The following is a 144,179-nucleotide window of genomic DNA, read 5'->3' on the forward strand; positions in this document are numbered from 1 at the left end:
TCTGTTAAGTGATGAGCAAATGCTTGCTGAGTTGCCGTTCTCCACGGGAGAGCATAAGGCAGGTTCCCCAAACCATAAACTTAGCGGGAATCAATTTCTCCTATCCACTAGCTCTATTTTCCATAATTCTCAATGAGAAAAATAAATTAATGTTTGAAAGAAAGCTACACTCCAGGTTAATATTTTCTGGCACACAGTAAGGTGTACATAGGAAAATAATTATGACCTCTAGGAGAAATTACCCTACTAGGTCATATTATTGTCAAGATAATTGCAGTGTTTTTAAAATAACAATTTTATTCTTCAAAATTCAGTTTCACATACAATTTAAAAGTCATCTTAAATAATTATACAAATTCAGTATACTTAGATTAAAAAAAAACTCTTTGATAGTTGTTTATTGCAAGGTAGTCTATTAAGCAAAGGAAATCCTTATTTTCAATGTTTTAAAAGAAAAAAAAAGTTAATATGGAGAATAAAATAAATAATTTTCTGAAAAAGTTGGAGTAATAACTAAGCCAACATATTTATAAGCATATATATATTAACTAAGAAGAACACATTTAACATCTATTATTAAATGTAGCTACTGCAGTTCATTCATTAACAGATATTTATTAGACACTTACTGTGTATATGAATGTATATTTGTTCACATAAAGTCATGAAGAGTGTCCCTGTTAAATGCTCTTAATGCCTGGAATTTTATTGCCAAACAGCAGCAGCTCATCCATCCATAGCAGGAATGATCTTCCCACTCTGTTATGCTTCCATATACATTACTATACTTTTTTCTCCTATCTTCCCATAGCACCCAGCTTCCATAATTCATGGTTACAGAATACTACATTACTAATAGAATGAACCTAGACAGCGCATTAAAAAGCAGAGACATTACTTTGCCAACAAAGGTCCATCTAGTTGAAGCTATGGTTTTTCCAGGAGTCATGTATGGATGTGAGAGTTGGACTATAAAGAAAGCTGAGGGCCAAATAATTGATGCTTTTCAACTGTGGTGTTGGAGAAGACTCTTGAGAGTCCCTTGGACTGCAAGGAGATCCAACCAATCCATCCTAAAGGAGATCAGTCCTGAATGTTCACTGGAAGGACTGATGTTGAAGCTGGAACACCAATACTTTGGCCACCTGATGAGAAGAGCTGACTCATTTGAAAAGACCCTGATGCTGGGAAAGACTGAAGGCAGGAGGAGAAGGGGATGACAGAGGATGAGATGGTTGGATGGTATCACCGACTCAGTGGACATGAGTTTGGGTAAGCTCCAGGAGTTGGTGATGGACAGGGAGGTCGGGTGTGCTGCAGTCCATGGGATCACAGAGTCAAATATGACTGAGCAACTGAACTGAACTGAATAGAATGAAAAATTAATGAAGATAAATTTCCCAAGGAAAAGAGAAGATTAAACATAAATATAATACAATGCATTCTGCAAAAAAAAAAAAAAAACAAAAACAAAAAACTTTTCATTTAAAATAAGTAACGATTCCTTAAAAAACTGGAAATAGAACTGCCATATGACCCAGCAATCCCACTCCTGGGCATACACACCGAGGAAACCAGATCTGAAAGAGACATGTGCACCCCAATGTTCATCCCAGCACTGTTTATAATAGCCAGGACATGGAAGCAACCTAGATGCCCATCAGCAGACGAATGGATAAGGAAGCTGTGGTACATATACACTATGGAATATTACTCAGCCATTAAAAAGAATTCATTTGAATCAGTTCTAATGAGATGGATGAAACTGGAGCCCATTACACAGAGTGAAGTAAGCCAGAAAGATAACCACCAATACAGTATACTAATGCATATATATGGAATTTAAAAAGATGGTAACGATAACCCTATATGCAAAACGGAAAAAGAGACACAGATGTACAGAACAGACTTTTAGACTCTGTGGGATAAGGCAAGGGTGGGATGTTCTGAGATAACAACACTGAAACAAGTATTCTATCAAGGGTGAAACAGACCACCAGCCCAGGTTGGATGCATGAGACAAGTGCTCAGGGCTGGTGCACTGGGAAGACCCAGAGGGATGGGATGGAGAGGGAGGTGGGAGGGGGAATCGGGATGGGGAACACATGTAAATCCATGGCTGATTCATGTCAATGTATGGCAAAAACCACTACAAAATTGTAAAGTAATTAGCCTCCAACTATTAAAAACAAATGGAAAAATAAATAAATAAATAAAGATTAACTGCAAGGGGGAAAGAACAGTAGGAAAGGCAAACAAAGGAATAAATATAGAAAAAATATAAGCAAATATAAAATAAAATAAGTAAAGAGATTTTAAAAAATTATCTGAAATGAAAATGTTACACTTAAGTGGAAACAAAGTTCTGCAGCTCCACCCCATTTCCTTATACTGAGATGGGGTCCCCCAACAGATCAGAAAGGAGGCTAGTGCATATAAAGTAACAATTAGACATAAGTATTTTAGAAACCACCATGAAGACATAAAAATCAGTTTTTCCTTTTCTTTGACTCTACAATACTCTTTCTAGGTATAGACATTAAAGGAAAATACTTTTAAAAGAAAAAACTCATTACTTGCACAAATGTTCAGCATAATTATTAAGATCTGTGGAAAATTTAGAAACTACATGGAATGTTCAACTTTGGAGAAATCAATTAAAATATACTTCATATATTTGATTAGTGTGTAGTTGATTAGTGTGTAGTTTTTAATAAATGTTTTCTTAAAATTGTATAAAATCATAGGAAAATTCTTATGTTATATCATTAATTGGGGAAAATTTTAGATGTGAACATAAATTTATGACTATTTTAATTTATTTAACTAATTATTTTATTATTCTATTTCTATTGATATATGATTTCTATATATATAAATTAAAAGCAATTATTTCACTATTAAATTGATAATGTTGTAATTGAGTTCACCTTGCTTGATATTTTACATGCTGAAGAAGTGATTAAATCTGATTGGTGAGAATGAGAAGTGATTATATGGTTTCTAAGATCCATTTAAACCTGAGAGTCAACATTATATGATTTCCTGAATAACAAAATCTTACCTATGAATGTGTCTGATGTGGGTCCATGGCCAGAACCCTAGGTAGTTGTCAGTTCACCAAGAAGTAAGTTGTAAGAATAAAAATGTCAACTAGCTCAACTACAGTAAATGTCTTTGCTGATTTATAGATGGCACATTGCCATAAGGCTTTCTTTTGAACCTCAAAAGTACTACCACATTTCCTGCTTGCAGACAAATTCTACACAGGTTCTTAGCTCAGGCTAATAGGACCTCAGGGGTATTTCACCATCATTAGTAGATCCTGCCACCAACCCAATTATTTCATGTAACACAGCTGAACTTTGGAAGATAAATTTTATAGCATTCATCTTTCATTGTCATGTCTTTCTTGTTCAACATGAAGACAAAACAGTATGCCAAGAGAAAAAAATAAGTTAACCATTTATGATTTTAGGTATTTGAAAGCAAATGAGCTTAAGATGTACCCTGACTATTGATTATTGTATAAAGTCATCATTTAGGGGGGTACTATTTAATGCTTTTCTTTACGTACTTCAGTGTTGTTTTTTTTTTCCATTTATTTTTATTATTTGGAGGCTAATTAATTTACAATATTGTAGTGGTTTTTGCCATACATTGATATGAATCAGCCATGGAATTACATGTATTCCCCATCCCGATTCCCTCTCCCACCTCATATATATATATATATAATATATATATATATATACACATATAGTTTTCTATGTATAGGTCTTTTGTTTCTTTAGGTAGACATACTTCAGTTTTTTAATTGAGCTACCATTTACCAAATCATAACTTTTAAATACTGCTTTCTAATGCACAGTAAGTGCATGATATGAACCCTATTATAATACTGGCACTTCACATAAGGTGATCTTTATAAATTTTTTCATTTGTATCTTGTTTGTCTCTTGCTTCACTTCTGGAATTAGATCAACATGACAATGATGAAAATAATTCTATTTTTCAATTATATTCAGAGTGAGTAGAATTCATTATTTCAGTCATTTAAAATTATTCTTATAATATTCTTATGGAATAGAAAAAATATGTATGAATGCATAATTTACAACAGGAAATATAGGACATAGAATGTGAATACTGTTTTCAAAGGCAAAATAAGAAGCAGACCACTAAATCCTGGGTCAGGATATTTACCTTTAAACTACTGTTTTATAAGCTAAGTGTTATTACAAGTTTAGGCTGCCACCAACCATGAGGCCTGTTATAACTACGTACTAAAAGAAATAAATTATGATACTTGAAATTTTCTAAAAAAATAAATTTAATTCAATTAACTTTGGGTGTTCTCATGTTCACATTTGCTTGTGCTAATAAGACAAATAAATTGTACAGAACTCCAGATTGAATCTAGAGAATGTGTCATGAAGGAAAAGAGTTTATGAATGCTGAAATCACATGACCAAACCTAGTTTGACTAGAGCCTTTAATATGATAGTGCTATAAGAACATTTGTGATTGCGGATGCCAAAGAAAATCTGAATGAGGATTTAAAACCATCTAAACAATTGTAAGAAATTTGGATTTTGTTGAAGTATTATAGTCAAAATCTCTTGACTCTTTCATATCTGAAATGAAAGCCAGGTTCATATCATAGAATTAGCATGTACTGCCAGAGGCATCATTCCCAACCTGATAGAAAGTTGAAATCCATTCACAACGGCCCATTGAGTGGTCATCCAGCCTCTCCTTAAATAGCTACTGTGCTGATAGAGTGGTTGCTTTAGAATCTCTACACCTACATATTCCAGCTCCCCAGAGACTAGAGTAGCATGCCATGGATAGAGACTCTGCTTGATCTAAATCTGAAAATGTTCTCTATGAAAGAAATTTTTCAAAAAAAGTAGTGCCTGGAATTATATCAGGAAATTCTGTTTTTCGAATGCAAATTCAGGGGCAGAATGTAGTAAAGCCCTGGACAAAGAGCCACTCAGACTCTCAAAATTGAGCGATAAACTGGAATGAAAGTAAAAGTTATTACATAAATGGATCATATCACAGTTGATCAGAAACTAGCTGAGGGATGATATGACTTTTGGTAGGTCCTAGTTTCAAAAAAGCCCATCTACCTGCCAAAGTGTTCTTCTGGGCATCGTCACGCTTTTCAATAGGCAGAGAAACATGTCCTCAAAGTAACAAAGCACCCAAGAGTAGAGTTCATGTCGTATTAGTCCTTCTGAAGATCCTAGTGGGGCATCTAAGCTGTTACCAGGAACGGAACAGTCTGGGGAGGTGGGCCGTGGTCTCATAGCTCCTCCAATTTTACTGCTAACTGAAGTAGAAGTTAATATAAATATTTACAACAATAAACACACTGACTTGGCAGAATCACAGAACTTGGAAACACCTTCCAATTACTTAAGTAAACCTCATGTAGAAATAGGGAAGTCTGCTGAATTTATAGAGGAAGATGAGGGCATAGTGTGAAATAATACTCATGTCTCCTGATCCTGAAGGTAGTGTTCTTACTCTTTCTTCATCACAACTTCATAATCTTAAAATGTTTGCTAAATATTGTTACATCACAGAATCCATTGACTTCTTAAATTAGACATACAGTACCCATGAAGTGAGAAGTTAGATCATTCTGTCAAAAGAGGCATGGATGAAAAAGGCACTAAGCCTTTTCTGACTAGCTCATTGTTAAGTGTAAGGTCAAATGTAGATAAAAGTGTCCTCCTTTTAAAGAATAAAATCATAAAGCAAGATTTATGTCCATTTTGTGGAGAAGAATACCAAATTTTTGAGACATCAATCAATCCTTCACAATATGTGTTTTATTCTGGATAGGAAAACAAAATTTTAAAACATGCAGCATTCCTCAAAATAAATATTTAGTGTCATGACATTCTAAATATATTTTCACTGGACGTTTTCTACCTTTGCCAAATGAGTCTAAAGCTTAGAGGAAGAGGAAACTGTTGGGGAGAAGAGTAGAAATTGTCCCAAAATTGAACCTTCTAGATGGTGTGAAACACGGCAGAATAAATGGAAATATTTCAAATTATTACTGAAATCAATATTTATATTACCAGATTTTAAAGTGTACTTTAAAAATGTTTGAAAATTAAAAGTCATTGGAAATGTATAGAATTTTACCACAGTGATATGATAGAGCACATGAAAAAGTGGAAGAAAAATATAACACCTGTATGTAAAGCACTCATAACTATAACATAAAGAACATAACAAAGTTAATATTTGTATCAAATTTAAATATATGTTAATTTAATGTAGAGAGAGTCAATCATAATTTTCAGTAAAAATTCCCACTTCAATAGATCAAGAATTCAAGTAGTCGACAAAATCTATAGAGTTGTTTCTATGCTCCATACATTGTGCAAGGAAAAAAGTAAGGACAACTAAGTAACTTTTCATGGCCTCAGGGATATTACAGAGCAATAAACATAGACTTTGGCATATTAACAATGACTTTTATCTCTTCATTTGATATCTACCCAAAGTTGAAAATTAACTAAAGTTCAAGCTTGGTCCTTCTGTGTTGCTATTACAGAATACCATGGACTAGATGATTTAAACCATATGCACTTATTTTTCACAGGTATGGAGGCTCAGAAGCCCAAGATTAATGTCCCAGCAGATTCCCATAGCTGGAGAGTGCCCCTTCCTAGTTCATGAAGTGAAGTGAAGTGAAGTTGCTCAGTCGTGTCCAACTCTTTGCGAGTCCATGGATGGAGCAGCCTCCATCCATGGGATTTTCCAGGCAAGAGTACTGGAGTGGGTTGCCATTTCCTTCTCCAGAGGATCTTCCCAACCCAGGAATCAAACCCGGGTCTCCTGCATTGTAGGCAGACACTTTACCATCTGAGCTAACAGGGAAGTTTATAGACTGCCCTTTTTTCCTATGTCCTCACACGGCAGAAGGGTCAAGTGAGGTCTCTGAAGTCTCTTTATAAGGACATTAACTCCACTTGTCAGGGCACAACCTTCATTAGTTAATATTTCCTAAAGCTCCTCTCCAACTTCACCACATTACAAAGGAACTTATTTACAATTTTGGAGAGGGACACACATTTTCAATCTACAACAGTACCTGAAACTGGAGAAATAAATTATAGAACATCTGGTAAACCCAAATGGTTGGTTTTATTTAGTGAATAGTATCATGTTTGAGAAGTCGTTGAGATCATGTAAGAAATCTTCATGTAACAGTGATAAAAAATTGACATAGGATGTTTTTCTCATACAATGTGATTTATTAAAAACACCCACCACCTCATAGCTGTAGTCCCTCATGAATTCAGACTAAGTGAGGGAGGAAGAATAATAAGCTTCTTTGACCAGATGATTCTATCTAGAAGTGGATAATATTTTGCTTCAAAGTTCATTCAGAGAGGCAGAGAATTTTATAAAAGAGGATTTTGCTAAATAAGGCAATATATTCTGACCTCTTTATTACTTAATAATTTGTATTTTATTAATGAACTATAAGAATAGCATAGGGTGTTAGCATTTTTAATGTCTACATCACCCAAAATATCTTGTATCAAGCTTTGTAGTTCATCTTTGAAGTTCATGGATTATGGTTTATGCAAAATTTACACATGAAAGTCAGAATCTGTCTCTCCATAAAAGCCTATGGAAAACTATAAGCAAAAAAGGAGATGGAGATACTGAAAAATAGCAGAAGTGTTATTAGATATTCTAAACTGGATGAGAATATAACTGGGTCATCTCTATGAAAATACAGTGCAAACAAATCTGTTCCACTTGAGATATTATGATTACCCAGTTGGGAGTATAAGTAAGATTTGGTTATTTATCTATATTTGCACTTTGTTCATTTGGATTATTTTTATAAATTTAGCCTCCTTATGCTTAAAATATACAACTATGAAACACCATTCTCCTTTGATGTTAACATTTTAAGCAATATGAAGAAATATATATGCAAAATGTAGATACAAAATACAATATATATCTCTTATATTAATATAGGTGGCTATGTGTAGAGAGGAGTCAATGAAATTTTTATGTCATATATTTTTTTTTCTGAAATCTGGAGTGTGTTCTATCAAATCTGAAAAAGATTATAATATTTATTTATAGGAAAACCATGAGAAAATCAATAAGAAAAATAAATTTAAAGTACTAACTATTGTTTACCTTATCATATAGAAGATAAATCAATGAAATGAATAGTGATGTTTTATACCCCCAACTGTATGTATTTTCTAAGAAACTCTGAAAATCTTAAAAATGCTATTTTAAAATCAATACATACTTTGGACTAGGAAATAATGAAAATCTTTAAAGTATGCTGTGATGATTGCAAGCATTCATGTAAATGTTTTGACATACTTCTTTTTACATCTGAGGAGACACTTACTACAGTTAAATAATCACAAAAGGCTTTCATGGAAAGACTATTCTTCATTGACAATAGGTGATATGTTTCTCTACTGCCTGCCTCATTTTCTTTTTCTGATCCAGAGCTTTTTCATGGCATTTTTCAACTCTCCATTTCTCAGAGTATAGATTAGAGGGTTCAGCATAGGGGTGATAATGGTATAAAGCACAGTCAAGGATTTATCAATGGATAAGGTGGAAGGAGGTCTCACATACATGAAAATACAGGGCACAAAGGAGAGGAGCACGACAGTAATGTGGGAGCCACAGGTGGATAAGGCTTTGCGCCTGCCTTCCTGGCTAAGATTCTTCAGGGAGTACAGAATAACCCCATAGGAGATAAGTAACAGTGTGAAGATGACCATACAGATCGCCCCATCATTGGCCAGTGCTATGAGGGCAATAACATGGATGTCAGTGCAGGCAAGTTCTAACAAGAGGTACATGTCACAGATGAAGTGGTCAATGACATTTGGGCCACAATAGGGAAGGTTGTAAACAGAGAGAGGATGAATTACAGCATGCAAAAGCCCACCAACCCAGGCCAAGAGCAGCAGCAGAGCACACACTCGCTTATTCATGATTGTCAGATAATGCAAGGGTTTACAGATGGCCACATAGCGGTCATAGGCCATGACCACCAGGAGGCATAAATCAGCACCGCCAAATAAGTGTCCTATAAACAGCTTGGTCATACAAGCTTGGAAGGAAATGGTTCTCTTCTCACACAGCAAGGCTATAATCATATTTGGAGTGACTGTAGTTGAATAAACAGCATGCATAAATGATAAATAGCCAAGAAAGAAGTACATGGGGCATTCCACATTGAGCTGACCACCACAGTCATGACAATGAGTAAGTTGCCCACCATTGTCACAATGTAGATAAGCAGGAAAATGACAAATAATATTTTCTGACCCTGGACACTCTGAGTGAGCCCCAAGAGGACAAACTCCGTTACATTGTTCCTTTGTTCCATAGATCTTTCTGTATATCTTTTTCCACTGTTCAGGGCAAAGTTTTCTGTAAATATACTTATTAATTTCCTAAATCTTAAGATATTTGCCTATTCATTTAACCATTGGGCTGTATGGTTTATCATGATCCAGTATTTTCAGAGATTATAATACAAAGCTGCTTAAAACACTGTCCCAAACCTCAAATCTTACACAGAAGCAAGTTATCAAGATACATTAGTGAGAAAAGAGCAAATTTTAAGTAAATATTTTGCCACAGTCTCTTTCTATCCAGAAGCTAATAAAATTGTGCAAATAATTATTACCTTATAAACATTAATTAAAATTTTAATTACAAAGTAAAGCAAGATTTTCTTAATTTTCTTTCCATTTATTAAAGAGATAACTTTCTCCATTCTAGGTGTGGAAAAATCTTTTTAACCATCAAATAGCTATATTTGACAATTTCAAATTTCTTATTAGGATTTAGGAAAACATACAATAATGCCAATTGACAAAAGTAATTTTTTGAAAGATTTACATTTTAGAAGATATACATAGAGTTAATATCCAAAACAGATACATGTTTCTAAGCAGTCCACAAATTAAAAAGGTAAATAAAAATATAAAATAAATTTAAATTATCAACATCCAGTTAAAGAAGAATCCACCTAAATGGACAAGAAACATATTATAGGATGCTGAAGCTTGTCTGTGAACAGAAAAGTTTGAATTGAAATAATGGCTTGTTGACTACAGTATTGTTTGTGTTCTTAAAAATCACTGAATCAGGGTTTACAGATGCTATATCATCTTTAATAAATGAAATAAATAAATGAATGAAATAAATGAATAAGAAATAAATGAAATAAATGAAACATGAAACAGAAATAAATGAAAAAGAAACTAAAGAGACCATAGCAAAAATCAACAAAGCTAAAAGCTGTTTTTTTTGAAAAAATAAAAAAAATTGACAAACCATTAGCAAGACTCATTAAGAAACAAAGGGAGAAGAACGAAATTAACAAAATGGAGAGATCACAACAGACAACACTGAAATACAAAGGATCATAAGAGACTACTACCAGTAGCTCTATGCCAATAAAATGGACAACTTGGAAGAAATGGACAAATTCTTAGAAAAGTTAACTTTCCAAAACTGAACCAGGAAGAAATAGAAGATCTTAACAGACCCATCACAAGCACGGAAATCGAAACTGTAATCAGAAATCTTCCAGCAAACAAAAGCCCAGGACCAGATGGCTTCACAGCTGGATTCTACCAAAAATTTAGAGAAGATCTAACACCTATCTTACTCAAACTCTTCCAGAAAATTGCAGAAGAAGGCAAACTTCCAAACTCATTCTATGAGGCCACCATCACCCTAATACCAAAACCAGACAAGGATGCCACAAAAAAAGAAAACTACAGGCCAATATCACTGATGAACATAGATGCAAAAATCCTTAACAAAATTCTAGCAAACAGAATCCAACAACATATTAAAAAGATCATACATCATGACCAAGTGGGCTTTATCCCAGGAATGTAAGGATTCTTTAATATCCGCAAATCAATCAATGTAATACAGTACATTAACAAATTGAAAGATAAAAACCATATGATTATCTCAATAGATGCAGAAAAAGCCTTTGACAAAATTCAACATCCATTTATGATAAAAACTCTTCAGAAAGCAGGCATAGAAGGAACACACCTCAACATAATAAAAGCTATATATGACAAACCCACAGCAAACATTACCCTCAATGGTGAAAAATTGAAAGCATTTCCCTTAAAGTCAGGAAAAAGACAAGGGTGTCCATGCTCACCACTACTATTCAACATAGTGTTGGAAGTTTTGGCCACAGCAATCAGAGCAGAAAAAGAAATAAAAAGGAATCCAGATAGGAAAAGAAGAAGTAAAACTCTCACTGTTTGCAGACGACATGATCCTCTACATAGAAAACCCCAAAGACTCTACCAGAAAATTGCTACAGCTAATCAATGAATACAGTAATGTTGCAGGATATAAAATTAACACACAGAAATCCCTTGCATCCCTACACTCTAACAATGAGAAAACAGAAAGAGAAATTAAGGAAACAATACCATTCAGCATGGCAACAAAAAGAATAAAATACATAGGAGTATATCTACCTAAAGAAACGAAAGACCTATATATAGAAAACTATAAAACACTGATGAAAGAAATCAAAGAGGACACAGATAACTGGAGAAAAATATGTCCATGGATTGGAAGAATCAATATTGTGAAAATGGCTATACTACCCAAAGCAATCTATAGATTCAATGCAATCCCTATCAAGCTACCAACGGTATTTTTCACAGAACTAGAACAAATAATTTCACAATTTGTATGGAAATACAAAAAACCTCGAATGGCCAAAGCAATCTTGAGAAAGAAGAAAAGAACTGGAGGAATCAACCTGCCTGACTTCAGGCTCTACTACAAAGCCATAGTCATCAAGACAATGTGGTACTGGCACGAAGACAGAAATATAGATCAATGGAACAGAATTGAAAGCCCAGAGATAAATCCACGTACCTATGGACGAAAGCCCTCACAGCAATGAAGACCCAGCGCAGCCAAAAATTAAATAATTAAAATTTAAAAGGTAGCCTCATGTCATAGGTAGTATTTTGAGGATTAAATTCTGATAGAAGTACTTTGCACATGGTCTGGTAGTTGACACATTCTCAGTGTATGCTGGCCATTGAGTCTCCTTTACACTTTGGGTTTGTACCACTAAATGCAAAAATGTGTCCTGTGGGCACCCTGCTGTGCCTGTTCTGAAAGGTAAAAGGGCCTGGTTTCTCTTTTTCTGAAGTAAAAGTGCTCAAGGGCAATAGATGCATCTTAAATTTTAAAATAAATCTTTTTCAATTCTGGTTTCCTCCAGAATTATATGGGCTTCCCTTACGGCTTCCCTCCTTTGTGGCTCAGCTGGTAAAGAATCTGCCTGCAATGCCGGAGACCTGGGTTCGATTCCTGGGTTGGGAAGATCCCCTGGAGAAGGGAAAGGCTACCCACTCCAGTACTCTGGCCTGGAGAATTCCATGGACTCTATAGTCCATGGGATTGCAAAGAGTTGAACATGACTGAGTGACTTTCACTTTCAGGGTATATGCCCAGTAGTGGGACTGCTGGGTCATATGGTGGTTTTATTCCTAGTTCTCTCTCTCTCTCTCTCTCTCTCTCTTTTTTTTAAAGGAACCTGCATACTGTTCTCTATTATTTGATAAAAATGAAAATATAGGCCTGGGTAAATGTAACTAGGAGAAAGGAGAGAGCTCGAGTGGACTCACAGGGTATCACTGCACTCACAGTGAGGAAGACTAGAAGGATGTCTGTTTCCTAAATTAGTATGGAATCTGCTTCTTGCCCTTTAAGCCACAGTGACTGACCCACACTCATTTCATGCTCCAGGTAACTTGGGCTTCTTTTTTCCTGAGTCAGCTTCTCTTGCTCTGGTCTTCTTTTTGCCAGATGTGAGTCCTGGCTCCTCACTCTTGTTCTGATTCTGCATCTGGATCTGCTGTTTGTAATTAGATCGCCCCGAGGTCTGAAGAGTCGTTAGAATGTGGAATGCATATAACTTGACACTCAAAGAAGTCATAACTCTGCAGATTAGGCAAAGAAATCTAATGTCTTGTTGGTGGATATAGCCTCATCCTTTCCCTTGTTGAGTGGATCACCCTTGGCTGTTGCCACAGCCCTCTTAGCTGACAACTGGTCTGGTTCAGCCACTGTCCCGCCATGAGTGGGGAACTGGCCCCTCTGAGGGTCAAATGCTGGAACCAGCCTTTCTGTAGGGTGAGACAGTAAACATGGATTGGCTCTGTAGAAGGATGTGAGTGGAAGCCTTGATGTTCTGGGATTTTCTCCATTCCAGTGATTTCCCAACTCCCTTATAAGTCTACTCAACCTCAGCAGAGATGTATCCTCAGTGTGGGAGCAGATGCACACAGGAGCCATCTGACATGAAGGTGTAGCTTGATGTGCTGGACAGGGCAATAAGGGTTTCTGTGATAGACCCAGATTTTATAGTTTTAGCTGCAGATTTCATCCTAATTATCAGTGTCTGTAGAGACCTTCCCTAGTTCTTTGCCTCTGTTTTGTGGATATTCTTATCATTCTGTCTTCTCATCTGCACCTTAAACTCCTTCAGTTGGATCCAGTTCACTGGGCATTTTTGAGTCTCTTCCCTGTTCCAGGCACTGTGTGGGGCTGAGTGACGTCTTGTAGTAGCTGGTGGGTGGCCAAGTGTGTCTGGTGGGTAGTTCCTTTCTTCCTTCTCTAAAGCCAGCCAAGCACTGGGTGTGAGAGAGCTCTATGTTTCACAGAGTCAGGATATGATGGGGATGGTGATTCCAGACCTCATTCTGGGAGAATTTGGGATGATACACTTCCATTCTGTGTGGCACCTGTGGCTGGGTAGGGACACGGAGAAGGAGGAATGAGAATGGCCGCCCGATGGGAGGGGGGACAGAGTGGCTGTCCCAGTTTACAAATACCTTACAGTTTCTTACTGTGTGCAGAGCTCTCCCACATGTATTCCAGTACTTTATCACTCCCTGTGAAATGATATCCCTGGTCCCTTTTTACAGAGGAGGAAACTAAGGATTTAAAAGGGCTACAAGACAGTTCACAACCTCATAGTTAAACTGCATCTTCTACTTTTGGTAACCCTTCCTCATGCTGCTCCAGCCACAGTGGCCTCCTGGCTGTCTCCCAAACAAGCCCAGTGTTCTCCTGCTTTAGTGCCTTTGTTTTTGCTATTCTTTCTGCCAGAAAGCTCTTCCCCCATTTATCTACCACATATATACAAATGCCCTCTGCTCCAGGACACTTGATCCCCCTTCCCATTTTTACTTTATCCACAGCAATTTCTACCCTCTAACATATTCACTTGTTAATTTTATTTATTGTCCGTCTACTTCAGATAGTTTGTAAACACCATGAAAGCTGGGATTTTTGTCTTTTATTAACTGTTGTGTCCCTAATGCTTTGCCCTACTCTTGGCATGGAAGAGGTCCTCAGTAAATAGTTGTTGAATGAATGAATGAAGGTAAAGATCCAAGGGCCAAACCCAGTCCAGCTGACTTCAAGTCCTGCCTTCTATTGACATTACATGAGGCCACTGGATTCTGCAGTGATATACAGACTGATGCAGACGTGTGTTGGCATGACTGGTGGAGATGGCAACTTACCATCCTGGAATGCCTTCAAATAGGTCGATTTCTTTTGGCTCTAATACTTTAGAATGTAGAATGCATATAACTTGACATTCAGAATTGCCATAGCTCTGACGATTAGGCAAAGACATCTAATGTCTTCTTGGTGGGTATAGCCTAATGCCAACGTGCAATCTATGACAACTGTATAAAGAGTCTTTATCCCAGTCCCAACTGAGAAAACACAGCCACATGCTGAAGTGGGTCTCAGGGCCTGTTGGCTGCTGAGTTGCAGGGGAGCGAGTCACTTTGGTTCTCTTTGCACAGTGCTCATTGTGGTCCTCAGAGCTGCCAGCCATGTTTGGTGGGTGAGAAAGAGAGAAAGGAGTGTGTTATAGAGAAGAGGAACATTTCACTGTGTCTCCTGCCTCAGAAATGCAGGGATCAAGGAACCTGTGGAGCAACGTGGGAGCATAGGGGTTTGTGTGCTCTGAGAGGCTCTTGTGAGAGACCATGACTCCCTGCTCCAAAGGAAGTTAGGGAACTAGATTTCTGAGTCAGAACAGTGGATGCCAGGGAGCTGATGGTGTACTAATCTCATTATGAATCTGAGAACTCAAGGGTGAGTGTACAAAAGGGCATGGTGTGACTTTGGACCTTGGTGGGGGCCCTGGGAGTTTGGCCCTTTTAAATCCTTTGGGCCAAGGTATTTGCACTGGGGGAGTGAGTGACTCCTTTGTTCTCTGGCTGCCTCCTTTAATGAAGTCTTTTTTCCTCAAGTGAAACTGACTGACTGGAAACAAGTTTCTAAAACACTGGGCACAGGATCCACCATGTTACCTGGCCTGCAAAGGGCAAGTTTTATCCAGAGTTGCGTATTTAAGAGAAGATAAGCCCAGGAGAAGGGAACAGTTTGTGTTCAGTAGCCCAAGGTCACTGTGTCACAGACTCCTCAGAGCTGGACCCGAGATGGGCTTAGATCTGCTAAGACCTTTCCCGCCTAGAAAGTCCTCAGAACTGTAACCGCCTCATGGTGGCACATGAACAAAGAGGCAGGAAAAGGAGAGGAACCAAGGGTTCTTGAGATTCCGCAAGTACCCTCTCAGTTACTTTATTATTTCTTAAAAAAATATCTATTTATTTATTTGGATCTGAAGAGTCTTAGTACGCGGGATCCTCAATCTTCATTGCAGCATGTGGGATCTAGTTCTCTGACCAGGGATGGAACTCAGGCCCCCTGCACTGGGAGAGCAGAGTCTTAACCACTGGACCACCAGGGAAGTCCTCCCTCTCAGTTACTTTAAATAGTAATTTCTTTTCAGTTGTTCAAAACCTTATCAAGTGTGTTTTCTCTCTTTCTACTGATGAAGGAACTAGACCCAGACCAGCAGACTCAGCTATGAAAGTTACAGAGGTCATCAGGGGTAGAATTAGATTGCAAACTTGAAGCTGACTTTCTTCTGGGATACACATGGCCACCTCCTAATGAGGCTAAGTTAGAACCAGATACACACCCACTTGAAACTTTCTGAAACTGTGCCTGGGCTCCAAGTTCCACATAGCTCAGTCCTGTGGTTGAGATTTCCTTGAGAGACTGAACATACAAACAGATAACACCCAGACCATGTGTAAAAATAGAACTCTGACTCACAATCTGTAGAAAGCAACCCAGGAAACTAACTTACTATCCACAACTCAGACTTGTAGGAAGTAAGCCCTCTGTCTCCTGCAGCCAGTCTAGGAAGCCAAAACCCCTGTGACCAATGGCCCAAACAGCCAAGACTTGATTCATAACTGACCACTTCCCTCATCCCCCACCACTCACTTCCAACTTAGGGTCATCTGGAGACAGTCAAATATACACCCCTACCCAGCCAGTGTCCCTTGTCCACCTCACTCACCTACAGCTCCCCTAGGTTGGCAGCCTCTAGCCAGGGCATACATGAAGCCTTCCTCTTTTTCCACAGTGAAACTTTCCTGCTCCTCCACCTGCTTTTGAGTCCCTGCCAAATGCAAGTGATGGTGGCTAACTCTCTTGCTATAGTTAGCTTTGAATAAAAAAAAATGAAAATGTTTTAATTCACAAAAAAGATGCCCATCAACAGATGAATGGAGAATATGTGGTACATATATACAATGTGATACTACTGATTCCTAAAAAAGAATGAAATAATGCCACTTGTAGCAACATGAATGGAACTAGAGATGATCATACTAAGTGAAGTAAATCAGAAAGAGGAAGACAAATACCATATGATACCTTCATATGTGGAATCTAAAATATAACACAAACAGACTCACAGACGTAGAGAACTGACTTGTGGTTGCTGAAGTGGGGTGGGGAAGGGTTAGTGGGAGTTTGGTGCTAGCAGATGCAAACTAGTGTATACAGAATGGAGAACAACAAGGTCCTACTGAATAGCACAGGAAAATATCAATATATTAAACATCCTGTGATAAACCATAATGGAAAAAGTATATATATAAGAATGTTTATATATGTATAACATATATACATATACACTTTGCTATACAGAAGAAATTAGCACAACATTGTAAATCAACTATATTTCAATAAAAAACTAATTTAAAAAAGCCTTCTCTTGTTCACATTTGAATGACCTTCATTTATCCTTGCTCTTAAGTAATTCCCTGCAAGGAGGTTGCCTAACTCTTCAGGATACACTAATATAGTAGTTTACTTTGATATGAATCTTTTTGGTGTTTGTGTGTCTTATATCCATAATGAAGCATTAGACTTTTTGACAGAAGGTACGCTAATATTTTCTCTAATGTCTTCTCAAAGAGCAGCACAATCCTATACTTAGTTAAGTTGCTCAGTCGTGTCCAACTCTCTGTGATTCTGTGAACTGCAGCCCACCAGGCTTCTCTGTCCATGGGATTCTCCAGGCAAGAATACTGGAGTGGGTTGCCATTTCTTTCTCCAGGGGCTGTTCCCAACCCAGGGATTGAACCCAGGTCTCCTGCATTGCAGGCAGACGCTTTAACCTCTGAGCCACCAGGGAAGCCCTACTTAGTCAACACTAATTAATATGTAGTTGATGAATTTATTTTACTTCCATATTTCCATTTCTGTGGCAAAGTCAAGCAAGATGTTCACAATTCTTTGCTTTTTGGGGGAGCATACAAGAAAATGGTATTTCTCAGGTTCCATGAGGTTAGGCTGGGAATAGTGGGTTGAATTCTGGTCAGTGAGAACATGAGCAAAGGGCTTCCTTTACTCTTTCTCCCCTCCTTGTGACTAGAAGCAAAGAACTCCAAGATGGTAGAGTTGGAAGGTGGAAGCTCCAGAGATGCTCAGAGTAAATCATCAGGGGACTGTTGCCTGACCTGCCTCCAACAGTGAAATGAACAAGAGATGGACCTGAGATGAACCTCTGAGATATTGTCTCCCCTCACCAAAGTGTTCATGGAACCTTGACCAATAGTATAGTCTCCTTGTTTCATAGATCACTGGGGAGATCTGTCTACTGTGCCCTGTACCCTCTACTAAAACTTTTACCAACATAAGCAATTTAATGATATTTTTGCCATTGCAAAATGTGTAATTGGTATGATCACTTCAAATACACAAGCCCAGGGTCAGTTTCACAGGCACACAGGCTATGCGGTTGCATGGGGCCAGTGTGCTTAGAAGGGCCCCACATTTAATTTTAAGCTCTGATATTGCTGTCTTAAAATTCTTAAGTTTTGAACAAAGGGGCCCATATTTTCATTTTGCAGTGGTCCTTGCAAATGATGTAGCCAGTTCTGATTGGGTGAACTGAGAAGTGAATAGAAATCAGGATCAGCTGTGGTAAAGGTAGGGTAGATTGCTCTTTCAATCAAGACCCAATATTGAAACCCCAGAATTTGGGGTTTCCCTGGTGATCCAGTGGTTAAGAATCTGCCTTCCAACTCAGGGGACACAGGTTTGATTCCTGGTCAGGGAACTAAGCATTTCACATGCAGTGGGTCAACTAAGCCCAAGAGCAGCAACTACTGAGCCTGTGGGCTCTAGAGCGTGTGTGTCCCAGCTAGAGAAGACCATGTGTTGCAGTGAAGACCCAGCACAGCCAAAAGTAGAAGAAAAAAATTTTAAAAATCCTAGAACTTAATGAATTTGAGAATAACATTTTCATGTTAAAATTTTTCCTTGGAGCTTCCCTGGTGGTTCAGTGGTTAAGACTCCGAGCTCCCAATGCAGGGGGCCCAGGTTTGATCCCTGGTCAGGGAACTAGATTCCATGTGCTGCAACTAAAGATCCTGTTTGCTGCAACTAGGACCTGGAGCAGCCAAAAAAATAGATAAATAAAACTAAATATTAAAAAATAAAACTTTCCCATAGCCCTCCATTACATAAAATTCATGCTAAGATCAGAAAATCATGACCCAGAAGAAACTAAGGAAGTCCTGGTCTTTGTTCTCCACAAGGCTGGTGCTGTGGGGAAACATCTCTTCTGGAACATCCATGAGTGTGGGAAAAACTGGCATATATCTTGTAGGTCAATATATTTTCTAAATTTACTTTTCATGTTAATATATACATATGGATGTCTTGGGCTTCCCAGGTAGTGCTAATGGTAAAGAACCCACCTGCCAATGCAGGAGATGTAAAAGATACAGGTTCAATCCCTGGGTCGGGAAGATTCCCTGTAGGAGGGCATGGCAACCCACTCCAGTATTCTTGCCTGGAGAATCCCATGGACAGAGGAGCCTGGTGGGCCATGGTCCATAGGGTTGCACAGAGTCAGACATGACTGAAGCAATTTAGCATGAACACATGGGTATCTTAAATCTGACTAAAGTGAAATAAGGTATAAAAATATGAACATGGTATCAGTTCAGTTCAGTTGCTCAGCCGTGTCCGACTCTTTGCGATCCCATGAATCACAGCACGCCAGGCCTCCCTGTCCATCACCAGCTCCCGGAGTCCACTCAAACTCATGTCCATCTAGTCGGTGATGCCATCTCATCGTCTGTTGTCCCTTTCTCCTCCTGTCCCCAATCCCTCCCAGAATCAGGGTCTTTTCCAATGAGTCAGCTCTTCCCACGAGGTGGCCAAAGTATTGGAGTTTCAGCTTCAGCATCAGTCCTTCCAATGAACACCCAGGACTGATCTCCTTTAGGATGGGCTGCTTGGATCTCCTTGCAGTCCAAGGGACTCTCAAGAGTCTTCTCCAACACCACAGTTCAAAAGTATCAATTCTTCAGCGCTCAGCCTTCTTCACAGTCCAACTCTCACATCCATACATGGACCACTGGAAAAACTGTAGCCTTGACTAGATGGACCTTTGTTGGCAAAGTAATGTAAATGCTTTTTAATATGCTATCTAGGTTGGTCATAACTTTCCTTCCAAGGATTAAGCGTCTTTTAATTTCATGGCTGCAATCATCATCTGCAGTGATTTTGGAGCCCCCCCCAAAAATAAAGTCGGACAATATTTCCACTGTTTCCCCATCTGTTTCCCATGAAGTTATGGGACCAGATGCCATGATCTTAGTTTTCTGAATGTTGAGCTTTAAGCCAACTTTTTCACTCTCCTCCTTCACTTTCATCAAGAGGCTTTTTAGTTCCTCTTCACTTTCTGCCATAAGGGTGATATCATCTGCATATCTGAGGTTATTGATACTTCTCCCAGCAATATTGATTCCAGCTTGTACTTCATCCAGCCCAGCATTTCTCATGATGTACTCTGCATATAAGTTAAATAAGCAGGGTGACAATATACAGCCTTGACACACTCCTTTTCCTATTTGGAACCAGTCTGTTGTCCCATGTCCAGTTCTAACTGTTGCTTCCTGACCTGGATAGGTTTCTCAAGAGGCAGGTCAGTGATCTGGTATGCCCATCTCTTTCAGAATTTTCCACAGTTTATTGTGATCCACACAGTCAAAGGCTTTGGCAAATACCTTAGTTCATTGAAAAAGTGACTTGTATTTCAGAAATTGATTTCTTATATATTTGTTATAAATTTTCAATAAATATTTATCTTAAACTCAATTTATCTGTCTATAAAGTGGTAGTTATTACCAACTCTAAAAAATATTTCTGTTTGCAGTTATACAGTTGTATATAGGTTAACAAATAGCAAATCATTCGTTTGGGAATTCTGTAACCTTATTGTGAAATGGTCTCTTGTGGTAAGAACTTTAGACAAGAATTGCTATAACAAGCCCAGTTGTAATACAGACTCAGTTATATCACTTATTGGAAAGTATATTATTCATTTCCATAGAGTTGTTGCAGAAATTTTTAAAACTAAGTTGGTAATGGACCTTAATTAAAATATTACATATAATTTGGCCTAGCAATTATTCTACAGGGAAATTATTTCTTAGAGTAAAAAGCACCTTTTATTGGGAATGTAGTTTAACAAATGATGCTGCACAATGATATTAATAAATATTAGGCATCATTTATGTGTATATCAGAGTAAATAATAATATGGTTTGTTGAATTTATAAAACAAAAGATATCATTAAAATATTTACATGTATAAGATGAGATTGGAAAAATATTCACAAGTCATGGTTTTTTAATACATTTTCCTAGAGATGATAGTGGGGATAGGAAAGTTAGGGGGGAAGGGAAAGGATTTAAATTTTTGTAAAAGTAAGTATCTGCTATAAAAGCACAAGTGTTGTACACCTCAAACCTTACATATATACTCATATTAGAAATGATCAATATAAAAATGATCGTCATTGTTAATTATGGAAACCACAGAGTAAATTGTTCTATTTTTTCCCTTTTTTTTTTTTTTTTGAGATTGTTCAGTTTATTATAATAAGTTTGTGCTATTCAGGTAATCAAAATAACAGACAATAAATTTGGACATGGAAAATTGCAATTATTAGTTGTGTGTTCTATTTCTAGAGTTATATAAGTTTCAAAATTCCATGTTTATATAATAATCCTTCATATAGACTGGCAACAGTTCATTGCAGAAATATGACCTGTCACCAGTACTCAATGTTAAAAAATATGATGAAGCTTGAACCTGCTTTTTAAGTTTATTCCCACGAAAATATATGTAAGTTCTGCTCACATTTATGTGGAGCTGGCTACTTCCACGTGGATAGGGGACTGTCAAGAGTCTTCTCCAACACCACAGTTCAAAAGCATCAATTCTTCGGCACTCAGCTCTCTTTATAGTCCAACTCTCACATCCATACATGACCACTGGAAAAATCATAGCTATATCTTAAATGTTTCCTCTTCATGCTCTCACATCTCCTAATGGGTCTAGTTCTTCAGGGAATGTCAGCCTCTTCTCTACCACTCAGAGAAGTGGACCTCCCATGGGTCTGGGTAGCTCTCTCTTTCCTATCAAGCCCACATGGACATTCTGGGCCCTCAGATCTGAAGAAGAGGAGCTGGTTTGGAGAAACCTTTCCCAGAAATCTCTTCACATACTTAATCAGATATTGACAAAGTGGTGGTTTAATTTTAGCTTTTCTCTTAATGCTCAGTGTAAAGCTGCCTTAGGTATTTTTCCAGAGGTGGAGGGTGACTGACAGAACGGGATTTGAGCACTCCTGCCTCGGTCCTTGTCCATAGTACCTTCCCATATCAACATTACCCTCCCTTCATGCCTGAGCACCCCAATTAACAATGACTACATCTCAGCTGACCCGGGGGTTCTTTAGTTGTCTACATCCCTGAACCTCTTCAGAGAAATACTAAGTGAAGTGAAGTGAAAGTCGCTCAGTCGGGTCTGACTGTTTGCAACCCCATGGACTATATGGTCCATGGGCTTCTCCAGGCCAGAATACTGGAGTGGGTAGCCATTCCCTTCTCCAAGGGATCTTCCCAACCCAGGAAATGAACCCAGGTCTCCTGCATTGCAGGCAGATTCTTTACCGTTTGAGCCACAAGGGAAACCCGAAGAGAAATACCAAAGAGACTCTGAAATGAAACAACAGAGCTCTAAATCTCAGCCTTGTTTGGAGGCATGCATGCTAAGTTGCTGGAGTCATGTCTTATTCTTCGCGACCCTATGAACTGTAGCCCACTAGGCTTTTCTGTCCATGGGATTCTCCATGCAGGAATACTGGAGTGGGTTGCCACGCCCTCCACTAGGGGATCTTCCCAACCCAGAGATTGAACCTGTGTCTCTTATGTATCCTGCATTGACAGGGGGGTTCTTTACCACTAGCACCCCATGGGAAACCCTAGTTTGGAGGGGCCTTTGCCTAAAGATACAACCATTCAATTCTCCCTATACCTCCTCCCCTCAGGTTCCAGAGGTTACTGTGGCTCATGGTCAAGGGCAGTGACCTTTATCCTGACCTCTGAAGCAACCTCACAAGACATAGATTTGCCCCTGAAAAGATGATAACGCCCTTCTTTCCCTAAAAAAAAAAAAAAAAAAAAAAAGAATTCTCTCTAAAATTGGAGGTGAGGGTCTGGCAGAAGGAGTATGGGCTTTGGGGACTGGAAGATTAGTGTTAGCATCCCAGCTCTGGTCCATGTGCTTGAGGGGAGCACCCAAGCTCCCTGAACCTCATTTCCTCCTGTGATATGTCCTACTGTTGTTGTGAGAATTATATGAAATGCTTTCTGTTGAGAGTTGCCCCAGGATGAATGCTCTGTATTCATTGGGTCTCCCTTCCCTTATTTTATCACCACAACCTTGGTGAAATCTCTTTTCAAGTCCATTAGGTCTTAAAGCTCTTTTTGGCATGTTTGACATGGTCTGCTTGAAAACAGGCACAAAGCCTTTCCTTTTGATGATTTTCTAAGGAAAAGAACAAAGATATTCTGGTTTTGATTCATAAGAATGAATTTATAGCTTTTATATATGTCCAACACAATTTCATTCTGTCCCACCCCTTGGTATGTTTTGTATGTATGTTGGCCCTCTTCACATAGTTAATATCTGTCCATATGCATTGGTCGACCCCATTAGCCTGTGGGCTCCTGGGGAACTGGCACGTGTCCAAGTTGTTAGGATGGAAAAGAACTGTTTTTCACCCTTGTAGCGTCTTCTGGCTGGTCTAAGAATTAAATTGACATGAGACAGATTAACAGGAGAAAATTGAATTTAATTTCTTGGGTACGAGAATCCCACATGTGTGAGAGGTTCAGAGAAAAGTAAAACCGGGTAAAAATGCCATCCTGAGCTAAGGAATGGGATAGGGACTTGGGGCTCTCAAGGACAGGAGGGTCAGTCACAGGGCGGCAAGAAGAAGAGCACATGTTTGGTAATTAAGTGTTTGCCCTGCCTTACAGACAGCAACTTAGATCAAATTTATCCCTGAAAAGAACTCTTTTCCTGGGAAAAATCTCCAGTTTAAATTCTTCTAGGTTAGTTAAGGGAGGGGAAGTAGCTTCTCTTGAGTCCAGAGGGTCTCAATGGCCACATGTCAAGATGACACATCTTGGGAAGGCCTGTTCTGAACCCCCACAAAGTCACCTTCACATTCTCAAGTTCTGGCACAAGGCCTGACTCAGAACAGAAGGTTGTGCAAGTTTGCTGAGGGAATGAGGGAATGCCTGGAACGTAGCTACAGCTATGTGACCTGGAAAGATTTTGTTCACGTCTTCCCTGGCTGACAGTTGGCTGCCTTGAATTTTATGCTGCATTTAGACATTTCTTTTGCCTGGGTTTTCCAGGAAGAAATAGCATCAGTTGTAAGAAATGAATATATTCAATTTATTTGCCAGTTCCTTGGAGGAAAACACTCATCCACGATCAATTCTGTTGATTTGATCAGATCAGATCTTCCTTATTTAGAGGGCAAAGGCTACAGTAAATCTACCCACCCCACTCCCCTCCCTATTGCTTGCCACATTCAGTTCAGTTCAGTCGCTCAGTTGTGTCCGACTCTCTGCGACCCTGATGCTGGGAAAGATTGAGGGCAGGAGGAGAAGGGGACAACAGAGGATGAGATGGCTGGATGGCATCTCTGACTCGATGGACGAGTTTGAGTAGACTCCGGAAGTTGGTGATGGACAGGGAGGCCTGGCGTGTTGCGATTCATGTGGTTGCAAAGAGTCGGACACGACTGAGTGACTGAACTGAATTGAACTGATGGCACTCCAACCACGCCTATTTACCTTATAAACACCATATCCTTTAATCCTGAAAACAAACCTGCAAGATTGTTGTTTGATTTGCTCCCCCCCACCCTGATATACTATTATGAAAAGTTCTAAACATGCAGAAAAGTTGAAAGAATTTTTTCATGAATACCCATAGACTCACCACCCAGATTCTACAATGAACATTTTGTCATACTTGCTTATGGACTTCCCTTGTGGCTCAGTTGGTAAAGAATCTGCCTGCAATGCAAGAGACCTGGGTTTGATCCCTGGGTTGGGAAGATCCCCTGGAGAAGGGAATGGCAACCCACTCCAGTATTCTGGCCTGGAGAATTCCATGGACTATTCATGGGGTTGCTTGCTTGCTTTATCACACACTCTCCATCTGTTCATCCTGCTATATTTGTCAATCCACCTTATTTTTGGTGCATCTTAAAGTAAGGACAAATATATTTTCAGTCTTTATTTTACAGATTCACAAAGTTTTAGAGAGGTTAAACATTTCGCAAAAGGCAACATGGCAAAGTGGTAGAAATAGCATTTAAATTACCCATCTGCTTACTGCAGAATCCATTGATCTGTCTGCTCTACCATCCTGCATTTGATCAATACTTGTTGAATGACTTAATGAATGATGTCGTTTGTGAAGAGCATCAGTAAATAAATGCTGGTTTACTGGCAAAAGAAAAGTGCTGTGTCCACATTTTGGAGGTTCCCTTTGATAATTAAATAAATATTACTTACTGAACTATGAATTTACATTAGAATTTACATTAATATGGGGGAGGTAGACAATTTAAAAAAACAAATTTAAACATTGGAAAACTTTAGAAAGTGATTATTCTATGAAAGAAGTCAAACAGGATGAGGGTCTCGGTAGGGTCTGCATGCTGAAGCTGACACTGGTTGGGCAGGAGGGAGAGGGGAGCACCCAGGAAAGTGATAGCAACTCTGGGGTGAGCCAGATTGTGAGCAGATGCCAGCCTTGAGGGACAGCTGGAGGAAGTGTGCTTTGCCCAACAGGAACAGCAGGTGCAAAGTCACTGAGGTGAGGATGATTAAGGCATGCGTGGGGGAGAGATTTAGGTCATGCTGAGCAGACCAGGGTCAGAACAGATGAGCTTGCAGAGGGTATGGCTGGCCTCACAGGCTGAGGAAGAAATCTTAAATGTAAAGAAAGTGAAGTCACTCATGCTAAGTCACTTCAGTCGTGTCCGACTCTTTGTGAGCCCATGGGATGTAGCCTGCCAGGCTCCTCCATCCATGGGATTTTCCAGGCAAGAATACTGGAGTGGGTTGCCATTTCCTTCTCCAGGGGATCTTTCTGACCCAGGGATTGAACCCAGGTCTCCCACATTGCAGGCAGACACTTACCATCTGAGCCACCGGGGAATCTCTGGTGTAAATACAGGTGCAATAGGAAACCGCCAGAGAATTTTCAGAAGGGCGAAGTGCCAAGATACGTACAGATTACTCTAATTCACTATGGGAACCAGACTTTAGGAGTCAAGAATCAAAGCAAGGATACCTGTGTAATGGGCAGAATTGTGTCCTCCCAAAATTTACATCTTGAAACCCTAACCCCTAGTACCTCAGAATGTATTTGGATCTTTACAAAGGTAATTAAGTTAAAAGGGGTCATTAGGATGGCCCCTATTTCCATGAGATTGATGTCCATATAAGAAAAGATCTGGTTTCCCTGGTGGGTCAGATGATAAAGAATTTGCTTGCAATGCAGAAGACCGGGATTCAATCCAGGGTCAGGGAGATTCCCATGGAGAAAGGAAAGGCTACCCACTCTAGTATTCTTGCCTGGGTAATTCCATGGACAGAGGAGTGTGGTGGACTACAGTCCATGGGATCGCAAAGAGTTGGACAGGACTAAGTGACTAATACTAACTACAAAGAGATTAGGACACAGACACACAGGGACGATTATGTGAAGACACTGGAAGAAGATAGCTATCTACACACTGAGGAGAGAGGATTCAGAAGAAATGAACCTTATTGAAAATTTGATCTTGGACTTCCTGCCTCCGTAATTATGAGAAAATAAATTTCTATTGCTACAGACACCCAATTTCTGGTATTTTGTTATGGCAGCCCAGCAAACTAATACAAGTAGTTCCTGGTCTATTTGAGCGATGATGGTGTTGCAAAGAGAAGTGGTAAGATTTAGGATCTATTGGAAGCAGAGCCAACAAAATTTGCTGATAGACTGGACATGAAGGAGAGAAGAGTCAAGGTCAGAGGTGACTCTTAGGATCAGGTTTGAGCCATTGGTTGAGTGGAGGTAGGGAAAACTTGAGGAAGAAGTCATTGGGGTAGAAGTCTAGAGTTCTGTTTTGGACAAGCTAGATTGAGCAATTGAGCAAGCAATGGCATATGAACTCTGTTGAGCCCTCCTGGTAACTACAGAAATAACCGATTCCACTGAGCATCTGATGGGTGCCAAGAACCATGGGAGGAACTTACGCTAAAAGAGAAGAATACAATGTAGACCTTGTGATCCTAAAAGCCAAGAACTTGTTTTAAATCCTCAACCATGTCCCACAGGATTGAATTTTTCTAGTGGCCGAAGTCAGAAAAAGAAGTCTTGACCAGAGCTTCAAAGATAAAACAAATCTTGGGGGACCAGGTGTATGTAATGCTTGTGTGAGTAGGAGTCAAGAATGTGACGCTGCCTACATAGTCATGTTAAATGATCAGAACTTAACTGAACATGTTTTTGTTAAGATGATTTCATTTGTCTAGGACGCTGCATTCTTAGAACAAAGAAAGTCAGGGACAGAAATGTATTATAAGTTTTCCACCTTCAGACTCAACCCACCCAAGTCAAGTTTCACTAGGTTTTTTAGCCTGTTATTGTATTTTACCTTGTTTTTAATGTGATTTTACTGTAAATTACTTCATATCTGTTTTTTAAAAAAGTGGTAATGTTGAGAAGATGTAATCAAAATCCATGGTTTAAATGACAGTAAAAAAGTTGCATTACCCCTGAGATCATGAACAAATGGTGCTTGACACCCATTAGAGTGGTGCCAAGATGATGGAGATGTAGTCCTCTTTTTGTCTTCTTAGGAATGGAGAAGCGGAAATCCATACTGCCTTGGCTTCTTGCTCTAGGCCATAGAAACTTGGCCAACATGTTTTGTCCCAGGTATGGTTCTGGGTCTTGGGCAAGGTCCTAGCCTAGCCCCTGATGGCAATTCTTAGGTTTAAATTTTTTTTGGCTCAATTTTTTTTTAGCTCAAATTCTTTAGCTCAATTTTCCCCTTTTTGCTTTCCATGGTAACATTTGTTTTACTTTTCCCAATCTTTTCCAGGATCCTCTTAGTTAGATAATGATGAATATAGAATTTTTGACTCTGACTTTTTTTAACTTAAAGTTGTATTGTGAACATTTTTCAAGTCATAAAAAATTGTTTGACATTATATGCCAATGGTCATTGAATATTTCATCATCTGGACACACACTAATCTAAGCAAGATTATAAATTATTTCTCTTTAAAGATAATGGTGCAATTAGTGATTGCAATGCAAATTTGAATATTTTTGACTCTACTAAACAATGACATTTTTATGGACAAAGCAATATTTCTGGGCCACATATTTTAATTCTGTTCACCATTTGTTCTGTCTATAATTCTTCTCTCCTTCATCCCTTCTCCTATGCTTGATACTCACTACATGCCTGCATGCTAAGTCACTTCAGTCATGTCTGACTCTTCGTGACTAAGGACCATAGCCTGCCAGGCTCCTCTGTTCATGGGATTCTCCAAGAAAGAATACTGGAGTGGGTTGCCATTCCTTTCTCCAGGAGATCTTTCCAATCCAGAGATCAAACCCACATCTCTTAGATCTCCTGCACTGGCAGGCAGGTTCTTTATCACTAGTGCCACCTGGGAAGCCCATAATGGATGCAGCATTTTTATAGATGTTTTGACTTTATGCTTTGAAATGTGAATAAATTTTATGTGAATTATGGTAAATGTCTATGTATTGCATTTATTCATTTTTACTTCAATTGAATTTCAATCATTATATTAATAATTAAATTAATTAGCTAATTCAAATAAAAATAAAAATATAGCTTGGTATTAAATGAAATGAATACAGAAATACTAGTATTTTCATTGCATACCAGTATTGAGATCATTAGTTGCATGGAGTATCTTTGCAAATAAATCTTTCCACAAGATTATAGAATTCGATGCCCCAGTATAGGGGGTCATGTGAAAAATTCTCCCACAGCTCAGGGCTGTGATTCTGAATAATTTGCAGCCATCCTTCCACCAGACTGTCAGAGCTGTGTCAGCCTTAACATTTCCTTCTTTTCCAAAGTTGTCAGGAAGCTCACAACTAAGTTTTGTGTGCAAATGCTACAGACTTTATGGAGGCACTTTTTTCATATTTTTGGGGGTACTTTTCACTAGGTTCTTTATGCTGTTATTGTATTTTACCTTATTTTTAATTTGATTTTACTGTAAATTACTTTGTATCTTTTTTTTAAAAAATAAGTGATAATGTTGAGAAGATGCAATCAAAATCAATGGTTCAAATGACAGGAGCCTAGAGTTAAATTATCTTTGGTCAATTGACCAGGTGATGGCAGTGTATTCTCTCCTCTCAGTTTTTGCATTTTCTTACATTAAAAAAAAAAAAAAAAAGCCATTGAGCAATAAGCCTGCACCAATATTCCATTGTCAATGAACTTGTCCCCCCTTTCCCCTGGTTGATGTGTAAGGTTTTTGCTGTTTTGATGTTGATGTTATTTATTAATGATGGAGGACCATGGCAGCCCTCCTTTGCCATAATGTCAAAGATCCCAGGTCCATCTGCAAGCTGCTCATAGGCCATAGACTAGCTGAAGAGTTGTTTTAACTGGTCTTGCGAGTTTCTGCTTCTCGTCTTTTTCAGTTACTTCCCGGGTACTTAGCACAGCCTGTGGACTGTTGTCATGATGAAAGGGATGTTGAACTCAGTGGTGGTGCGGTAGTGTAGTCAAGATTGCGATATACATCTATGAACATTGAAAGGTAGCTATGTTTTGGACATGGCCTGGCACATAACAGGTAATTCAATAAATATTACAGAAGGGAGGAGGGAAGGAGGAGGAAGAAAGGTAGGAAGGAAGGGAGAGGTAGAGAGAGGGAGGAAGAAAAGGGGGGAGGAAATGCCATAAAGTGAGAGAAAGCTCCTTACTCATAAATGATAAGTGGGAAAAGAAAAAAAGTGACCTTGATGTCTTCCTTTGGCCTGTAAAAGTATTATTACTTCTAGAGATTTCTCACATTGCTTGCACATATGGTATACCTAGAAATGTCTCGTAGCTTGAACAAGCAGTGTCCTCTTCCTTATTCACTCTGTACCCAAGCATTGAAAGCAGTCCTAATACTATGCTTCAAAAGAAACAGTGAAAAACTTCCCAGTGATCACATTATCTATGGATGCTGAGAGTCACCCACACAGTCCTTCTCCTCTCTGCCGGGGACAGAAGAAATCCAGTAGTGGGTTCTTTCTGTTCTCCCAAGCTCTCTGCAGTAGGTGAACACACGACTGGCTGGGATCTGGCCTCTCTCTCTTTTCTGGGATTGTGGCACCTACACCACCTCACACATCTGAGAATCTACAATAACTCTTCTCCCATACGATATGACCTGGACTCTGTGCTCTTCCTGATTCATCATCCTAAACCTGCAATCACTCCCCACAAAATAAACAACAACAGCAAAAATCCACAGTCTTAGAAGAGGGGAGAAACACGTCTCTTCAACTTCCTTGAATTTTCCATTTATTTTTCTCATTATTAACCTTCTCACAGAAATCACAGAAAAAATAAGAGAAAAAAAGTAGAGTCTCATACCTGATAAAGTGACTCAAAATATAATCCCTCTGTATTCTTCTGTCCCAACATCCTTCTGTCTAGTGTTTAGTAAACACTGGAACGAAATGTAGCAAAAACAGGGTAAGCAAAATTAAGCCTTGATTCTACCACTTGCAAACTGAATGGACTTGACAAGTTATTTCTCAGAGCTCTCCTTTATTGCTCTGCAAACTGGTGTAACTACGCTACTGCACAGAGCTGTTGGCGGACTCAAGATAATTCATGTAAAGCACCTGGAGCACGCTGGACTTTGAAGTTCTGGAGCTGTTGTTAATGCGCAGACCTCATTCATCTCTACTGAGTCGGAGAGGTGCTCTGCCTCCACCCAGCAAGCAAGCTGAAAGCACTGCAGAGGAAAAATGTGTTGAGAGGGTGCCATTCCCAGAACTAACAAATGTTCACTGGAAAGTCCCTTGGTGCCCATAAGCCATTACAAATCTACCAACCTTGAGTTCGTCTAAGCACGTTTTTAAGCAATTTATATTTTTCAGCTCATAAAACTTACTGGAATAACAAGTTCCACCTGTTAGTCATAGTCCATAAATCTCGCCTTCACTAACAGGACAGCCTTCAGGGAAGGTAATAAGACCCAAGAGAAGGAGTTCAGATACTGTTTTCAAGTGTGGGCTGAAATTGCCATTTTCTATCTGTAAAAGGGATTAGATAGATGGCTAACCTCTTTGATTCTTGGGTTCCTAAATATGAAGCAGGAATAGTAGAACCTAAGTCACACATGGGTCAGCCTCAGAGATTTTAACCCATTCTTGCTTCTTTCAAGAATGCTTTTTCCTGTAGATAGGTATCTACATGGCTTGCTTGTTCATTTCATTAAAGTTTTTGTCCAAAGTACACATATAAGAACTATCCCATGTCTATACCATAAACACCTAAAAAGTGAGACAAACTTATTTTAGACATTGGACAATAAGCAGCAAAGTTACTGAGAGTAGGAAATAGTAAGGATGAGTTTTAGGAAGGCACTGGCTTTCTGCTGAGTTTGAATAAAATTATATGGGCTTTATGAATGCACTGGCTGTTTGGGGTTAATTTCTGGAACGTTGGAAGAGGCAGGAAAAGCCCACACTAAAACTAAAATCTTGCTAAGTTGAAGAGACTAGGATAAGAACAATAGAAGACAGAGCTCACTGGAATTTGTGGGGAAGAATAACAGAAAGGAGAGTGCTAAGCAGAGAAAATCCTCTCCAAATCTGTATAAGGTTCCCTTTTCTGTCTTTGGATGAACGCTAATTTGTGTATGCACAGAGTTAAATTCTACAGGACTGTGCAAAGAACAGCTGCTGGAGAGCTCTAAATGGAACAATTTCCATAGCTCACACATAGCTGGGAGACATTTGAGTTTCTATGAGCCAGAGCGGAGAGAACATACTGAAAACTGATGACCTTCAGTAGACCCTAGACAATACCCAATAATTGCAGAATATATATTCTTGTCAGGTGCACATGGAAACACTCTTAGATGATATGCTGGGCTATAACAAGACTAAATAAATTTAAAAGGACAGTAATCACATGGATATATGCTCTGACGTAATGAAACTAAAGTATAAATCAGTAACAAAAAGATATCTGAAAAACCTAATATTTGTAGATTAAGCAACAAACATGTAAATATTCCAAGAGGCAAAGAATAAATCATAAAAGAAATTAGAAAAATTTAATGGAATGAAATAAAAGTAAAACATAAGAAAAATTGTGGGATGCAGCTGAATCAATGCTTAGAGAGAAATGTATGCCTATATATTCTTATAGTTTTTAAAAAGAGAAAGGCCTAAAATCAATTATCTAAAATTTCACCTTAAGAACAATGAGGGAAAAAAAGAGCAAATTAAACCCAAAGTAAGGAGTAGAAAGAAAATAATAAAAATGAAAGTGGAAATCAATGAGATAGAGAATGATAACACAGTAGAAATTTTAAATAAAAGCAATAAACCTGAATGAATTGACTCTTGAAAAATATAGCTAAAAAAAAAAAACAGGGTTTATCTCAGGAATGTAAGATTGGTTTATCACTAGAAGATCAGGCAATATAATTCACAGTATTGACAGAAAAAAAAAAAAAAAAAAACCAATGCAAGTATTTTTTTGAGCTAGAGAAAGTATTTGAGAAAATATGACATCTATCTCTCAGAACACTAGAATTGAAAGGAAACATCTTTAACATATCAGGGTAATCTGCAGCAAATAAATGAACAAACGAAACCCTTCAGTGATATGAGACTGAGTGGTTTTCTCAAGACTGGAATAATCTCATCAATTCTATTTAACAATCTATTGAAGAGTCTAGTAAATACAATAAGATAATAAAAAGAAATGAAAGAAATACAGACTGAAAAGGAAGAAGTAAAACTTTTTATTATCAGATGATATTATTACATACATAGAAAATCATAACAAATACTCAAAAAAATTTCCAGAATTAGCAAATTTAGGAAACAATGTAATCAGTAAAACCCAATTGCAATTATATTTAATAATAACAAACAATTTATAAATAAAATTTAAAATGCCATATGTGATAATATCAACAACACAAATACTTAGGGATAAATTTAACAAAATATGTGTAAGACCAGGATACAGAGAACTATAAAACACTTTTGAGAGTAATTAAAGAATTCCTAAGTAAATAGAGAGATAATTCATGGTTACAGACTAGAAGATTCAATATTTTTATTTTATTTATTTTTTTAACCGTCCCTAGTGGTACGCACTTTATTTATTAGAAGTTCAGCTTTCTTTAAGTGCAAAAAAATGCCCTTGAAGTAAGAAGATTCAGTATTTTTAAAATGTCAGTTATCCCCAAACTGACCAGAAAGTCAATGTAATTCCATTCAAAATCTCAGCAATTTTTTTTAAGAAATTAATATAATTTTAAAATGTATGTGAATGCAATATACCCAGAATATCCAGAGGAAATCTGACATAGAACAACATTATACAGCTAATTTCAAGACTTGCCACAAAATTAGCAACTTTCTCTGTAAAAGGCCAGAGAGTAAATATTTAAGGCTTTGTGTACCATATACAACTCTTTAAAGATATAAAAGCCATTTTTAGCCCATAGGCTGTACGAAACAAAATATAGACTGGATTAAACTTAGAGACTATAATTGGCTATATGACGAAACAGTGTGGAAATGATGTAAGGATAGATACACATGTCAGTGGAACATAACAGAGCCTGGAAATAGACCCACACGTATATGGTTGACTGATTTTTGGAAACAGAGCCCAGGTAACACAATGAGAAAGACATTCAGCTGCACTGTCCAAGAAGACAGGGTTGGAGCTGGAGATATAATTTAGAGGCAGGAGTCTACATCTTATGGTTTTATAAGCCTTCAGCAAGAGGAATAATCAATCATCTTTCAGTCAAGCATTCAACCTTCTTTACTGTCTCTAAATCCCTTATTGGTTGCTTGGTTGTTTACTGCTATTCAATGCTAAAAACAGAAACACAGAAAAGTAACCATAACATGGTTTTACAACTTCTGAGAACATGCTTAATGAAATCCTAATTTCTACCCTGCCAAGAAACCTGCTGCCCTTTCTCAGTATTTAAGAAGGCTCCTTTACAACTGGACCACTCCACATCTTCATCCACTCCACTAAGTCACACATCCCCAACCCTGTCTTCTCTGGCAGCGTAGCCGAATCTCGTCCACAAGCCAAGATTTCACGAACAAAGACCTGTTCACTCTCTGGAAGGAAAAAAGAAGCCCAGGTCTCAAAGACACAAAGTCCTACTAAAAAGTAGAAGGAAACATGGGTTTTCCCCAGTGACGAGACTGCTTCCAAGAAAATAAGACCTAGTTAATTTTTGTGTGTTACTTTATTGATTTTTCAGAAAATCAATTGCCTTATTGTCAGAATAAATAAGAAAATAAAAACAACTCATAATCTCACCCCTTGAAAATTAATGAATTAATATAAATGTTATACACAGAACTAGAACTAATAGGTGAAGCAGAAATTGAAAGAAAAAAAATAACAACACATAATATGCCAACACATAAATGGGTAAAAGATGTGACAGCTAATTCACAAAAGAGGAGCTAAAAATTGATAAACAGCTTTACTCTTTCTGAAAGTCTCAAATGGGATTCTCTGGTGCCTCAGAAGGTAAAGCGTCTACCCGCAATGCGGGAGACCCAGGTTCAATCCCTGGGTTGGGAAGATTCCCTGGAGAAGGAAATGGAAACCCACTCCAGCATTCTTGCCTAGAAAATTCCATGGATGGAGGAGTCTGGTGGGCTACAGTCCATGGGGTCGCGAAGAATCGGACATGACCAACCTAGATAGCATATTAAAAGCAGAGACATTGCTTTGCCAACAAAGGTCTGTCTAGTCAAGGCTATGGTTTTTCCAATGGTCATGTATGGATGTGAGAATTGGACTGTGAAGAAAACTGAATGCCGAAAAATTGATGCTTTTGAACTGTGGTGCTGGAGAAGACTCTTGAGAGTCCCTTGGACTTCAAGGAGATCCAATCAGTCCATCGAAGGAGATCAGTCCTGGGTGTTCATTGGAAGGACTGATGCTAAAGCTGAAACTCCGATACTTTGGCCACCTCATGCGAAGAGGAAAAGACCCTGATGCTGGGAGGTATTGGGGGCAGGAGGAGAAGGGGACGACAGAGGATGAGATGGCTGGATGGCATCACTGACTCGATGGACATGAGTTTGAGTAAACTCTGTGAGTTGGTGATGGACAGGGAGGCCTGGCGTGCTGCCATTCATGGGGTCGCAGAGTCAGACACGACTGAGCGAATGAACTGAACTGAACTGATATTTCACCTATTAAGTTAGTGGCAAACAAAAATACTGGCAATACAAATACAGTTGCAGACTCCAACATTTCTCTCAACAACTGATGAAACAATTAAACAGAAAACAGCAAGGATATAGGAAAGCTATCAAAACAAAGGTACCATAAACCCTTTGTTCTAAGGCTTATTCTGCATGCTAGGTCACAGTGACTGTAGACCTAGAGGAACGCCCTGGAATTAAGTCTTGAAAGCCCAGTAACTCAGTATGAGTTTCACACACACAAGATCCTCCTAAAGTATACATGTTTATTTCAAAACAGATATTGATAATAGAAAAACTACAATAAGGTCCTGATGCTAGAATGTTTCTAATCATGTTGAACTGTTTTTATGAGATTATTTATTTTTGTATATGATAAACTACTTATATATTACTTATTATGGTAAAATAAAATAGGGAAAAATTAAAACTGACCTATAAGAGTGTTAAGGACTTAACAGAGGGACATACAATATACAAATTAACCATAAAGCAAGTAACCAGGAAAAGACTGTTAATATTACATTTATACAGATTAAATGTCCTTAATTTACCATTTGTCTTTCATTTTAAAGATTATTTGCTCCCAATTGTATGATTCTAGTGTTAAAAGTCTAACTTGAATTACTTTGCAGTAATTTATTTGACAGATTTCTACTGTGTAAATGCGTAATATAATGAGAAAAGAGATCTCTCTTTTTTAATGAAAATGTTAATGTATTAATACCCTGTATGGATGATGTTTGACATTTAGTGTTTACCCAAATATGTTAATATGTTTTTGAATATACATATGACTGGAGATGCATGTTCTACATTCTGTGGGATGATCATCTACTTCAACATAGACTATCCTTTTTATGGTGATTTTGTTGCCAATTTTTCAATAGGGAGTTTAGTGAGGCTTGCACAATATAGAGATTTTTAGTTACAAATCATATCATCTAGTATGTCACACTTACATTTTTATGTTTCAATACATTTAATTACTTTTTAAATAATCCTTTGCAATGACTCAGCATATAGAAATTGATTTACATGGAAAATAAACTGAAATAAACTTAAATGGATTTCTATTAGTTGAAAGTACTTATTGAAGAGCAAATAGTACATTTTGCTTGCTTAGACTGACCTACAGAGTATTATGTGTTGACAATTACTGGATTCAATATTCTTTGTAATTTATTCTTACAAAATTTCAGCCTAAAATTGTAAAATGTTGTATGTCAATTTACAGAAGTTTAATAAAGCTACTTTTTGCTGCAACACTACTTTTACACAGTCCTTTACACCAAGTTTAAATCCTTTCTTGTTCTAATTTTAATTAATACATAATTTAATTTGTTAATTTGTTTGGCTCTTCATTTATATACTGTTGTTTGTCTTTTCTGAGTTTCTAGGCTGAGTTCAATATTCTCCAGAATTAGGTGACTGCTCAAAGAACAAGAAGATAAGGCTCTTTTCCAGGTGTTGGAGATATGGCAGTGAATAAAGCAGAAAAAAAAAAAAAATCCCTGCCCTTATGGAGCTTGCATCCTTACTGGGGGAAGACAAAATAAATAGAATAAAATCTAAATACCTTTAAGTTAAATGAAAATATGTGCTGAGAATAAGAATAAATTAAGGAAAGAGCATAAAATGTATGGCAGAAGGTGGGTGTTGTGTCCCGAGATAGAGTGACAGGCATGGTGACTAATGAGAATGTCTTAGTAAGCTCAGGTTACTATAATCAAATAGCGCAGACCGGAGAACTAAACAGTAGACATTTATCTCTCAAAATTCAGTAGGCTGGGAAGTCAAAGATCAAAGTAGCACCTGATTCCACTTCTGGTGAGAGCTTGTTTTGTGTCTTGTAGACAGCTGCCTTCTTGCTGTCCTCACGTGCCCTCACATGTTGGAAAGAGAGTGCGCTCTGGTTTCTCTTCTGAAAGATCCTATAATTCTGTAAGCTTAGGACTTCACCCTTATGACCTTATTTAACCTTATTACTTCTGAACATGCTCAGCCTCCACATACAGTTACACTGGGGTTTAGGGAAACACAAGTCCATAGCAGGGAGTTACAAATTTCTTCTATTTCAAAACATTCCTTTTTATATCTAAAAATTAGGCTTGCTAGAATTTTATAAGTTAGGTTGCCTAAAACGTTCATTTGGGTTTTTCTGTAAGATGTTGCAAAAAACCCATGTGAACTTTTTGACTGACCCAATGTTTAACATAATGCTTTTGCATGAAAAACATGATAAATAATTGTAAACTGTCTGGCTAAAGTATTTTAATGCTAGAGACTGTAGATGAGCATAGATATTACCAGCCATATCTGGCTACTGAGATGAGATTCTGGCTATGAAACATAGTGAAGTGTTCAGGAATGGGTTTGCAATATACGAATGGCTATTCGAAAGCTGAGACATTATATTCTGGTGATGGTTTCTAAGGATTAGCCATCCTGTTATAAAGATAGAATTGAATTAGTTAGCTTTCCTTTAACTATCATATTGTTTTAAAGAAAATAACAGCGGAGATGTGCTTAATTCTACCAGCAGTCACAGAGACAGACGCAGAACAGAGTCCTGATGCCAACTGCAGTGAGAGCTTTCCACATTTTTGTTTGTTTTTTGTTTACTAAGAAGAAAAGAATAGTAGGTTACTGCACGAATGAGCTAAGTGCTGTGAAATGATGGCTTTCAGGATGCTCATTATGTAAAAACCCTCACTCATTTTCTACTGATTCCACGCTAGAAAGGTCATTTTGGTCAAGCTTATTTCCTTTCTGTCCTTAATAATAAAGACCATTCTCTCCACTAAGTATAGAAAGCTTTTTAGTACTTTTTTCCCAATTTGGTACCATGTGTTTTTATGGCCACATTTAGAAATTGGCTAATAAATAAGTCTAGTGAGAATTTATACTTAACAAGAACAATTGTTGCATTAAAAAATAAAATGATTCAATTAAAAAAATCTAGAATTGTGTCTTTATCTCCTTTGCTACTAGAGCTGCCTTTTTCCCCTTCTTGGTTTTGAAGCAGTTTATGGCCTTGTGAGGGCAGAAAAGTGAGGAGAGGCAGATTATTTTAGACTTGAGTATGTTTTCCTCAACTTCCATATTTAACACCCCTATTTCCACACTTCCTTTCACCTTGATTTATATCCTACAGAGTTCTCAAGCTTACCTGCTCCCTGTTTTCTTAAATTTGTGTTAATAGTAAGAGATCTATTGCTTAAATAAAGGTGCCTTTCCTCAGGCTAATGAAGCCTGAGCCAGTGTGGGGAAGGGAGGGCAGTGAATGCACTGCCTGGCCACTGGAAGGCTTTGGGGGAGGAGGAAAAACTGAGGGTAAAGGCAGGTAGTGAGTAGATGAGGAGAAAGTTGGCTAGCATGACTAACGCTATGATTTTAGGAATTTCTAGCTGTCTTCTGAGTCCAAACATATACTCCATTATTCTTTTTTTTAATTAGTTAATTTATTTTAGTTGGAGGCTAATTATTTTGCAATATTATTCTTTTAAGAGGCCTGAGATTCTCAGCGTTAACCACTTTGTTGCTGTTCAGTCACTCAGTCATGTCTGACTCTCTGCGGCCCCATGGTCTGCAGCACTTATTTAGGGTGGAGTAAATACGATAAGAAAGGAAGGATGCATGTAAGCCCTGCAATGCATTGTGTTAGTCTTGGAAAGAGCTAATTCATTCAATAAGCTTATGACACTGTTGGGCTTCTCTGGTGGCTCAGACGGGAAAGAATCTGTCTGCAGTGCAGGAGACCTGTGTTCAATCCCTGGGCCCGGAAGATCTCCCGGAGAAGGGAATGGCAGCTCACTCCAGTGTTCTTGCCTGGAGAATCCCATGGACAGAGGAGACTGGCAGGCTATGGTCCATAGGGTCACAGAGGGTCGGACAGGACTGAGCGACTAACACACATACATGATATCGTCATCAAGGGCCAGAGAAAACAAAGCACAGAATAAACTTTCATGAAGATTGGTTGCTTCATGGTGTCTGACTCTGTGCAACACTATGGACTGTGGCCTGCCAGGATTCTCTGTCCATGGGAATCTCCAGGCAAGAATACCAGAGTGGATTGACATGCCTTCCTCCAGGGGATATTCCCAACCCAGGGATGGAACCTGTGTCTCTTACATCTCCTGCACTGGCAGGCAGGTTCTTGACCACTAGCACCACCTGGAAGATTGGTTAGAACTCTCTTTTGGAGTTCCCCCCCTGCTGAGGGCAGGGATGAGAATGATGATGTGATTTGGGGATACAGGCTGAGCAATATGCCTTAAGCATGTGTGGATGTCCAGGGCCCTCTCCTCATCACCCCACTCTAAAGACACAGACATGGTGGAACTAACTGGTGTTCATGAAGTCAAACACAATTCTTCCCATATATCATCTTTTCTTGGAGCTTGGACCCGGGCCTTTCACTTTTGCTCTGGAATTAAAATTTAACAGTAGCAGTGTAACTGCCAAAAACAGAATTGACATACAATTTTTATCTTGTATGAACCTAGTTCTTCAATTGCTCTTTCCACTCTGCCAATGAAAAGATTGAAGTAGTGTGAGTCTCACCAGAGTAGAGGCTTATTCAATTAAAACCAAGAAAATGATGATGCCAGGTCTCTCCTCAACCTTGGTTGAAATGTGATCCTTATAATGTCTGCACAAGAATCACTACGGGTATTTTCTGCATACGTAGATTTAAGCACTCTACCCCAAACCTAGAGGATCAGAATTTCTTTGGGGTTAACTTAGAATAAGAGTTTTTAAACAGTCATTCACTTTCATTTTATATACTACAGTTTGGAATCACAGTCACAAAGGCTTTCTTTAGTCTAGTATTTGAAAAAAGCCCTGTACTCTAAGACTTGGCACATATGTGTTCATTTGCTTTATTTGGGCTTGTGCAACGGTCAGAGTGTTGTGGGTGTATACTGGATCTACAGTGCTATTCTTCAGCAACCAGGACTGAGCGTAACACGGCAAAGCGCCATGTCAAATTCACCATAACTTTGGATCAGTATGGATTTGTCTGAGTCAGAAAGGATCTGAAACATATTATCCCTATTCAGTTCCTCTTGGGTGAATTTCCTAAGATTGGAAATTTGTATTTAGTCTCTCTCATCATGGAAAATTTCAGTCTCCTCCTTCTTTCACAAATTTATACTGTTTCTGAAAGATACTCATGTGGTCATAGAAGAAAACAGTCTCATACTCCAAGTTGCTCCTCACACATTTCCTTTAGAAACACTTCATAAAGAGAGATTTCTCTTCAAGCCTAAGGCTCCTTGGGTAACTATTTTCTTTCAGCCCCTTCATTGAAATTTCCTGTGAAATGCTACCAGAGTGAACTGTAGTTAAAATCTCTCATTCTTCACGTACGGAGCTGTAATAAAGTGATGGTGGCAGTAATTATATTACTCAGCTATTTTTAGTTTGGGAATGGGGCTGATATAAACCATCATAACTACAGAGAAAATGATATTCAGTTATGAATCACTACCAGATGTGTGAATTTATATCTTCAGGTTTAATTTTTCTATAATATTCCTAATGCAGTATATTCCTTATCCACTTTTTAAACTGATTTTCTTTCTATGGGTAATGGATTTAATTGCATTAAGTGTTCAGAAGATCCCAAAATTAATAAAATATGTATTTGTACTCACAAATTTCACAATCCTTTTTTAATTTCTTTTTTTTTTTTTAAAAGAAATCATTCATGTGTTCATGTGTTCAAAAAGTATTTGAACATGTATTGCATTCCATGTACCATGCTGGTTGATATGGATACAAGAATGAGTAATATCTTACCTTTAAGATATTAGAAGGGCTTGCCAGGTGGCGCTAAGTAAGTAAGTAAGTGAAGTTGCTCAGTCATATCCGACCCTTTGTGACCCCATGGACTGTAGCCTACCAGACTCCTCCGTCCATGGAATTTCCCAGGCAAGAGTACTGGAATGGGTTGCCATTTCCTTCTCCAGGGGATCTTCCCAACCCAGGGATCGAACCCAGGTCTCCCGCGTTGCAGGCAAACGCTTTACCATCTGAGCCACCTAACACAGAACAAATTGAGAGGATGCAGGTCAAACACCGCTGAGCTCCACTCAGCTCAAATCAGACGAGTCTACTGCCTCCAAAGCTGCTTTCCTAACGTGGGGGTTTCAGCAGCATGAGATAAGATTTGCTGAGCACCAGAGTAATCTTTCAAGACACTGATCAAAAACATGGTCCTATATTTTAAAAGCCCCAGAAGTGGTTTTAAAATGGCAGAAGCACCTCAGCCACTAAAATAAGCAAGATTCTAGTAAAATTACCCACACAACAAATCTTTTAACAGTTCAGCAACCAGTAAATGGAAAATGTTCCTTAAAATCTGCTATTTCCAATTATTCCAAAGAATCCTTCAACTGTAGTTAAGCTCTATGAAAAATAATTAGTTGTCATAGAGCTTCTGACCACGTTGTGTGTTTCTTAGGAAAGAACACTGGTCTGAGCCAAGCATGGTGACCTTGGACCAGGCACACAGTAGGTGCTTCCAGTTCTGAGGCGGTGGGCTCCTCCTGAGTAGTGTCTGACAATTGGGCAAGTGTCACAAGACTGTACAGCCTGACATAAAAGCGATGCTAACACTCAGCTCTCCTAAAATAAATCCAAGAAAGAGATGACTAGTGTTAAAGGCGTACTACAAATACACAGGCCTGAAGCCTCAATAAATTAAAACAGCCCTTGTTAACATATACTGAACACATCAGCAAATACTGTTATATTGAAGTGCATATAGTCAGACAAATATTATATGTTACCACCTTTAATATATTAGAAGGTCTTGCCAGGTGGCACTAGTGGTAAAGAACCCGCCTGCCAATGCAGGAGACATAAGAGACATGGGTTTGATCCTGGGTCAAGAAGATCCCCTGGAGAAGGGCATGGTAACCCACTTCAGTATTCTTGCCTGGAGAATCCCATGGACAGAAGAGCCTGGTGGGTTACAGTCCGTGGGATCATGAAGAGTCTGACATGACTGAAGTGACATTGTGTGCACGCACGCGCGCGCGCAGACACACACACACACACACACACACGAATTAGATATCTCTGGGTAAGACATAAACAGGTTAAAAAAAAAAAGAATTATAATCCCACATGCTAAGTACACACAGTTTAAAATGCCATTCAAATGTCATCCAGGCTACCTTTTATGATCATCTGTTTGTGGTGACAAGATAGCTACACTTCAAAAATTGGCAACCCAATCCAGTATTCTTGTCTGGAGAACTCCATGGACAGAAGAGCCTGGTGGGCTACAGTCCATGGGGTCGCAAAGAGTCAGACACGACTGAGCAACTTTCACTTTCACTTTTTCAGGGAAAATGTTCTTGAACTATCCATAACAAAGGAGGAAACACTCAAGTCTGCTTAGAAGTTTGCCCAGATGTGGGGCAGAAGGGGAAATGAGAGGTGTTTGGCTTAAAAACTGTCAGCAGTAGTCACATAATGGAGTCTTAAGTCTTTTTTACAATTCACCCAGTTTACATTAGATAACTACCCATTCCTTCCTCTAAGGTTTTTATTTATTCCTTCCTCTAAGTATTTTATTATAATTGTTCATTTATATGCTTTTAAGGTAAAGCATCAGCTATATAGTAATCATTGTGTTCCTGGTTCAGTGACTGTTATGTTTAATATGTGTTTGTTGAAGGAATGAAGGAAGTGATAAGTCAATCAAAATTAACACTATCTAAAGATATTAAAAACCTAGGAATCAACTAAGAAAAAGAAGTCCCTTCAAGGGACTCAAAAAGCCCATGTGTTTAGGAAAGAATAAAAATGTCAGTGATTTGAAGTAATTCTGGGGAGATAAATAGAAATTTCTTCATGAAAAGGTTACTTTCTCTATTGAAAAATGTAAGCCTGCCAGTTTCTAGTGACAATTACACTGCAGGGTTCTAACCTTGACTCCAGAGAGCTAATCTCTAGTTTCAGGTGGAGTAAGCAGGTATCTGTAAGATGCCGTCTGAGGGGGAATCAGAAGTTTCAATTCTTCAAATACTTTGCCAATTTGTGACAGTTCTCAAAATTTTTACCGATAAAACCCTTCTTTTCCAGTAAAGCATTAATTCCATATGTCATCAATAAAAATACTATAATATGAAAAGCAAAAATTAAGATATTAACTTACTATTACAATATACTATATTTTATTGCCTACCAAAACCTGGGACTGGGGTAAGTGGAACTTACAGGTGGGACATATTGGATCAATAGAAATATCTTTTTGGCAGTCAGTTGTAGTATGTTAAATTATCCATTTCTTCCTAACAAACTAACTCCAAAACATAGTGATTTATCATTTCTGGTAGTTCTGTCTGTCGGCTGGATCTGCTGGGCTCCCCTGGGCTCACTCGTGTTGCTGTGTTCAGTTGCTGAGTTAGCTGAGGGCTGGGCTTCTTCACAAACCTGAAAGTCTTACCATCCAAGACAACGAAGGCAGCAGTCTCAAGGTCTCTTAAGGCTCATGATCGGGAACTTAAAAATGTCACTTCCACCACCTTTTTTCCACCACAAGTCCAGCTCAATTTTAAGAGACTGGAGAATGGAGAAACAGACTCCATCTCTGTGTGGGAGGAGCAGCAGAGCCACTTTGCAAAGGAATGTGCACAATGTTCATCGCAGCTCTGTTTATAATAGCCAGGACATGGAAGCAACCTAGATGCCCATCAGCAGATGAATGGATAAGGAAGCTGTGGTACATATACACCATGGAATATTACTCAGCCACTAAAAAGAATGCATTTGAATCAGTTCTAATGAGATGGATGAAACTGGAGCCTATTACACAGAGTGAAGTAAGTCAGAAAGAAAAACACCAATACAGTATACTAACACATATATATGGAATTTAGAAAGATGGTAATGATGACCCTATATGCGAGACAGCAAAAGAGACACTGATGTAAAGAACAGTCTTTTGGACTCTGTGGGAGAAGGCGAGTGTGGCATGATTTGAGAGGGTAGCGTTGAAATGTGTATATTATATGTGAAGCAGATCGATGGTCCAGGTTAGATGCATGAGACAGGGTGCTCAGGGCTGGTGCACTGGGATGACCCTGAGGGATGAGAGGGGGAAGGAGGTGGGAGGCGGGTTCTGGATGGGGAACACAAGTGCACCCGTGGCTGACTCATGTCTATGTTTGGCGAAAACCACTACAATATTGTAAAGTAATTAGCCTCCTATGAAAATTAATTAATGAAAAAACATAAATGTGGGCAGGACTGGGTTGATGAGGGTCCATAGGCACTTGCAGCTGCACTCTGTGCTGAAAGGGGTACAGGAGGATTTGAAGGGGTCAAAGCTAAAAGTAGAGTCTGACCATTAGGGAGAAACACATCTGTACCCACCAGGGGTCTCAGGCCACTAACTGCATCAGCAAAAGGCATTCTTCCAGTTTTCATATCAGATGAAGGCAGAGTAAAGGTTGCAGGAAACATAGATCTCGGACACATTTCTTACTGGAAGGCTAAGACTCGGTCATCTAGAAAGGGGTGGGTCCTAAGATGGAGCTGACAAAATGGAGACAGGTTAAGCCATATAAAAGAGTGTCTAAAATGTTTATGAGGTAAAATACAAATGATCAGTTTTGGTTTACCTCCTTCAAAATATTATAGTAATTTAAAGCCTAAAGCAACTCTGTGATATAGAAGGTTTTCCTCAAAGTTGTTCTTCTTAAACTCTGGTTAAGATAACCAAGGATTTGAACATTCTTTTTTGAAAATTCTAGGAATATCCACGTTTTCTTCTCTGTATTTATCTTTATGTGTATCTATTTATTCTAAGGGAAAATAGCTGAATTTATACACAATTTTGCTTTACTTTGTGCTTTCCCCCCTTCAGTGTAGTTAGTTTATGCTTGGGGGTACTTTCTTAAAGTTAAGAAGTTACAGAGCTTAAAAGCATTAGTTTTCAAACCACAGAGACATTCTGAGATAAAAGTTTTAGACTATCATAGAATATATGATATATTTAAGAATCTCTTCTCCTTTTTCATATAGATATAAAATAAAGATGAGATTGTAAGAAAAATATGACATAATATTACAAAGCTTCCCTCGTAGATCAGTTGGTAAAGAATCTGCCTGCAGTGCAGTAGACCAGGGTTCGATTCCTGGGTTGGGAAGATCTCCTGGAGAAGGGAATGACAACCCACTCCAGAATTCTTGCCTGGAGAATCCCATGGACAGAGGAGCCTGGCAGGCTACAGTCCATGGGATCACAAGAGTCAGACAAGACTTAGCGACTAAACCACCAACCACCAAAGGTTTTGTGAAAACTTTTTATATAATTTTTCCCTATCATATAAAATGCTCAGATCCAATAATATGGGAAATGCTATGTCACCAAATATGTAGATGCCAATATGCAAGTGGTCCCTATTTTATTAAATTTCCCCAACATCCCAAAGGTCAATGACTATTCAAGATCACTGCAGATGGTGACTGCAGCCATAAAATTAAAAGATTTTTGCTCATTGGAAGAAAAGCTATGACAAACCTAGACAGCATATTAAAAAGCAGAGACATTACTTTGCCAACAAAGGTCCATATAGTCAAAGCTATGGTTTTTCCAGTAGCCATGTGAGTAGTAGATGTGAGAGATGGACCATAAAGAAAGCTGAGCACTGAAGAATTGATGCTCTTGAACTGTGGTGTTGGTGAAGACTCTTGAGAGTGCCTTGGACTGCAAGGAAATCAAACCAGTCAATCCTAAAGGAAACCAGTTCTGAATATTCATTAGAAGGACTGATGCTGAAGCTCCGATACTTTGGCCACCTGATGTGAAGAACTGACTCATTGGAAAAGACCCTGATGCTGGGAAAGATTGAAGGCAAGAGGAGAAGGGGATGGCAGAGGATGAGATGGTTGAATGGCATCACTGAATCAATGGACATGAGTTTGAGCAAGTTCCAGGAGTTGGTGATGGACAGGGAAGCCTGCTGTCCATGGGTTCATAAAGAATTGGACACGACTGAATGACTGAACTGAACTGAATGACTATGGGAAGACAGCAACATAAAGACATGACCTAAAATCATAAAGAGATGACATATGAGAAGCGATAGTAGTATTCACACTATATAGGGTTTTGCTTTTGGCAGAGGAAACTGTCCCAGTCAGCTTGGGCTACTATAAACAAAATGCCACAGTAGGAGTAGCTTAAACAATAGGAATTTGTTTCTCAGAGTTGTGGAGACTGGAAGTTTGAAGTCAAAGTGACAGAGGATCAGTGTCTGGTGAGAGCTCTCTCCTTGGATGTGTTAAAAAAAATTTTTTTAAAAAAAAGGCTCAATGTGAGAGTTATGAGTAGTTTTATTTGGGGCAAAATCAGGGCTGTAACCTGGGAAACAGCAACTCAAATAGCTCTGAAAGGCTGCTCCAAGGAGGTGAAGAGAGGAGCTAGAACACATAGGAATTTTGTAACAAAGGGGAGCTAGTCAGGAATGCCATAAGATTATTGTTAGTTAAAGAAAACCAGATATCTCAAGTTAAGCAATTTAGTGCTTTTCTATGTATGGGAAGATGCAAGAGTCTGGGCCCACTGAAATCATTTTTTAATATTCATCTCACCTATCTGGGGCCAATATCTTTATTATCACATCCTGAGTTTCCCCAGGATTCACAGCTGGGGGCAGCATCAGATATTCTTTTTCTCCCTGCCTTTCCGCAGAGTTCACCAGCTCATGTAGGAGGGCTGCAAACTTTGATGACTGTGGCATCCTTTGTTTACTGTTATGGCAGGAAATGTTCCATTTTTCAGGTTTTTGGTGTCTGCCTTCTTCCTGTGTCCTCACATGGCCTTTCCTTGGTGCCTTCCATTGGAGAGAGAGAGGAAGCAAGCCCTGTGATGTCTCTTTTTATAAAGGCACAAATTCCATCATGAGGGCTCCACTCTAATGAGGGCTCCACATCTAAACTTAGTTTGAGGGCAGGAGGAGAAGGGGGAGACATAGGATGAGATGGTTGGAAAGCATCATCAACTCAATGGACATGAGTTTGAGCAAACTCCAGAAGATAGTGAAGGATAGAGAAGCCTGGTATGCTGCAGTCCGTAGGGTTGCAAAGAGTCAAACACAACTGAGGGACTGAACAATAACAACAACAAAGCTTAATTAACTCCTAAACGCCTTATGGTTAAATATCTTCACATCGGAAGTTAGAGCTTCAATATATGAATCAAAGGGTGGGGGGGTGGGGTGGAGCCCAATTCAATCCATAACAGAAACTTCATCGCTTTCTCTTTTAAAAACAACCCATATATCCTGTACATCTGTGTCTCTTTTTCTTTTTGCATATAGGGTTATCGTTACCATCTTTTTAAATTCCATATATATTCATTAGTATACTGTATTGGTCTTTATCTTTCTGGCTTACTTAACTCTGTAAAATGGGCTCCAGTTTCATCCATCTCATTAGAACTGATTCAAATGAATTCTTTTTAATGGCTGAGTAATATTCTATAGTGTATATGTACCACAGCTTCCTTATCCATTCGTCTGCTGATGGGCATCTAGGTTGCTTCCATGTCCTGGCTATTATAAACAGTGGGAGAAGGCGAGGGTGGCATGTTCTGAGAGAACAGCATTGAAACAAGTATACTATCAAGGGTGAAACAGATCACCAGCCCAGGCTGGATGCATGAGATGGGTGCTCAGGGCTGGTGCACTGGGAAGACCCAGAGTGATGGGGTGGGGAGGGATGCGGGAGGGGGGATCGGAAGGGGGAACAAATGTAAATCCATGGCTGATTCATGTCAAAGTATGGCAAAAACCACTACAATATTGTAAAGTAATTAGCCTCCAACTAATAAAAATAAATGGAAAAAAAAATAAAATTAAAAACAACCCATATGTCCTTACTAGCTTAAGTTAGAAGCCTCAGTAAAATACTGCAAAGATTCCTTTCAAATTCTAACCAAAGCTCCATCTAACAAACTGCTAAGGTTCATGCAGCTCTAACTCATACTGAGGTGTTAAAAGAGAGCGAGAGTTTTATTCCCAGGGCTTGTATATAGCAGGAGCTATATATACGGGGGAGCATGTCTTGCCTTTTTTCCTTTCTTGATCTACTTTACTCCAAGTTGCCGAAGAGCTACTAAGCTGAATATAGATGATGAACACTTGGGAGAAGTGGCGCTAAAGAGACATTGAACAGGATTTTGTATTGGTCAAAATTGTGAAAGAGCCTTTTAAAAAACACAAACAATTCTAAATATCTATGCCAAACTGATGCTATGAATCTGTGAGTTTGTCAAATGGGCACATAATGGAGAAGGTCCAGGTCTGAAGGCCTACAGAATTGGCTGGCTTTGGATTTTACCATAGGCATTTATTCGCTGTGTGACCAAAAGCACGTTGTCCTCAGTCAGCTCACAGGAAGACCATTCATTAAATGGGAGAATTAATGCAAGGCATTCAGAACATTTTTTCATCTAATGAATGGTTATTAAGCACACCAGTCATGGGCCAGGTTCCTTGTTATGTGTTGTGTATTGATTGGGGACTGAGAAGGAGCTGGAACCTGACTTTTACTTTATTATAGTAAAGAAGAGACAAAAATAAATAAACTGGAAAGTGCCTTGAGGAACTAAACAAGTTACCACCATGGTAGAGAAGAACACAGCTTGGAAGGAGGAGGAGAGAGGAGCAATTGACTGAGACAGTTGCGAACCTAACACTTCTCAGAGGAGATGATTTTAAGTGAAAATTTATGGAGAAGCGGGAGATACCCGCCCCAACAAAAAAAAAAAAAAAATAAGTCTAAGGTGGGTGAAGCTGACACAAGATGACTCTAAAACAGGAAAACTCAGCGGCAAGAAAGAGCACAAGTGTTAAATGCTGAAAGGACAATAGCATGGCTTGAGGGTGATGGTGTGGGGGTGAGAACAGAACCTGGCATGAAGGAAGTATCTACAAATGCTTTTAGCTTTTATTCTTGACATTTTTGTGAGAAAGAAACAAGATAATGCATGAAAACTATCTAGTATAATGCTTGAAACATAATGGGTGCTCAATCAACAGAATTAATTGTAGTTGTTATTTTTAGCAGTCCTAGTAGCTTTGCTATTTTCTGAAAACAGTTTTTCTTGATTTGGGTCATATGCAGCAGTAAGCAGTGGCTAGAAGTAGGATCTTAGTTCCCAGACTGGAGGTCCTAACCACTGGCCCACAGAGACCAGCTGTGAGGGCCTGAGTCCCTCATTTATGCCTGCTTTGTCAAGAAAGAATTCAGGTGAGGAGGTAGAAGGTAAAGAGAAAAGTAAAATTTATTGGAAAAGAAAAGTGCATGTGGAGAGATGCATGGAACTCAGAGAGAAAGGCACCTTTGGGGAGTTTAAATCCTTTAAAAGTGTTGGGTAGTTAGAACAGGAGAAAGGAGTCCAGAATGGCGGTGGCTAAAAGACAAGGAAGGGAAAAACCCTCGAAAATAGAGCAAAGGAAGGTCTGAGGACTGGAGTGAGGACCTCAGGTAAAACAAACAGTACTCCTGGCTAGCCCAGTTTACATAGGGCAGACACAGGGCGAGGCGAAAAAACATGTAAAAAGAGGAGCCAGAATTGGGCTAGGGACCTTTCTTCCCTTTGTGTCTTTTGGGTGAGCATGCCCTCATGCCTCGAGGGTGTATTTTCCTTTACTTTCTAAATAAAACTGAGCTATAACACGGAGCTGTAACACTGGTCTGGCCGTCGCTTCAAATTTTTGCTACGATGAGACAGAACCGAGGAAACTACACACTCCCCCGACAAAAGGAGCAGCCTTCCGGATCTTTGTCTTCTTTCTGACCAATCATTCTGTTTTGACCCCTGTGGCTAATTTGCCTCTGGACCCTCCCCAGGGTGTGCTGCACCCCTCAGTTAAGATGAATCCCACTGTGGAGACTTACGGCAGGGGATAGCAAAACGTGTATGTCTGGCATCCCCTGCTTTTTTGACCCCATGAAGGATTTTGTGCATGCATAGTGTCCCCTTTGTGCTAAAGATGGGGAGTGTGTGACTTCTTGATCTTTCAACAGGGTTTAGTCCCACTCTGTCCTTGCCATTAAAATGCCCAATGTCTGGTCACTTACCCCATTAGTATTGATGGTTTTTATATCAGAGTGGGCTTGCTTGGAGAATCTCCATGGACAGAGGAGCCTGGCGGGCTACAGTCCATGAGGTCTCAAAAGAACTGGACATGACTGAGCGACTAAGCACAGCACAGATCTCAAAACATAGGCAGGAGTTCAGTCCTAAACACGACGTCCTGGAGTCCTTTGTCTTTTGCCTCAGGAAATGTAAACGGAGGGCTGGTAATAAATGTCCTGCCTGGAGCTCATCTTCTCACCCCAGGAGAGGTGACCAGGAGGCCAGTTGTTAAGTACCTAGCCTGGAGCCCATCTCTCTTCTGCCTCAATCTCACTTTGAATGTCTCCTTTTGATAATCCTCTTATCTGTCTGTCTGTCTGTCAGTCTCCATGACTCTCCCTCTTGCTTTTCGTGCTTACCTTCAGAGTATCTATCTTAAGCTATCATACCTTCTAGGTATTCTACACATAGTTGGTAGACTCTTTGGAATATTTGTTTCTCAAAAACATTTACACTTTTACTTTAACTTTTTATTTATTTATTAAAACCTATTTTTAAAGAGAAAAGACTAAATAAAAATTTTAAAATCAAGTTAGTTTGATCAGATACCCTATATTTGGTACTGAGAGGAATGATCATAACTCTGATTATCTGACAAAAATTCGGAGCCTTGGTCTTGTGAGTGGGATTTGGGAACGCCCCCAAATTTGTCGCTTTTCAAGCATAGGGATGCCTGCTCCTCTCTGCAAACTGTCGTGAATGATTGATTTGAGATTCTGGATTCTTCAGAGCTTCTTCCAAATGAACAAAAGACAGTCATGCTTGGAGTCTTGATGGCATTTAGTCAGCCCTTTAATGTGATTCTAATGGTTTGTGTGTGTGTGTGAAAATTAACAGTAAATTCATTATGAAAACCGATTTACCACAGGGTTGACACCAGCAAAAGCCTGAGGCAGCTCAGCGAATTCTGGGACATGCCATCTGTTTCACTGAGCACAAGTCAGATCGTCCACATACAAGCTCACTCACTGGGGCTTAATAACTTCTTGCATAGCTCCTTCTCTCCTTGGGACATGCACATTCAGACACAGAAAACCATAAAGGCCAACTGTCTTCTTTAACCCTCCAAGGCTTAGTTAGATAAAGGGGAACTGTCAAGAGCCATAGCAACTAGCTATGTGAAAATAAAACAATAAGAAAAAGAAGAAAGAAAGAAGTCAATTTGATGATTTAATTCAAGATCCTATATTTCCCTGTATTGATGCTTTTGCATCAAATTTTTATGTATATTTAAAATAGAAGGTATAATTCGATTATACCTACTTGTTATTTTTTACTGTTAATAAGTTTGTTGAAGTGTAAATGGCCTCATATACTAATTGGGTGTTCTTCCTGTGACATATGCAAACTGACTTAGAAACTAACATATGCTGTTATTACTCATAATACATCAGATTTGTCTGAAATATTTGTGCCCAAAATTACCATTTGGCATGTCTCCAAATTCAAATCCACCTTCTGCCCTGAGATGAAATTCAAGGATTTGTTTTCTGTTTTATATATTTTGGAGAGGCTGCTTTCACTGCTATAATAAGGCGTGTTCAGTGTTTACATTATAATGACTATTTATGGAGGTTTAATATGTTGCTTGTTGCAAATCACATCCGACGGAAGCTTGGCAAAGCAGCGCAGAGATGTGGGACCACATTCAACTATATTTAACATCATATCATGCAGTTGATCTTTTGAAAATCTATTTGCATTCCCACCAGCAGTACAAGAGGGTTCCCTTTTCTCCACATCCTCTCCAGCATTTGTTTGTAGACTTTTTGGCAATGGTCATTCTCACTGGGGAGAAGGCAATGGCAACCCACTCCAGTACTCTTGCCTGGAAAATGCCATGGATGGAGGAGCCTGGTGGGCTGCAGTCCATCGGGTCGCTAAGAGTCGGACACGGCTGAGTGACTTCACTTTCACATTTCACTTTCATGCATTGGAGAAGGAAATGGCAACCCACTCCAGTGTTCTTGCCTGGAGAATCCCAGGGACAGGGGAGCCTGGTGGGCTGCCGTCTATGGGGTCACACAGAGTCGGACGTGACTGAAGCGACTTAGCAGCAGCAGCATTCTCATTGGTGTGAGGTAGTACCTCATTGTAGTTTTTATTTGTATTTCTCTAATAATTAGTGATGTTGAGCATCTTTTCATGTGTTTGTTGGTCACCTGTGTGTCTTATTTGGAGAGATGTCTTGGGTCTTCTGCCCTTTTTTCTTTGATTGGGTTGTTTGTTTATGTGATGTTGAGCTGTATGAGTTGCTTATTTATTTTGGAGATTAACCCTTTGTCCGTTGCCTCATTTGCAATTATTTTCTCCCATTCTGAGGGTTCTCCTTTCATCTGGTTTATAGTTTTCTTTGCTGTGCAAAAGCTTTAAAATTTAATTGGTCTCATTTGTGTACTTTTGTTTTTATTTTCATTACTCTAGGAGGTGGGTCAGAAAAGATTTTGCTGTGGTTTATATCAAAGAATGACCTTCCTATGTTTTTCTTTAAGAGTTTTACCGTGTCATCTTACATATAGATCTTTAATACATTTTGAGTCTATTTTATGTATGATGTTAGGGAGTGTCCTGATTTCATTCTTTCACAGACACCTGTACAGTTTTCCCAGCACCACTTATGAAGGGGCTCTATTTTCTCCTTTGTGTGTCTTTGCCTGCTTTGTCATAGGTGCCCACAGGTGCCCGGGCTTATCTCTGGACTTTCTATCTTGTTCCATTGGCCTATATTTCTGTTTTTGTGCCAGTGCCATGCAGTCTTAATTACTGTAGTTTGTAGTACTCTCTGAAGTCAGAGAGCCTGATTGCTCCAGCCCCGTATTTCTTTCTCAAGATTGCATCAGCTATTCGGGGCTGTTGTATTTTCATACAAATTGTAAGATTTTCTTGTTCTAATTCTGTGAAAAATGCCATTGATAATTTGATAGCAATTGCATTGAATCTGTAGGTTGATTTGGGTAGTACAGTCATTTTCACAATATTGAATCTTCCAATCCGAGAGTATGATATATCTCTCCATCTGTTTGGTCATATTTGATTTCTTTCATCACTGTCTTATAGTTTAATGAGAACAGATCTTTTGCTTCCTTAGGTAGGTTTATCCTAGGTATTTTATTCATTTCGTTGCAATGGTAAATGTGATTATTTCCTTAATTTCTCTATCTGATCTTTCCTTATTAATGTATAAGAATGCGAGAGAATTTTGTGCATTAATTTTGTTTTATTCAGCTTTACCAGACTTCCCTGGTGGCTCAGATGGTAAAGAATCCTCCTGCAATGCAGGAGACATGGGTTTAATTCCTGGGTGAGGAAGATTCCCTGGATGAGGGCATGGCAACCCACTCCAGTATTCTTGCCTAGAGAATCCCCATGGACAGAGGAGCCTGGCAGGCTACAGTCCATAGGGTTGCAAAGAGACACAACTGAGTGACTAACACTTTCACTTCCTTTAATTTTCAACTTTACCAAATCCATTGATTAGCTATAGAAGTTTTCTGGTAGCATCTTTAGGATTTTCTATGTATGTCACCTGCAAAAAGTTTTGCTTCTTTTTCCAATTTGGATTCCTTATTTTTTAAAAATTATTTATTTTAATTAGAGGATGATTGCTTTATAATATTGTGATGGTTTTTTGCCATGTATGAACATGAATCGACCGTAGGTATACATGTGTCTCCCCCATGTTGAACCCCCCTCCCATCTCCCTCTCTGCCTTATACCTCTGGGTGGTCCCAGAGCACCGGCTTTGGGTGCCCTGCTTCATGCGTCAAACTTGCACTGGTCATCTATTCTACATACGGTAATGTACATGTTTCAATGCTATTTTTTCAAATCATCCCATCCTCGCCTTTTCCTACTGAGTCCAGAAGCCTGTTCTTTATATCTGTGTCTCCTTTGCTGCCCTTAATGTAGGAATTTGGCACTGTCTTTCTAGATTCCATATATATGCATTAGTATACAGTGTTTGTCTTTCTCTTTCTGAGTTACTTCACTCTGTATTATAGGCTTCAGGTTTGTCCACCTCATTAGAACTGACTCATGTGTTCCGTTTTAAAATGGAGTAATATTTTATCGTGTATATGTACCACAACTTCCTTACCTATTCATCTGCCAATGGACGTCTAGGTTGCTTCCATGTCCTATTTATTGTAAGCAGTGCTGAAATGAACTTTGGGGTACATCTGTCTCTCATTTCTGATTTCCTCGGGGTGTATGCCCAGCAGTGTGATTGCTGGGTCATAAACAGTTCTACTTCCAGAGTTTTAAGGATCTCCACACTGTTCTCCATAGTGGCTGTACCAGTTTTCATTCCCACCAACAGATGTAAGAGGGCTCCCTTTTCTCCACACCCTCTCCAGCATTTATTGTTTGTAGACTTTTTGATGATGGCCATTCTGATCAAAGTGAGATGATACCTCATTGTGGTTTGATTTGCATTTCTCTAGTAATGAGTGATGTTGAGCATTTTTTCATGTGTTTATTAGCCATCTGTATGTCTTTGGAGAAATGTCTGTTTAGGTCTTTTGCCCACTTTTTGACTGGGTTGTTCATTTTTCTGGTATTGAGCACATGAGATGCTTATATATTTTGGAGATTGTCAGTTGTTTCATTTGCTATTATTTTCTCTCATTCAGAAGGCTGTCTTTTTCACCTTGCTTATAGTTTCCTTAGTTGTGCAAAATCTTTTAAGTTTAATTAGGTCATATTTGTTTATTTTTGTTTTTATTTCCACTTCTCTGGGAGGTGGGCCATATAGGATCTTCCTGTGAGGATGTCAGAGAGTGTTTTGCATATGTTTTCCCCTAAGAGTTTTATAGTTTATGTCCTTAGATTTAGGTCTTTAATCCATTTTGAATTTATTTTTGTGTATGTGAAAGGTAAAGGAGAAAAGGAAAGATATACCCACTTGAAGGCAGAGTTCCAAAGAATATCAAGGAAAGATAAGAAAGTCTTCTTAAGTAAATAGTGCAAAGAAATAGAGGAAAACAATAGAATGGGAAAGACTAGAGGTCTTCAAGGAAATCAAAGACGCCAAGGGAACATTTCATGCAAAATTGGTACAAGAAAGGACAGAAATGGTACAGACCTAGCAGAAGCAGAAGATATTAAGAAGAGGTGGGAAGAATACATGGAAGAACTGTACAAAAAAGATCTTAATGGCCCAGAATAACTACGATGGTGTGGTCAATCATCTAAAGCCAGACATCTTGGAGTGTGATGCCAAGTGGGCCTTAGGAAGCATCACTACAAACAAAGCTAGTGGGTATGATAGAATTTCAGCTGAGTGATTTCAAATCCTAAAAGATGATGCTGTTAAAGTGTTGCACTCAATATGCCAGCAAACATGGAAAATTCAGCAGTGGGCACAAGCCTGGAGAAGGTCAGTTTTCATTCCAATACCAAAGAAAGGCAAAGCCAAAGAATGTTCAAACTACTGCACAATTACACTCATTAAACATGCTATTAAAATATGCTCAAAATTCTCCAAGCTAGGCTTCAACAGTATGAGAACTGAGAACTTCTGGATGGTCAAGCTGGATTTAGAAAAGACAGAGGAAGCAGAGATCAAATTGCCAACATCTGTTGGATCATTGAAAAAGCAAGAGAATTCCAGAGAAACAGCTACTTTTGCTTCATTGACTATGCTAAAGCCTTTGACTGTGTGGATCACAACAAACTGTGGAAAATTCTTAAAGAGATGGAAATACCAAACCACCTTACCTACCTTCTGAGAAACTTGTATGCAGGCCAAGAAACAACAGTTAGAATTGGATATGGAACAGCGGACTCTATCAAAATTGAGAAAGAATTATGTCAAGATTGTATATTGTCATCCTGCTTATATAACTTGTATGCAGAGTACATCATGAGAAGTGTCAGGATGGATGAAGCACAAGCTGGAATCAAGATGGCCGGGAAAAATATCAATAACCTCAGATGTGCAGATGATACCACCCATATGGCAGAAAATAAAGAGGAACTGAAGAGACTCTTGATGAAGGTGAAAGAGAGTGAAAAAGCTGGCTTAAAACTCAGCATTCACCAAACTAAGTTCATGGCATTCAGTCCCATCACTTCACGGCAAATAGATGGGAAAACAATGGAAACAGTGACAGACTTTATTTTCTTGGGCTCAAAAATCGCTGCAGATTGTGACTGCAGCCATGAAATTAAAAGACGCTTGCTTCTTGGAAGAAAAGCTAGGACAAACCCAGACAGCATATTAAAAAGCAGAGACATTACTTTGCCAACAAAGGTCCATCTAGTCAAAGCTATGGTTTTTCCAGTAGTCATGTATGAATTGTGAGAGATGGACCATAAAGAAAGCTGAGCACCAAAGAATTGATGCTTTTGAGCTGTGGTGTTGGAGAAGACTCTTGAGAGTCCCTTGGACTGCAAGGAGATCCAACCAGTCCATCCTAAAGGAGATCTGTCCTGAATATTTATTGGAAGAACTGATGCTGAACCTGAAGCTCCAATACTCTGGCCACCTGACTTGAATAGCCGACTCACTGGAAAAGACCCTGATGCTGGGAAAGACTGAAGCCAAGAGGAGAAGGGGACGACAGAGAGTGAGAGGGCTGGACGGCGTCACCGACTCAGTGGACGTGAGTTTGGAAGCCAGTCATGCTGCAGTCCGTGGGGTCACAAAAATTCAGACACCACTGAGTGACTGAAGAGCAACAGCATGTGATCTCAGAAAGTGTTCTAGCTTCAGTCTCTCCACATAACTGACCCGTTTTCCTAGCACCACTGTTGAATAGACTATCTTTTATCCATTGTATAGTTTTGCCTCTTTGTCAAAGGTAAGTTATCCATAGGTGCATAGATTTATCTCTGAACTTTCTATTTTGTTCTATGGATCTATATTTCTACATTTTTTTTATTTCTTTCATCAGTGTTTTATAGTTTTCTCTATACAGGTCTTTTGTTTCTTGAGGTAAATTTGTTCTTAAGTATTTTATTCACAAGATGACTAGCATAGCAAATTTCAAATTAGAAGAGGGTGGCAGAAAATGAGATGATTGTGTAGCATTACCAATTCAATGGACGTGAACTTGGGCAAGCTTTGTGAGATAGTGAGGGACAGGAAGGTCTCGCATGCTGCAGTTCATGGGGTTGCAAAGAGTCAGACACAGCTTAGTGACTGAATAACAACAACTCTGCCTATAAAGTAAATAAGCAAGTTGGCGATATACAGCCTTGATGTACTCCTTTCCCAATTTTGAACCAATCCATTGTTCCACGTCTGGTTCTGTTGCTTCTTGACCTGCATACAGGTTTTGCAGGAGGCAGGTGAGGTGGTCTGGTATTTCCATCTCTTTAAGAATTTTCCACAGTCTGTTGTGATTCACACAGTCAAAGACTTTAGTAGTTGTCAAAGAAGCAGAAGTAGATGTTTTTCTGAAATTCCCTTGCTTTTACTATGATCCAACGAATGTTGGAAATTTGATCTCTTGTTCCTCTGTCTTTTCTAAACCAAACTTGTACTTCTGGAATTTCTGTACCACGGAAGCCTAGCTTGAAGGATTTTGACCACTACTTTGCTAGCATGTGAAATGAGTGTAATTGTGCGGTAGTGTGAACATTCTTTGACATTGTCCTTCTTGGAACTGGAATGAAAACTGACCTTTTCCAGTCCTGTGGCCACTGCTGAGTTTTCCAAATTTGCTGGCATATTGAATGCAGCACTTTAACAGCATCTTCATTTAGGATTTGAACTCGCTCAGCTGGAAATTGATCACCTCCGCTAGCTTTGTCCTTGGTAATGCTTGACTTCACACTCCAGGCTGTCTGGCTCTAGGTTAATGACCACACCATGGTGGTTATCTGGGTCATTAAGGTCTTTTTTGTATAGTTCTTTTGTGTATTCTTACCACCTCGTCTTAATCCCTTCTCCTTCTATTAGGTCCTTACCATTTCTGTCATTTGTTTTCTCCATCTTTGTGTGAATTATTCCCCTTTGCATGAACTATTCATCTTTGCATGATATCTCTAATTTGGTTTGGCATATATGGCCTTTATTATGTTGTGATAGTTTCCTTCCATGCTCACTCTGGAGAGTTTTTGTTCTTTTTTTTAATCATAAGTGGGTGTTGAATTTTGTGAAAAATTTTTTCTGCATCTACTTAGATGATCATTTTTATTTTTTGATTTGTTAATATGCTGTATCATACTGATTGATTTGTGTTATACTGAAGAATCCTTGCATTCCTATGATACATCTCACTTGATCGTGGTGTATGATCCTCTAAATGTGTTGTTGGATTCTGTTTGCTAGTATTTCGTTGAGATTTTTTATGCCTATTGTTCATTAGTTATATTGATGTGTAATTTGATCTCTTTGTAATAGTTTTGTCTGATTTTGGACTCTACTTTTTTTTAACTGCTAATGCTTTGGTAAAAATATTCAGGGACACTCATGACTCCTGCCAGTTGCTTTCCCTGACAATATTATTTTCAAGAATCAACAATATTCCTTTGAGGTTAAACACTAGCTGGATATACTATTGTTTACATGATCTGATTCAGTGATCTTAACTCTTTCAAAATCTAGAACATTTAACCTGTTTACACAAATTACAGCTTATGAGATGATGAAGAATCTACTTCTTTTCCTATGTGTCTAAAAGTTTAGATTTTACAACTTAGTGCAATATTTCAAACTGGTATAGTATAATATAAACTGCTCTTGTACAAACCAACCATTTCATTTTGGCCATTGTATTATTCTTTCCCAAATACACATCCCCCACCCGCCCCTTTAGTTTCTGCCTCCATCTTTTACTCAGCCACAGGGGGATGTGCTAACAGATAAGACAAAAACACAAAAGTCCAATAACAGTCCACAAAGCAAGTGTCCCTGAATACTCCTGCCCTGTATATAAGCTACAGGGTTTATCCACGTTCTGACCCTAAGCACTCTTCTTAGTTAGACACACGGGCCACTAAGGAGGTCCAGATGACCCAGGTGGCCTCCTTCCTAGTGGAAGGGAACTGCTGCTCGCTCAAGGATTGCTGCTCCCTTGGCTGTGGACCTCCATCTGGGCCCATGGGTTGCCCACAGGACTCGGGGGCCCAGGATCCCGCACCACTGTGCTAATGTCCCTGCCATGTGCTCTGCTGTGAGTGATAAACTGTCTCATCTACATTTGACATCTATGGAATGGTAGCACCTTGTTTGTTCCCTCCCTTTCTCTTAAAGATTGAGATTCCTCCCTGACAAATATATTTTGAAAGATCCTCCCTGCCTCCCAAATTTTGTGCCTAATTATGTAAGGATTGTATATTGGCAAACAAGTATAATAAACAATGGAAGATATTTTACAAAGAATATAGACATCACTCATTTTTAAAAAGCATTGTATAACATTTATTAGAGCAGAGTTAATGAATGAATAATAAATTTCCCATTTATTGGTGTCTATGATGTACATTTTTCTCAATAACCTCATAAGATCACTATTATTATGCTGTTTTTACATACCAGTTTGTATTATTTTTTTTTTCCTGCTACAAATTTTGTGTGCTAAAACATTTATTTTCAGGGATTCAGTCTGTCACCTCCAGGTGTGGCTGTTGTACACTTTTCATTCTACTGCTCTGCCATTCTGAAATCATAAGCTATATTTTTGAGGTAAAATCAGGATTAGAAATCATAATTTGAGCAAACATCACTGTCATGGGATCTGGACTGTTTCTAATAAATAAGGTAAGATGTTTCAGATAAACTTGATTGTTCACATTAGTAAGTAACTAAATAGTCCCCTAAAGGTTGATGTTATTTTAAATAAACTGATTTATGGTGAATTCAATTCACCTCAAATTTTTATATAATAGAATTTAGTTTTGCCAGACTCCTCAATGCAATCGATAAATGATAGAATCTGGGTTAAGTGAAGGGACCAGATGGTCTGAGGTGGATAGGATAGCATAGTCCCCTTAGGTATATTTGATATATCATGTTTAGGATTTTCCCAGTTCTAATGCTGCTGGCTGGATCTACTATAATAATGTAGTGACAATAAACAAAGCAAGCCAGTTGATTCTGCTGTCACTGTGATTAAATTTATAAAATGTGACTTGCTGTTAAATCTTCTAACTGCAGGCAAATAAATTAATACATGATTGGACATCTACTAGGGCTCTGTAGCATTTAGCCAAAAACTTTAAAAACAGATTCTGGAATGTACTGGGGGAAGTAACAGTTGTGGACCCTTTTGTATCCTAACAAGGATACTTCTAAAATGTTGCTTTGGAAAATCACCATCTTCTGTGCTTAAAATGGGAACATTCTGAGCAGTTTCAATTCTCAGACTAATGCCTGAAGAAAGAAGAGGAAGTTCTATTTATATAAGATGGAGTCTGACTCTGCATACAGAAATAACCTAGGCTGGCCTGGTTGATTGAATCTACTGCCCTTAGGCATTGTAAATAATAAGAAAGTAGGTCTAGGCTCTGTGGGAACTGGAGTTTAACCTATGGGAAGTGACCTCTCAAATCCAGAAAAAAAGATTATGCTATCAGGTACAAAAATAAGTATTTATTCATATTAGGAAAAAAAGTAAACAGTTTAAAAATGTGATAAAACTGACAAATATTATAAACACTCCCAAGCTTAGACAAATAACACTATTTTTAGTCAATTAAACCTCTGTATTTACTTCCATAATTTTTTTTTTTGGCCATGTGTCATGGCCTATGGGATATTAGTTTTCCTCAGCCAGGGACTGACTCTATGCCACCTGCGTTGGAAGCACAGTCTTAACCTGTGGACCACCGGGGAAAGCCCACTTCCATAACTTTTTTAAAACATTCTTTCCCTGTATACTCTTTAATCACCACTTCAAAATGACAGCAATTATGTAAATTTTTAAACATTGAAAATTTATTATTTCTTTTAACATGGTTGAGTAGAATTTGTATTCTTGTGTTGGTAATTTTGAAAATACTTTAGATTTATAATTTGGATTAATAATGTCATATAGACATTTGGGATACTTGTCAAAATTGTGAAAAATCTCTATCAAAAAATTTTTTTTTCATGTATTAGCTATCTCATTTCAGATCATTTCAAGTTTTCTTGTGCGATGACTACTTTCAAGTGGTCTTTGAATTAACAAAGGGCATTAACTGGTTTGTCATTGGCATTTTTGTTGTACTGTAGAATTTTGAGTATTTTATTATCTTTCCCCTTGTTCATCTTGGTTTAATCAGAAGGTAATTTAAATCTTTTCTTCAAATGTATTAATATGATTTACTTCTTTTCATTAATTGAATTCTTAAATAAACCAAATGCCTATTCATTATTTCTATTTGGAAATGATCCCCTTATGTAAAGAGCTACTGACTTCAGTATTATGTGAGTTTTGTTGTGCTGAAATTCGTCTCTTGTTATAGAAACATTGTCTTAATTTCCTTGTATGTATTTTTATTCTGTTTCCTACTCCATTAATTTTTAATCTGAGCTTAAAAAGCATATTTAATAGGTAAATGTAAAACAGACAAAATATAAAGTCAAATCAATTATCTGTAATTTCCATGTATTTTACTGAAACCTTCTAAAACATCTTTCTCTATTTCATTCAATATGGCATACCCCAGCTTACCTCTTCCTTAGCCAAATCCTAAAATATGGTCAGGGTATAGTCATAGCCATGCTAAAGCCATGGTCAAAGGTAAAATGTACGTAGGAGTCCTAGGAATGGAAAGATACACCCGTCTTAATCAAGTTAGGTTAAAAGGTCTGACTTTTGAAAAATGTTATTAAAAAGCGTCCATCATGGAATACATTAATGAAACCTTTCTCAGGGACTTTGAAAGGACTCACGCACATGCAGGGTCTTGAAATCCTACGCTTCAGCAGCTCATGGTAAATGGGCCTCTGCTGCCCACCTGAGGAGGAGTCCAACCAGAAACCATCCCAGAGCACGGGGGCTCTGAAGTTGTAGGTGGCTCCCCTGGTAGCATAGCAACAATTTGGGCTTATTTGAAGATTGTCGCCTCTTCTGTTCACGACTGAGAAGCAAGTCAACAGGACAAAGTTAAAAATACGTGAGTTAGGGCCATTTTGACCTATGCTCCCCTAGTTCCTTACCAAGACAGCTGAAAACAGTCTCAGAATTGAGTAACTCTTGAGGTCAGAGTGCTGGGAGCCTCTAACCTTTCCTAGGTTACACCAGGAAAGGGTCACTTTGGCCTTCGCGTGTCTACGGCTACCTCAAGTTTACTGCAGGCCTGGCCGTGCTGCACCACAAAGACAAGAGGAGCCAGGATTAAGGTTTCTAACAAGCTAGGGGCCCACAGTACTGACTTTTCCAAGACTGAGGTGTTTCCTTGGAGAAAAGAGGCGCATCTCAGTTAAAACCAGGATAGTCCCAGGGGAATCAGGGTGATGGGTCATCTAAATCAGACAGGCTGATCCTTTAAATGGAACCCTATATCACAATATTTTCTAAACGGCAGAATGTGGATTTCGGAGTAAGCTACAGTGAGTATGAATTTAGTTTCTAGTCACAGAACTTGGGCAAGTGGCTTAAACTTTCTGGGCTTCATTCATAAACCGAAGATGACAATGTTCACATCATAGAATTTTTGTGATCAATAAATTACATACTAAATGCAAAGGTTTTAGTATGGTATCTGACACGTTGAAAGCTGGTGACTCCCACATCACTCATATCATCATCATCTAAGAAGTTAGAATTAGTGGGTGAAGTCGGCCACAGTTTCCAGGTGATGAAGACATTTTCAGCTAGGTAAATTGCAGTATCCGGACTCATAGAGTCTGTCCAAATAAAAGTTACTAAATGTAAGGGTCTCTGAGGATGTCTTGGGGTACTGGTGAACAGGCTTCTGTCCTGGAGAAAGGAACTGGCAAGAATCAGGCAAATGACACAGGTACCAGCTGAATGGACTGGTTTCAAGGGAGCGCATCAACCCTGTTGGGGAATTAGTACCACACTCAGAAAGTTGAAGAAGTCATAATTCTGGTTTTGTGTCCTTGGGTGACAAAAACTTCTCTGTGCCTATACTGTAGAAGAATTTGTTAGTGGAGATTGGTACTAATGAATGCTAAATTCCTGGGACTGAGTCTGAGTCCTGGTAGGTACCAAATCAGTGGAAAAGAAAGGTGATGCAGGTGACCCATCCTCAGCCAACTTGGCTTCGGAGTTGTGTACCACTTCTAGAGCCCATGACAAATGAGCCAGTTACCCAGGTGCCTGAGTGTCGGTCATGCAGGGGTGTCCCGTGGCTGATTCCACATGGGTCCATCTATTCTGTATTGCCAATCGAGTGCCAGGGTGTCTGAGATCAGATCTGCTACCCAAACAGAACTTTGGGATAAAGTCCCAATTCTAGTGAGCAGTTGAGCTAGAGACTCAAGAGGGAGTGCCGATCAGAGCCTTAGCAAGCTCTAGACCTAGACATTTGAGAGGGTGTAAAGTGATAATGGTAGGTAACAGGGACCGAGCTAATCTTTCTGTTTGTTATCTCAACAATGGCAGTTCCCTTCCAGGAGGGCAATATTTGTTTGTTGGTATTGTTTCTGGTGTAAGCTGGGGTGTTTGGAAAGTGTCTATTAGAAGTTGGGGAAGGGAGAGGATGTAACTTCTGTTGGACACTTTCTTGGCTTCGTGGGATAACTGGGGACAGTGAGTACCTAAGACTCCACAGATTTCTTTAGATTGAGGATGGTCCTTTCGTTAAATTGTGGGTTCTGTTCTGGGATCTGGAAGGGCAGTTGGGTAAGCAATGTATCATTAGCGATAAGAGAGTCCAATACCAGAGAGCAGCCACTGTCCTTATATCTTTCTATTCTTGTGCTTACTGGTGTTGAGAATGCCAGAGAAGCACGCTTTGGGCAAAACTGAGGGAACCATTTGTGTTAGAGGGAGCTGAGACTTCCTAGGAAGAGCACCCCGAGGCCTTTGGGGAAAAAAATATGTTACCTAGTACAGTGACAAGCTTGAAGACAAGCATTTTTTTCAATGGTTGAACAGAAAATGAACAAATAAGTACTCTGGTTTTCAAATACCTAGGTGATTTTAGGCATAGTTTCTCCATTCAGTGATTGGTTAAAAACCCAGAAAAATCAGAAAACTGAACAAAAACATAAAGTTGTAGAAAACAGAAGGGAATCACATTCCAGCATTTCTTAGTTGTTTAGTCGCTAAGTTATGTCCAACTCTTTGTGACCCCATGGACTACAGCCCACCAGGTTCCTCTGTCCATGGGATTTCCCAGGCAAGAATACAGAGTGGGTTGCCCTTTACTTCTCCAGGGGATCCTTCTGACTCACGGATTAAGCCTGCATCTCCTGTGTTGGCAAGAGGATCCTTTACCACTAGCCACCAGGAAAGCCCATTTCTTTGTTGCCACACAATTATTTGACTGAGTGAAATAGGCTGTCTGAAGTTGTTGTATAGATATTGGAACTGAAGAGTATTTTCACTTGAAATTATTTTGACTGATCTTATGAAGCCTTATAGCCACCACAGAATAAATCTCCGGTATTCTGATGTATCTAAGGGAGCAAGATTGGGTTTCTCAGGTGGTGCAGTGGTATAGAGTCCACCTACTAATGCAGGACACTGTTTGATCCCTGGGTTGGGAAGATCCCCTGGAGTAGGAAATGACAGCCTCCTCCAGTATTCTTGCCTCAAGGAAAACTCCTTGAACAGGGGAGATTGGCAGGCTATACAGTCCATAGCATCTCTAAGAGTCAGACATGACTGAGCAACTGAGCACGCAAGAGAGCAAAATGGGTTTGTGGTATATACGGGTTGGGGTTAGCCGAAAATAAAAGTGCAAAACTTCACCCATTATTTTACAATTTTTTAAAAAATGATTGCATTCTAAAGCTTTTAAGGGTGAAGAACTTTACTTTATGTAATTTTCCCACTGCTGTCTTTTATAAGGGCTTATAAAGTAACAATTTTCTCCATTAGAGAAAAACACAAACTTTCTAAATTAATTTAAGCTCTCTCTTTATTGTCCATCACCTTTGGCACATCATGTAGCAAACCTCGTACTAAAAATCAGCACGTGGAGCATTATCACAATTTATAAAATCCTCTGGAGCATAACATGCAAAAACCACTTTTCACTAATCGAAGAATCATTGTGAACTTGACTGATGATCCTATGATAAATGACCTTCATTGTTTCTCAGAAAGTATATGCTTTGTAAATACAGTACATTTCACATGATCTGAAACTCAGTATTGAGGAAAGAGGCTCTTTTTAGTCCAGCAAGAGAATGAAGGATGACTTTTTACTTAATTTCTATGCCTTGGAACATGCCTCTAGCAAAACTGTTGGGACTTTCTGTGTTTACATTTGTAGAAGAGAAATCCTAACCTGATTAGTAAGAGTGCAAAAAGCATGAATTTTGCACTTGTGATTAATTCAGAAACTTTCTTTGCAGAAACTAATTAAACCATAGAAATTTAGATAGACTGACCTACAAATTTCATTTAATCCAAACTGACCAAGATTTCTAAATGTACACTATTTTTTTTCTAGAGTTGGGAAATCCATTCACAATTATGGCTAATAATGGTTTTGTATTGAAGATTATGAATATGAAGTAGATTAAATCATCAATAAACCATTATTTCTATTATGAGTTTTAAAAGCTAAATAAGAAATTCTCTTGTCTTTGGTCATGATACCTAAAGAAATTTACTTAGTAAGTGGGCAATTTTATCTACTTAAAGACAGATATTACTGATATTACTTTGAAATATATTAAAGAACCAAGATAAGCACCTTGGAAGACATATATTGGACAAATAGTTGACAACCAATATTATTTGTGTAGGATAAAAATGGGAAAAAATGGATTAAAAATATAAATCATTCAACACCCACATGAAAACGTAGGGGAGCATCTACACCCAGGTGGACCTAACTTCTAAGTCCAAGACTCTACCAAACAACCCAGGGGAGGTCAGAGTTCACAGAACTCTGAGACAATGCCATCACACCCTAGAAGAGCTAAAGCCATATTCTGAGTCAGAGTCCCCTTTCGAGAATAATATATCAGGGCAACAGTGTTATAAAATTCTGAATAATTTTTCTGAGAATTGTATTCATCAAGAAAACAAAATGTTAATAAAGATGTTTCTAAGACACTAGAGATTAATAGTCATGTTGTTTTATTACATTCTTTTTGTTTCAAATGATTCATCTTTCAGAAAAAGAAAAACTCAAAATCCTCCAAATATGATCCATATTGCTGAGTTGGACTATAGAACAATCATTTAAACATGCTGGCTTACCATTTACTCTTTCAATTATGTAACAAATTATGACTGAGCAGTAACTAGGTCAGCTAAAAAGGAAGAAAGACACTCCCAAGGAGCTCACAGTTTACAGTTAAGAGAGGGCTTCCTGGGAAATAAACTGATTAGGAAGCTATGGTTTTGCTCTTGGGTTTGCAAGTCCAGGAGTTTCATTTTTCAGTTTACCCATGGGGCTTCCTAGGTGGCCCAGCGGTAAAGAATCCATCTGTCAATGCAAGAGATACAAAATACATGGGTTTGATCTCTGGCTCTGGAAGGACCTCGGAGGAGGAAATGGCAACCCTCTCCAGTATTTTTGCCTGGAAAAAATCATGGACAGAGGATCCTGGTGGGCTATCATCCATAGGATTGCAAAGTGTTGGACACAACTAAGCAGCAGGTGTGATATAGCATAGGTAAGCTGACTCAGGAGGATAAATGTACAAAACGCACAAACAAAGATAAAGAATCTTGAAAGCATCACAATAAAAAAAAGTCTTGGTATATACAGGGGTTCTTTCATAAAATTATTAGAGGATTTTGTAGCAGAAACATTACAAGCCAGAGGGAGTAGGATGATACAGTCAGAGAGCCGAAAGAAAAAAAAAGCAACACTTGCCAACCAAGAATGCTAAATGGAGCAAAACTGTCCTTCAAAAATGAAGGAAAAATAAGGAACTTCCCAGATAAAACCTGAGGGAGCTCATCACTGCTAGGCTTGCCTTAACAAGAGTTGCTAAAGAAAGTCTTTCAAGTTAAAATAAAAGACCCTAGGCAGGAACACAAAAGGATATAAAACTCTCCCTGGTAAGGGAAGTATATAGATAAATACAGAATCCTTTAATGGTGGTACATAAATCATTTTCAATTCAGATATAGAGCTTAAATTATAAAAATATACTTATGAAATATGTTAATGGATTAAAAATATTTTTAAAAAGATGAATTTTTGACATTGATAACAAAGGAGTGGTGAAGACTTAAAGAAGTAGAGTTGTTATGTCACTGTACTTAATTTGTTATCAGTTTAAAATTGATTATTTTAGTTATAATATGTTTTATATAATCGGTAAAGAAAATACCTGTAGAAAATGCACAAAGGAAAATGAGAAAGGGATCACAGTCTGCCATTGTATAAAAATAAACCACAGAGAAAAAAAATAAATAAATAAACCACAGAGAGAGGCAGTGAGAGGAAAGGAGGGACAACACAATCATACAGCACACAGAAAACAGTAAACAAAGTGACAATATGAGGTTCTTTCCTATCACCAGTTACTTCAAATATAAATGATTTAAACTCTCCAGTCAAACTCTCTCTATATATGCCTTATATCTAGAGAGGCAGCTCCTTTCTGCCTCCTTATGTCTAGTAAGAGAATCACTAGCCCACTTCAACTGGAAATGTACCAGAAAGATAATGGGAATATAGTTCAGTCAAACAGGCAGTTTACAAAGTCAACAGTCATGCATTAAGTCTATAGAGTTCTATGCAATATGCTTCTTATATTCACAACTGCAGATTCAACCAAACATAGACCAAAAATATATTTTAAAAAATCAAGAAAGTTTCTGAAAGCAAAGTTTGAATTTTCCCTGCACCAGGAACTATTTATATTTTTTATTTCAGAATTTATTATTTACTATTTATTTCAAAATTTACCTTGTGTTTACAACTATTTGCATAGCATCTACATTGTATTAGGCATTATATTAATAAGTAATCTAGAGATAAGTTTAAGTATATGGGAGGATATGTGTAGGTTATATGCAAATACCACATGATTTTGTATGATGAGTTTTGAGCATCTGTATGGGGTCCTGGAATGAGTCCCCGAGAATTTCGAGGGACAATTGCATTTTGTTCTCTTTTGTCGCCTTACATATTCTCCTGGCCACCTCAGTCTTCTCTATGACTTTGACTACCATGTCTACATGAATATTCCCCAACTTTATATTCCCAGCTTGGATGACTATAGTCTTCTCTATAGTCTTAGATAACCAAGATGCTGATAGACATCACCTCGATATCTCACTTAATCTTCCATTTGTTCAGGCTGAATTTGTCTCTTTCCTCTTTGTCTCATTTTGGTTAACAGTACCATTATGTACCTAGCACTCAAACCAGAAATCTTCTAGTCATTCCATACAGTTTTCCTTCCCACACACATATGACTAGTGAGTACTAGTCCCATTTACTCAATTTCTCCTAAGTTTCCATTGCTGTTATTCTGATGCAAACCATTATCATCTCGCATATAGATCAAGGCAACCATCTCCTGCCTCCCTACCTCTCCTGTTACCCCATCCTTCTTTGTGCTTTAAGAATAGAAACCAGATATATTACTCTTCTATTGGAAGCCCTTCACTGATCCCCTTTAAGATAATGGGTGAAATCCAAGTGTTGCATAGCTTAAACCATTCTCAATAATCCGACTATGACCTACCTTACCTGCAATCATGTTTGGAGCTATTATATTTGCTTCCTTTTTTAAGACTCAGACTGGACCTATTTTATTATTACTTCTTCCCTGGAGGTTCTCATTCTGCAGCTGGAAGAGAAAAACCTTTCTTCTCTCTTGATGGAGTTATCAGCATGTGGGACTCTAACTCCCTGTGTTCGTGTTCTTCACCCTGTAGGGAGATCCCGGCAGAGTGAAAAAGAACAAACGATACGATGCAAAACAAAGAAGAGATTAGAGACAAAGGTGGAGAAACAGAGCACCAACAGAAGTTGTGTCTCTGGATCCCGTTGCCCTGAAGGTTACTGTTGACTTTCTGCAGTTCAGATTTCTCTTATATGTTTAAGTTCACTTGAGCTGTATTTCTCTTGCATCAGAGTAGTGATTTATATACATAATTGAAACTCATACATTCAGTGTGTAGCCATAAAGTACCACATGAACACATTCCCATTATATGTCACTGTGTCTGATACAGCATTTCTCTTCATTTTTTAAGTGAATGAGCTTGAAGAATAATTCTTCAAGATTCTGTTTAAACATCAAATCTTACCAAGTTACTTCTTGATAACTTCAGATTAAGCTGACCATTATATTTTGAGAGACTCTTCATACATACAGAATTTACCCTTTTATATTTATTCATATCCTTTATTAGGTGGTAAAATTTTGGAAAAAAGGGACCCTTCCTTCTTCATTTTTGTCATTGATCATAGTGTCTGAGATAGAGAAAGTGCCAAATTAATACTTGTTAAATGATGGATGATTTTGCAATTTATGTTTACTATTTTAAATGGGAATTATTTTTGTGTTTGGGGATGTTTTATCAATTTGCTTTTGGACATACTTGTAGGAACCTTCATATTATCACTTTATTTATACACTATGGGAACAAAGAAAGGAACAAATGCTATTGCTTTCATTTTATACAAAGTATAAATAAGTCAATTTATAGTATTTTGTCAACATGTAAGTTAGAAAAATAAATGGGATTAAACCAAAAGGAAATCGCCCTTAGGACATAGGTTCCTAAGCATTGTGAAGTGAGACTGATATTAACAAGCAGCAATCCAGTGGAGAATAAGCCAAGTGTTGAGGTAAAGCTTTTAGAGTAGATACCCTTACAACTGGGCTTCCCTGGTGGCTCAGACCGTAAAGCATCTGCCCGCAATGCGGGAGATCCGGGCTCGATCCCTGGGTTGGGGAGATCCCTGGAGAAGGAAATGGCAACCCACTCCAGTATCCTTGGCTGGAGAATCTCATGGATGGAGGAGCCTCGTAGGCTACAGTCCACAGGGTTGCAAAGAGTCGGACACGACTGAGCAACTTCACTTCACCCTTACAATTATCAATTTTTTTTCCATTTATTTTTATTAGTTGGAGGCTAATTACTTTACAATATTGTAGTGGTTTTTGCCATACATTGACATGAATCAGCCATGGATTTACATGTGTTCCCCATCCTGATCCCCCCTCCCCGCTGCCTCCCCATCCCATCCCTCTGGGTCATCCCAGTGCACCAGCCCCGAGCACATGTCTCACGCATCCAACCTGGACTGGTGATCTGTTTCACACTTGATAATACACATGTTTCGATGCTGTTCTCTCAATTTCAAATCTGGTATGTGCAATCACCAGACTTAAGCCTCATATTCATTTTTCAAAGATTAACAACAATAAATTGATGTACCTATACACAACTGGGGCTTCTGTCATAGCTCAGTTGGTAAAGAATCCCCCTGCAATTCAGGAGATCCTGGTTCGATTCCTGGGTCGGGAAGATCCCCTGGAAAAGGAAAAGCCTACCCACTCCAGTATTCTGGCCTAGAGAATTCTGTAGACTGTATAGTCCATGGGGTCGCAAAGACTTGGACGTGGCTTTCACTTTCATACACAATTGTTCGTAGAAAGCTCTGTAACTTCCCAATGTAAGTCTGTTTTCTAATATTCAAAATAAAACTCTAAGTCAGTTTGCATGAACTTGCATCAGACAGCCTCTGTATTTCATTTTCAAATTATGTTGTATTGTTCACTTCAACCAACCTCCAAAAGCAATTTTAGTAATTTAATATTATTTTATTTTACTTGAGATAAAACAATCTCCAAATTGATAAATAGATGTACATAATTCTAGCCAACTAGATTGATAGCAAGTAATTGTAAACAGTATTTTAATTATAATAGAAATATATATATATATATATATATATATATATATATATATGCTTAGTTGCTCAGTCATGTCCAACTCTTTGCAACTCCACAGACTGTAGCTGACCAGGCTCCTCTGTCTGTGGGATTCTCCAAGCAAGAATACTGGAGTGAATTGCCATGCCCAGGGGAATCTTCCCAACCCAGGGGTCAAACTCCGGCCTCCCGCATTGCAGGGAGATTACTAACTGAGCCACCAGGGAAGCCCAAGAATACTGGATTGGGTAGCTTATCCCTTCGTCAGGGAATCTTCCCAACCCAGGAATCAAACTGGGTTCTCCTTCATTGCAGGCAGATTCTTTATCAGCTGAGCTACCAGGGAAGCTCACGTATATGTACACACACACACACACATATATATATATATGTATATATTCAAAAGTTTTTTATAATTTTAAAATATTGTCCTCTGTCTTAAGCCAGGTTGCTTCAACAAAAATACTGGGTGGCTTATAAACAACAGAAATTCATTTCTCACAGTTGTGGAGGTGGGAATCCCACGATCCAGGCTGGCAGGTTTGAAGTTTGGTGAGGGCCTGCTTTCTGGTCCATAGGTGACTATCTTCTCACTGTGGCAGAGGGGAGCAAGAGAGCTCTCTGAGGTCTGTTTTGTAAGGGCACTGATCCCATTCATGAAGGCGCCATCCCCGTGCCCTAATTACATGCCATGGGCCCCGCTTCCAAATACCATCCCCTTGAGAGTTAGACTTCAGTATATGAATTTTGGGGAGCACAAACATTCAGTCCTTAGCAGTTTCTGATCTATCATTTACTGAGAAGCTGCGTGAAACTCTGCCCCCATTTGTATGGATTGCTGAACGAGTATTGTCATTCTATCCGTTTTAAATTTCATATATTTTGAAGCAATGAAATTGAATGAAATGATTTTTGACATTTTATGTTTCCAGATAATTGTTCCTTTTATTCTTATAGTGTCCACCTTTCTCCCTAGCAACGAATATTCAACCATTCCTTATCATAATAGCAAATGATTATTTAGTGCTTCAAATGACTAGATGGGCTTCCCTGGTGGCTCAGCGGTAAAGAATCCACCTGCAATGCAGAAGATACGGGTTTGTCCCTGGGTTGGGAAGATTCCCTGGAGAAGAAAATGGCAACCCACGCCAATATTCTTGCCTAGGAAATCCCGCTGACGGAGAGCCTGGTGGGCTGCAGTCCAGGGTCACCAGGAGTCCAACATGACTTAGCGACTACACCAACCGCCATATATTTGCAGGTTTACTGAGAGTTTTAGCCCAGTAATACAATGCAGTGCTGAGTTTGATGGAATCATAACATAAAATTTTCTTCATTGATTTTCAAAAAAAGCTGTGAATCAAACCAGTTCTTTCACTCATCTGTACTCAACACCATTGTGTCCATTTTCCTTTCTTTTGAGGTTTTTAGCCAAAAAAGAAAAAAAGATCTAGGACCATCTGATTTTAACCCCATAGGCAGAGATGACCATTTACATCGATGAATTCGGATTCTTTCCTTTGGTTGCTGTTCTTCAGTCACTCAGTCGTGTCTGACTCTTTGTGACCTCATGGATTGCAGCACTCCAGGCTCCCCTGTCCTTCACTATCTCCTGGAGTTTGCTCAGAATCATGTCCATTGAGTGGGTGATGCTGTTTAACCATCTCATCCTCTGCCGTCACTTTTCCTTTTCCTATAGGAAAGCTGAAAATCTTTGAAAAATCTATTTATAGAGCATAACATAACATTTCATTTTATTTAACCTGATAATTTGTTCCATTCCTTAGATATGTAGTTCTGATCAAACTGATAAATTCTTCCACCAACGCCATAAACTTCATTCTACTCAATGTGGTTCTGACTTGGCCTAAGATTTTATATCTCCTATAGCTCTGTGGGATAGTTTGGAGTTGTATATTCAAATAAGGTTTTTTTTTTTTTTTTTTGGTTTGAAGGTATCAAAAAAGTCTATAACCTATTTGAACTAAATAGTAACTACTGTCTCATGAAACTTAGAATTCTTGGAACAGAGCCAACTTCAGATAATAGCTGCATCCTGGCAATCAGAAATTGTCCTCAGGGTTCTCCTGTACTCTTTCGCTTGTCTCCACTTAATTTCCATCTGCAGGCAGGGGCTCCTCTTGTGATCGTCAGAATGACTTCCTGGACTCCCTCTTAGCTCTTAGGAAACACTGTGACTGTGCCAGTAAAATCATATGACCATATTGGAATAACCAGCCTTGGTCATACCCTGTATATCCTGTGCCTAAGGGAAGATATGATATGCTTTTCCAAAAGAAAAGAAAAAACAGGATGATATAAGCAAAGAGGAGGAAATGGAAGCCCGTTCCAGTATTCTTGCCATCGACAGAGGAGCCTGGTAGGCTGCAGTCCATGGGGTTGCAAAGAATCAGACACGACTGTGCATAAGCAAAAAAAAGGGCATAGGATACACCCTGTGATGACCACATCATAGCTTTTATAAGATTACTGTTCTAGAAAACATTCATCTTATCTGTGCAGCCCATATATCCTGAACAAAATGGTACAAAGAATAATGTTAAAAACAGTCAGTTGGAGGAAAGATTGTTTAGGAAAACTATACACTTTTTGACTTATAAGATGTTTTAATGTCTTATACAAGATTTTGAAAAACAAACAAACAAATAAACTCATGGTCTCAGAGGTGCTCTTAAAATATACCTGATGAGAATTTACATTGGTATAACATTTCTGGAAAACATTTTTGCCAATTCGTAACCAAGATAGTAAAAGATCTAATAATTCTTAACCTAGGTATTTATCTGCTTCTAGGTATACAGCCTAAGGATAAATTAGAAATAAAGACAAATATGTATCAGAATGTTAGTCATAGAACATCAGTCCTTAAAACTGATGAAACATTCAGTTCAGTTCAATTGAGTTCAGTTGCTCAGTTGTGTCTGACTCTTTGCAACCCCATGGACTGCAGCACGCTAGGCCTCCCTGTCCTTCACCAACTCCCAGAGCTTGCTCAAACTCGTGTCCATTGAGTCGGTGATGCCATCCAACCATCTCATCCTCTGTCGTCCCCTTCTCCTCCTGCCTTCAATCTTTCCCAGCATCAGGGTCTTTTCCAATAAGTCAGTTCTTTGCATCAGGTGGCCAAAGTATTGGAGTTTCAGCTTCAACATCAATCCTTCCAATGAATATTCAGGACTGATTTCCTTTAGGATTGACTGGTTTGATCTCCTTACAGTCCAGGGGACTCTCAAGAGTCTTCTCCAACACGACAGTTCAAAAGCATCAATTCTTCAGCGCTCAGCTTTCTTTATAGTCCAACTCTCACATCCATACATGAATACACAACAACTCTCACATCAGTACATCAAAACCATAGCTTTGACTAGACAAACCTCTGTTAGTAAAGTAATGTCTCTGCTTTTTAATATGCTGTCTAGGTTCGTCATAGCTTTTTTTAGGAGCAAGAGTCTTTTAATTTCATGGCTACAGTCACCATCTGCAGTGATTTTGGAGCCCAAGAAAATAGTCTGTCACTATTTCCATTGTTTCCCCATCTATTTGCCATAAAGTGCCGTGATCTTAGTTTTCTGAATGTTGAGTTTTAAGTCTACTTTTTCACTCTCCTCTTTCACCTTAGGAAGATTAAATGTACTACAGTAGAAGATGGTTTAAAAAAATCATAGCATATTTCAAATAGTGGAATATTATGTAACCATTTTAACTTAAATGAAAAGAAAAATGCTCATATAAAAACCAGATTTGAAGCTACTTAATACAAATTTAATCTTTATTTGGTGTTTGTAAATAGTTGTATCTATAGAGTTACACAAAAATTTCAAGTTTTTTTTTCCCTGGTGGTCAAGATTACATGTGGTTTCACATTCATATTTATTTTCTAAGTACATAATTTATTGTTACTATTGATTTTTTAAAGAAAAATCTTTCTTCCTGAAACCTGTATCTTATTTAAAACTCAATATTCAAAAAAAGAAGATTATGGTATCTTGTCCATCATGGCAAATCTATGGGGAAATAATGGAAACAGTGACAGACTTTATTTTCTTGGGTTTGCAGATGGTGACTGCAGCCATGAAATTAAAAGATGCTCACTTCTTGGAGGAAAATCTATGACCAACCAAGACAGCATATTAAAAAGCAGAGACATTACTTTACCAACAAAGGTCATCTAGTCAAAGCAATGGTTTTTCCAGTAGTCATGTATGGATGTGAGAGTTGGACCATAAAGAAAGCTGAGCACTGAAGAATGGATGCTTTTGAGCTGTGGTGTTGGAGAAGATTCTTGAGAGTCCTTTGGACTTCAAGGAGATCCAACCAGTTAATCCTAAAGGAAATCAGTCCTGGATGTTCATTGGAAGGACTGATGCTGAAGCTGAAGCTCCAATACTTCGGCCACCTGATGTGAAGAACGGACTCAGTCGAAAAGACCCCAGTGCTGGGAAGGATTGAGGGCAGGAGGAGAAGGGGATGACTGAGGATGAGATGGTTGGATGGCATCACCGACTCAATGGACATGAGTTTGAGCAAGCTCCGGGAGTTGGTGATGGAGAGGGAAGCCTGATGTGCTGCAGTCCATGGGACTACAAAGAGTCAGACACGACTGAGCGACTGAACTGAAGTGAATTGACTATTAGACACTATGAATTAAGAGTTTTAAGTGCCTTTTTAGTAGCTATGTTACAATGCCAATATAACTAACTCCTTCCCATAGTGCAACAAAGAATATCTAAGAACTGCTCAGATAACATGAGATATTTAAGCGTGTTGGTAAACCAGCAGGGAGAGAGCCACTTGGACTCCTAATGGTGCCAAAGGATGTCAGCTTCCTGAGGCAGGGGCAGGGTCCACTGTCCCCAGCACAGTGGCTGACACAGACGCGATACTCATGGAATTGCTCATCAAACACATTTTCTCACTCATGCAAAATAACAACTCAACTAACTATAGCAGATAACTATGAATACAACTCACTGGCTACCTGTTTCTTTGAAATCTTTAAATGCTGGCACATATGAAGAGAGGCTAGTTAGTTGGCATTTATGGAGAAAAGGATGATACAATATGAGACCTGGAGGTTCTCCTGGAGACTCCCACCCCTTCTGATGCTGTGAAGTGATTGTCATACAAATGGCACTGAACAATAACTGCACCACACTAACATCAAACAAAAGCATTTTGGATTTTCTGACAAACCAGAAATAATTTTCCAGGTGTAGGCAATATACTCATGTTGGCATTTGTAAGTTCTTACATGTGGTAATAAATATTGGGAAGCAGCCATGCCAGTTGTCTTGGGGGTGGTGGAACCATAGTTATTGGATTTATGGTGTTCCAGGTCAAAGCAGAAACTACGTCCTTGCCTTAAGTTCATGCAGGGATTCTTGGTAATATGTGGGGTCAGAATGGAGCTTACACTAACCTGCTTTCCATTAACTTTTACTCTAGCATTTGGTTCTGCAAAGAAACTGAAAATGACTAAAGGCAGTAAATAAAACTCGTGGCTCGATCACAGCTCTGCAGTTGTTTGCCAAAGGTTAGGCACAACGAGTGAATAGCAAGAGGAAAACAACCTAGGAATCTACAGATTGAAAAGATTTAAATGCACTTGTTTCAGCATGTACCCTCATAGGCCTTCTGTTAATAGTAGGATAACTGGTGTGCAGGGTTGCATGTTATAGGGATATTTGGTATATATGACAATCGAGAGAAATGGCACCAAATCCTACTTGGAGTAAAGCCCGACACTCATTCTCTTTATTTAGCAGATTCTCAGCGTGCACATCAGAGTTGAGATGTCTCAACATCACTTAGGGGTTTGGAACAAAACTGAGAGTGGGATCATTTGATTTCAACAGCGTGTAAGGGAAACAGAGCTGCCCAGCCCTCAGTGGCTTACTACTGATCTCTTGACTGTATTTAAACCACATGCTGCTGGTCAGGCCACAGAGGGAATGCCTGGAGTAACCCTGAACAGGATAAGGAGGGAATATGTGAACAATATTAATGCATAATGTCTGAAGTCTACAAAGTTAATGTTCCCCCAGGCTTATGGTCCTGAGGTAGAGTGAAGGAAACAGAAGATAAAAGTGGAAGTTACTTTGGCAGGTAATGGATCATGGGGAGAAAAGCCATCATACCTCTTCTACGGGAATGCTGCTTCCTGAAGGAACTTCTAAGGATGTCTGATGGACACTGGGGTCCCTGTGACTTTGGCCACACAGAGGATGCTAATGCAATGACAGCCAAGCAGACAGGGGAAAAAGTGAGAAAGTGAGTCCACTCAGCCTTGAGTCCTCCACAAGCTGTCCTTGCTTTGCTCAGAATCACTCTATCATCTCCTTTGAGAGGTTCCCATCTTGGAAAATCTCAGTGGTTCCTTTATAGCAGTGGTTCTCAAACTGGACTGCTTCAAAGCAATCTGGGTGACTTGTTAAAGCATCCATTTCTGGGCCCTTCCCTGAAGATTTGATTAAAAAGCTCTGTAGTGGGACTTGAAAATTTGCATTTCTAAGTTGCCAGTTGATAATGGTCTTGCTGGTCCTGGCAGCAAACTTTGAGACCCATTGCCTTACAGGACACTAGCTAAGATCACGGCATCTGGTCCCATCACTTCATGGTAAATAGAAGGGGAAAAAACGGAAACCATGAAATTAAAATATACTTGCTCCTTGGAAGAAAAGCTATGACAAAGCTAGTGAAAGTGAAAGTCAGTCATGTCCGACTCTTTGCGACCCTATGGACTGTAGTCTGCCAGACTCCTCTGTCCATGGAATTCTAAAGGCAAGAATACCGGAGTTGGTTGCCATTCTTTTTTCCAGGGAATCTTCCCAATTCAGGGATTGAACCGGAGTCTCCTGTGTTGCATACAGATGCTTTACTGCGTGAGCTACCAGGGAAACTCTAGACAGCATATTGAAAATAGAGGCCTCGCTTTGCCAACAAAAGTCCACATAGTCAAAGCTGTGGTTTTTCCAGTACTCACTTATGGATGTGAGCATTGTGCCATAAAGAAAGCTAAGGTCCGAAGAACTGATGCTTTGCAATTGTGGCACTGGAGAAGACTCTTGAGATTCCCTTGGACAACAAGGAGATCAAATCAGTCAATCCTAAAGAAATCAAGCCTGAATATCATTGGAAGGACTGATGCTGAAGCTGAAACTCTAATGCTTTGGCCGACTGATGCAAAAAACTGACTCATTGGAATAGCCTATGATGCTGGGCAAGTTTGAAGGCAAAAAAAAGGAGGGGGGGGGTGCTGCAGAGGATGAGATGGTTAGATAGCATCACTGACTCAGTGGACATGAATTTGAGCAAACTCTGAGAACTAGCGAAGGACAGGGGAGTCTGGTGTACTACAGTCTATGTGGTCACAAAGAGTTGGACACGACTTAGCGGCTGAACAACAAATTCTGCTGTCTCCCCTCTCTATCATGACGGTTTTTCTAGCTTCCCATCTCAAATGGCAGGACCAGATTACTGGAAGCTTGTTATGTCAAACCTCCAATCTTCCCTGTAACACTATTGCTATGCCACCAGAGCAGCAAAGGAAATTCAGTGTGAATGACTGGCAAAGATTATACATTTCTCAAGAGACTCTGATGCATTTTTTGCACAACCAGCTTAATTAAGAATCCTTAGCAGTATATTAACCACAAGCTTATGGATCTCAATGTGCCAATCAAACATAATAAGATAAATGCAAATGTCAAAGTACAGACTCTTTGCCTAGGAAGTTCCAATGGCTTAAAGCTGTGTCTTCAGTCAGTTGGCAGAAAGCAATGGGAATAGCTGGGTCTGGTGAGGCTGGGGTTTGCCCATTACAATTTAAATATATATGGCATGGCCTCCAGGACTGAGCTATGCTGTGTCCACGTGGGGCTTCAGGGTGTGAGTATGAAGATAAAAGTCTCTGGCTCACAAACTCACGTTAAGCTAACGACAGCAGCAACAATAGGAACATACCCCCAAGATGCTTTTAGAAAACAGGCCTATAAGTCAGGAGCCAGAATCAAAACCTGCACCCAGGTCTGCCTCTATAAGGTAACAGACAAGTCAAATGACAGCTCTGTGTCTGAATATCTAATAGAAATGATAGTAGCTGCCTGTGTTTGTTTCATAATAATTCATATCAGAAAAAGAGAGCAGTACATTTAATTATATTAATTTGTCTTTTCAATGACTGCACTAACAAACGGCTACACTATAGAACTGTTATCTACTTGGTGTATCTGGTTCTTGGCTAGATTTGATGATCTATTGACAGTTGAACAACTTGAAACTTAAAACAGGCTAACAGATGGTTGTTAACCTGGTGGTGTTTGCCATTCTTACTGAAGACCTGAACTGAAAGTATAGATAACACATTTATGTGTGATGCAAATTTGGAAGAGATGGGCAATATTTTCTATGAATAAATCAGGAGCCAAATATATTTTCTTTTTAATTTGACTATAAGGTGAATTTAATCAATTGCACTTTAATAGAGTAAATATAAGGATATTCACGAAGATACAGAAAAAGAAATTCAAACAACAAATTCCACCCTATGGATAGGTGACTTAAGAATATTTTAGGTGGAAGAGACTTTAAAATTTCACTGTGAAGCATTAATGTGTTTCAGATTCTAAGACAGTTAATGTGATCTTTGTTGTCTTTAATGGATTATAATGTACAGAATGAAAGAAGTGATGATGTTGCTGTAAATTAGACAGACTATCTCTGGAGTATCCTTCTTAGCTCTGGATACCATGCTGTTGAGTAAAGAGACAAGCAATCAGGTCAAGGAGACAATGGTTTCATATAACGTGCAGTTGAATGAAAAGGGAGGTTGTAGCCCTTATACATGCAAACTGAAGGAAGAAGAAGATATCTGGTTTAAAGTACTTGAAAGATAGTCAGGATGAAGAGAAACAATCAATACTTTTATATGTTGAGTCATAAGGAGGATAATTAGGACCAGAAGGTAGAGAGGCAGATAATAGGTCAGAATAAAAAAAAAAGAAATTTTCTTTCAACTGCTTAATACTTAAAAAAAAATGTTTATTAAAATAATTCATGCACACAGTTTACAGAGACAAATAACAGTGCAAAGCATGTAATTTAAAACAACAGCTATTTTCTTTCTCTTCATCCTAGTCCTTGCTTCCCAGAGCAAACATTATGGACTGTTTTCACTTATTCTTCCAATATTTCCCTCTGTTTTCTAAACGTTATGTATATTCTGCTCTAAAAATATTAAATCTAAACACTTTTACTATAGAACATGGGAATTTGGGTGTCTATCATCTCCCCTCCTTTTCTCCCAGCAAGTTAAATAACTGTTTCTGGTTAAATCAATATTTAGAATGTTATTTTATATAAATAGCTCATGACTGAGTCACACAAAGTATTGAGGATATTTTCTGTTTTACACAATGTTTTGTTTTTCTTAGAATTAATGATTATCCTATTTTTGCTATTTCCCCTGGGTGCTTTTGTTAATTCATCCTCCAGATTCTCCATCAGAGCTGTAGGGCTTCAATCAATGCAGTAAACATGTTGGTCAATCTTTTAATGCCATTTTTTTTCTCAGGAAAATGCTCTTTGGGGCCTTGAGCTCACTGACTCCTATCTGGCAGCTGTGGGTCTTTTCAACACTCCTTACTTCTTTCTGAAATATTACGTATCCTATGTCTTGTTCTATTTCCCTATTTCAAAGGAACATTTTTCCCAGTAAGCTTCCTCAGAAGGGATGTATGATAAATAAAAATTTTGAAACCTGACAATCTGTTTCTGTTCTTTTCTGAAGTTGATTAAGAGTGTTCCTGGGACTAGAATTCTGGATTGGAAATTACACTCTTTCAAATTTTAAAGGCATGGTTTGAATTATTGTTTTCTAACTTTCAAGATTGTTGTTTAGAACCTGAGAATATCATTTGCATATACATTACATTCATTTTTTTATTCTCCTGGAAATTTTTCAGTAAATAATCTTTATACCTTGTTATTGTTCAGTCTCTCAGTTGTGTCTGACTCTTTGTGACCCATGACTGCAGCATGCCAGGCTTCCCTGTCCTTCACCTCTCCCAGAACTTGCTCAAACTGATGTCCACTGAGTCGATGATGCCATCCATTTTGCTCTCTGTCGTCCCCTTCTCCTCTTGCCTTCAAATCCTTCCCAGCATCAGGGGCTTTTCTAATGAGTCAGCTCTTCACATCAGGTGGCCAAAGTACTGGAGGCTCAGCTTCAGCATTAGTCCTTCCAATGAATATTTGAGATTGATTTTCTTTAGGATACATGTTTGATCTCCTTGTTGTCCAAGGGACTTTCAAGAGTCTTCTCCAGCACCACAAAAGTATCAATTCTTTGGCGTTCAGCCTTCTTTATGGTCTGACTCTCACATCAATACATGACTACTGGAAAAACCATAGCTTTGACTATATAGACATTTGTCGACAAAGTAATGTTTCTGCTTTTTAATGTGCTGTCTTGGTTGGGCATAGCTTTTCTTCCAAGGAGCAAGTTTCTTTTAATTTCATGGCTGCAGTCACCATTTTCAGTGATTTTGGAGCCCAAGAAAATAAAGTCTGTCACTGTTTCTACTGTTTCCCCTGTTTCCCCATCTATTTGCCATGAAGTGATGGGACTGGATGCCATGATCTTCGTTTTTCTGAATGTTGAGTTTTAAGCCAGTTTTTTTCACTCTCCTCTTTCACCTTCATTAAGAGACTCTTCAGTTCCTCTTCACTTTCTGCCATAAGGGTGGTGTCATCTGCATATCTGAGGTTATTGATATTTCTCCTGGCAATCTTGATTCCTGCTTGCGATTCATTCAATCTGGCATTTTGCATGATGTACCCTGCATATAAATTAAATAAGCAGGGTGACAATATATAGACTTGATGTACTCTTTTCCCAATTTTGAACCAGTCCATTTTTCCATGTCTGGTTCTCACTGTTGTTTCTTGACCTACATACAGATTTCTCAGCAGGCAGATCAGGTTGTCTGGTATTCCCTTCTCTTTAAGAACTTTCCAGTTTGTTGTGATCCACACAGTCAAAGGTTTTAGCATAGTCAGTGAAGCAGAAATAGATATTTTTCTGGAATTCTCTTGCTTTTTCTATGATCCAATGGATATTGGCAATTTGATCTCTGGTTCCTCTGCCTTTTCTAAGTCCAGCTTGAACATCTAAAAGTTCTTGGTTCACGTACTGTTGAAGAATCGCTTGGAGAATTTTGAGCATTACTTTGCCAGCAAGTGAGATATGGAGATGACACCACCCTTACATCAGAAATCAAAGAAGAACTAAAGAGCCTCTTGTTGAAAGTGAAAGAGGAGAGTGAAAAAGTTGGCTTAAAACTCAACATTAAGAAAACTAAGATCATGGCATCTGGTCCCATCACTTCATGGCAAATAGATGGGGAAACAATGGAAACAGTGACAGACTTTATTTTGGGGGGCTCCAAAATCATTGCAGATGGTGACTGCAGCCATGAAATGAAAAGACCCTTCCTCCTGAAGAAAAGTTATAACCAACCAAGACAGCATATTAAAAAGCAGAGCCATTACTTTGCCAACAAAGGTCCATCTAGTCAAGGCTATGGTTTTTCCAGTAGTCTTGTATGGATGTGAGAGTTGGACTCTAAAGAAAGCTGAGCGCTGAAGAATTGATATTTTTGAACTGTGGTGCTGGAGTAGACTCTTGACAGTCCCATGGACTGCAAGGAGATCTAACCAGTTCATTCTAAAAGAAATCAGTCCTGAATATTCACTGGAAGGACTGATGCTGAAGCTGAAACTCCAATCCTTTGGCCACCCGTTGCAAAGAGCTGACTCATTTGAAAAGGCCCTGATGCTGAGAAAGACTGAAGGCAGGAGGAGAAGGGGACGACAGAGGATGAGATTGTTGGATGGCATGACCGACTCAATGGACATGAGTTTGAGTAAACTCCGGAAGTCGGCAATGGACAGGGAGGCCTGGTGTGTTGCAGTCCATGGTTTTGCAAAGAGTCGGACATGACTGAGCGACTGAACTGAGCTGAACTGAGATGAGTGCAATTGTGTGGTGGTTTGAGCATTCTTTGGCACTGCCTATCTTTGGGATTGGAATGAAAACTGACCTTTTCCAACTCTGTGGCCACTGCTGAGTTTTCCAAATTTGCTGGCATATTGAGTATAGCACTTTAAGCAGCATCATCTTTTAAGATTTGAAGTAGCTCGGCTGGAATCCCACCACCTCCAGTAGGCTTGTTCATTGTGATGCTTCCTAAGGCCCACTTGACTTCACACTCCAGGATGTTTGGCCCCAGGTTAGTGATCACACCATCATGATTATCTTGGTCATTAAGACATTTTTTGTATAGTTCTTCTGTGTATTCTTGCCACCTCTTCTTTATATCTTCTGCTTCTGCTAGGCCCATACCATTTCTGTCCTTAATTGTGCCCATCTTTGCATGAAATGCTCCCTCGTGTCTCTAATTTTCTTGAATAGATCTCTAGGTTTTTACATTTTATTGTTTTCCTCTATTTCTTTGCATGGATCACTTAAGAAGGCTTCTTATTACTTTTTTTATTATATTGTATGTATATAATGTATTTTCTATAATATTTCTTATTATTTCTTATTCATATTATATTTTCTTTTTATTATTTCTCTCCTTGATATTTTTTGGAACTCTACATTCAAATGGGTATATCTTTCCTTTTCTCCTTTGGCTTCCCTTCTTTTCTCAGCTATTTGTAAGTCCTCCTCAGACAACCATTTTGCCTCTTTGCTTTGCTTTTTCTTGGGGATGGTCTGGATTCCTGCCTCCTGTACAATGTTATGAACCTCCATCCATAGTTCTTCAGACTCTCTATCAGATCTAATCCATTGAATCTATTTGTCACTTCCACTGTATAATAGTAAGATATTTGATTTAGGTCATACCTGAATGGTCTAGTGGTTTTCCCTACTTACTTCAATTTAAGTCTGAATTTGGCAATAAGGAGTTCATTATCTGAGCCGCAGTCAGTTCCTGGTCTTATTTTTGCTGACTATATAGAGCTTCTCCATCTTTGGCTGCAACGAATATAGTCCATCTGATTTCAGTATTGACCATCTGGTGATGTCCATGTGTAGAATCTTTTATTGTGCTGTTGGAAGAGGGTGTTAGCCATGACGAGTGCTTTCTCTTGGCAAAGCTCTGTTAGCCTTTGCCATGCTTCATTTTGTACTCAGAACAAACTTGCTTCTTACTCCAGGTATCTCTTGACTTCTTACTTTTGCATTCCAGTCTCCTATGATAAAAAGAACATCTGTTTTTGGTGTTAGTCTAGAAGGTCTTGTACGTCTTCATAGAATCATTCAACTTCAGCTTCTTTGGCATTAGTGGTTGGGGCATACACTTGAATTACTGTGATATTGAATTGTTTGACTTGGAAATGAACAGAGACCGTTCTGTCTTTTTTTGAGATTGCACCCAAGTACTGCATTTCAGACTCTTTACTAGTCTGAAACTTCTTAGTGATTTGCATTAATGTGGAGTTTTTTGTTCATTGTGTGGGATATTTCAGAAACTCTTGGCCTGCAGTTTTGAGACATTTTCTCATGTTCTCTATTAGGTTTTTTTGTTTTTTTTTTGTATTTTTAAAATTCCTTTTCTAGTAAAATGCGGTGCCTCCTGGATCTAATTTTCTCATGCTCTTTCTTAATCTTTATCTTTTTGTAATTTGCTTTATATTCTGAAGAGTTACACAACTTTATCTTTCAATCTATCAGAATTTTTATTTCTATTAATGTGTTTTTGATTCTCAAGAGTTCTTGTTTGTTTTCTGAAAGTTCTGTCTTAGAGCATCTCATTTTTAATTTTATGAATAAAATTTATCTCTTTGAGAAAAATTTAGCTTAATATTCTCTGCGCTATCTTTCTCCTCCAAGTTCCTTTTTGTATCCTCACTTTGAATTGATTTGAACTCATTCTTTCATGTTAGAGTCTTACCTAAAAATAAAGGCTGGGATGTCCTTTCAAATTCTAGAGTGAGTCTGTTAGATCAGGTTCCCTGGGAAATAGATTGTATAGTAAGTTTACTTGGGATTTTCTTGGGATCAACACCTGAGAGGATGAGAGAGAAATTGGTAGAAATATTGTTTCAATCACTTACCGGGCAATAACAGGGAAAGCTCTGGTACTGGGATGACACCTCAGAGATATACTAAATTGAGGCAAGTGTGCTGGATTTGGGTTTTCCTCTGGGAAAGATTGTAATCATCTACAAATCACTGGATTGGGTTTGTCCTCTGGGCAAGGCAGCTGTCTTCATTTGGGGTGATTTCCAGAAAGGAAATCAGCTATGATCCATAAGCCACTGATACATCCAACAACTGGGAGAATTGCCTCAGCCCTGAAGGGTGAATCCGGAATCCACGAGAGCATGGTAATTAAGTGCTGTGATGTGCATGAGCTTAGGCAAATGGTAGACCTCACCACAAGGTGATCATTTTGGGAGAAAGATCACTTAGGGAGATTCTTAATTGTCAGTATCAGAGATATTTCCCCTGGGCTGTTACATTCCCACAGATGAAATGGGGGAAGGAGTTGGGCGGTGGCTACCGTGTTAGCAGACCAGCTGAGGGGCTCAGTGTTCAGTATGCAGATCTACACTTAACCCCTTGTTTCCAGAAGATGCTTCACAGTCCTCTGTGCCTGGTGTCCAAATGACAATCTTTACAGTTCAACATCTTCAGAATGTAAATCCATATGCCTGGGTGGGAGGGAGAAGAGTTCACTGGCTTTATGAGGTGAGAGAGAGAATCTGGGTGTCTGACTTTTTTAAAAGCAACCTTCCAATAAACTCTCACTTTCAGCCCCATATCACCCCTCAGATGTACCTGAGCCTTTCCATGGTTTGTCTTCCCCCTTGCATATTTAAAACTCAGCCTCTCTGTTCTGCCAAATCAGCTTCCAAAGTTTCACTAACATCCGTGGCTCTTGCGGGATTTTTCAAAAGCAATGCTATACTTGTTTTACTTGGGTTTTTGGCGATGAAAAAGGAGACAAACCGGTTGCTTAGTATTTCATGTTTGACTTTAGTTACAGTAATTACTTTCTATAAGATGCCATGTGCTATCTCAAGAGATGATGTTTCTCAACCACTGGAGGTGTTGAAGCAGAGAATGGACAATCACTCAAGAGGGATGCTGACAGGATCTTGCCTGATTGGAATTAGGAGATCATTTCACCCAATCCTGGGGCTTCCCTTGTGGCTCAGTTGGTAAAGAATCCACCTGCAACGCGGGAGACCTGGGTTTGATCCCTTGGTTGGGAAGATCCCCTGAAGAAGGGAAAGGCCACCCACTCCAGTATTCTGGCCTGGAAAATTCCATGGACTATATAGTCCATGGGGTCACAAAGAGTCGGACACGACTGAGTGACTTTCACTCACTTACTAACCCAACCCTGAGCTTCTACAGTTCTGCATAATATAGGAGAAACAACTTTATTACAGGAAATGGTACATGATAGTCAAAGAACAAGACTTTATGTATTAAACTTCTCCATTTGATAGATAGCCCTTAATATTCAAGGTCCTTTTTGATTTTTCTTCTATTTACCATGTGGGTTCAACTCACAATACTACTCAACACAGTTTATTCCCATCAATCAGATGTACCTAGTAATGTCTGAATATCAGTAGTGAGGGTAATTAACCAACACCCAAGGTGAGATCATATATACATAAGAAGGGAAAAGTGAATTACGTATTTCAGTTGTGTATATAGACTCATTAATGGATAAGTTAGTCAAAGTGATCAGTGGCCATGGAACTCTCTTTTGGGCTATTTATACTCTAGGAAGTCTTCCCTGGTAGATCCGATGGTAAAGAAAGTGAAAGTGAAAGTCACTCAGTCGTGTGCACCTCTTTGCGACCCCACAGTTCACGGAATTCTCCAGGCCAGAATACTGGAGTGCGTAGCCGTTCCCATCTCCAGGAGATCTTCTGAACCCAGGGATCGAACCATGGTCTCCTGCACTGCAGGCAGATTCTTTCCCAGCTGAGCCACAAGGGAAGCCCAAGGATACTGGAGTGGGTATCCTATCCCTTCTCCAGCGGATCTTTCCGACCCAGGAATCGTACTGGGGTCTCCTGCATTGCAGGGGGATTCTTTACCAACTGAGCTATGAGGGAAGCCCCCAGATGGGAAAGAATCTGCCTGCAATGCAGGAGCCTGAAATGCAGGAGACCTGGGTTTGATCCTTGGGTCTGGACGATCCCCTAGAGGAGGGCATGGCAAGCCACTCCAGTATTCTTGCTGGAGAATTCCACGGACAGAGGAGCCTGGTGGGCTACAGTCCATGGGGTCATGAGTAAGCAACACAAACACACACGCACACACACACACACACACACACACTTTAGGAATCAAATTTAGATCAAGTTTTCCACTCACATCTCTTGAAATTATTTGGGAAAGTAGACCAAGTGTTCTGTTTGATTTCTGCGTTATTACATTTTAGATAATTCAATACTAAGAGGTAATATTTATACAGCCCTTACCCTGCCAGACAGAGCTCTAAAGCTTTGCATGCATAAACACATTTAAACCTCACAATAAAGTCTCATAGTAAATTCTCATAATAAAACTGTATGAGATAAGATAGAGTTTTATTCTCATCTTATAGATGATGAAACTGGGTCACAGGAAAATTAAGTAACTTACCCAACACCACACAGCAAGTGAAAGAGCCAAGATTTGAACCACATTCTGATTTTGCTCTAGACTCCAAGCTCTCAACTGCTGGGTTGCTCTGATCTTTGTAATCAAGGTCAGACACTTTTACACAATGAGAAATATTTGATATAACATACTGTGTCATACAATGTATTATACAACAGTGTACAATTCCAACAAGTTCTGCAAGTACTGCTCCCAATTAGACCAGCCGAAAGCAGCGCTCAGTGAATAGCATCTGGCATTAGTCAACAGAAAACATACAGTCTGCCCTCAGGATACTGGAAGACCACATATTTCTTTGATGACCAGACAAAAGCTGTTACAGCTTGACAGGCAAGTTCTGATTCATCCGCCATATTCACCAGATATTGCACGTTCAAATTTCCATTTATTTTTGTCTTTACCAAACTGTCTTAATGGAAAAATTTCAGTTCCATGAAAGACTGCAAAGGGCATCTGAAATAGTTATTTGCTCAAACAGATAAAAAGTTTAGGGAAGATGAAATTATAAAGTTGCCAGAAAAATGGCAGAAGGTAGTGGAACAAAACAGTGAATATATTGTTCAATCAGTTCTTAGTGAAAATGGAAAAAAAAAAAAAAAGGAGACTTTCCCTGGTGGTCCAGTGGTTGAGATACGGTACATACACATTTTAATATTTGCACATTTATTATGGTCTAGATTAAGCCCTCATGAGCATTTTAAAAGCATGTTTCACTTTTTTACAGATTGACAAACCTCACAAATTTTTCTTGTGTATTACACATATGTAGCTATATTAAATATGTGATGTGTGGATAAATGATTAATACTAATATACAATATATGTCTGTATGTACATTGTATATAATATCATACATAATTGATATATATGTGTGTATTATATGCACATATATTTATAGTTAATATAGTATATAGTTAAACATAATATAATACATATAATATGTAGTTAATATAGCACTATAATATATATTATATAATTAATGGGCTATACATAAAACATATAACATATAATTAATATATGCATATACATAGATATATATATATATGAGTATGTTTACATATCTCTGTATTACCATATTGCTTGTGACTTTCAGATTGCATTGCTCAAATAGCTAGAATGATAGAAGACACAAATCCTTGTAATCCGTTTTGGGGCTTCTTTTTTTTTTTTAAGATTTATTTTGCTCTGGACTGAAGAATCTCCAGTTCCATTATAAAGGCACACTTTTTCTCTAGGGAAAGAATGCATGTATTTCAAACACTTATTTTGAGGGGATAGATATGTTGATGACTGTCTGTTTGGATAAAACTATTCCACCAGATGTCACTGTTTCCCTTTCAGTGGAAGTGATTTGCCATCAAACAGTTTCTAAGATACTGTAAATAAATTAAAATGAAGTAAAGAATTCCCTTGTATATGGGTGAGTCAGACAGCACACATTTTGTCTACAAAGAAACGCATGTTGATATCCAACACAGTCCTGCATGTTAACTTTAATATCGGTGCATACAGCTTTCTAAGCAAAGAGCTTGATGTATATGATATTGCTACACATTAAAGAGAGGGATTCAAGTATAATACAAGGATACCTTTAGCTTTTAAGAAAAATGCAGGTAAAAGTAATTTTCTTGTTAAAAAGTAAGGATTTCAATTAGTTCACGAAGCCTCACTGCCACCTTATTGCTTTATCCTTTATTCTGGGGGGTGGTTGACCCCTTCCCAACCTTGCTGACCCAAATATAGAAGATTTAGTTATAAAAATACCAGAAAAGAGAAATATGCAAATTTCCCAATCTTGTCCTTAAGACCCCTAAATTCATTTGTATCATCTTTCTGTGGGATTATCTGCCATCCATTTCAATTAACCAGATCAGGTATGGAGGGCTTAACTTGATTGTGCATGGGCTAAGTATGAGGGTCAGTTTTATCTCAAGCTGTTTTCGTGTCATATTTTATTTTCCTGCCTAAAATGCCTTAGCCATGAGACCTTGAGGGCAGATACACAGAGTGGGGATAAAACACAAAATAGAACATTTCAAATTGTGTTATTCTTTTTAGGAGTCAGTATTCTTTCTAACAGACATGTTGGAAGACACATAACTTGCTAAGTCAACATAAAAAGTAGTGTGAATGGATGACATATATTAATTCTATGAGCAAGTATTTATTTAACTTTGCTACACTTCCAATAGTTTGATAGGGAGTGAAGATGACATGAAGACATGAAAGATAAGCTCCCAATCCTCTGGGAGCTTCCAGTCTAATAAGGAAGAAGGACAGGAAAGGGTGTGTAACGTGCCCTTAGGGCAATGGCAGGTGTATTCATATATGTAACACTATAGACTGACTGGTTAAAGTGAGGGGTCTGAGTTCATATTCCAGGAGCCCTAGTTGCCCACCGAGGTTTGCTTATGACGTTTCACTAACAATAGACCTTGAAGGAAACACCTAGTTCAGGATATTAATAAACAGGTAAAATAAAGTTTAAAACAGGTACATTATATAACTGGACTTCCAAGAGACTTATTTCACAATAGTGTTTTATTCCAGCAGAAATAAGTTTATCTTTAGAGATTCCCTAATATGCTCACAGGTTTAACACCACCCCACCTGATTGAATTTAGAAACACACTCTTCTCCACAGTAAGGCATCTGTCTATTTTAATAACATAAATCTGACGGTGGGTAAAGAGAGGATGTCGAGTCTTCTTTTCCTCTGTAGATGCCTAATAGGTGTTAATATAAAGTAGAGGATTATTGTGGAGAAGGAAATGGCAGCCCACTCCAGTATTCTTGCCTAGAGAATCCTGTGGACTGAGGAGCCTGGTGGGCTGCTGTTCATAGGGTCGCACAGAGTTGGACACGACTGAAGCGACTTAGCAGCAACAGTAGAGGATTATTGGTCATTTTATTTAATTTTTATAGCTAGATAACTACATAGATTTTAATCAAAAGAAATGACTGTTTCTCTTCCCATAGTAGTATTGTTTTATTTCTTGGCTAAGGTGAGGAGAGTCTTTACTTTAGTTTTGCATTGTTTATATATAATTATATATTTATATATACATATAAACAGTATATATTATATTAATATATAATATATAAATATATTATAATATTTTATATAATAATATACATTATAATATAATATATAATAAAGAGTAATAATATAATATATAATATACTATATTATATAGTATAATAATATAATATAATATAATATATAAAATAATATAATTATATAATAATGTATAATATTATATTAATATATAATATACATTATATAATAATATACATATAAATATAATCATATATTTTTATAAGTATATTATATTTTATGATGTTTATATTTTAAATATATTATATAATATTATAATGCACAATATCATGTATTAATATTAATATATAATATATGTATAACTACAACAGTAGAACTATTTACTCAGATCACAATTGCTTTCCAACATTTTTCCTGCTTTGTGACTTTTTAATATAAAATTGCATTTCTCCATTCACGTGTGTTTGCTCTCCTTTCTCATTTAAAAAAAATATTGGAACATCTAAATTGCCTATATTTAGACATGCACTCAGAACTGTTTCATGCTGAATAGCTCAGGTTTGCAGGGTCCAATCCTCCAAGGATTTTCTGAACTGCTCTTGCTTTTTGGTGTGTTTTCCTCACATGAATCGAGATATTTCACCATGTAGTCGCACAGAAATGTTGATCAGAATGTGAGATGTCTCCTCACTTCTTGACAAAGCTAGTCCCTCAGTCTGGAAGGTTTTCCCTACTGTCCACTTTGACTTCATTAACTCCTACCCCAAATTAAAATGTTGATTCCTTTGTTAAAGCTGTCTTTCCTCAACCCTTCTTCCCCAGTTTCCTCCCACAATACAAGCATAGGCTTGGGAACCTGCAGAAAATATTACTCTAGATCCAGGCAATTTTGGTCGATTCTAATTAGGAATTTAGTTTTTTTCTCCTCTCGTTGATAGGGCAAGGATGAGGATGAAGATGAAGATGAGGGTAGGGAAGGAACGCCCTTTAGTTCCTCCTCCTTCACTCTGCATCAACCATAAGAAAGTTCCTTTCCAACCAACAAAAGGTGATTAAAAAAAAAAAATTACTTTGGGAGTGGCCTAATTGGAAATATAAAATAAAGTTCTACTATGATCATCTTAGAAGCACAAGATAATTTTCTCTCAACTGGTAATTACTTCTGCTTCAAAATAACTTTTTCCTTACATCTGCCCATTCTTGATTCTTCCCTAGGTATATTCATTATCAAGCTATTAATTCCTCTTTCTGCAATATTCCTTCTCTCCCTTTCCCCAAGACAATGACTTAAAATAATCCTCCTTTTTTTTCTCTCTCTCTCTTTACAAACATGCCATCGTTTCTTATATTTTAATGAGTAACCTTGTTCCTTAGTGATTTTTCTCCAGTTCTGGCTCAGGACCCTCAGGGCCTAGGGCACAGAAATCTTTCTGGGAAGGCCTAGTAATGTTCTTTTGGGTTTTGGTTGTGGTTTCCTGAAACTTGTTTCTCTCAAAACTCTATTTACTCTTCTGTTATGCATTGAAACTTGCGATTAAATTACATTTTGACATGTAGTTCTCCATTCCTTTGTAGGTAATATTTGCTCTTTCTGAAATCTCTAGTTACTATGACTCCTTGCTACTATTGTAATATTTCAAAATTATGTGTTTTGGTGAGATATCTTTCTCATTCTGTTGTGCTGGGCACTTGATGAGCCCTTTTAATCTGTAGAATAATGTATAATCACTCTAAGAAATTTTCTTCTACAAGTGATTTATGAAATATTATATTTAATGGTTAAGAATGAGAGTTCTGGAGTTCTGAAGCATGCTATTTGATATTAAGCAATTTAAAAAAATATGTCTTTATTCAGTCATAAAAGAGAATGTAAAAAAATATGTCTTTATTCAGTCATAAAAGAGAATGAAATAGTGCCATTTGCAGCAACATGGGAAGACCTAGATATTGTCATACTAAATGAAATAAATCAGACAGAGAAAGACAAATAGTACATCACTTATATGTGGAATATAGAAAATAGGACAGATTTCTTATTTACAAACAGAAACAGACCCACAGACATAGACCATCATTGCCAAAGGAGAAGGGAAGGAGGAATCCATCAGAAGTATGGGATTAACGATGCACACTACCACATATAAAATAGAGAGATAACAGTGCCTTACTGCATAGCACAGGGAAGTACATTCACTATCTACAATGGAAAAGAATAAGATATATATATATATATATATATATATATATATATATATGTATGTATAAACAAATTACTTTGTTGTACACCTGAAACTAACACAATATTGTAAATCAACTCTTTGCTGTTGTTTAGTTGCTCAGTTATATCCAACTCTTTTGTGACCCCATGGACCGTAATCCATCAGGCTCCTCTATCCATGGGGTTTTCCAGGCAAGAATACTGAAGTGGGTTGCCATTTCCTTTTCCAGAGCATCTTCCTGACGCAAGGACTGAACGCCCCCTCTTGCCCTGGCAGGTGAATCTTTACCACTGAGCCACCTGGGAAGCCCCAATCAACCGTACTTCAATTTTTAAAAAGCAGCCACAGAAAATATGTAAACAAATGAAAATAATATTTTTGTTTCTCAGTTTTCTTGTCTAAAAATTGAGATAATAATGTAACCCTATTTCACTGAGGTCTTCTAGGATTAAATAATTTTAATTTTATTGAAAAGTACCTAGAAACATATGACTGCTATTGTTCTAGAGAACTCTGCAATAGTAGTCATCCATTTAAAAAAAATTACTATGAGATTTTATGTAAATATGATGAATGGAAGCAGTTGATTTTTCCAAAATATCTCTGAAATAGATAGGTGTAATGAGAGTGCCTTTTTTCTTCTTGATTTCTTTAAATTTTTTAAATTATTAAAGTGTGATAACACATTTATAGGAGACTTGGAAATTACAAAGTTACATATAGTTACATTATATAGTACAATTAATTTTTTAAGTAGATAAAAATTTTTAGTTGAAATTTCAATATCAAACTCTCAAAAATCAATAGACTGAATAGACAGAAAAGTAGATCTGAGAAGCACTATGAACCAATTCAACATAATTAAGACTAATACAATTTTCACACAAGATGCAAATTCTATTCAAATTCTATTCATAGATTACAAACCAGGAGACACTCGAACATATCCATAGGCATAAAACAAGGTACAAAATTTCATGGTCTAAAGGTACTGAAATCATACAAAGTCTGTCCTCCTATCATGTGGAATTATGTTACAAATCAATATCAAGAGATATTTGAAAATAACTCACATATTTTAAGTGCACTGTTCTGTTCACTGAGGCCATATTTACCCATGGGCCATTTACCACCTTGCCCTTTATAAACTTTGCAGTTGAACAAAGACATTTCCTGATAGTTTCATGAATCTTTTCTATTCTTTCAATGCTTCAATGCTTTGCCAAAGGAGAACCTTCATTCTGCATAATGATCTCACACAATTTTTAGCCATGCCAGAGAAGAGAACATTAAAATCCATCATTAAGTGATGTTATTTGGATTTGTGGCCTCTCTCCAGAGGCCACTGTGCTCATTAAACAATGAATTGATTAGATTCACTCAAAAGAGGAGTTGTTCACTTATGACAGATGTAATATTGATCATATCCTTCATTTAATAAGTCATCCAAGTATAATTCAATGCAAGCTACTGGAATAAATTACCATCCATATTCATCTTACTTGACTGTTTTATAATACCAAAGAGGAGCAAGAACAACAGCATAAAAATTTTCATGTTGCAATGTAAACAGTGGGCAGCCTCTGCAGCAGGACTGGGCATTTCTGCTGTGAGAAGTGACAGAAGTCTGGTCTTTGTCAGAAAATCAGACCATGCAAGTCTAGCTCCATCTGGCTGTGAGTGATTTGTGATCAGACACATTAACAGGAGGGTAAGGATGGAAGTCCCTTAAAAAGGTCTACCAAGTCTGTCCTCTCTATCGCTACACGGATCTCTCCCACTGTGTCCCTTTGTGATGGATTTCTGCTTATTCTAAGTCGCTGTGATTTAGAACATAGGCAGTAACATCTGTTCTTTTCAGAGCGTGGATGCTAATGGAACCGACAGGCAACCTGAGAACAGCTGAGAGAACCCGTGAGAAAAAGATCAAAATCTAAACGGAGTGAGTGTTCTGAACAGGGTGTCAGATGCAGAAGTAGAGATTATATGGAGTACGATTATATGCTACAGAAGCTGGTGAAGAAAAACATGTAACAGCAGAATTAGACTCACTCTTTTTATTTCTGTACCTCTAACTTTCTATTTTAACACTACAAACTGGCACAAACCGCATTACTGAGGAACTGCACTCACTTAGATCACTTTTTGTTGTTCATTTGCTCCGTTGTGTCTGACTTTCTTGCGACCTCATGGACTGCAGCACTCCAGGTTTTCCTGTCCTTTACTATTTCCCAGAGTTTCCTCAGACTCACGTCCACTGAGTCGATGATGCCATACAATTTGACAGTCATCTTATCCTCTGTCGCCTCCTTCTCCTCCTGCCTTCAATCTTTCCCAGCATCAGGGTCTTGTCCAATTAGTCGGTTTTTCACATCAGATGGACAAAATATTGGAGCTTCAGCTTCAGCATCAGTCCTCCCAATGAATATTCAGGATTTATTTCCTTCAGGATTGACTGGTTTAATCTTCTTGCTGTCCAAAGGACTCTCAAGAGCCTTCTCCAGCATCACAGTCGAAGGCATCAATTCTTTGGCACTCTGCCTTCTTTATGGTCCAGCTCTCACAATCATTTGTGACCACTGGGAAGACTATAGCCTTTACAGCATGGATTTTTGATGGCAGAGTAATATCTCTGCTTTTCAACACACTATCTAGGTTTGTCATAACTTTCCCCCCAAAAGCAAACGTTTTCTGATTTCATGGCTGCAGTCACTATTCCCAGTGATTTTTGAGCTCAAGAAGAGGAAATTTGTCACTACTTCCACCTTTCCCCCCTCTATTTGCCATGAAGTAATGTGGCCAGATGCCTGATCTTAGATTTTTTTTTTTAATATTTAGTTTTAACACAGTCATTAAAATGGCCATAATCCATAACACTGGCAATACCAAACGCTGACTGAGGTGTCAGCAACAGGAACCCTCCTTTGTTGGTGATGGAAATGCAAAATCATTTAGACATTTTTGAAGACAGTTTGATTTTTTTTGCTTTTTTACAAAACTAAGCACATTTTTACCATATAATCTTAAAGTTATGTTCCTTGGTATCAGCTCAAAAGAGTTGACAACTTACATCCAGAACAAAGTCCTGCAGACAGATATTCAGTTCAGTTCAGTTCAGTTGCTCAGTCACGTCCGACTCTTTGCGACCCCATGGACTACAGCATGCCAGGCCTCCCTGTCCATCCCCAACTCGCGGAGCTTGCTCAAACTCATGTGCATCGAGTCAGTGATGCCATCCAACCATCTCATCCTGTGTTGTCCTCTTCTCCTCCTGACTTTTTCCTCTTTCCCAGCATCAGGCTCTTTTCCAATGAGTTAGGTCTTTGCATCAGGTGGCCGAAGTATTGGAGCTTCAGCTTCAGCATCAGTCCTTCCAATGCAGACAGATAGATAGTGGGTTGGCCAAAATGTCAATTTGGTTTGTTAAGTAAAAATAAAATCATTTTTAATTTTCACCAAGAACTTTATTGAACAACACATTCATTGTTTTGTTCCACCACCTTCTGCCATTTTCCAGGCAACTTCATAGTTGCAGCTTCCCAAAACTTAATCTTTGTGAGCAAAGAAATATTTCACATGCCTTCTATACAATCTTCCAGAGAAATAAATTTTTTTCCATTAAAAAAATTTTGTAAAAACCAAAATGAATGGAAATCCAAAGTTTCAGTGTCTGGTAAATAGAGCGGATGTATCAGAATTTACCAGCTAAGCTGCAAAAGTTTTTGCCTGGTCATCAAAGAAAGATGCAGTCTTGCATTATCCTGATGGAGGATTATACATTTTCTGTTGGCTAACTTTGAGACATTTTGTTGAGTGTTACTTTGAGTTGGTCTGTTTGGAAACAGTACTTGTACTTTTTTTTCTTGAATAATTTTATTTTATCATTTGGTTTTGGTTTTCAAGGAAAAGAAAGTGTATAGCTTAGCATCTGGAAACAATACGAATATTTACAAAGCTATACTGAGAGGTAATTGAGAAGTTTTTTTGCCGCTTGAATTAACTCATATCTCCAAGTGAATCTTGGTCAAAGATGACTCAATGGATACCTTTGGAGTTAAAGGACATTTATAAATTCAGAAACACTTATCAATAAGCAACAAAGTACATGAATAAATTTTGTACAATACTGGAAGATGACCTTGAAACTAAGCTTAAAATAAAATAATATGCATTATGCTACAGTAAAGTTCTCCTTTCCTCTCTCCTCAGTCTTTCTTTTTTAAATTGAATTCATTTTTAAATGAAGCAAAGATGAATATTTTTAATGATAAAAGGTACAGTTCACAAAGAAGATAGACATCATAAATCATTAACTAAAAAACAAAGAAACAAAGATACATAAATCAAAAATCAAAAGAAATGAAGGAAAAAGAAAAATGTTTATAATCATAGTGAGACATATTAACATTTCTCTGAGAATACTTTATCAAGTGCAGAAAAAAGTAAAAGCAACTTGAATTATGTCATTCATAATTTAAATGTAATAAATTTCTATTTCTATTAATTTATATTATTCTTACATACTACACAAATATATTTAAAATTTTGTGTCTCATACATTATTATCAGGTGTCCATAGGACATTTAGAAAAACTGGCAAAAAGATAAACAGTACTAAATTCCATAAAGTAAAATTTTTTGTGATTTAATTATACATATACATATATTATTTTTGAAATTATTTCCCATTATAGGTTATTATAAGATATTGACTATAGTTCCCTGTGCTACACAGTAAACCTTTGTTGTTTGTTGTGTATCTATTTTTCTAAATTAGAAAAATAGCATTTTATTCATAATAAGTCAAGTGAGTGGAATCAAAATGTCATAAATTTTCAGCTAGGCAAAATTCCTAATTTTCTAAAATAGACATTATTTATATGTATGCATACAGGAGATTTTCTACTTTGTTTAATAAAAGTTTGAGAAAGAACATAAAAAAAGTGACGGAGAAGTTGGAAAACATAAACTAAATTAAATGAGAGCATTGAATATGAAATGGGAAAAGTGAAACAGACTAGATAAAAGTAAAACGTCCTCATATTGTCCAGTTGTTTTTAAATATGGCTGCTCATTAGAAACATATCTGGAACTCCAGTCAAAAGAAGAAGCAATACCTGGACGTTTGTATTTTTTGAAAAACCTCCAAGATAATTCTGATACGCATCTGAATTTTAAAAAGTGATTACAGATTTTTCTATAAAGTGGTAGCTTTGATGATATAGAATTCTATGATTTTTCTGTTGACCAATCATGATAAATGGTATTAAATGAGTAACAGTTATGTAATCACAATAGTGAAAGATGTTTATCAGTTTTCACAATCAATAGCCAGACAAAAATAAAAGATAATTACAATTGCAAGCCATAATAGAACATGATTAGCCTAACAATATAAAATAATTGCATGCAATTTGGAGAGTCAAGCAGAGTGATGGAATTGCATACATGCACATGTTTTCATCTGCTCAGCCAGTCTATGTCTTTTGGTTGGTGCATTTAATCTATTTACATTTAATGCAATTATTGATATGTATGATCCTATTACCATTTTTGTAACTTGTGTTGGGCTTATTTTCTATAGGTAAATATTTTCCTTCTCTTGTTCCTGCCTAGAGAAGTTCCGTTAGCATTTGTTGTAAAACTGGTTTGGTGGTGAATTCTCTTAACTTTTACTTGTCTGGAAAGCTATTGATTTCTCCATCAAATCTGAAGGAGAGTCTTGCTGGGTAGAGTTTTCTTGCTTGTAGCTTCTTCCCTTTCATCATTTTAAATATATCATGTCATTCCCTTCTGGCTTGTAGAATTTCGTTTGAGAAAACAGCTGACAGCCTGATGGGCATTCCCTTGAATATTATTTGTTGTTTTTCCTTTGTTGCTTTTAGTATTTTATCTCTGTCTTTAATTTTTGTCAGTTTGATTATGTGTCTCAATGTGTTCCTCCTTGGGTTTATCCTGCCCGGGACTCTATCCTGCCTGGGACTCTGTGATTCCTGGACTTGGTTGACTATTTCCTTTCTCACGTTAGAGAAGTTTTCAGCTATTATCTCTTCAAATACTTTCTCAGGTCCTTTCTCTCCCTCTTCTCCCTCTGGGGCACCTATAATGCAAATATCAGTGTGTTTAATGTTGTCCCAGAAGTCTCTTAGGCTGCCTTCATTTCTTTTCATTCTTTTTCCTATAGTGTGTTCTGTGGCAGTGATGTCCACAATTCTGTCAACATTTCACACATCTTCTCAATCTTTGCTTCCATTCTTTTTCTGAGATCCTGAATCGACTTCACTATCATTATTCCGAATTCTTTTTCTGGAAGGTTGCCTCTCTTCCTTCCATTTAGTCGTTTATCTGGGGTTTTATCTTGCTCCTTCAAGGAATCTTCCCAGCCCAGGGATCAGACCTACATCTCCTGCACTGGCAGGCGGATTCTTTACCACTGGGCCACCTGGGAATCCACTTGAGTTGGGGAGTAGGACTAACAGGCAGAGGTTGATAAAGGCTGCAGACTTTTAGTTATAAAATAAACAAGGTCTGACGTGCTAACTTTACTATATTTGATAACAATATTCTATAATCAAAATTCACTGAGAGAGTAGAATGTGCTCCTTCTCACACACACAAAAAGGTAAAATTATGAAATGATAAACATGTTAACTAATTTGATGGGAAGAATTCTTTTACAATGTATACCTATATCAAATCATCACATTGTATCCTTTAAATAACTTAGTTTTGTCAATGATACCCCAATAAAGCTGGAGAAAAAAAAAGAGATCAGGAGGAAACCTTTGGAGGTGATGAGTATGTTCATGACATAGATTGTGGTGATGGTTCATGGATATCATATATACTTATCTCCAAACTCATCAAGCTCTATTTACTTGAAATATGCTTTTTGTATGGCAATCATACCTCAACAAAGTGATTAAAAAAAGAAACTAAAGAATGGGTGACTATAGATCTAAAGAAGGGAAGTGAACAATGAGATAGGTTAAACTGTGTCTACATAATTTCTAGAATGGATATAAAGCTTAAGATAAATGCGAAAATCATTTTTGAGGACTAGATGCATACTGTAATGAACAGCAATAATATTAAGTAAAATTTTACATGTTATACAAAGAAATCTGTGTTTGAGGATATGTACATATTTATATATCCAAAAACCTATTTCAGGCAGACCTGAGTTAAAATCTTAGCTTTACCTTTCAGTTTTGTGTGATCTTGGACAAGCCTCAGTTTTCCATCTGTAAAATGAGAAGGCTGCAAGACGCGGGTCCACCCAGAAGCCGTCTCAGCCTTTAAGATGCTGCCCCTTTAAGGAGGGCGGGGTAGCGGAGAAGGTAGCCGCCTCCCCTTCCTCTCCTCGCGGAGCCTTCCAGACCGCCTGTCTCCGGCCTCGCCCCGCCCCCTAGGGGCGGGGCGGGAGCAAAGGGGGCGGGGAAGGAAGACGGTTTACCTGGCGCGGCGGGCGCGCGGCGCGTGCGAACGGCCGGACAGGGCCGCGGCGCTCACTTCCTGGCGTTGCCCCTTCCCCCTCCTCGCCGTTACCCTGTACATCCGGCTCATTTGCCCTCCCCGCTCGCAGGAGCCGTTGCCGCCGTTGCCGCCGTTGCCGCCGCCGCCGCCGCCTGGCTCGTCGCGGCTCCGCCACAGGGGCAGGTGCGGAGGGGTTCCCGGTCCGGCCGCCGCCGCCGCCGCCGCTGCCCCGCTCCGGGCCCGGGGCTCCCCCTAGCGCTGCTGAGGAGCTGCCGCCGCGGCTCGAGGAGGGCGGAGGAACGGGGCTGAGAGAGAGCGCCTGGAGGCTCGCGGGGAGGGTGACTGGTTTATTTTTTTCCCGTTTTCCTCGCTTCTCTCACACCCCTGGCTCGTCTGCTCCGCGACCCCATTTTGGCGGAGAGGCGGGCGCGGTGGGGCCGGCGCCCACCCCGGCGCCCACCCCTGGCGTGCGGCGGCATCTCCGCGGGCGCCCCGGGCCCTTCCTCCGCGCCCCGGGCCGCCCTGGCGCTCATTCATTCGGCTGTGCCTTTCTCCGCCCCTGCCTCCTTCCCCTCGCGTCTCCCCGCGCGTGCTCGCCGCCCTTTCCCGTGCCCAGTCTTGCCTCCGCCCGTGGCCTTTGGCTCTGGGCGCTTTCCCTTCCGGCGTCTATGGCCGTCCCCCGACCCGGAACTCCCACGTCCTTTCCTCCCAGCGGCCGCCTTCCCTCCCGCTGCTGGTCCCCGGATCCACACCCCCTTCTCCCTCGGACTCCACCAGGCCTCGCCCGGACACGCGGCCCTCCTCATCACCTTCCTTGAACTTGGTGCCCCGATACCGCCCGATTCAGGTGTTGCGTGGACCGCAGATCCTTAGCATTTAAAGTCCCGGTTCTCGGTCCTAGGGTGTGGCCTTAGCTGTGTTTCCAAAACACACGTTTCTACTATAATTATCCAAATGCATGACTGTCAAACTGTAGTGGACTTGGCACTTGCTCTGTGTGTGTGTGTGTGTGTGTGTGTGTGTGGTCCTCATGGTTATTCTGGGTCACACGAAATCTCTCTTTTTTTTTCCCTGGAGGAGTGTGTGATTGATTCGCTCTGAATGTAAAATTTGGCCAAAGATTGTTACTCTTTGAACTCCTCCACATTCCTTCTCCCGCTGTTCCATGACTGATTTGCAACATTACCTGTTAATACTGTTTGTTGGTGAAGCTTCTTGTCGACTCATCTGTCACCAGCAGTTACTGAATGTCCCCCAGTGTGCAGAATACTGATGAAATGCCTGAATTCTTGCAGTGCTACAAAATGCCATTCTGGAGAAGACAAAGACTTGGGGCATTTGTTTTCACTTTTTCTCCCCTCCCTCCTGTAAATTTACTGAGTTTGAAATCTTTTTACTCCTTCATGTGTAATGTGGAGAATGTGTATCAGTTGTGTGTTCTTATAGTCTTGCCATTTGGAAGACTGGCATTCCAGAGGAGTGTTTTGTATAGCTCAAGGAATTTCAGTCACTTGGGTGTTCAGAGACTTATTGCAGATCGTTTTAGACTAATGTATCAAGAAAAATAAACTGATCCTTTTTATTCTTTAATTACACTTAATAATAGAAACAGAAGCTCTGTGTCTGGAACAACTTGGTAATTGGGGCTTATTTGGTAGCCTGTTTGTAAAGTGTTGCAGTTAACTAAAGCTACCTGATTCAGCATTCATAAAATGAAATGACAGCAGTTTTTCTAATGTGACATTCATAGTTCATAATAATGAACTCCAAGGAAGGTACTTAATCCTGAAGTGCACCTTCCTGCGTGTCAGTTTGATACAATTGCTGTCAATATTAATAGCATTTGTCTAACAGCCCTTTCTTCTGGAGAGGTAGGTACTAAAAAGGTGGTTGGCTGTTTGTCCACTTTCAGGTTTTGGATGACCACTTGAAGCACTAAGATTACTTAACTTGGAGTCAAGATTGCATTTTTTTTTTTTTTTTTTTTGGGCAGAGCAATTTTGCTGGGTAATATGTATGTTAAATTCTTTAAAACTTTAACAGGTAGCTACTTGAGAAAAATCTTGTTTTGTAAAATGTAGGATAAAAAGTATGAATTCTAGATTGTTTGATGATTGCATTAAGGCTAGATTTTTCTCCCCTAAGAAAAAATGGTTGATCAAAGGAAGGCATGATTAGTAAATTGACCCTAGTCGCCCCAGCAAAAATTCAGTTTCAGATGCTGAGTGAAACTGAGTGAATGTACTTTATTTCTGATAGATTACAAGTGACATGTAACAGCTAACTTAAGATTTTCTCAAAACTTTCTCCTTCAGATGGGTGAAAAATAGTGTCATTCTTGAGGTTATTTGACTCATTTAAAGTGGTCATTTACCTTTACTTAGTAATTGAGCAGTAGAGACGGATGCTTATTTCATTTAATCCTAGTCTCCTTGGGGAAAATATTGTACTGTCACTTTTATGAAGTAACTTAACTCTTAACTATTAATGCACTCCAGTGTTGGAACATACAATTTACTCTTTTCACTGTTTAAGGAAAACAGCATTTCAGGAACGTTTAATCACAGTGTTGGCGGCGCCCACTGTCTCTGTGGTCTCAGGGTTTGGCCCAGTGCCTGCCTGTGCAGTGGACCTGCAGTCAGTGTTCTGACTGATTGGAGGAGTGGCAGGTTTGCAACAGTTAGACTGTAGCACTTTGGAATTATGTAGCAAAAGTTTTAGAGAAAGATGTTGATTGCTCTCAGATGCAATTTTCTCTGGTAACTTGTAAGTTTTTTTTTTTTTTCAGGGGAAAGCGGGCACGCAGTCCCCCACTACCATAAATTACACAGTCGAGTTTCCCCTATTTGAGGAAATGGCAGAGGTCAACACACCGGAGTGCAATGGGTGAGCCTCGCCCTGGGAGAACCACCTTCTTGATAATGGTATCTCCTCTGCCAGGTAAGTATACTTGTAAGTTTTGAGAATTGCTATATATAATTATTTTAAACTGCTTTGAAATCTTTGGGGAGAAACTACAATAGACATATCAGTTTGTGATATGCTTTAGTTCCGTGAAGGGATATGTTCACTGAAAATGGATATTTGTTGTATGTATCTTGTCAACATTCATGACCAATGGTAATTCAGATAATTTCTTGTATATTTAAAGTTTCTAAAAATCAGCATAAAAACTCTTTTGAGTGTGTGAGTTCATCCTATATTATAATCAGTTCACTAAATAAGGTTAATTTTCAAGGAGCATTTTCTCATATAGTAGAAAAGTAATGAATCTGATAATGTGGCAATGTTTACTTAACATTTCAGTGGTGGTGATGATAATGATGTTAATAGTAACTAACACGTAGCTAGTGTGTGCTACTTGCCGGGCAGTGTTGTAAGACATTTAATCTTTACAACACCCTAATTCTAAAAGGTGATCGTATTATAGACTAGGAAACTAGTAAGGTTAGGTAACTGAAGGGACACAGAGATGGAGGACTGGGTCTGTGCTCCTAATTGTTACTCTGTAATAGTGAACACCTCTGTGCCACGTTCTCTATACGACCGTGCAAGGTGTAGGTTAATTCCTAGTTAATTCTTAAGTAGCATTAGCAAAGTAAGGCTCAAGCCGCTTAGGTAACTTGTCCAAGTACTTGCCCAAGTAGGATCAAGAAGGCTGGCATTTCAACGCAGGCCTCTGTGACTTGTAGTCTTCACTAAAATTATTTCAAAGTACTAATTTGAGGTCCTGTATTTTATGTTATACATTTAGAAGGCATACTTAAAACAGCGAGTCTCCAAACGTTTTCACCTGCCACACAGGATGGATAGTGTTCACTCTTCTCTACTGTCTGTGAGCATATACGTTACATGTCAGTTGCTCAGTCCTGTCTGACTCTTTTCAACCCTATGGACTATAGCCCACCAGGCTCCTCTGTCCATGGGATTCTCCAGCTCACCAGGCTCCTCTTGTCCATGGGATTCTCCAGCCCACCAGGCTCCTCTTGTCCATGGGATTCTCCAGGCAAGAACACTGGTGTGGGTCGCCATTCCCTTCTCCAGGGGCTCTTCCCGACTCAGGGATCCAACCCAGGTCCCTGCAGTGCAGGCAGATTGTTTATGGTCTGAGTTTCCGTGAGCAAATACAGGATTATAATTTCCTGTCCACTGGCTGTAGCTTCACCCCTTTCCCACTCACACAAGTATACTGGAATGCAAATGAGTGACATTTGTAAAGTTTTTTAAACAAGGAAATCATTCTTAGAGTTTTGATCCTTTAACTATAAGCCATTTCTTGTGACATGCCCCACATCCCGATTGTGGTACGTCCCATGGGTGAGAATGGCTCTTTTCCAAGACACTGGGTGATTTTATTTCAGCAGAAGACCTGATGCAGAGATGTATTTTAGTCGCTGTTGGTTTATTTTGGAAAGGTGATGCTCCGGTGCTGTTGTGCACAGCATTCTGAAGCGCTCAGTCCTGCACAGTCACTCTCTGCCTGTGAGTGATCTCTGCTGGGTGTGTCCTGGTTGGTGCATCATGTCAGCTCTGTGCTAAATCTAAACTGATAGACACCTTTCACTGTGCCTGTCTGCACTGTGCCCCCAAATCCTTCTCTTAGTCATAAATCGGCATGTTCTCAGATAATCCAAATTGCACTGAATACTGAGGTCAGTTTCAGAAAACACCAGAAAAAGATACATCATATTCCCAGATGTTATTACTTGGGATTGTTGTTGTTCAGTTGCTGAGTTGTGTCTGACTCTGTGGCCCCTTGGACTGCAGCTCGCCAGGCTTCCCTGCCCTTCCGTCTCTCCTGGAGCTCGTGTAGGCTCCTGTCCACTGGGTCGGCGATGCCACCCAGCCGCCTCACCCTCTGTTGCCCCCCCTCCTGCCCCTGGACTCCATCTTCCCCAGCATCGGCGTCTTTTTCAGTGAGGCAGCTCTTCGCATCAGGTGGCCAACGCGTTGCAGCTTCCAATAGGTTAACCCTAACCCTATTAAGCTTCAGTCATTCCAGTGAATATTCATGGTTGATTTCCTTTAAGATGGACTGATTTGATCTCCTTGCTTTCCAAGGGACTCTCAAGAGTCTTCTCCAGCACCACAGTTCCAAAGCATCCATTCTCCAGCACTCAGCTTTATTTATGGTCCATCTCTCACATCTGTGCAGTGGCTGTTGGAAAAACCATAACTTTGACTGTATGGACCTTTGCTGGCAAAGTGACATCTCTGCTTTTTAATATGCTGTCTAGGTTTGTCATAGTTTTCCTTCCAAAGAACAAGTGTCTTTAATTTCATGCCTGCAGTTACCATCTGCAGTGATTTTGGAGCCCAGAAAAATAAAATATCTGTCACTGTTTGCACTTTTCCCCCTATTTGCCATAAAGTGATGGGACTGGAAGCTGTGATCTTAGTTTTTTGAATGTTGAGTTTTAAGCCAGCTTTTTCACTCTTCTCTTTCACCATTATCAAGACGTTCTTTAGTTCCTCTTTGCTTTTTATCATTAGAATGGTATCATCTGCGTATCTGAGATTGTTGATATATCTCTCTGCAGTCTGGACTCCAGCTTGTGATTCATCCAGCCCAGCATGTCATGTGATGTACTCTGCATATAAGTTAAATAAGCAGGGTGACAATATACAGCCTTGACATACTCCTTTCCCAATTTGGAACCAGTCCGTTGTTCCATGTCTGGTTCTGTTACTACTTGGCCTGCATACACATTTCTCTAGGATTTGAAAGAGCTCAGCTGGAATTCCATCACCTCCACTAGTTTTGTTTATAGTAATGCTTCCTGTATTTCTATATTTGGGATTGTTTATGCCATTTTTCTGTTCTTAATGTGGACAATGGAGAATTAAGGGCACTAATTTAAATGAAACGGAGATCTTGAAGTGGACTTTTGTAGTTTGTTGACTTGTGCTGTTTTTTTTGGCTACGCCACAGGGCTCGTGGGATCTGAGTTCCCCAATTGGGGATCAAACCCAGGCCATCAGCAGTGAAAGCCTGGAGTCCTAACCACTGGATGCCAGGGAGTTCTTGACTTGTTCTCTTATTGGTAGAGTCTCCATGTAAAATTTTAGTATGTATGGACAAAAACATTTCATTTAAGTCCTGATTTGCTTTTTCCTGATAGTGTTAATATTTTCGGATCATCTATAAGATATGAATAATACTATGTTTGCTACTTGCCTCCCAACACTGTTGTGAGATTTTTGTATTTATTTCAGTGCAGCATAGTAGGGGAGGAAGAATGTAATTTTATTGAAGTGATGCATTTTTAAGTTGAATGATCATTAAATTTTTTTTGTTTGTTTTGATGTAATTCTTTGACACCTGGGACAGTACATGGAATATGATTGCTATTGATTACTCAAATAGTTACTGAGCACATAAGCAGGGTTATACTACAGTGAATAAAACGTTAGTGGTCCCTTTTTAAGAGTAGAAGCAAAGACGGAGGAGAATAGACAGTATGAATTTAGCAGGTACCTAATCTTATGAGCTAGGATAAACACCCATCTTGTAATGCCATCTAAACTGAGATCTGAAGAGTGGACCATTAGTCAGTCTGGCAAAAGGAGAAACGCAGGGACATAGGAAGGAGGAGAGGCCAAAGCCTGGAGGTGAGATCAATCCTGTGCATCTTAGAAACAGTCACTGGTTCCGTGTGGCGGTACTGCCGGGCATAAAGGAGACGTGGGAAAGAGGTGGACAGGAAGTGTGCTGTGAGGCTGGCTGGCTGGGTCATGTTAACAGGTTCAGGGCAGTTTGGACCAAAGGCCACGGTAAGCCATTATAGGACTTTAAAGGGGGTGAGAAATATTCATTTATCTTTTCAAAAGATTGTTCTCAAAACTTTTGGAGAATGGCCTGAAGGTAAAGTAAGACTGAATATAGTTGAGCAAGTTCAGAGGCTTTTGCTAAAGTCCATGAAAGAACTGATAGTGATCAGTGCTCAAGTACTGACAGGGGATGGTCTGGCAATACAGGGTTTATGGATGTGGGCTCCCTTGGGCCCATAACTTTGTGTCCAGTGGTAAAGTGGAGGATGAGTTTCCCCAGAGGGCTGTCCACCTCTTTTTCAGGTAAAGTTGAGATGTTGTGAAGCTAAGGCAATCCAGATACATTCTCAAATACACATTTTCAGTTGACTCTGCATATTCTTAGTCGTTGAGTACGAGCTGACCCACCCCAGAGTAGAAGCATCAGACTGGGACTTACGAGGCCTCCCTGAGTCAGGCTTCTCAGTTTCCACAGGAGCCGAGTAGCCAGCTGCTCAACAAAAGCAGTGGGCCTGATAGCTGTTCAGGGAGGCAGAAGAGTCCTTCCGCCCAGGGGCACTCCAGGTGGCACCTTTATCAGAGGCTCCAGTCAGTAAAATCATGAGTCACAGAGACTTGTCACCAGAAATGGTTCTTAGGGCTGTGGAGCCCCAAAGGTGCTAGCACTTTCCTGCATGCAACCCTTCCTGATTGGGAGAGTCCTCTCTGGGACTTAACAGGATGGGGAAGTTCATCTGTACTGTAGGATGGATGTAGAGATTTACTCCTCTGTTTTCTTCTAAAAGTGTTTTTTTTTTTTTTTTTTTATAGTTTTAGCTCTTAGATTTAGGTCTTTGATCCATTTTAAATTAACTTTTGTGTATAGTGTGAGGAAGATGTCTGAATTCATCTTTTTGTATATCACTATCCAGTTGTCTCAGCACTATTTGTTGATGAGACTGTCCTTTCCCCCTGTTGAATGAATTGCCTTGGCGTTTCTGTTGGTAATTAATTGGCCATAGATATATGGCTTTATTTCTGGACTCTCATTTCTGTTTCATTGGTCTGCATGTCTCTCCTTCTGCCAGTACCACATATTTTGATTACTGTAGCTTTTCATGCCATAATAATATAACATTCTTCTTGTAAAAAAAATAAACACTGTTAAATATTGAAACTATATAGAAAAGTAAAAGAAGAATGTAGAAATCATCATCTGAGTGGTCACTGTTTTGGTGAACGTGTCTCCAGACACCTCTGCACGTACATGCATGTTGTATGAGTGCACACACACCCTCTGCAATTATACATAGAGACGTGTCAGTATTTGCCCACACTCCTTGTTCTTGTGTACTTCTTGAGTGAGTACCTCTATCGTCAACTTCAGGAGAGAAATGATTATTTTTCTTCCTTCAGGCACTTTTTAAATTCTGTGAGTTTTTACTGACATAAACTTCTGAGAAGAGTGAAGATGCTTTGGGCTGAGAACTATGAGTGTTGTTTTCTTGGTCTCATGTTAAATGGAATGTATTTCTCACTCATCTGCCTAAAGATGGCCTTCAAACAAAATTTTAAATGTGTGCTCTGTGAATGGATGGCAAATTATGTGTGAAACTTTGAGAAATTAATCCCCAGGTCCAGCTTTAAATAAATTTAGTTTGCAGAAATCTCCTGTTAAGTATTAGGTAAACTTTTTGGCAGTTGTGACAGTGAGTGTGGAACCAATAAATTATATGTGTCTGTGCAGTGATAGTTGTATTTACAGTCTTGTGGGGGCTGATCCCTGTTGCAAGCTTGGTTTTTACTGAGTTATAGAGGAGTAGCATATTTGCGCTTTTGTCCTTTTTCAGCCTCGTAGACTTGATGAAGCTGGGTCCTTGGCTACTTTCAGTAGCCAAATTTGAGCTGACCAAATTCGTCTGAGTGTAGGTCCGCTTCCATGATCAGAAACTCCTCTGACATTCACATTTTTCTTGCAGTATGATTTTTCTATGATGAATACATGTTTTAAACCATACAGATTATGCTTCATTTAAAAAGATTGAAGTTTAATTTTGGAAATAGGGAGCCATTAAAGAGGTTTTGACTTTGGAGAGTGACATAGACAGACAAGTTTCAAGAAGCCACCGCGCACATTGGTTGGTTCAGTGTAAATTTGGTGTTTGAAAATGTCATGCTTAGTCCATGGCCATATCACCCTGAATGTGCCCAATCTCGTCTGAGAATGTCATGCTTAGGTTATGTGGGAAACTGGATCGCTCAATGAAATTATATAAATGAGTGCTTTTTCCATGGTTTTTAAAAGTTAAAACTTGAAACAAGAAACTTTCAGATGACAACTAGACTCTACAGAATGAAAACCAGTTAGCAGTGACTAACTGGTGGGCTTACAGATTTTTCTTCCTGCTTTTGGTGGAAATTTTAGAAAAAAATATTAACTATATTATGTAATAAGATGTTACAATGAAGCTCTTTTGTTCTGAGTTGAGCTCTAAGTCAGTAGATGCACATTTCTGAAATGCGTTGTAAGAACACCACAATGCAGGTCCTGCAAGAGAAAGAGCCAGAAAACGGATCTTGTGACTTCTAACACCTATCCCATCTGTCGGTATATAAAGATTCAGGAAGTTGGAAATTGGAAGCGTTTTTGAACCAAGTGGTTGATGTGAGTTTCTTCTGACTCCCGCTCCCATCTCAGCGTTCCCCCCACCCCAAGTATGGGGTGACTTGGAGAGCTTACTCAGCGATTGATTCGGTTCGTGGACACAGCGGGTTGATGAATGTCTCTCTCATGCCTGGGTGAAGGAGAGGCTGTTTGCTCTGGCAGCACACGAAAAGGACCTGTGTGGGTCCTTGTTCTCTGGGGCGAGGGTTGTGTGGTTCCTGCGGATCCTGTGAGGGCCACCAGTGAGAGAAAGCCTGCTGGAACAAAGTGGTGTGGGAGTGGAGCAGGGACTAGACGACTGGATGCCCAGAGCACCTGCGTGTTCTCCATCAAGGAAATGGCAGTGAGAGATCTCAAAGGGCTGGAGTGGCTGAGAGCGTCCCAGGATCCTGGAAGCAGTTCCTCACAGGTTGGCTTTATGCCCTTGTGAGCTAAGAGAGTGCCCATGTCCTACAGGGACCCTTAATTGCCTCACCCAGGGTTACTAAGGTGGAAGGAAGAGGGGTAAAGTGCAGTCCTCTTAATAATGCCTGCTAGCCTGCTTTTGCAGAAGGAAATGGCAGCCCACTGCAGTATTCTTGCCTGGGAAATCCTTGGACAGAGGAGCCTGGCAGGGTATATAATCCACTGGGTCTCAGAGAGTAAGACACGACTTAGCGACTAAACAGCAGCCTGCCTTAGGCAGAGCCGGGCATAGGGGAGAAGCTGTAACCTTGAATGACAATTTTGACGATTATGTGGTACTAAACAGGGTCTGTCAGTTTCTAAGCTCAGTTTTTATAACTTGAAAAAATGACTAAAATCATAATAAAGGTTCGGGGCACTATCACCAAAGAATAACTTTAAAGAGCAGCAGTGAACAGAAATTTGCTTTATGGTTACATCCCACAGGTTCTGCTTGTCCGGGGTAATGGTTACTGTTGTTTTTCTAATAAGAAAAATATCAGTGAAAACAAATTTTTATAAGAAGAATGTGCCCATTGAGACATTTGTTGGGGGTAAAACACTGCCTTTAGGGCCAGGCAGATCTGTGCTTGAGTCAAACCAAAACCTTGTTAGCACTGACATGAGGTGAGTAAACCAGTTTTTTAGGTTAATTTCTGTCATTTACTTTTCATAAAAGGGGTAGCATCATCTGCTTTCTAGTGTTTTCCAAAGAGATTTTGGTCTATAGCAAAATTCATGGTACACATAGGTGCTCACAGGTATTACTAGTGCTCTTTCCTCTCTGAAGCAGATGTTTCCTATAACTTTAAATGTTCTTACTCCCCTTCACATATGTTTTACTTCCTCTAAATGTACTTCTTTAGCATACCAAGTAGATTAGAGGATTTAAATGACAACTGGATACTACTATCAAGAATGTAAGAAGTGTGAGCTTTTAATATAGCTAAAAATTCAGTTTTGAATTGAATTGTGAAAACTTTTCAGAAACAGTGAAATGTAGTTTTACTTACGTGTTAATTTTTAGTGAGGAAGCATGAAGTAGGGATCTAGAGAAAAGGTAGACGCAGGTGGAGAATTGTTTTCATTACTGTTCTTGGAGCTTTCTTTCGGGGGGGAGGGGGTGGCGGGCAGGCAGTGCACTGACTTAGTTGCTCCTTGGCATGTGGGATCTTCCCAGGTCAGGTGTTGAACCCATGTCTCCTGTATTGGCAGGCGGATTCTTTACCACTGAACCACCAGGGAAGCCCACGGTTTGGTTTTCATAAAGGAGAAAGAAGCCTTCTTACCCCAGGGAAAACACTTTGTAAAAACCAGTACCATTCTAGTGTTCCTATTTTCTCAAAACATGCATCAGTGTTTTCTTTTTCTGGAAAGCTAGTTTAGTTTTTTATTTGATTGATACTGTTTAAAATGTTCTTGGTGTTTTGTCATTTCTTCTTTCTGGATGTTCTTATACTCTAGCATTCAAATTTTGTCCTTTGAAACTTAAAGTTTTTTTAGTTATTTTTAGGAATACAGGCACCTCTTAAATGTCTCAAAAAGCTGATTTATATCACTTTTAATTTCATAAGATCTTTACAGTCTGCATCTCAGAGTTACATTTGTAGCATAGTTAAGATGTGTTTATTTATAGGAATGGCTTTAAATTAGGAAGGAAGTTATAGTTAGCATTGTATTTGAGTTCAGAATATTCTTTATAATTCATTCAAGCATCTTAGGTTGCAGCCTGCAGAAATTGACAGGGTAATTTGGATGGAAAAGGAACGTATTGGGAGGCTGGCAAGTAACTCACAAAACTGGCAGAGAGACTAGGAATGCAGCCTCGAAAAACCTGAGCAGTCGTGAAAGGAGGGCGAGCCCCAGGAAAGCCCAGCCCAGCCCAGGTGATCGTCTGGTTGGGACGCTGGGTCTGGGCTCTTGCTGCTGCCAGTGATTCCTCAGGTGCCCCTCTCTGGATCGATCAGTCAGAAGCCATGGGGGTGGAGGTGCAGTGTTTGTGGGCTGGCCTTCCGTGACCTACCTACACACTTGTGCTCCTGTGACTCTCCGAGGTCCTTGACCTGGCACATTTAACATGAATGGAACTCTTGCTTTTTTTTGTTGACCTCAGTGGTAAAGAATCCACCTGCCAATGCAGGAGACACAGGTTTGATCCCTGATTTGGGAAGATCCCCTGGAGGTGGAAATGGCAACCCATTCCAGTATTCTTGCTTGGGAAATCCCGTGGATAGAGGAGCCTGGTGGGCTATAGTGCGTGGGGTCCCAAAGAGTCGGACACGACTGGGCAGCTGGGCATGCACGCACCTGCTCCTTCCCACCCAGGCAGGTGGTCTGAGAAGTTGTTCTGTAGTTTGAATTTTTCTGTGTTATGTCTCCTTATACATAGACTGAGGTACAGCATATTTGCCAAGTATTTTACAGAGGATAGTATTGAGAATGTCTCCATGTGTCACATCAGAAGGCATACCAATGATTGTCACATTTCTTGGTGACACTGAGTTTGATCCCTCATTTGAAGTGATGCTTACCAGCCTTTTCTGTTTGTTTTTTCAGTCTAAAATACGTACATAAAAATTATTGATGATATGAAAGTATTAATTATGGCAAATAATTATTGTGTTGCAATGATGCATTCATTTGGTTTGTGGATATTAACCTGTTAAATCATTGAAGGAGTTTAAGTCTAGACAATAAAGATAGCACAGTACTAGCTGTTTTTTTCTCTGCATAGGTTGGAGAAGTTTTATTTTATTGATTTGTCTTCTTGTGTTTATACTAATGTTTGAGAGTAACACTCAGATACAGTGCTGTGAGCACTCTGAGCATGTACCACAAAATGGTATGTGTATATGTTTAGATGTATAGACTCATTTCAGGCCTTGACTCATAGATGTATAGACTCATTTCAGGCTATGGCAGTTCCTCTTTACTGCATAATGGGCAACACGAGGTAATATACTATGTATGCCAAAATGTGGAAATACTGATTATTTTCCACTTGTATATCTCTGCAAAGCCTCTTGAAATTAGGAAAAGCAGAATTCCATTAAGAAAGTACCAGCTGTTTTGAGAAATTAAGCTGTATGATGTGATGCTTTTGTATTTGTGTGTATTGATGTTTTGTATCTGTTAAATCCGTTAGATATCATATGGCTACTTTCATTCCTAAGAGAAAAACTGTAAGATATGTAAGGTTTTGTTTTTTTTTTTCTTGAAAGAGAAGATACAGAAAAAAAAAAATCAATTTTATCTTAGGATGTGTAGCATGTTTGGACAGTGTTTTAAACATAAAGCTTTAAGACACACACACACACACTTTGGTCATTAAAGACTAATTTTTAGAGTAGTGCATTTTTTCCCATTATTCTTTGTTTATTCCAGTTTTATTGAGAAATAGTTGTCATACATCACTGCATAAGTTTAAAGCATACTCCATGATGATTTGACTTCCATATATTGTGAAATAATGCCAATAAAAGGTATGTGTCCTTTTTTGATATGTTTCCCCCTTGTAAGTTCAGACTTAAATAGTCAATATCTGAAATTAACTAGACTCTGCAATAAGTGGAAATAAAAGACAATTAAAGTTTAAACATGCATAGCAAATAGGATAAGAATTGTTGAAAAAATCGGCGTAGTGTTTGTTATTTAGTGTGACTGAAAAATCTTACCTATTCTGTTCCCACAGATAGATGTGCCTCGATGTTGCCTCAGTCTCAGTTTAACAAAGCTTTTTCTTAAGGACTTTTACATTAATCTATTCTGTGCCCCTTGTTAGGAATCAGGTGGATAGCGTTTAAAATGCTTCTTTTAGACACAGATGTATAGAAGAGTCTTTTGGACTCTGTGGGAGAAGGTGAGGGTGGGATGATCTGAGAGAATAGCACTGAAACATGTATATTATCATATGTGCAATAGATCGCCAGTCCAGGTTCGATGCATGAGACAGGGCGCTCAGGGCATCTAAAAAATATCTTCGAAAGTTGTTAGTGGTGGTAGTGTTTTTAAACATAAAAGGCAAAATCAAAGGTCAGCACTTCTCTAGCTTTCTCTAACACTGTCCTCTAGGCATAATTCAATTACTTCTTCATCTGTTTTCCTAAAGTATTTTATCCACAGAACTGTAGCGTAGCATTGTACTTAATTACACTGTATGGTCGCAATTTATTTACCTGCCTTCACAGACTGTGAGCTTCTTGAGGACAGGTCTTATATTACTCAGTATATACTCTGCCTTGCATGTGACAATCTGGCTTTTCTAATCTTTGTCAAATTGCCATTGCTGAACAGGTTAGCATTATTTTTTAAAGAAGATTGTGTGACAAGGCATTTTTTAATGATTTTGAAGAAATCTACGGTTTGATGGCTTCTTAGACAGTTGTGAAGTAATATTACATGTCAGGCATACAGTATCTCTTCTGAGTGGCTATCTGCTTGCTGCAATTGAATTATTCTGTTAGCTTGGAAGAACCAATATCTATAAAAGCACGGTGCCCACTTGAGAGTGTTCTATTTAACATCTTTTTTATTAATTTAAATAGGGGAAATAACAGATTTTTCTAAATGTTACTAGTTAGCCCATTACTTTTTTTTTTTTTTTTTTTAATGGCCTCTCCTTATCTCTCATTTTCCTAAAGAAATCTTTTTGGCAGAACAGCCAATCTTATGAGGCCATAACTCTAAATAAGTCGCATTTACTCAGGTCCCCTTAAATCATGTATCATGTTTGCTTAATTCACTCACTCGGCCAGCATTTACGCGTTGGAGGCTGCAGTGTGCCAGGCATCGTGCTTAGTGCAGGAGATACAAGAACAGTGAACAGGGGTTCAGTCCTGGAAAAGAGCCAGACATTACCACTAGTGATGTGACGTGTCATGGGGCCCATGAAAAAGGATTCTTGTGGAATTGTCTCTAAATTTCTATTGCGATTGTGATCTGTAACAGTGATGTAGTATGGGCAGAATTGTTAAGGACTTGTTAGTTTGTACATATGCAAGTATCATTTCCACAGGAAGTCATTAGCCTCTTTCAGGATAAAGACTGGCTTATTTCTTCATATCTCAAGCACCGCTGGGGACAGAATAAAGATTGAATCGACAAACAAAAACTCTCTAACCTCTGTTGCTGCTTAAAATCTTTGGGCCTTGAAAACTGCAAGAACGGCAGTGACCACATCTCTGCAGAGGGAGTGCTCTTGGCCTAATGTTGACAGGTTAAGATTGGGGAAAAGAGCCAGACCGTAGAATAAGTGCCCCTCGAACTTTATTTCTGGGTCGCTCAATTTCATGAATACATATTATAGTCCTTTCTATAGATGAAGAAATTGAAACTTTGGGAGATTTAAGATTCTTGCTTCAAGTTTAAAAGCTGAGATTTTCTTTCTGTCAAATTACCTTACGTGTGGATCTTTATTTTTGTCGGGAAGATGATTAAATGTTTGGTTTGGTCATAGAACTCTCTGGAATTAGCAGAGCACGGTGTGACGTCCCAGGCACAGACCTTCTCTCTGAAGCTCACAGGCCCAGCATGATCAGGTCTGTAGTCCTGGCTTGGTTCACGGCATGCTGCAGCAGCCCACGCTGAATGGCACACTGGCTTATGTTGTTTGTAAGCAACACAAATTACCTTTTACAATAGCCAGAATTTGTCAGTTACTTCATTTAATCTTTAATGTTATGTAAGGATTAAGCAATTTTAAGAGTGAGTTGTGTACATTTGATTTTATTAGTGGTTCCTAGTTTTATTTTGCATAGATTGTTTTTTTTTTTTTTTCATTCTATGGAATAAAGCTTTTTTAAAAAATTGCATAGATGACTCAGTATAACTCTGTATTTTGAAATTTGTGGTATTGCAGTTCAGACCCAGAAGTTTGAGAACACGCTGTACTTAAATACATACTTTTGTAGAGCATTATCTCAATGTTTAGCACTCTGGGAATATTGCTGCTAAACAGTTGATTATGTTGTATATTTCCAACAGTAGGAAAAATGGCTAGAGAAAATTAAGAAGTGGACTTAGCTTTGGGACTTTGGATTTTCCAATGGTGGACTTGTCTCTGATTCTGTTACTGTGAAGTGTGGTTTTCAGAGGTACTCAGTGAACAGCCAGCTGTAGAAAGGGACATGAGTGGATGGACGTTGTGTTCTTTGCTTCTGAAAGGCTATTTTCTTTTGTTAGTGTAGGTCAGCCCTTTTGATGTTTATGTGTTTTTACATGGGTTAGATCTATAATGTTTGCTGTAGTTGAAAGTGTGAAATCCCAGGCCTTCCCTCCCCCTTGTGGTATAGCTTGCAATATGGAGTATCATTTTTATGCCTTGGCCAAATTGTCACACTTGTAGGTCTGGGTCAGCTTCCAGCATTTCACCCATTGCCTTCTCAGTGTCATAAGACACACCCGTGAGTTCTTTCAATGAGAATTGTTTTTTGCTGGCATCACTTCCTGTGGGACATCTTTGTCCTTTTCTTCACGACCACTTTCCTCACTCACGTTGATAGGTTTGTCTCCACAGAGTTCCTCTGACTACATATTTAGTCTCCTTCATGGCGACAAGTGTCAGCATTCTTGGAGTCAGCTATTTTTTTCTATAACCCCACTTATGTTCTATTACAGTTTGACTTCCGACATTACCACTTCTGTTTCTTTACTGTAATTTTATCTTTGTTGGCAAGTCCTCTTGTTTGGCTGTCCGTTTTTGTAAAATGTCCCACGGGTTTGTCGCTGGGGGACAAGGAGGAAACACACCTCTGTGCTTTACGGTCTGTGTGTGACCTGGACAGCAGACGTTCACAGTGACTGATCACTGATGGGCTGTGAGAGGGGTTGTCATCGGGCACTAATGATGTAAAAATGGGTACAAAGTTATGAAACTAGACATATAAAACATTCTGTTTTCACTGTCTTCATTTCTCATTACGTTTTAAAGAGGCAGCCAGATGTTTTAGAAAACGTGTATTTGTGGGTGTGGTTTATACAGTAATAACCGCAGCGTCAGCTTACCCTTACATGCTACTTGTATGTCAGGGGCTGTTCTCAGTGCTAAGCACGTATTCATTTACTCCTCACAGTAACCCATTGAAGTAGGTATTACTGTTTGTTATCCCCTCTCGAGGTAAACAGACAGTCAGAGAGAGATGAACTTGTCTGGAGCTAAGCCTGACAGTCTGGCTCCAGAGTTCCTGCTTTATATGTTATGCTTTGTAAACCAACTCTAGTTCATAAACTGTTGGCAATCTGCAGAGAATTGGGATTTGTATTTTGTAAGTCTTTTTAAAACTTTTTTTTTCTTTTTTTTAGCCGTCTTCATCTTCTTCTTTTTTTTTTTTTAACTCTAGCATGTTAGTATTCTGGATTTTTTCCCTTTCCACCATGATGGGTGGAAAATTTAAAAATGAAACAGCTGTCCTTCACCACAGAGAGCTTGAAAAATCTCAGTAGGCTATGCAGGAAATCATGTTCAGTACTCTAGAAATGACCTGTATTCAAAGAATGTGTCTTGGTCTTCATAACAGAATTAGCTGATGAATGTGCATGTATATTATATCTATCTGAAGAATTTTTCTGAATTGAGTAACTTCTGACTCTGATTATTCTAATGGAGAAAAGAGGGGTTTTTACTGTAAACACCTTAGAAGGAGGCAAGGCTTATCTCAAAAACTTCTGCTATTTTCAAAGTGGAGCAGGTTCCTGAAAGAGTAGTAAATTGTACCATTCACCTTTGTGCTCTGCGTGTAGATTTGTTGTTTTAACACTGATAGGAGAAAATATGCTTGTTTCCTATCAGCATAAGCGCGACATGCAGACATGCAGTCCACTGCAGCTGGGGCATTCCGGTCGTTTATGGATGAGGCTCAGGACGGAAGCTGCGTGGCCTGCCCGTGGAGAGTGGAGGAAGGAGTCACGCCTTTATTTACCACGGAAAGTGGACTTTTTTCCCCGCCACCTTCTGGCCTCACTAGCCTTCCTCGAGGTAGGTTCGGGCTCTCCCGGAGGCGGCTTCATCTTGGTCGCTGTCCACTGGGGCCGGTGGTGATGGGCTATAAGACCTGCGGAAGAGCTTCCCAGGGAGGGTGGGGATCGTGTAAGCAACTTTAGAAGTGTAACCCTCAGAGTCCGGTCGGGACGGTGTAAAGGACGCGACCCCGGACCCCGGGCCGGATACGCTTACGCTGCCCACCCTGGCAGGTCGGTGGGCCACCCACAAGGGCGGGAGCTTGGAGCCCGCATCTGATCGCTCGTATCGGCCCAAACGGGCCAAGGACGCGCCTCCGTGCACGCATGCCAGGCCCCGCGTGTCCTCCGCTCGCCGTGGTCCGGCAGCTGGCGCGGCTGGTTCCGCAGCGCCTGGGCCCGGTGGGACGGCGGCAACTCCGGCCGCAGGGGCCCGCGGTCCGCTCGGATGGATGTGGCTTTTGGATGCGCGCCAAGAGCGCGCCCGCCGCCTCCCGCTGGCGCGCCTCGCGCTCCAGCGCTGCCTTGCCCTCCAAAAACTGCGGCCTTACGCGGTGGAGTAGCTGCGTGTCCTCCACACGCATTTGCAGTAGATCCCGCTCCAGAGCCCGGATCCGGGCCAGCTGCTGCAGCTGCAGCTCCTGCGGGCGGGGCACGGGTCAGCACCGGTCCGCGGCGCGCACCCACCTCGCCCGGCCCCAGCCCGGCCCGCCCGCGGGCGCGCGCGCACTGACCTTGCCGAGCTGCAGGTTCCGCGCCTGCTGCGCCATCTGCGCCTCGCGCGCCTCCGTGTCCAGCAGCTGCGCGCGCAGCCCGTCCTCACGCGTGCGGTAGATTGAAGTCAGCTCTGCGCGCTGCCTGTAGATCTGCGACAGGTCCACGCCGTTCTCCCGTTCACGACGATGCGCGGAGTTGGCGCAGCGCTGCGCGCGCGTGCTCGTGTACCTCTCCGGAAACGGGTTCTCTTCGCGCAGGCGCGCCGCCTCGCTGTCAACCAAACAGTTGTCAGCCGTCAGTTGTTCCACTCGCTGCTTGCAGGCCTGCAGTTCCTCAGAGCGCCCCTTGTGCTGCCGATGCAGGTACTGACGGCGCTCCGACAGCGGCGGCTCGGCGCCCTCTCCCGCCGCGGCCCCCTGGCGCCCGGAGCGCGGCCCCTTCTTCTTAGGCGCCATGGGTCTCGGGGCCCGTAGCCCCGACCCCCCCAAGCCCGAAACTTCCGGCTTCGACTGACTCTAGGAGTCACGAACCTGCGGGAGGCAGAATCAGGAGTTTGGGGGTCAATCAGGGGTCAGCGTATTGTCTCCAACCTTTACCAGTGGGGTCTTACCGGACCCTGGCCGCGTCCTTCTGAAAGTTCAGGGCTGGAAGGCCCCAGACCTTACCTTGAAGTCTTGTCATTGTGAGGGGACATACATCTACTTCAGACATGTCTGCTCTTCTCAGACTTAGAAGCTAAGCCCCTGGGCTTGGGGCCCACCCTTTCCAGAATCAGGCCCAGCTATACCCTGATTCCTCTGTCTTCCACACTGGGTCTCTGGTTTTCAGAGTCTTCTGTCCTTCCTCTGGCCCCCATAGCTGTTCCTTCTGTGCACCCCATCTCAATATCAACACAATAATGCCATATCTAGTTACAGGTCTGCTTGCCCTAGGGTAAGCTGAATTCCCCAAAGGCTGGGACTGCTTCTTAATTATATATGCCAAACAGGGCCAGACACATTATAGAACTCATTTGAAAGCAGTAATGAATTCATAAGTGGATAGATGGATGAATTCATGGAAGGATGAACAGGTAGATGATAGTGTTAGGGGAAGCACACTGATTGAAACCGCCCACCCTGGCCAGGCACCATAGTAACCATTTGCATGAGTTGTTTTATGGCAGGAGATCCTGATAAGGAATACGGAACTAATAGGCCACCACCAGCCGGAAGAGTTCGGGAAAGATCGGAAGAGTTCAGGAAAGATCGAGAGGAGACACTACCTGTCCGTCCACTTCCCAGAATCCCTCTTGCTAGCATCCATCTTGGCTGAGCGATGCGTGCGCCACCAGGAAAGACTCTGAATTAGAATGATTGGCCAAAGACCACCCGGAAACTAATCCCATCACCATAAAACCCAAGACTGCGAGCCACGCGGCAGAGCAGTTCTCCTGGGTTCCCTTACCTACTGCTCTCCACCCGGGTGCCCTTTCCCAATAAAATCTCTTGCTTTGTCAGCATGTGTCTCCTCGGACAATTCATTTCCGAGTGTTAGACGAGAGCCCAGTTTCGGGCCCTGGAAGGGGTCCCCCTTCCTGCAACAAATGGCGACCACGAAGGGACATCTTCTTCGCTGAGACTGACATCCTGACCACTCGGGGTACTCAGGGGCCAGCTTGCCTGCCAATGGACCAGACCCAGCGGCCGCAACTGGGACCCTTTTGTCCCTGGTCTCCTCCTGACGCGGACAACTGGCCAGAGTGCCCCGACCGGTAAGGAACAAGAGACTTTATTGACCTCCCTCCCCTTCCCTCTCTCTTTCCTCTCCTTAGCCCTTCCTATCCTTCCCGTTTTTCTAGTCCCCCGGTCCTGGACGCAGGAATCTGGTCGAAGGGCCTCAGCTTGAGCTGAGGATTGGAGACTGATCACCTCCTCTTGGCAGAGAACTCGAATTTTCTGGTCTGGTTTCTGGTAGGGCCGAGTTCCAGTCCTCCCTTTTCTGGAAGCCCAGGGAAAAGTCCCGTAACGCCTGGGTGTCTGCAGGTGGCAGGAGACGTCTGTAAGGCCACCCCTTTTGCCCCCCTTTCCCGCCTCCTCCCCCTTCTTTCAACCTGGCTTCCTTTCCTCCTTTTGAAATCTTTGAAGACATCTGAAGTTTTGTGTCTCTATAAAAGGTTTTCTGAAAGACTGTATTCTTGTATTTAAGAGAGTGTCTGATGAGGACTGCCAGGTTTATATGTGTGTGTTTTAACTCTGTTCTGTGTTGTGATTTGTGATGGCCATTTTGCTTTGTTTGGCTACCATTTAGACCTGCCACCATTTTGTTAGAGCTTGATTTTCTTTCCCTGTGCCTTGAGACCAGGGCTCTCAGGAACACTTATCTAGACCATCTCTAACTCCTGAGACTGAGAAAAAAAAAAAAAAGAAAAAAGCCTTTAAAAATGTTATTTATTTCAGCTTTTTTTATAAACTAGTAAATTTTATATTGTAATATCTAATTCATGACCAAACTTAGAAAATGAAGCTAGATCTTGCAGTGTGTCTGTCTAAATATGTCTTGGTATGTTTTTGTCTCTGGGTAATATTTTTTAGGTTAATTTGTAAATGAGCTCTATTTAATTGGCTTAAAAAAAGGTAAGCGCTTACAAATCAAATAATTCTAAATTAAACAATAAATTCCAGGTTCAGGTGAACTGGGAAATATTCAGTACTAAATACCTGATATTAATGTTTTTTGTTGACCTATCTAATATAGACATGTCTTAGAGTAATTAACATCAAGTAGAATATTTTCATTGTACCTAGGTTTAATATAAGTTAAATATTATACCTATTACAAGTTTGTCAACAAAGAAATTACCTCGAGTGAAAAAACTTCTAGAAAATGTAAATGAGATATGAGTTTATATATAAACTCTATTAAGAATAATTATTCTTTAAAAATATCTGTCTACAATAGTCTCCCCAAATTGGCGTAACTTGAATTTCTAAGGGTTGTGCTAAACTAAGTATTAAAAGTCTATTAAATAATTAGGTCATTTCCAAATGAAATAAGATTTTGAAACATTTACTACTAAACACTGATTTCCTTTTACAGAAAAACGAAAGAGATTTGGGACTATAAATGAATAATGTTTGATGCCATCCTAAAATGTTTTAAGAAAGCAAGGGTTTTAGAAATTATCACTGGTATTTATGCTCACCAATCTATAAAATGCTAATATAAAAGTTAGCTCTTGGTTGCTAAAGGAAAGCAGGAAGAGTGATTTCAGTAAAAAAGTATGAAAAAAATACTAAAAAGAGTTATGCATGATCAGGATTTTCTAAAATTGGATTACAATTAGTTAGGTAAGTGGATTTTGTCAGGAATGACATGGTTGTAAGAAAACTGCTTAGAGCCAATTAGGTCCAAGATGGCGGAGCTGACTTTCACTAGACCTTGAGCCTTGGTATTTACGACCATTGTGACATATCAACAAGCTAAATGATACAGCCATCAACATTGACTAAATCTGACCAAATGTTCTAAACGCTTTTAATTGATCTTTTCGATAAAAATTCCTAAATCGAATTCTTTTGAAGTTCCTTTGACCTCTAGCTAACTTTGGGGTGTTTCAGAGGGCCCCTGAAACATCCCAAAGAGAGATATTAAACTGTTTATTTGGTTGGTTAAATTACATGAAAAAGATTATCAAATGAGTAATAAATCCGCTCATGTTATAATGTATGGTAAAATTACTAATACAGATATCCTAGAAATTATATAGAGTTCTTAACATTTTGATATGTCTTGGTGTTCTAATGAGAAACCTGATGACTTCACAAAAGTTAACAAAGGACTGAATGAACCAGCGAATATGTTTATAACTTTTATGGTTTCTATCTGAGAAATTACAGGTTTAAATCGTGTGTTTTCTGGGAATAAAAAAAAAAACCTTCCTCTTAAACTAATTATAAAAATAATTTGGTAAATTTACACGTTATAAACAGAACAATTATATTTTCTCTCTATCTGACTCCTCCAGAAATTTAAAACTCTTAAGTTTCCAGTAAGTTTATCAAATGAGCTAAAAAGGTTACCTCACTAACAGGTACAAAAATCTCAAGGAATTTTTGAGACCTTAAAAGAAAAGAGTTCACCTAGATTTGTTAGGCAAAATCTGTGATAAGCCTTTGGTGTGAGTTTCCCAGTCCTGTTTTATATTAAAAGTTCAGTCTGAGATCCTATAAGTGTTTCAGCAAAATAAAAAGTTTACGATCAACTCTGTTATGTGATATTAATGTAAAAGTTTGTTTCTGAAGCTTATCTCAGTAATCTATCTTTGGACAAAGATCAGATGCCTCATGACCTGCAACCAGGACTGGAAAAAGACATAATTTAAGAGACTGTCTCCAACCTGGATGGAAAGACTTTTTGTCAGGTACTCTTAACTAGCTCAAGCACAATGAAACTGAAGGGAAAGATTATTTCCCACTTCCAAAGGCCCCTACACTGGATTGGTCTATAGAGAAGACAGCTGACCTGATCTCACCTTAAAATGATGCTCAAACAAGAAAAACTACAGTACACCAGGATGAGAAGACAACGACATCAGAGGTAGACAGCTTGTCCAAGATACTGGACCTGATTTGTATGATCGTTTATAGTGTTCTCTTGACTTCTTAGACCTTTGTATATAAATCAAATGCTTTTCTATCATAGGCCTGATACTATGCTAGTTTTAAAAATCAATCCAATTGTTGGGTTTGTGGCCAATTATCTGTGTGTAGCTCTGGGTTACCTTGGTAAATGTCTCTACTACAAGACTCTAACTGGTTGGCCCTGAGGAAATTTACTTGGAAAAATTATAGTCATATTCAGGTTACTATGATACTACCAGACGGGATCCCCTCACTGGGCCAATTAATAATGCCTACTCTGACTCTGGCTATAAATTTGAGCCTTTTTCTATTCCTCAAGCTCAGTCAGAGCAACAAAAAAAAGTTTTAACAAAAGAAAAAGAAATCTCCCGCAATTATGAGATAGATTTATATAGATAACACTAGGCTATGGTAATTTAGGTTTAAAGTCTCCTCTGTGTTAAAAACAATTAAATCATACTAAGGATAATCAGTTTAGTAACACTAGAAAACTGGGCTATGTGCCTTATAAGTAGTGGTGCCAATGTATAATTTCCCTGAAAGATAAAGATTCGTACAGAGTAGACTAAGTCAGCCGACCTGAGATATACTGGGCTACATCTAATAGAAGCTCTTAGGTCTTACTTGTGACTTTACTAATACTGCTGGCTACGCTCTTTGTATTTCACCTGTTTTACAGAATTGCTATTTCTTACAGTGCCAAATGTGTGACTGAGGCCTCTGATAGAATAATATATAGTGCCTTATGAAATCGATGATGATGACAGTGTAACTCTAGATATGAGAAAAAGCAACAAGAGGGAATGTTTTCCTGGACCAAGAGGCTAGTAAGACAGATGGTCCAGAGAATTTTAGATACTGTTTTATGGCCTAATCCAGTAACAGCACATTGAGAGGCCGGTCGACAAAATCTTTGCCAAACCTGAGAATGGACATTCTCAGCACCATGGGATAAAATGGTCATGAAATGGCCCCCTCAAAGTCGTGGTCAAGTTTGTGAGCAAAAAGGGGCTTTGCCAACTGAAGACTGACACTTGCCATCTACATCTACAGCGATTATATCATGGCCACTGCAACTGCTGACTTTCAACAGTCAACCCTGAAAGGAGTTCAGGGTGAAGATCAAGAATGAGGTGTTCCGTGCTCTGGGAAAAACTGGCAGAACAGGCCTTCAGATAGTTAGATCTTTTCAAGAGATTTTATGAGTCCCAATTCTTGCATCTTCTCATACCTAGAGAAACACTGACATCATTAATGGTGCCATCTGCTTTGGCTATTAAATAAAAATTTTTACAATTAAAAGTCAAAATAGAGTACTCAGCTATGGTTCAGACATCCTGGGAAATAACCAGGTGTTACTATGGGTGTAATTTCAGATTAGACATTGTATTGCTAAACACTTGAGTTTTCTGAGTCGTGTCAGGCTTAGATGCCACCATTCTCAAAACAATGTCTGCTGGAAGCTAGTAACTTCTACCTTACTTTTTATAAAACTAGGCAACTGGCCCCCTGGCTACAAGTCTCCCTGAAGTGCCAGGTCCAGACTGGATTTCAGGCCTATTCTTCTAAAAGAAAGAGATTTACTTTGTCTATTAAAACTCCAGTTATCCCTTCTCCAGCTACTACTAACTGGGTATGTTACAACAAAATGGCAGACCAAGGGACTGAGATTTTAATCATACAAGGCTCAGATCTAAGACTTGGAACTCAGGAATACTTCCAATTCAGTGTCTCTTCTCCAAGCTGAGGCGGTCCTATGCCCCATTTTGACAAAAAGTTATCACAGTCATAGTTGCCCTGTTCCCTAAATAAAACTGAACAGGACTCTGCGGGGTGGCGACTCTGGAGTACAGATCTGCTGTACTGTAAAATATAGGCTTTATTCAGCCTCCTTGACCTTCCCTGAGTTCCAAAGGGTAGATTCAAACAATTGCCAATCAGAGAAGGAAAAAAAATACAGAAACAGAGGGGAAACAATCAAATGCTGGTACAGCCTTGAGACGGGTCCTGGTTCCTCCAAAAAAAAAAAAAAAAAAAAAAAAATGCATAACAATCTCTTCTGAGTTCTTCTACAGAACTAGAGCCCCCATCCAGGTGGAAGATGGTAACTTCAGACTAAACATTAAGATTCTTAGAACACAGCTCTGTTGCTTGACCACCAGCCAATCATCCCAACAGTGCCTCCTGTTTCTGGGGACCAGTGATGACCATCCTGTTAGGTCTCCTGTTTGGCCCTTGTCTATTTTACCTCTGAGAGGCGCTGACAGTTCCAAACTAAGTTGCTGTTATTACAAGAGTAAAAGCTGGTTTCAGATGTAAAACACCCCAACTTAGGTCAGGTATAGAGAGACTTCTGCTCTGCTAGGCAGGCCTACGCCCAGGCACAGCAGGAAGAAGTTACAGAAGAAAGAGACCTCCGCCCCAATTCCCAAGAAGCATCTTGAGTATGAAGTCTCTCAGGGGGGAGTTGTTAGGGGAAGCACACTGATTGAAACCGCCCACCCTGGCCAGGCACCATAGTAACCATTTGCATGAGTTGTTTTATGGCAGGAGATCCTGATAAGGAATACGGAACTAATAGGCCACCACCAGCCGGAAGAGTTCGGGAAAGATCGGAAGAGTTCAGGAAAGATCGAGAGGAGACACTACCTGTCCGTCCACTTCCCAGAATCCCTCTTGCTAGCATCCATCTTGGCTGAGCGATGCGTGCGCCACCAGGAAAGACTCTGAATTAGAATGATTGGCCAAAGACCACCCGGAAACTAATCCCATCACCATAAAACCCAAGACTGCGAGCCACGCGGCAGAGCAGTTCTCCTGGGTTCCTTTACCTTACTGCTCTCCACCCGGGTGCCCTTTCCCAATAAAATCTCTTGCTTTGTCAGCATGTGTCTCCTCGGACAATTCATTTCCGAGTGTTAGACGAGAGCCCAGTTTCGGGCCCTGGAAGGGGTCCCCCTTCCTGCAACAATAGGATGGATAGTCTTTTTCTTCTGTTCCCAGGTTCAATCTCTACCACCCAGAATTTCCCTCAATTTGTTCCTATCACCCTTTCTCTACCTCTTGGCTCCTAGTAAGATATCCTTCTTTCTTCATTGTCTGGTAGGACCCAGAGTTCCTCATGGTTTCAGGTTGTCTCTCTGGCTCCTAGGAGCTTCTTTCCTGCTGGGACTGCCCCAGCTAAGACACACTGTCAGCTTTATTCTTCCTTCCTGAAATTTGTCAGGCAGCCAGCTCCCTGCTCCCTCCTATTCCCTACCATAAATAGCTCTGAAGGGCCCCTTTGGATATCAGAGTCATCCTTGTTCTTCTGCTCTGAAGATTTCTGAACTGTAAACAAAGTATAATCTTGCTTCTTTAGGACCATAGAGCAGAGGAAGAGGCACAAGCTTTGCAGAGAGAGACATCCTTGGGTTCGGAGTCTACATTCCTGCCTCTCTAGCTTTGGTAAATCATTAACAAGATTTCACTTTCCTCATCTATAAAAGGTGGGGGATTTTACCCATTTCACAGGATTACTTGGAGAGTTAGAGTAAATTAGAGTTCATGACATGGTATATAGTCAGTTTCAATTTGTGGTTTTCCTTCCCTGGCAGAAATAACTCCTTTCTAGACAATCACTAGCTCACTGAGCAAGAATTTCCAGCTTGCTCTGTCCTCCTGGCCTCAGCCACACCATCAGCCTGCTCTCTACTCCCAAGAAAGACTCTCTGTGGCATTTTGAAGGTTTGTTAAAGTCTTACGAAACAGAACACGACTCCATTTGACTGGGGGAAGCTGGGGCCGTCGAGGACTAGAGTGGATTAAAGTTGGCTGTGAATTCTTTGAAACCAATTTTTGGTTACCTCTCTCCTTGAATCCGAAATGGCAACCCACTTCAGTATTCTTGCCTGGAGAATCCTGTGGATGGAGTAGCCTGGTAGGCTGCTGTCCATGGGGTCACACAGAGTCAGACAGGACTGAAGCGGCTTGGCATGTGTGCATGCACTGGAGAAGGAAATGGCAATCCACTCCAGTATTCTTGCCTGGAGAATCCCAGGGACAGAGGAGCCTGGTGGGCTGCCATCTATGGGGTCGCACAGAATCGGACATGACTGAAGCGACTTAGCAGCAGCAGCAGCAGCAGCAGCAGCAGCTCCTTGAATCCAGGGTGGTTTTGTGCTGCTTAATCAGAAATCCTCAGCATTAGTGCAGCACCTGCCATGGAAGTGGATGGGAAGTGGAAACTTCTGCTTTGTCTCCCTTGGAACACTTCCTCTTGGGATGCTTCCCCCAGAAGTGCAGCCACCTGGAGCAGCCACGTCAGGCCATTGACTAGAGCTGCCCTCCCAGTTGGCAGCCACCTAGATGCACCATCTCAGTCCCTGCCAGCCAAGCCCTTAGAGGACACCGGCTCCAGCCAAGGCTGTGTAGGTCAGAACTCACAGAATCTTTGTGTAATAAAATGACTATTCAAAGCCACTGAGTGTTGGGGTGGTTTGTTACGTAGCAAATAGGTACCCAGAACAAGAGCCTCGACGACGGAGGTGGCACGCAGTTCCTGTCTGGACACCAGCCTCAACCCTCCGTGCTGTGGGAGGAGTCCTGGGCCTTTATGGGGCTGGCATGCCCCTCCCCCACACCACACCGGAAGCACTTTGATGCACAGTGCTCGGAGACCACAGAGCCAAATGTGGGGCTCTATCTCCCTCTTGCTGAGCAGAGCAGGCACTGCAGAGAGCTCCCTGTCAGGTCTGCATCCCTACCATCTGCCTCCCTAGTGCCAGGTGGGCAGCCAGCCCCAGAGACCCTGGCTGCCAGGAATGCTTGGCTGTGAGGCTGTGGCCTGTGGCTGTACCAGCCCCAGCTACCAGGGCCAATATCAGAGCAGCCATCCCCTGGTGCTCAGCAGAGCTGCCAACGGGATTTCAGAGAACAGCCGGAGACATAGTCTTAATGAATCAGAGGCTTCTAGAGGGGAAACGGAACGCAGGGCTGGCAGTAGAGGGACAGTGCTTGATCTCCAGACTGCCGACAAACGGGGCTGTGAACAGAAGGTGGCCTGTCCCCCATCAGGGGGACGGGACATCCGGGGAACAGGAGTGGAGCTCAGGAGGCGGAGGGGATTGGCCAGACCTTTCCCCTCCACTCACAGTGAATGTCACCCCAAGCACAGATTCTGGATTTTTTTTTTTTTTAATTGTGGTAAAATATATAACATAAAATTTACTATTTTAACCATTGAAAAATTATTTATTTTTCATTGAAGGACAATTGCTTTACAGAATTGTGTTGGTTTCTGCCAAACATCAACATGAATCAGCCATAGTTATACATGTGTCCCCTCCCTCTAGAACCTCCCTCCCACCTCCCTTCCCATCCCACCCCTCTTGGTTGTTACAGAGCCCTGGTTTTTGATTCCTGCATTGGTAGGCGGACTTTTACCACTGAGCCACCTAGGAAGCCCACTTATTACCATGGATATGCACTATTTAAATTAACGTGAATGAATTTGATTCATCTAGGGACCTCATATAAGGAGAATTACACAGTGTTTGTCTTTGGGGGACTGATTTGTTTCACTTAGAGTAATATCTCCAAAGTTCATCCATGTTGTACATGTGTCCAAGTTTCACTCCATTCTAAGGCCGAAGGTATACACTATGCTTTGTTTTTGCATTTATCCATGAGTGGATACTTCTATTGCTTCCAGCTTTTGGCTATCGCGAATAATGCGTGCACATTTATCTGAGTCCCTGCCTTTACTTCTTTCTGAATGCTTTTAAAAGTACTCTTCTTCCCTCTGTTGACTATAAAATTTATAGATGTATATTATTCCCACTTGTCTCCTCAGCTGACTTGAGATTAAGAGGTCTAACGCCTAGGCCTCTTCACCTGGCCCATCAGGCTAATAATAAGAAACGTTATAAAGCAGGTGATGTGTGTCACTGCTTCACAAACTCCATGACAGCCTGTCAAGTGCGTGTTATCTTCTTACTTTAAATAAACTAAGGCTCAGAGACAGCATGACTCTTGCTAAGGTCATCAGCTGGGAAGTAGCAGAGTCAGGACTTGGAAGTCAGGGCCATGTGAATCCCAAGTTCTCAGCCTGATGAGTGCTCATCCCAGCCCCTCACCTGAAGAAGCCCTTCTCTGGGGCTCAATTTTGTCTCTCAAACTCGAATCTTTTCTTAATTTATTTTATTAAATTATAGTTGATTCATGAGTATATACACATGTATATATATATATATATGCATTCTTTTTCATATTCTTTCCCGTTTTGGTTTATCACAGAATATTGAATATGTTTCCCTGTGCTATACCATAGGACCTTGTTGTTTACCCATTCTATATATATTAGTTTGCATCTGCTAATCTAAAACTCCCAAGCCATCTCTCCCCAGCCCCACTTGGCAACCACAAGTCTGTTCTCTACGTCTGTGAGTCTGTTTCTTTTTAATAGACAAGTTCATTTGCAAGTTATATCATATGATATTTGTATGTCCTGTCTTACTTAGTATGATACTCTCTAGGTCCATCTGTGTTGCTGTAAATGGCATTATTTCATTCTTTTTAAGGCTGAGTAATATTCCATTGTATATATACCCGTATGTATATATGGGTGTATATATGTGTATATGTGGTGTACATGTGTATATATGGCTGTATATATGCATATATGTGGTGTATATGTGTATATATGTGGTGTATATATGTATATATGTGTACATATATGCCCATATGTATATATGTGTTGTATATATGTATATATGGGTGTATATATGTATATATGTGGCATATATGTGTATATATATGGTGTATATGTGTATATATGAGGTGTATATATGTATATATGTGTATATATATGCCCATATGTATATATGTGTTGTATATATGTATATATGGGTGTATATATGTATATATGGGTGGATATATGTATATATGGGTGTATATATGCATATATGTGGTGTACATGTGTATAGGTGTATATATATGTATATATGTGGTATATATATGTATATATCAGTGTATACATGTATATACGGGTGTATATGTGTATATATGTATATATGGGTATATATTTGTATATGTAGGTGTATATATGTATATATGGGTGGATATATGTATATACGGGTGTATATATGCATATATGTGGTGTACCTGTGTATATATGTGGTGTATATATGTATATATGGGTGTATATATATGTATATATGTGGTATATATATGTATATATCAGTGTATACATGTATATACGGGTGTATATGTGTATATATGTATATATGGGTATATATTTGTATATGTAGGTGTATATATGTATATATGGGTGGATATATGTATATACGGGTGTATATATGCATATATGTGGTGTACCTGTGTATATATGTGGTGTATATATGTATATATGGGTGTATATATATGTATATATGTGGTGTATATATGTATATATCAGTGTACATATGTATATATTGGTGTATATGTGTGTATATGTATATATGGGTATATATTTGTATATATGGGTGTATATATGTATATATGTGATGTATATATGTATATATGTGGTATATATGTGTATTTATGGGTGTATATATGTATTTATCAGTGTATATACATATATATGTGGTGTATATATGTATATATGTGGTGTGTATATGTATATATGGGTGTATATGTACCACATCTTTTTCTTTCATTCATCTATCAGTGGACATTTAGGTTGTTTCCATGTCTTAGTGATAGTAAATAGTGCTGCTGTCAGCATTGAGGTGTTTGTATCTTTTTGAATTATAGTTTTCTCCAGATACATGCTGAGGAATGATATTGTTGGATCATACGACAACTTATTTTTAGTTTTTTAAGGAACATTTATACTGTTTTCCATAGTGGTTGCACCAATTTACATTCCCACCAACAGTGCAGGAGGGTTCTCTTTTCTCTATACCCTCTGCAGCATTTGTTATTTGTAGACTTTTTAATGATGGTCATTCTGACTGATGTGAGGTAGTACCTTATTATAGTCAATCTTGAATGTTAATACTGTTTCTCCACCATCTCTGACCTTTATCCTTCTTTCTGGACCAAAACCCAATCAATTCTTTCCCCTGCAATGGCCTGTGTGGTACATGCCATCCCCCCAGCCCAGGTAAGCACCATCCCTGAGCCAGCCCCTCTTATCCTCTGGCCATAGCCATGCCCCACACTGCTCTCCCTGGCCCAAGCTCGTGGTCGCACTGGAGATATTGGCCCTGTTGCTTCCAGGAGAAAAGGGAACAGCTCTTGTTTATTCTCACATCTCTAGCAGAACAGCCTCTCCTGATGGGTCCCCTTGGCCAAGAAGCAGAGCCCCTGCAATGATCTGCAGACAGGTCAAGCCCCAGCCTCTGCCTGTGCTCCTGAGGTGGGCAGGACATGATCAGGTGGGTCTCAAGGTACAGCTTTAGGGAGTCATGGAGAAAAGTTATTTTCAGACCAGCTCTTAGCTGTCTGAAGAGTCCCTGGTGACACAAGCACTTTGCTCTCAGCTTGGCTCTTTCTATTCAGTTAATCTTGATTGTAACCCTAAAGGGAAGCGGGTGAGAGATGGAGTGGGTGATGCTGGGATCCAACCCACTTTGGACCCCACCAGGCAGGAGAAAATTCACTTGGAAGAATGGCAGCACTTCGTACTGCAGGGGAAGAAGACTCCTTGGCCACTTGAGATTGACCCCCCACCCAACCAGGCCCCCACAGGAGAGCCAGAATTTCCACTCCAAGGGACATATTTATTGCCTGATGCTGAAAGAAGAGGATGATTGGCAGGAAGGGAATTTCTATAGCATCCTAAGGCTGTGAGCTTGTATATATTCTCTTCTCTGCCCTAAGCATCTGTCTCCAGTCTTGGCCTCAGAAGAACCACAGAACCTCAGAGCCATGAAGACCATCTGGTCACATGTCTTTTAACAGTGATTTCAGGGACTTTGTGAGGTACTGTGGGGATTTTTTTTGGGGGCAGAGTCTGTAGCTCTCCTCCTGAACCACCAAAGTGAGTGACAATGCAGAAAATATCCAACACCTCCCCCCACCCCTACTGATTTAAAAGCTGGGCATTAGGAAGGGAAAAGACTCATCTATCCACAGCAGAGGCAGGCCTGGCTCTGCAATGTGGCCTGTCTTCAGGATGAGTTCCAGGGCCTCTTCACGGCCTGAGGGAAAGGGAGAAGAAGCTGAGGAGGGGAGCTGAGGGACTGGGGGAAAGGGGGACCTCATATTTTCCATCTACAACAGGGACATGGCAAAAGGGAAAGAAGTCATGTTCCCACTGGAAAGATCACCATTAAAAGTAAGAGAGAAAACTGAAAAAATGGGGACAGTCACCCAGCCATGAAAAGAATGGTATGAAGACCATTGTTCTCAAATGGGAGGGCACTGCTCTGGCTCTGATGAGTGCAGAGGAAGACACAATTTCAGCCCAAGGAGAGCAGAAGGAGGGCAAGTTGGCATGGGGCGGGAGTGCTGGCCCACCCTTGACTTGACAGATTGGCAACAGGTCTGCCCTGCTCCACCTGCACTCAGAGGAGGTCCCAGTTCAGTAACTTCCGCTCCTAATACCCTATGGCTCCTGGTGAGCCTGTGAAACCCCTCTTTCTGCTGGGAACAGGAGACCTAGCCTTGGGTGACCATCAACATGTTTTTGCAGAGAAAAAAAATGTAAGGTGTGATTTTGAAAGATTGCCAATGTGAGAGCCCCATCCCCCAGCCTCTCCAGCCACAGTGACCAACTCCTCCCAGCCCAATGGATAGGTTAATGGTTCATCCTGGGGGCACTTCTCCCCCTCACTCCGTCCCTTCTGCCTCCATTACACTCACAGCATTGTTTGCTTTAAAGGAGCCTTGGGGGGGGGTGACTTGCTTGGGGTCCCTACCTTGCTAGCTAAAAGCTGGGGAGAACAGGGAGAGGGCAGCCCAGGATGATGCAGACCAGACCACCATGAGCCCCAGCAAGCGCAGCTGATCAGAAACCAGTCAGCTGCCCACTCCCGTACCTCTACCAATTTCCTCCACTCCTCTCTAGGCCAGAGAGCATCCCCTGCTAGTTTAGGATTCCAACAGCAGTAGCCACTTTAATTCTACTGAGAGCCCCCTGTGAGCCAGGGTCCCCATATTTGCAGACCCTTCCCAGGACCTTTGGCAGCCTGCTGGGCCCACTGAGCAGGGATGTTGGCTCCAGAAAGTCTCCAAGGAGGCCAAGGGGTGGGGGACCAGGACTGCTCCAGGGGGAAGCAAGGGAAGGTCTCTTATCTAGAGGAAGGGGAGCCCCTCCCACCCTCCCCCTGGCAGCACAGTGTCACGTTTGACTGAAATTTAATTATAGTGTAGTGCGAGCAAGAACAAACAAGGACTCCTAACTGAAAATTGCATTCCCAGCTCCATCACGGCTCACAGCCCTGATGCTGTCAGAGTGTCTATAAACACAGCCAGCCCCTGCAGGGCCAGCTCCTCTGCGCCTACGCTGTGCTGCAGGATCAGTCAGGAAGGCCCGAAGGGCATATTACTTTCTAGGGAAAGCCTTGAGGGCAACTCTCCTAGCTTCTTCTGGCCCTCCAAGGTCACACCGCCTCCTCATCACAGCAGGCAAATCGGATCCCAGCAGAGGGGGAAAGATACACACTGGGAGCCCTCCATATGGATTCTCTAAAGGAATCCTCTCAAGTGGCTTCTGTTGTTTAATATCGATTTTACAGGTGAGAAAAGTGAGGCTCAGAAGCTAGACAACTCATCTGCCTGGTCACCCAGCTAGTCAGTAGAAGCACTGGGATTGGACCCAGGAATACTACTTTTGACATAGCTGTGCTCTTCAGTCCCAAACACCACCCACACTGTCTTACACAGGACACACTCCTTGGGGCAGGGTGAGTGGAAGGCACTGCTTCCAATAATGCAGCCCTCCAGCCATGGCAGACCAGTCCTGCAGACATCGGCCCAAGCTCCCTGAAATATGAATGTTGAAAGGTCAAATGCAGAGGCTGGGATCATTGCTAGAGGTGCCCTGGGTTCCACCACCCACAGCTGCCAAAACAGGGTTTGGCCATTCAGTTCCCCTTTTGCTTCTAGAGAATACTCTTCTATCCTTCCAATATACTTGGGATATGGGAGGGTTTTGTTTGCTGGCTTGCTTCGTTGAGATAGAGAAGTTCTGTGACTTGCAACCAAAGAATTTTAACATATATCTAAAGAGGCCTTTGGAAATCTAGCTCCATCAAATCACTCAAATCTTATTCCTCAATTCCCAATAGTCATCAGTTCTAGTCAGGTCAGTCCCTTCTCTGTTCATGCTGAACCCATTCAGGCCAATGCCCAGGATATTCTGCATAAAGCATCCTCACAACCTCCAATTCCATTTTTCCTCCAGCCTAAGAGATTCTACCCATTCTCCAAGATTCAACTGCCTCAGCACAACCTGAACAATCATAGTACTAGAGAACAAAAATAATAATAAAACCCAATATACTTTCCCTGTGTATTGTTATCTATCTTGGTTCATGAGGTCTTTGATCATAGAAACCTCATATTGTTCTGGTCTTGCATAGCAGAAAGGGTCCAGCCCAGTCTGGGAACAGAACAGGTGCACTGAATTATTTATGAGGATGGCCTGGCAGACAATGCTCCCACTTGATCAAAAACTGTTTTATTTTTTGCTACACTGCACATCCCAGATCCTGTACATTAGACACAGTCATGTGACTGTGTTTTAGCCAATGGAAAGTGAGCAGAAACATGAGTCACTTTTGCCCAAGTGTGCCCACCCACACCCTCCATCCCCTCCTCTGGCTACATGAAGACAATCACAAGGCCCTAAGTTCTAAACCATTGTGTGGGAAGCCTCCTGTCAATCAAGAACACCTGCTGCAGACAATTATATAAATGAGAATGAAACGTCTATTGTATTGGAACCATCATACACTTAGTGGCAGTCTGTCAGAGCAGCTAGTCTTATCCACCTACTATGGATGGGGCAGTGATGCTGGGGCAGGTCATGGTGTTTTGGTAGTGGCAATGCTTGTTACCACTCATTCAGCAGGACAGCAGTCATAGTGGTGTTGTAATAGTGGGGGTGGCAAGGATGATGACAGTAACAATCTTCATGATGATAACAATGTGGTTGGTATTGCTCATGACTGTGATACTAATGGCATATAATGGGCTGCCAATAAAGACTTCACCTGTCACCACAGAACTGGCATCTGGGACCCAAAGCTGAAGAAAAAGAGTCCCTTAGTTCTTCTCCCTGTTCAAACGTGGCCACCAGTATGTAGGCAGCAGGCACTTCCTCAGAGATCAATAAGAGTGGGCACCCACATCTCCATCCCCAAAGTCTGTGTAAGCAAAGGACTGGGGATAAGGACAAGGAGAATCATGTTGTTGAGGATATGCTGTTTTTTGGAGACAAGTTACTGCCTCCCTAGCCTTTCTACCACAAAGCCAAGATGGGGTAGGGGTGGGGGATCACTGCATTAAGAAAGGGCCTGCAGCTCCTTTTCCCACTGAACATCAGCCTGCCAACCTGGCCCGAGTGTAAAATAGGTCCCTGGTTTCCACCTGGGTTAAGTGAACTGAGTTGATCCTGCACAAGTATGCTCTACACAGAGGCAGACACTACCAGAGGCAGGAGGACATCCCACTATTGATGACAGTGGGGGCCGGGCGGGGGAGCACAAGAGTCAACCCTCACCCAGAACTGTCCTACTTGGACCCTGAGAAGTAGGAGGCCCCACAGGGCCCTCCAGGAGCCCATGCTGAGGACATGGGAGAAGCAAGATCTTGAAGAGGAGAGGGGAGGGGTCTCTTGATCAGACTTCACCTTCCCCTCCACTTCAAGAAGCCAGGGTACCTGCCCAACATTGTTCTGGGGAGACAAGATGAAATGACATTTCATTGGTGAGAGAGTGGGAGTTTCAACTGAATGGTTTGCACCAGTAGAAAGGACAAAATCTCAGGGTAATGGAAATTGCCGAAGATCTTCTTGAGGGATGGCAAGGGGATAGTCCACAGAATGTAGTTAAAGCACTTATTGGAGGGAAATATAATCTTTTCAGGTTGTTACCCCACCAGTTAGTCTTCCAATAGACTGGTTCCATCAGGAATGGGAACAGAGGTGATTCATTAATTCTTTCATGAAATGTTTAACAAGTGGCTACTGGATCTCAGGACACATACTGATGGGAATAATACTGACAGGGACAAGTGTGTGAAAACACTAGCTCCCGAGGGTCTCCCTTAGATGCCTGGGGGAGTCTGAACTCCCTGGGCCCCTGCTGTACTCTGGACCATCTCCCACTATAATCAAGTATATCTGATAGCATACTGGTGCACCCATACTAATAGAGACCCAATTTAATCAATATTAAACAAGATAGATGCTTATTGTGCACCATGGAAACAGCCAGGTAAATGACCTGGGGCTGGCTGGCAGGGCAGCCTCATCTCATCAGTCTCTGCTTCCTTTATCACATGGCCCTCTGTCTCAAGGTATTTCTTTCAAGGGTCTTATCACCATCTGTGACATCTTGCTTTTTTATTTATTTATTTTTGTATTTATTGCACTTTTTTCCCACTGCAATGTTAGCTCCCTGCAAGCAGTAACCATGTCTGGTATATTCACTGTAGAATTCCCTGCACCTAGCATGTGTAGATGGAGAAGGAAATGGCAATCCACTCCAGTATTCTTGCCTGGAGAATCCCAGGGACAGAGGAGTCTGGTGGGCTGCTGTCTATGGGGTCACACAGAGTTAGACACGACTAAAGTGACTTAGCAGCAGCAGCAGCAGCAGCATGTGTAGAGACTGTAAATATTTGTACATAACACTTAGATCCTAGTACCTCCTCTTTCCAAGAGTAACTCTGTCAATCTATATTCCCCATAATGCTTGAAAATTGTTAAGTAGGTAATTTGGCCCCAAGAACAGCCCTGAATCCAACTACCCAGTCAGTCACTTGATAGAGAATGATTACTTCTTCCTCTTAGCCTGTGAAGAAACAACACAGAACAAAGAAGAGAAAAATTTCACATGGTTCTTGATATTAATGCCTGGAAATTACATCACTAGTAAACCATGGCTCAGTGAATTATCAGAATCTTCCTCTGGGTAAGAATGTAAGGGAACAAAGAGAGGAGAGAAGTAGCAGTATTTACTCTCTAAGGTTAGTTGTTCGGGTAGGTTAGTGAACATGGAAATAAAAGGCCTAAATTGAAGTAAAGGAGACAGCCTGCAGCTGCAGAAAGCATTCAGCTGGGGTTGTCAGAAGACTGAGCTCCTGGTCCTAACCTCACCTTCACTCACTGCCTGAACAGAATAAATTGTGCCACCTCTCTGGGCAGTAGTCTCTCTGCCTGTTTGATAAGAGGTTTGGATCAAGTCATGTCCACGGTCTCTTACAGTTCTGATGGTCTGTAAGGAGGAAGGGCTTTCTTCATTAGTCTTAAAGCCCATCAACTTATGGCACTGAATGTGTTTCCCTCCAAACATGTCCTTTCTCCATAACTATGTAGCTCCTTTTCAAATCATATTCTTGTTTGGCACATCTCAATGTCATCAAATGTTGGCAAAGGAGGCTGAAGAGGTCCAGCAAGTCAGCATCTATGAAACAGCCAAGAGTGGCTTCTTATTTTCTTTGGATATTTTTCCATAGGAAAACAAGCACACTGATGCTCTGCTCCTCGAGCCACATGCCAGTAAGGGAAAGAGGAATTGCTTGCTCAATAGCCAAGAAATTCCTAACATGTTTGGATACTTTTTATATTAAAATCCCTTATGAATACCGAGTTAATATGCATAGCATCCTTTCTGACTCATCATCAACTCAATGGACATGAGTTTGAGCAAATTCCAGGAGATAGTGAAGGACAGGGAAGCCTGGTGTGCTGCAGTCCATGGGGTTGCAAAGAGTCAGACACAAATGAGCAACTGAAAAACAGCAACAAATCCTTTCTGAATCAAGGGAAAGCAAAACTCCAAACTATTTACAGATCTTCTCTATAAAGGTCTACTAACAGAACAAAGAGAGATTCCAGCAAGGGTTGAGGACAAAAAGGACAACAGGAAGAACAATAACCAAATATTGAGTATCTATCTTAAAACTCCCCCCTAGACTAGATGCTATGAGTGATGATGCCCAGGATACAATGACAGCTTTAATGTAATATCCTTACAATTCCTAGCATTTATGAAATAGTAAGATGATGGAGGCAGGGGGAGGAGTCCTGAGTGCATGACATGGAAGTAAGTTTATTTTAGAGATGAGTAATAAAGAATAATTTTTTATAATAATACAAAAGGCACAAGAAGAAGTAGAAAATCTGAATTCTATAATAAAGAAACTAAAACTGTAAATTAAACAAAAATATATATCCTCAAACAAAACTCAAGACCAAGGCAGCAACCCAAGAAAACTGTAACTAACACTTCAAGAAATAAAAACTTTATTGCATACGTCCTTCCATAGACATAAGAAGAAGCATTGCTCTAGTCATTTAATAAGCCAGCATGACCATAGTTCTAATATCTGACAAGGAGAGTGATAAAAAGAAAATTACAACAAACCCACTCATAAGTAGAGTGCAGAAACCCTTTTAAAATGAGCAAAATAAATCCAGTAATATGTAAAAAGGATGATATATCATGAAATACAAGACTGGCTTAACATTAAAAAATCAATTTATGTAAATTACCACATTAACAGAATAAAGAAGAAAAAACATTTCAAGATATACCCAAAATAATACATATGATAAATTTCAAGACCTGTTTAGTATCACAGAACTCTCAGCAAACTAAAATGAACATCCTAAATCTGAAAGAGAGTGCAACTAACATTACATCCAATGGTGACAGAATGAATGTTTCTCATCCCCAGGGTCAGGAACACAAGGATGGCCATTCTCACCCCTCCTATCCAACGTTATGTTAGTGGCCCCAGTCAGGGAAATAAAAAGTAAAAGTCATAAAGGTGGGAAAGCAAAAAAACATGCTTTCTTTGTTCACAAATGGCATAAATATATGTGCTGACTATACACACACACAAAAATAATAATTTAATTTTGCAGCAATGTAGGACGTGTTGTTGTTGTTCAGTCACTAAGTCACGTCTGACACTATGTGACTCCATGGCACACCAGGCTTCCCTGTCCTTCACTATCTCCTACAGTTTGCCCAAACTCATGTCCATTGAGTCAGTGATGTCATTCAACCATCTCATCCTCTGTTGCCCCCTTCTCTTGCCCTCAATCTTTCCCAGCATTAGCCAACTCTTTTCCAATGAGTTGGCTCTTTGCATCTGATGGCCAAAGTATTGCAGTTTCAGCTTCACCACCAGTCCTTCCAATGAATATTTGGGTTTATTTCCTTTAGGATTGACTGGTTTGATCTCCTTGCAGTCCAAGCGATTCTCAAGAGTCTTCTCTAGCACCACAGGATGTGAGGTCAATATTTAAAAAAAAAAAATGATTGTATTGCTTGGAGAAGGCAATGCCAACCCACTCCAGTACTCTTGCCTGGAATATCCCATGGGCAGAGGAGCCTGGTAGGCTGCAGTCCATGGGGTTGCAAAGAGTCAGACACGACTGAGCGACTTCACTTTCACTTTTCACTTTCATGCATTAGAGAAGGAAATGGCAACCCATTCCAGTGTTCTTGCCTGGAGAATCCCAGGGACGGCAGAGCCTGGTGGGCTGCCATCTATGGGGTCGCACAGAGTCAGACACAACTGAAGTGACTTAGCAGCAGCAGCAGCAATGGATACTCAGAAATGAAATTTAAGGGATAACACCACTGTACATGAAAAGATGCTCAATATCACTAGTCTTAGGGAAATGCAACTTAAACCATAATGAGAAATCTTTGCTGCAAGATGGCAGAGTAGGAAGACCCTGAACTCACCTCCTGCCATGGGTACACCAACATTACAACTATTGATGGGAAAGCAGAAAAGACCTACTAGAAAAGATCTTCTACAGCTAAAGGTATAAAGAAGGAATCACAACAAGAAGGGTAGGAGGGGAAGAGTCACAGTACAGTCAAGACCCAAACCCCAGGGTAAGCAGCCCACAAACACAACGATAATTACAATTGCAGAGGTTCTCCCAAAGGAGCAAGGGATCTGAGCCACATATCAGGTACCACATGCCAGGGCCCCTGTACCAGGAAGATAAGCCCTCAGAACATTTGGCTTTGAAGGCCACAAGGGTTTACTTTGGGGACACCCAAATAAATGTCTGTGAGAAATAGAGACTCCACTCTTAAATGACACAAAATCTCACATGCTCTGGAACCTAGGGAGGAAGCAATAATTTGAAAGGAGCCTGAGTCAGACATACCTGCCAATCCTGGAGAGCCTCTTGGAGTCAGGAGGCAACTGCAGCTCACCCTGGGGACATAGACACTGGCAGCAGTCATTCTGAGGGAGCTTGTTGACCATGTGGACACTGGTGCTGGAAAGTGCCAGTGTGGAATTCTCCCTCCAGCTCATTAGCACCATGAACTGGCCCCACCCAGCAGCCTGTTGGCAAAGTGCTGGGGCACCTCAGGCCAAGCAACTATTAGGTGGGGATACAGCCCCATCCACCAGCAGGAGGTTGCCTTAATAGCCTCTCAGCCTAAAGCAAGCTCTATCTACTAGAGGGCCCAGGACCCAGCCTCACATACCAGTGCACATATACTAGCCCTGAGACCCCCCCAGAGCCCTGCAGACAGCAATTCCAAGACCTGGATTCACCTAGCAGTGAGCCAGCACTAGACCCAGGACTCCCTGAGCCCAGGTCCCACTGACCAGCATTTCAACGTTAGTTCTGAGACACTTGGGCCCTGCAGCCAGTGACTTCAAGACCTGCCTCCACCTGCCAACAGGCAAGTACTAGTCCCAGGGCCTGACTTTACCCACTGGTGGGTGAGCAATAGCCCTGGGATGCCCTGAACCCCAACCCTACCCACCAGCAGGCCAACATGATCTCTGAGATACCTTGGACTATTCAGCCAGCTACCCAGGTATCCAGCCCCACTCATCAATGGACCAGCACCAGTTTCTGGACACCCCAGAACCCAGAGGCAGCCATGTTAGGAACCAGCCCTACACAGCAGCAGGCTGACATACTAGAACTAGGAACCTCAGCCCCACAACCACCCACCCCAGAACACAACTCTAACCACCACTAAGCCAACACTAGCCCTGGGAATGTCCACAGCTCCACAGCCAGGACTTAGCTCCATCAGCCACTGGCCAGGAGCCTCCACACAAGGCAGGGCATGGCAAGTAACTGGACTGAGGGCCAGTCACATCTACCAGACCACCCACAGTAGTCATTCTGCCACAACAGAAGGACCTGCGCTGCCCACATAAGGGTCACACCTGGAATACATAGCTCTGGTGATCAGAGGAGAGAGCACTTCCGGGGTCTGGCCCCAGCAGGATCCAGGGGAACCCTCAGAATGAAGAGTGTCAGTGCGTGGGGGAGAGAGAGAGAGAGAGAGAGAGAGAGAGAGAGAGAGAGAGAGACCATACTGGGATGTGTAGCAGAGTCTGGCAGTTGTTTTATTTTTCACTGTAGCCCTTATACGCTAAGTTGGTATATTTCTAAGGGGGGGGGGGTAGGTAAGCATACAGACTTAGTTTAACATTACATCAGCTTGTCCTTCATGAAACCAGGTGTTCTCTGTATATTTTTTGTTTATGAGTCTTTTCCCATAGATTTTTTTGTACATTATCTTCTGGCCTTGAGCTTAGCAGAAAACAGAAAAGTGGCAGTCTCATGGTACAGCAGGTTGTAACATAGTAGAAATACAATCTTGTTAACACAAAGGTCAGTCTTTTTGCAGAAGTTCTCATCTAAATTTATCTAAAAAATTTAACACACAAAGACTCTGTGGCTCTGGTGAGGTAGCCCCTGTTTAGCACTCCTGGTTAAAATTAATAATTAAGATATTGTTTTTACACTAGGGCTAAACTCTTATTTTTCTAGATCTCCAACTATATTAACAATAGTTTCCACAGCACAACCTCAGCACATTAACATCAATCAAACGTTGATCCAATAACCACTTTTAAAACAATATTTTTTGTGTTCTCTAATAGGGCTTCCTCACCCCCCAAAGGGCTCTGTGCCAATTATGTGCCAATAAAAGGGGCCTTTTTTATGGTTAATCTCTTAGGGTTCGGGTTCGGGTTCGGGTTCGGGTTCGGGTTCGGGTTCGGGTTCAGGTTAGGGTTCGGGTTAGGGTTCGGGTTCGGGTTCGGGTTAGGGTTCGGGTTCGGGTTCGGGTTCGGGTTTAGGGTTAGGGTTCGGGTTAGGGTTCGGGTTCGGGTTCGGGTTAGGGTTCGGGTTAGGGTTCGGGTTCGGGTTCGGGTTAGGGTTCGGGTTAGGGTTCGGGTTCGGGTTCGGGTTCGGGTTTAGGGTTCGGGTTCGGGTTTAGGGTTAGGGTTCGGGTTAGGGTTCGGGTTAGGGTTAGGGTTCGGGTTAGGGTTCGGGTTCGGGTTCGGGTTCGGGTTTAGGGTTAGGGTTCGGGTTAGGGATTAGGGGTTAGGGTTCGGGTTAGGGTTCGGGTTAGGGTTCGGGTTAGGGTTAGGGTTCGGGTTCGGGTTAGGGTTCGGGTTCGGGTTAGGGTTCGGGTTAGGGTTCGGGTTAGGGTTAGGGTTCGGGTTCGGGTTAGGGTTCGGGTTCGGGTTAGGGTTCGGGTTAGGGTTAGGGTTCGGGTTAGGGTTCGGGTTAGGGTTCGGGTTAGGGTTAGGGTTAGGGTTCGGGTTAGGGTTCGGGTTCGGGTTCGGGTTAGGGTTAGGGTTAGGGTTAGGGTTCGGGTTAGGGTTCGGGTTCGGGTTCGGGTTTAGGGTTAGGGTTAGGGTTCGGGTTAGGGTTAGGGTTCGGGTTAGGGTTAGGGTTAGGGTTTAGGGTTAGGGTTAGGGTTAGGGTTAGGGTTAGGGTTCGGGTTAGGGTTAGGGTTCGGGTTAGGGTTAGGGGTTAGGGGTTAGGGTTCGGGTTAGGGTTAGGGTTAGGGTTAGGGTTAGGGGTTCGGGTTAGGGTTAGGGGTTAGGGGTTAGGGTTCGGGTTAGGGCTAGGGTTAGGGTTAGGGTTAGGGTT

General features: G+C 40.1%; 1 long non-coding RNA gene, 1 other non-coding gene and 1 pseudogene across 2 annotated transcripts; all 3 read right to left on the reverse strand.

Moving 5' to 3' along the window:
- Nucleotides 1–8,501: 8,501 nt before the first annotated feature.
- Nucleotides 8,502–9,418, reverse strand: LOC122687272 (annotated as a pseudogene).
- Nucleotides 9,419–69,390: 59,972 nt separating this feature from the next.
- On the reverse strand, nucleotides 69,391–100,809 carry LOC122687485. Its single transcript, XR_006339154.1, has 3 exons — nucleotides 100,672–100,809; nucleotides 71,975–72,065; nucleotides 69,391–69,457 (listed from the first exon to the last, which is right to left on the reverse strand). It is a non-coding gene; the product is annotated as an uncharacterized LOC122687485 (long non-coding RNA).
- A 2,921-nt stretch (nucleotides 100,810–103,730) lies between these two features.
- On the reverse strand, nucleotides 103,731–103,893 carry LOC122687623. Its single transcript, XR_006339193.1, has one exon. It is a non-coding gene; the product is annotated as a U1 spliceosomal RNA (small nuclear RNA).
- Nucleotides 103,894–144,179: the final 40,286 nt, after the last annotated feature.

This window comes from Cervus elaphus, chromosome 31 (genome assembly GCF_910594005.1).
Source record: "Cervus elaphus chromosome 31, mCerEla1.1, whole genome shotgun sequence".
NCBI lineage: Eukaryota > Metazoa > Chordata > Mammalia > Artiodactyla > Cervidae > Cervus > Cervus elaphus.